The following is a 144,179-nucleotide window of genomic DNA, read 5'->3' as shown; positions in this document are numbered from 1 at the left end:
AGCATGCTTTGTTTTGAGGGTTCTGTTGTATTTGGTTTTTTTTTAGAGTAATGAAAATGTTCTAAAATTCATTGTGATGATCAGTGTGCAACTCTCTGAATATATAAACCATTGAATTGTACCTTTTAAGAAGGTGACTGATACTGTATATAAATTCAGTTCAGTTCAGTTCAGTCGCTCAGTCGTGTCTGACTCTTTAAGACCCCATGAATCGCAGCACACCAGGCCTCCCTGTCCATCACCAACTCCTGGAGTCCACTCAGACTCACGTCCATCGAGTCAGTGATGCCATCCAGCCATCTCAACCTCTGTCATCCCCTTCTCCTCCTGCCCCCAATCCCTCCCAGCATCAAAGTCTTTTCCAATGAGTCAACTCTTCACATGAGGTGGCCAAAGTACTGGAGTTTCAGCTTTAGCATCATTCCTTCCAAAGAAATCCCAGGGCTGATCTCCTTCAGAATGGACTGGTTGGATCTCCTTGCAGTCCAAGGGACTCTCAAGAGTCTTCTCCAACACCACAGTTCAAAAGCATCAATTCAAAAAATTTAAGGGCAAATGCCCTTTCATGCCTGAATTATTAGATGATATATGCCTCAGTACAGGGACTTTCAAAGCCTTACCTCAAAGGTCTCAGAAATACAGGTACTTGCAATGGGCAGGTGAAGCAAATAAAACATTTTGGTCACCAGGGTCTCCTGCTCTGCCCATGCCAGGAGTCTGCCAGCACAGCCCTGGGCCTGATCAGGCTACCTTTATCCTCACCATCATCCTTCTGTTCCTATGACAGTTTTTATTAGCATTATTTTGAGGCCCTCAGAGACATCCTTTTGTGAGAAATGCATTAGTCATGTGGAACAGCAGGCTGGAAATATTAAAATTCTCATTACTGCATGGAAAAATGATCTCAGACTAATTCATAACCGAACATTTGATTCAATATGAGCCTGATATAATCTTTCCTCTTTTTGACAATGATTCCAATATGCTGCCATCTGCAGAATACCTCCTTCTCTCTAAAAACAAGTTCCTGCCTAGATAATACAGTGAATGAAAAACCAGGAGAGCCATATGTCACAATAAATGCATACTGCATTTCATGCTCCCTCCCCACTGTTATTTTTCATGCCAGTCACTAGCTATGAGTGCTTGTTGCTCCAGATTATTTCCTCTGAAGATAATACTGGATTCAAATTCAATCAGAAGGGGAGAGGAAGAACACAGAAAATAGCTTTCTCCTTTGCATCCAGCTCAGTGGAGATCTAGATTCCAAACATGGCCCAGGAGGTCCTTAACCTAGATCCATAACCATAGTTCCCCTCTCCTGCTACTTGAAAGGAATGGACTAAAATTGCAGAACCCTGGAGAATTCTGTTTGGCCCCTAGGAGTCAAAGCTTTAGGTTGAATCCTCCAAGTTCATACAATAGACAGTCCAGTTAATTTTCCTATCTAACCCTCACTCTTTCCCAGAATATCTTAACCCTCACTCTTCCCCAGAATATCTTTCCTATAGTCTTTCTTAAGTGACCAGGAACCCACACAAGACCACCTTTTGACACGCATTATTGGAACAGAGGAAATACCTGAACCAATGAAAATCTCTCTCCCAGTAATATGAAACTGGGAAAAAGAGATAGTGTATACTGAGTTGAATTTGGATGTGAAAGGTTGAAGGTCACATTTGATAGGAGGGAGGGGGAACAGTTGGGCCAATCATTTCCTAACTTGTACAAGAAGCAGCAAAGAAATCCATGTGCAGAGGAGAGCACAAAGCCAAGAGAATAAAGGGCTGAGAAAAGAAAAAAGCAGTGATCTTCCTAACTCTAGGTTTCTCAGCCCCAGAACCAATGACATTGTGGCCAGGTAATTCTTTGTTGGGGGCCGATGTCCTATGCATTGTAAGGGGTTCAGCAGCATCCCTGGGTTTTGCCTAATAGATTTCTTTAACACATACTCCTCACCCCAGATGTGACAAAACTATGTCTATACATTGCCAAATGTCCTGTGGGAAGTAAAATTGCCTGGGTTGAGAACTACTGCCCTAACCAGACAGATGTTTATTTATACTTCAAACACCACTCATCAGGCCAAAACCCAGAGCCATTCTTAATTCCTGTCTTTCATACCTTGAATCCAATCCATGATTAAGATCTGCCATCTCTGCCTTCAAAATATTCAGAGAATCCAACCATCTCTCATGACCTCCCCTGCAATAACTCTAGTCCAAACCACCCTCATCTCTACCTGAATCACAACAAAAGCCTCCTAACTGGCCACCTTAACTCTACCCTCACCCACTTCAGAACTTTTTCTCTGCGGCAGCAGAAGAGAGTCTCTTAAAGTCTGATCATGTCACTCTTCCACTCCAAACCCTCCAAGGCCCCCATCATCATAAGCATCAGTCAGAACCTTCTTTCCAATGACAAGAGGACACTTCAAGCCTTTTCCCAGTCCCCACTCAGACTTCAGCTCTTACTCATCCCTCACTCATTCCTCTCCAGTCTCATTAACTTCCACGATGTCCCTCAAGCACGCCAAGCACAGTCTTCCTCCAGGCTAGTGCACATGCTGTTCCCTCTGCCAGAAGTGCCCTCCCCCAGATACGTGTCCAGCTCGCTCCCTTGTATCATTTAGATCTCAGCTCAAATGTCACTATGTCAGAAAGTCTTCCTGTGACTGCCCTATCTCTATAGGCAACCTATTCTCTCTTTCTCTTTTCAGTTCAGTTCAGTTCAGTCACTGAGTCGTGTCCAACTCTTTGAGACCCCATGAATCACAGCACGCCAGGCCTCCCTGTCCATCACCAACTCCCGGAGTTCATTCAAACTCACGTCCATCAAGTCAGTGATGCCATCCAGCCATCTCATCCTCTGTCGTCCCCTTCTCCTCCTGCCCCCAATCCCTCCCAGCATCAGAGTCTTTTCCAATGAGTCAACTCTTCCCATGACGTGGCCAAAGTATTGGAGTTTCAGCCTCAGCATCAGTCCTTCCAATGAACACCCAGGACTGATCTCCTTTAGGATGGACTGGTTGGATCTCCTTGCAGTCCAGGAGACTCTCAAGAGTCTTCTCCAACACCACAGTTTAAAAGCATCAATTCTTTGGTGCTCAGCTTTCTTCACAGTCCAACTCTCACATCCATACATGACCACTGGAAAAACCATAGCCTTGACTAGACAAACCTTTGTTGGCAAAGTAATATCTGCTTTTGAATATGCTATCTAGGTTGGTCATAACTTTCCTTCCAAGGAGTAAGTATCTTTTAATTTCATGGCTGCAGCCACCATTTGCAGTGATTTTGGAGCCCAAAAAAATAAAGTCTGACACTGTTTCCCCATCTATTTCCCATGAAGTCATGGGACCAGATGCCATGATCTTTGTTTTCTGAATGTTGAGCTTTAAGCCAACTTTTTCACTCTCCACTTTCACTTTTATCAAGAGGCTTTTTAGTTCCTCTTCACTTTCTGCCATAAGGGTGGTGTCATCTGCATATCTGAGGTTATTGATATTTCTCCCAGCAATCTTGATTCCAGCTTGTGTTTCTTCCAGCCCAGTGTTTCTCATGATGTACTCTGCATATAAATTAAATAAGCAGGGCTCTTTTACCTTACTTTAAACTTAGGCTTTTGACGGTTTTTAAGTTAATATGAAATCTTTCAGTGACCCTAATATATTATCTAACTTTCAAATAAATACTTATGGAAACAAGATCGAAATGAAAACAATGAAACTCTGAAAACTGGGCTATATACCAACTTGTTAGCAGAATCTGGAAATTTTTCTCATTAACAACAAAGACAATAAAACTGGGCAGTCTTGTATCTCCCAGAAACATAGTGAGTCTGTACAGTTGAAAGTGTTATGTAGTTAGAAAACAGGAGTCCAGAATGGCGGAAGCTAAAAGATGAGGAAGGGAAAAGCCCGCGAAAATAGAACAAAGGAAGGTCTGAGGACCGGAGTAAGGGCCTCAGGTAGAGCAAACAACACTCCTGGCTAACCCAATTTACATAGGGCAGGCCCAAGGGGAGAAAAAACTTATAAAAAGAGGAGCCAAAGGGCTGGGGGTCTCTCTGTCTCCCGTGCGCTGGGGCACTCTTCTCTTTGCGTCTTTGGGTCGATATGCTCTCACGCCACACCGAGGGCTTTAAGGTCCATCACTCCAAATCTTTGTTGTGACGAGACACAGGAGTTGAACCGAGGAGAATACACTCGCCTGACAAAAGTAAGTAGATGGTCCTGCTATCTTTCCCCACATTCTGCTCCCTGATTTAATTAAGAGTTTACTGTGTAAATATCAAATACTGAAAACTGTCCAAAATGTCTTAGAACTAGGAATATATCTCAGACTTCAGGAATAGTCACCATAGCACCGTAGATGGCACCCTGAAATTGAATGCTTCCAATTCTGAAGCACATTCCCACACAGGATCTCACATCACCCTCTCAGTTACACTAAGACAAGTGAAGGAAGATCTGCTTCCCCGTTTAGGCGGAGACTAAAATAAAAACAGAGATTTCTTCCAGGTATTCAACTTGAAAAGACTTTCCTAAAGGGATTATTTACTGAGATGCACAGAGATCAAGCTAGATTTGATTACAGAGCTTCCACAGGACTGGAGAAACAGACTCTCGGAGAACACAAACAAAACTTTGTGCACACCAGAATCCGGGAGAAAGGAGCAGTGACCCCAAGAAGAGCTGACCCAGACTTGCGTGTGAGTGTCCAGGAGTCTCCAGTGGAGGCACGGGTCAGCGATGGCCTGATGCAGGGTAAGGGACACTGAGTGCAGCAGTGTGTGCACAGGACTTTTGGAAGGAGGTCAACATTACCTCCACCATAGTTTGGTCTCAGGTCAAACAACAGGAAGGGAACACAGCCCCACCCATCAACAGAAAATTGGATTAAAGATTTACTGAGCTATGGCCCCTCCCAACAGAACGAGACCCAATTTCCCCCACAGTCAGTTTCTCCCATCAGGAAGCTTCCATAAGCCTCTTATCTTTATCCTTCAGAGTGCAAACAGAATGAAAACCACAATCACAGAAGACTCATCAGACTGAAGAAGATCAGTCCTGGGTGTTCATTGGAAGGACTGATGTTGAAGCTGAAACTCCAATATTTTGGCCACCTGATGCAAAGAGCTGACTCATTTGAAAAGACCCTGATGCTGGGAAAGATTGAGGGCAAGAGGAGAAAGGGACGACAGAGGATGAGACAGTTGGATGGCATCACCGACTTAATGGACATGGGTTTGGGTGGATTCCGGGAGTTGGTGATGGACAGGGAGGCCTGACGTGCTGTGGTTCATGGGGTCGCAAAGAGTCAGACACGACTGAGCGACTACACTGAACTGAATCAAACTGATTACATGGACCACAGCCTTGTCTAACTCAATGAAACTATGAGCCATGCCATGTAGGGCCACTCAAGACTGATGGGTCATGGTGGAGAGTTCTGACAAAACATGGTCCACTGAAGGAGGGAATGGCAAACCACTTCAGTACTGTTGCCTTGAGAACCCCAAGAAGAGTATGAAAAAGCAAAAAGATAGGACACTGAAAGATGAACTCCTCAGGTCGGTAGATACCCAATATGCTACTGGAGAAGAGTGGAGAAATAACTCCAGAAAGAATGAAGAGATGGAGTCAAAGCAAAAACAATACCCAGTTGTGGATGTAACTAGTGATAGAAGTAAAGTCTGGTGCTATAAAGAGCAATATTCATAGGAACCTATGAATGTTAGACTGATGTTAGAATGTTAGGTCTATGAATCAAGGTAAAATAGACATGGTCAAGCAAGAGATGGCAAGAGTAAACACAGACATTTTAGGAATCAGTGAACTAAAATGGACTGGAATGGGCAAATTTAATTCAGATGACCATTATATCTTCTACTGTGGGCTAAAATCCCATAGAAGAAAGGCAGTAACCCTGACAGTCAACAAAAGAGTCTGAAATGCAGTACTTCGGTGCAATCTCAAAAATGACAGAATGATCTCTGCTCATTTCCAAGGCAAACCATTCAATACCAAAGCAATCCAAGTCTATACCCCAACCAGTAATGCTGAAGAAGCTGAAGTTGAACAGTTCTATAAAGACCTACAAGACCTTCTAGAACTAACACCCCAAAAAGATATCCTTTTCATTATAGGGGACTGGAATGCAAAAGTAGGAAGTCAAGAGATATCTGGAGTAACAGGCAAATTTGGCCTTGGAGTACAAAATGAAGCAGGGCAAAGGCTAACAGAGTTTTGCCAAGAGAACACACTACTTATAGCAAACACCCTCTTCCAACAACACAAGAGAAGACTCTACACATGGACATCACCAGATGGTCAATACAGAAATCAGATTGATTATATTCTTCACAGCCAAAGATGGAGAAGCACTATAAAGTCAGCAAAAACAAGACGAGGAGCTGACTGTGATTCAGATAATGAACTGCTTATTGCCAAATTCAGACTTAAATTGAAGAAAGTAGGGAAAATCACTAGACCATTCAGGTATGCCCTAAATCAAATCCCTTACAATTATACAGTGGAAGTGAGAAATAGATTCAAGGGATTAGGTCTGATAGACAGAGTGCCTGAAGAACTATGGACGGAGGTTCATGACACAGTACAGGAGGCAGTGATCAAGACCATCCCCAAGAAAAAGAAATGCAAAAAGGCAAAATGATTGTCTGAGGATGCCTTACAAATAGCTGAGAAAAGAAGAGAAGTGAAAGGCAAAGGAGAAAAGGAAAGCTATACCCATCTGAATGCAGAGTTCCAAAGAATAGCAAGGAAAGATAGGAAGGCCTTCCTCAGTGATCAGTGCAAAAAAATAGAGGAAAACAATAGAATGGGAAAGACTAGAGATCTCTCCAAGAAAATTAGACATACCAAGGGAACATTTCATGCAAAGATGGGCCCAAAAAGGACAGAAATGGTATGGACCTAACCGAAGCAGAAGATATTAAGAAGAGGTGGCAAGAACACATAGAAGAACTATACAAAAAAGATCTTCATGACCCAGATAACCAAGATGCTGTGATCACTCACCTAGAGCCAGACATGCTGGAATGTGAAGTCAAGTGGGCCTTAGGAAGCATCACTATGAACAAAGCTACTGGAGGTGATGGAATTCTAGCTAAGCTATTTCAAATCCTAAAAGATGATGCTGTAAAAGTGCTACATTCAATATGCCAGCAAATTTGGAAAACTCAGCAGTGGCCACAGGACTGGAAAAGGTCAGTTTCATTCCAATCCCAAAGAAGGGCAATGCCAAAAAGCATTTAAACTACCGCACAATTGCACTCATCTCACATGCTAGCAAAATAATGCTCAAAATTCTCCAAGCCAGGCTTTAGCAATATGTGAACTGTGAACTTTCAGATGTTCAAGCTGGATTTAAAAGGCAGAGGAACCAGAGATCAAATTGCCAACATCCACTGGATCACTGAAAAAGCAAGAGAGTTCCAGGAAAACATCTACTTCTGCTTTATTGATTACGCCAAAGCCTTCCCTTGTGGTTTCCCTTGTGGCTCAGCTGGTCTTGTGGCTCAATCGGTAAAAAATCTGCCTGCAATGTGGGAGAACTGGGTTTGGTTCCTGGGTTGGGAAGATCCCCTGGAGAAGGGAACAGCTAATCACTCCAGTATTCTGGCCTGGAGAATTTCATGGACTATAGTCCATGGGGTCACAAAGAGTTGGACACAACTGAGCAACTTTCACTTTCAAAGCCTTTGACTGTGTCGATCACAACAAACTGTGGAAAATCCTTAAAGAGATGGGAATACCAGACCATCTTACCTGCCTGCTGAGAAATCTGTATGCAGGTCAGGAAGCAACAGTTAGAACTGGACATGAAACAACAGACTGGTTCCAAATTGGGAAAGGAGTACATCAAGGCTGTATATTGTCATCCTGCTTTTTAACTTATATGCAGAGTACATTATGCAAAATGCCAGGCTGGATGAAGCACAAGTTGGAATCAAGATTGCTAGGAGAAATATCAATAACCTCAGATATGCAGATGATACCACCCTTATGGCAAAAACTGAAGAGGAACTAAAGAGCCTCTTGATGAAAGTGAAAAAGAGTGAAAAAGCTGGCTTAAAACATTAAAAAAACTAAGATCATGGCATCTGATCCCATCACTTCATGAGAAATAGATGGGGAAACAATGGAAACAGTCACAGATTTTATTTTGGGGGGCTCAAATATCACTGCAGATGATGACTGCAGCCATGAAGTTAAAAGATGCTTGCTCCTTGGAAGAAAAGCTATGACCAAACTAGACAGCATATTAAAATGCAGAGATATTACTTTGCCAACAAAGGTCCCTCTAGTCAAAGCTATGGTTTTTCCAGTAGCCATGTATGGATATGAGAATTGGATTACGTAAAGAAAGCTGAGCACCGAAGAATTGATGCGTTTGAACTGTGGTGTTGGAGAAGATTCTTGAGAGTCCCTTGGACTCAAGGAGATCAAACCAGTCAATCCTAAAGGAAATCAGTCCTGAATATTCTTTGGAAGGATTGATGCTGAAGCTGAAACTCCAATACTTTGGCCACCTGATGTGAAGAACTGACTCACTGGAAAATACCCTGATATTGGGAAAGAATAAAGGCAGGAGGAGAAGGGGATGACAGAGGATGAGATGGTTGGATGGCATTACCAACTCGATGGACATGAGATTGAGCAAGCCCCGTGAGTTGGTGATGGACTGGGAAGCCTGGCGTGCTGCAGTCCATGGGGTCGCAAAGAGTCGGACACAACTGAGCCACTAAAGTGAACAGAGATCAAGGAAACACCAAGAGTGAATGAAGTATCCAGCAACTACCAACAGGGGTGGCCATCACTGGCTCTTGGCTGGAAGATGGAAAGGGAGCTATGTGAGAACCTCAGGTGTGCAGAAGTGGCTGCACAGAGGAGTCAAGGAAGATGGAAGCCATCCATGTAGCCATGGCAACAAACCAGGCAGGGAAGGGACTGCCACAGGCTGAACTGGCAGGCAGACAACTGGCGAGGAAACCCAAGTGACGCAGTGTACTGAACTCAGCCTCCTAGGGCCCAGAGCAGGATGGAAAAATGGATCCAGAAGAGCAAAAGGCCAAAACAGAAAAGTTGCAGACTTACCTAAGCTTCTAAAGCTAGCCAGCCTCACGCCATTACCAAGAAAAGATTTCAAATGCACAACCCTAGCAAAGGACTGAGCAATTTTGGAGGACTTAGCACCATCGCAAGGCAGGATGGTAGACTCCAAGCACTGAGGGAAGAATAGACAACAGTCCTGTTTGATCATGTACCCATTCAGAGCAAAAACTGTGAATTCACAATTGAAATGGTTTTCCCAGAAATATAGGCAAAAATTGAAAACTGACAGTCTTGCTAGGAAAGATTCAGGTCTAAGAAGAGTTGATCAATATCTTTTCTCAGAACACCACTCCAGGCTTGTAATGTAAGCCCTAATGTTTGGCTTTTTTTTTTCTTTTTCTTTTTTGAATGCAACTGACTGACAAGCTTTAATTGCCAAGGCATCCAGTTCAACGAGGCATCAGCTTCAAAGAAGGCTATCTCAAATAAACACTTTGCTAGCCACAGGATGTAAGAGCCAGGCCCAATTCCCTGCATGAAAGTTCTTTTTTTTTAGACACCTTGGTTGACTTCAATAACTGGGCTTGGTTTGGTTTATTGGGCTACTTGGTTTATTTCTCTTTCTGCACTTTAAATTCCTGCTGTTAGGTTTTAAATTCACCAATAAAAAGTGAGCACTTCAAACTCTACCCTTGACCCCAATAAAACAGAATCCCAGGCCCATTCTCCTTGTGTGCACATGATGCTGAAGCTGAAACTCCAACACTTTGGCCACCTGATGCAAAGAATTGACTCATTAGAAAAGATCCTGTTGCTGGGAAAGACGAAAGGCAGGAGGAAAAGGGGATGACACAGGGTGAGATGGTTGGATGGCATCACTGACTCAGTGTACATGAGTTTAAGCAAGCTCCAGGAATTGGTGATGGACAGGGAAGCCTGGCATGCTGCAGTTCATGGGGTCTCAAAGAGTCGGACATGACTGAATGACTGAACTGAGGCCCATTCTCTCTCTTTCTCTCTCTCCATGTCTCCCTGTCTCTCTCTCTCTCTTCATGACCTCATAGTGTAGCCCTGGGTGTGCTCTGTAATTTCCTGATCTTCAAAGCAATAAACTTTTATTTTTTCAAAGTTCCATGATGGTTATTAAGAAGGGCATCCTTCAATCATAATAAGAACCACAAAGGCCAATCCAACCATATCACTGATTATTGAGAGCCTCAGATAGCATATTCAAAAGCAGAGATATTCGTTTGCCAACAAAGGTCCATCTAGTCAAGGCTATGGTTTTTCCAGTGGTCATGAATGGATGTGAGAGTTGAACTGTGAAAAAAGCTGAGTGCCAAAGAATTGATGCTTTTGAACAGTGGTGCTGGAGAAGACTCTTGAGAGTCCCTTAGATTGCAAGGAGATCCAACCAGTCCATCCTAAAGGAGATCAGTCCTGGGTGTTCATTGGAAGGACTGATACTGAGGCTGAAACTCCAATACTTTGGCCACATCATGTGAAGGGTTGACTCATTGGAAAAGACCCTGATGCTGGGAGGGATTGGGGGCAGGAGGAGAAGGGGACGACAGAGGATGAGATGGCTGGATGGCATCACCGACTCGATGGACATGAGTCTGGGTGAACTCCGGGAGTTGGTGATGGACAGGGAGGCCTGGCGTGCTGCAATTCACGGGGTCACAAAGAGTCGGGCATGACTGAGCAATTGAACTGAACTGAACTGAGACTAGTACAAAACAATTGGTGTAGTTGGCAGGACTGCATGATTGCCCTTGCAATTAACTTAAGGGAATGTCTTTTGCCTGCAACTTGCGTACCTACCACCTAACTTAGGTACCAACACCACCTACCTGTTGAGGATCTGTTGGACTGTTATACGCTTTCTCAGATTGTCTCTGTTGTGTGTTGCCTATGGTATCCAACCCAAAATGCCACAGCTGCTATAATAATCCAATGATCTATCCAGAGAAGCATAATCAGGACCATATGATCTAAGGAGACGATAAGACCACTAAGTATAACGACCTTAATTGACCATTAATGTACATAAGAGTTCTCCATGCCTCAAGGCAAAAGAGAACTAAGGAGGGTGAACTGGATCACAAGGCTACTGTCGCCATCCAAGTAGAATTTTTATTGTCATTGAGTTGCTAAGTCCTGCCCAATTTTTTGCAATCCCATAGACTGTAGCCCACCAGGAGCCTCTGTCCATGGGATTTCCCAGGCAAGAATACTGGAGTGGGTTGCCATTTCCTTCTCCAGGGGATCTTCCTGACCCAGGGATCGAACCTGCATCTTTCATTCTGCAGGTGGATTCTTTACCACTGAGCCACCAGGGAAGATGCAAGGAGAAGCTCTGGGCTAAAAGGAATGAGAAAAATGTTCCAATAGGTGAGAAGGATGGGAGACCTCTACCTACAATTACAGAGACAGTGGACCATGCACAGACAACATGTCCTAACCCAGAATAGTGAAGTAGCCTTGCAACCAGAAGCCCATGACACCAGAGGAGGGAAAATATAACACAGGCCTATAGTCTCCGTGTTACCACTTCACTCACTACTGTTGCTCTTCATCTCCTGACCCAATGGGATATTATGGGTCTAATCCTGGCATGATGTTACTTTTTTTAAAAAGTGATGAGTAAATATAAATGTCTTGATTATGTGGTACCAGCACCTCCTAGAAAACTCTAGGGAAGTACCCAGATCCTTGGTAAAGGCAAAACCCCATAGATATCTCCTGGGTGTTATTCAATGTCATATATATCAAGATTCTAAGACTCTGGTATTATGTTTCAGAGGCCAAGGGGCTTCTGTCAAAGACATATTTGATAATGGAAACAGAACCCAATTCCAGGGAGGTCTCCTGGGACACCCTGGGAAGTTGCCATCGATGAAGGGGCTCACAGTCACATCATCCACATTTTTCTGATAAAAACACATAAGATTAAGGTACCATGGAAAAAAAAAACAAGCAGCAACTGAGATCAAAAAACCATACCTTAACTGAAATTCAAACATTTCTTAAACATTGTATGCAGCAGGAAGGAGTGAGGTGAACTAATTGGCTATTGTTTGTTTGTTTGTAATATTTTCTGAGTTGTTACAGCTGCCAAAATGCATCAACTGACTGGTGTCTCCAAAGATTTTAAAATCCTTAAAGATGCATCCGGACAATATGCTTGTTTCACTAAGGTACCACAGATCCTGAGCTCCCGCAGTTTTCCCTGAACGAGGCAGAACTAGCAAACACACCACATGAGTCCTCCCTGTCACCAAGTGAAAAGCTGGCAGAGTTTTTAAGGCCTCTGGTGAGAAGAGAGAAAGAAATGGGCAAGCAAAGGCCTCTAGTTATTGTTGAGTCAATCAGTTGTGTCCGACTCTTTGCAACCCCATGATGCAGCATGCCAGGCTTCCTGTCCTTCACCATCTCCTGGAGTTGGCTCAAACTCATGTCCATTAAGTCAGTGATGCCAACCAACCATCTTGTCCTCTATCATCCCTTTCTCCTCCTGCCTTTAATCTTTCCCAGCATTAGGGTCTTTTCTAATGAGTTGGCTCTTCGCATCAAGTGGCCAAAGTATTGGAGCTTCAGCTTCAGCATCAGTCCTTCCAATGAATATTCAGGGTTGATTTCCTTTAGGATTGATTGGTCTGATCTCCTTGTAGTCCAAGGGCCTCTTAAGAGTCTTCTCCAACACCACGGTTCAAAAGCATCAATTCTTTGGGGCTCAGCTTTATTTATAGTCCAACTCTCACACCCATATATGACTACTGGAAAAACCATAGCTTTGACTAGACGGATCTTTGTCTGCAAAGTAATGTCTCTGCTTTTTAATACACTGTCTAGTTTGTCATAGCTTTTCTTCCAAGGAGCAAGTATCTTGTAATTTCATGGCTGCAGTCACCACCTGCACCATATACAGTGATTTTAGAGCCCAAGAAAATTAAGTCTGACACTGCTTCCAATGTTTCCCCATCAATTTGCCATGAAGTGATAGGACTAGATGCCATGATCTTAGCTTTTTGAATGTTGAGTTTTAAGCCAACCTTTTCACTCTCCTCTTTCACCTTCATCAAGAGGCTCTTTAGTTTCTCCTCACTTTCTGCCATTAGGGTGGCATCATCTGCATATCTGCAGTTATTGATATTGCTCCTGGGAATCTTGATTCCAACTTGTGCTTCATCCAACCCAGCATTTCACATGATGTACTCTGCATATATGTTAAATATATAGCTGTGACATACTCCTTTCCCCATTTTGAACCAGTCCGTTGTTCCGTGTCTGGTTCTAACTGTTGCTTCTCGACCTGCATACAGGTTTCACAGGAGTCAGGTAAGATGGTCTGGTATTCCTATCTCTTTAAGAATTTTCCACAGTTTATTGTGATCCACAGTCAAAGGCTTTAGTGTAGTCAATGAAGCAGAAGTACATGTTTTTCTGGAAATCTCTTGCTTTTTCTATGAGCCAATGGATGTCGGCAATTTGATGTATGCCTTTTCTAAATCCAGCTTGAACATCTGGGAATTCTCGGTTTATATACTGTTGAAGTCTCACTTGGAGAATTTTGAGCATTATTTTGCTAGCGTGTGAAATAAGCACAATTGTGCAGTATTTTGAGCATTCTTTGGCATTGCCCTTCTTTGGGATTGGAATGAAAACTGATCTTTTCCAGTCCTGTGGCCACTGCTGAGTTTTCCAAATTTGCTGGCATATTGAGTGCAGCACTTTCACAGCATCATCTTTTAGGATTTGAAATAGTTCAACTGGAATTCCATCACCTCCACTAGCTTTGTTTATAGTGATGCTTCCTAAGGCCCACTTTATTTTGTACTCCAAGATGTCTGGCTCTAGGTAAGTGATCACAGCATCTTGGTTATCTGGGTCATGAAGATCTTTTTCGTATAGTTCTTCTGTGTATTCTTGCCACCTCTTCTTAATATCTTCTGCTTATTTTAGGTAAGCAAATGCAAAAAAAAAAAAAAAAAAAAAAGGCCTTCAGAGCCCCTGACGTTTGTAACACCGTCTCCTCATTTGGGTATTTATTGCCTGACACCATGCTCATTCTTCCATCATAGGGATCACTGCCAAGGTTCACACTGAAAAGAAAACATTGAGATAAAGTCCATCTCCTTGCTGTGCAAAACTAGGTAAACTAGGTTTATCACTTCCAAGACCATGGTGACCCAAATGACCTCTCCTTCATTTCCAATAGTGAAGTGGCCCCATTTGACCCTAGGTCCAGAAAATTACTTTTCACAGGGTATTCCCCCTTCTTGGGCTTCCCAGGTGGCCCTAGCAGTAAAGAACCAGTCTGCCAATGCAGGAGAGGTAAGAGACATGGGTTCAATCCCTAGGTCAGGAAGGCCCCCTGGAGGAGGACATGGAAAGCCATTCCAGTATTCCTGCCTGGAGAATCCAATGGACAGAGGAGCGTGGCAGACTACTGTTCATAGGGTCACACAGAGTCTGACACAACTAAAGTGACTTAGCACCACGCACAACCCCTACTTACAGGCTGGTTCTACTACATTTTAACTGGGACTGCCAAAACCATCCAAAAAGCACAGAAAGTCCCAGGAGAAAACTTAACACTTTCTTTCTCTGCCGCATAAAAATGTAAATCTTACTATGTCTTTGAAATGTAAACACCAGGGGAGGTAACTAAAACTCTCTTGAGACTAAAGGGAAAAAAGTGGAAAGAACTCTTTTTAAATGCAAACTGCTAAAAGAGCTCTCTTGCCCAAATTCTTAATAACCTCCTTAAGACTGCTTCTCAAGAACAAACTCAAATCTTAAGAGTCTTACTCACAAACAGTGAATTAGCCATCTGAGCTAAAAAAACTCATTCCAACCATTATGCATAAAGCAGTGAATTTTATATTATAATAACTGATTCACAACTAAAATTTTTTTAAATAAATCTCACTGGCAAATAAATAATAAAGGCAGTGGATCAACCACTTTAAAAGCTAGTATGAAGGTTAGAAAACAAAAGACATAAAATCAATTATAGCTACAATAGAGAGTTAAAGGATACACATAAAGATGTAAAATATGAAACAAAACATAAAACATAGGAGAAGAAATAAAAATGTAGAGATTTTAGAATGTGTTTAAATTAAATGACTACCAGTTTAAAACAAATATATATAGGTTAATATATATGAACCTCATGGTAAACAAAAGCCAAAAGCCTACAATAGATATACAAACAACAAAAGGAAAGAAACTCTTCAGTGTTTCATAACACTAGAGAAAAAACATTAAGCTACAAGGGAAGAGACTAAAAGAAGAAGAGAGAAGATCCTCAAAACAACCAGAAAACAAGAAACAAAATGGCAGTAAATACATGCCTATCAATAATTCTTTTAAATATAATTGGACTAAATGTTACAAACAAAAGACACAGATTGGCTGAAAGGATTTTTTTTTAAAGACTGACCTATATACCGCCTACTAAAGACTCACTTCATGGCTAAAGACACACAGAGACTGAAAGAGAGGGGATGGAAAAAGATATTCCATGCAAATGGAACTCAAAAGGAAGCTGGGGCAGCAGTAGTCATATCAGACAAAACAGACTTTAAAACAAAATCTTTGACACAAGACAAAGAAGGGCAGCCCGTGGATGTATGGCAACACCAATACAATATTGTAAAGTAATTAGCCTCCAATTAAAATAAATAAATTTATATTTTAAAAAAAAATTTTTTAATGATAAAGGGAAATTTGAAAAGAGGACAGAACAGTTGTAAACTTGCAAACATCTAACACAGGAACACCTAACTACAGCATATATTAATATTAATAGACATAAAGGAAGAAATTGACAGCAATACAATAATAGTAGTGGACATTAAGACTCCAACTTACTGATCTAGACAGATAATATAGAGAATCAGTGATCATAAATGAAAAGAGAGAGAAAAAAAAAAAGAGGAAATCTTGTGTGGTCAACTTGGCTACAAGTTGAATTGTTATTAGAAGAGATTTTTTAAATTGAGCTTTAATACCAATAGTCTGAGGTTTCCCAGGTGGCACTAGCGGTAAAGAACCCACCTGCCAATGCAGAAGACATAAGAGACGTGAGTTCTATCCCTGAGTTGGGAAGATCCCCTGGAGTAGGAATGGCAACCCACTCCAGTATTCTTGCCTGGAGAATCCCATGGACAGAGGAGCCTGATGGGCTACAGACCACAGGGTTGCACAGAGTCGGACACGACTGAACAACTTAGCACGTACACACACCAACAGTCTCCTTATATAAAACTAAACATTTTCTTCATCTGCTGAAAGAAAAAAGTTTTATTGGATTACTGGTCTGCTCTTGATAAGCAATTACGAAAGTTTTATATCCCCCTTTCTTTCTTTTGGATAATCGATTTGAAAAGCAAAGGTTTTTTGTATCTGATAAAAATAACTTACTGTGCTTCATGTTATCTTTATCACCAGGTCTTTACTTACTGAAATAAACCTGGCCTTCTCAAGATTAAGAGCTAAATTTTGTCCAGAACTATATAATCTTCTGTAGTTGCCCTTAAGATCTTTGTCAAAATGGTTAAATGAATAACTAAATATTGTTTCAGAGTAACCTATGATCCTATTTGACTGGTAATTTTAAAAACCTCTTTGATGTTTTTGACAAACTTTACAATATCAAAATCTAAAATAAAGTCCTTTTTTTTTTAACCTCAAACTAACTGAAATTTTTCAGAGGGCGCTTGGAACACTTCAAAAGATTTGTTCTCTCTCCTTATAAAAAAGAGAGATATACTAATTGCTGCTGCTGCTAAGTCGCTTCAGTCGTGTCCGACTCTGTGCAACCCTACTGACGGAAGCCCACCAGGCTTCCCTGTCCCTGGGATTCTCCAGGCAAGACCACCGGAGTGGGTTGCCATTTCCTTCTCCAATGCATGAAAGTGAAAAGCGAAAGGGAAGTCGCTCAGTTGTGTCCGACTCTTAGCGACCCCATGGACTGCAGCCTACCAGGCTCCTCCATCCATGGGATTGTCCAGGCAAGAGTACTGGAGTGGGGTGCCATTGCCTTCTCCAATTATACTAATTAGGCTTGTTTAAATCACTGCAGATGGTGATTGAAGCCATGAAATTAAAAGACGCTTACTTCTTTGTAGGAAAGTTATGACCAACCTAGACAGTATATTAAAAAGCAGAGACATTACTTTGCCAACAAAGGTCCATCTAGTCAAGGCTATGGTTTTTCCAGTGGTCATGTATGGATGTGAGAGTTGGACTGTGAAGAAAGCTGAGTGCTGAAGAATTGATGCTCTTTGAACTGTGGTGTTGGAGAAGACTCTTGAGAGTCCCTTGGACTGCAAGGAGATCCATTCTAAAGGAGATCAGTCCTGGGTGTTCATTGGAAGGACTGATACTGAGGCTGAAACTCCAATACTTTGGCCACCTCATGCAAAGAGTTGACTCTTTGGAAAAGACCCTGATGCTGGGAGGGATTGGGTGCAGGAGGAGAAGGGGATGACAGAGGATGAGATGGCTGGATGGCATCACTGACTCAATGGACGTGAGTCTGGGTGAACTCCGGGAGTTGGTGATGGACAGGGAGGCCTGGTGTGATGCGATTCATGGGGTCGCAAAGAGTCGGACATGACTGAGCAACTGAACTGAACTGATATACTAAATTACATGGGAAGCATTGTCAAATAAGTAATACAAAGCCTTCTTTATGTTGTGTTTTGTAGGTATATGTATTAAATGTTTCAGAAATTATGTGAAATTCCTAGAAATCAGTATATCCTAATATAATGTTATCAGCCATAATTCCATTTATTACCTTAAAATGTTATCACAATAACCAGATTTTCTTGTCAATCCCAGTATAATGAATGACTAACAATAACCATTTTTTTCTGTCTTTTGTCATTTAGAGACAGTATGATTTTACAAAAGTGTTTCTACAAAAATGCTTTACCTTCAAGAAGATTCTCAGCAAAGACTCTAGGAAACAGGTTTCTGATAAATTTAAGATTATAAAACTGAAAGAGGTAAAAACTTCCAAAAGTAACGTGGAAAAAAGCTAGATTCAAGGGGAACAAGTATTAATTACATGGGACTGAATGAACAGAAGAGAATGATTATAATTTTTATGACTTTTTATTGATGATTTTTAAATATTTATTTATTTGGCTGCCTTGGGTCTTACTTGCAGCACACCGGATCTTCATTGCATCATGTGGGATCTTTCAGAGACACATGGCCTCTCTAGTAGTGGAGAATGGGCTCAGTAGTTGTAGTTCTGGCTTGTAGGCTTAAATGCTCCATGGCATGTGGGATCTTAGTTCCTTGACCAGGAATCAAACCTATATCCCCTGCAATGCAAGGTGAATCTTAAATACTGAACCACCAGGGAAGTCCCTTATTTCTGATTCTTTAATCTTTCATTTTCCAGATTATAAGGAAAATTTTCTTCTTAAACTATGACTTACAATGATGAGGTAAATTATGCCTTTATCAGCAGAATTGAACCACTTCTCTTTTTCTCCCTACCTGATCCCTCTTGAATTCAAAAACTCTCAGTGGGTACCCTTGTTTGCATAAGTCCAATAAAATCTGTTCTTGTCAAAGTGAAGTCACTCAGTCGTGTCCAACTCTTTGCGACCCCATGGACTGTAGCCTACCAAGTTCCTCTGTCCATGGGATTTTCCAGGCAATAGTACTGGAGTGGATTGCCATTTCCTTCTTCAGAGGATCTTCCCGACCCAGGGATCGAACCCGGGTCTCCCGCATTGTAGACAGGCACTTTACTGTCTGAGCCACCAGGGAAGTCCTTGTAAGAAGACACAATTGAAAACATTGGTTGTACTGCGAAGGTTTTGACTGAAATGTCATATTTAAGAAGAAACATATACAGACTCAGATATGACCAGACAGCTTTAAGGAACTAAGATTGACTTTACGGAGCCAATAAATCCCTTGGAAGAACAGCCTGGCACCTCACTTTCAGGGTTCCCAGCAGCCTTACCAGGTGAAAAAGGAAGTTACTTCCTGGCATGTACAGGAATCTCAGAATACTTGGAGGACCTTGAGAAGGAGTTCACCCAAATCTATAGACATTGCAGGTGAGCATGATGGCACATAGTTGGTTTGGCTTGGCTTCCTTTCCTTGAGAGGCATTTAAAAGTTCAATCTGAGACACGTTATGGAAAGTTCCAGCAAAGCCAATTTAAAAGAGTCTGTATGATCAATCACTATTCTTGCTGCTGCTGCTGCTGCTGCTGCTGCTAAGTCGCTTCAGTCGTGTCTGACTCTGTGCGACCCCATAGACGGCAGCCCACCAGGCTCCCCATCCCTGGGATTCTCCAGGCAAGAACACTGGAGTGGGTTGCCATTTCCTTTTCCAATGCATGAGAGTGAAAAGTGAAAGTGAAGTCGCTCAGTCGTGTCCGACTGTTCGCGACCCCATGGACTACAGCCTACCAGGCTCCTCCATCCATGGGATTTTCCAGGCAAGAGTCCTGGAGTGGGGTGCCATTGCCTTCTCCAACTGCACTTATATAAATAACCAGGCCACGTTTAAGGAAACAGAACTCATTTTACAAACAAATTAGTCTTATTTTGGTTATCTCTGATAGAAATTTGGGTGACTGTAGAAAGAAAAATTCTCTCTCATTAGAAACTATAATACACCTTTGTGGATATAAAAATCTAGTGCTGTTAATTGTCTCTGAGTTTCTACCTCCAAACCAGACTAGATAGATACTGAACTATTCTACTTTCCTCCAATATTTGACTACAACTCTCCATACTAACATTTCCAATTTTTCTCCCATCCTCCTGAGTTGGAATCATTGAGAACTAAAATAGCCCTTTTTCTGAAGCCATGCAAGCTGAAAGTTGGAAACTTGATATAAACTTCAAAGAAATCAATACAACAGCCCATGTATGGACAATTTTGTGCCTATTGCTGTGTGGACCAATCAGAAAGATCACCAGAGACATTCAAATTACAAACCAGGAAAATCTATCAAATTGCCATGGCCTGCCCTCACTTCATCTAAAAATGCTTCAGCCAAACATCTAAAAATCTTCTTAATTGGCTGCCATCAGAACTTATAAACTGTGATTATGGTTTGCTCCAATCATTAATCATTTTCTTCTATTTCCATAGAAATGCCTCTTATTAAATACTGGCATACTTCCACCACATAGGTCTACCTTTGGGAGCCCACCTGCATCCTGCCTCCTGAAATGAGAAATAGCCTTTAACTGAACTAACCTAGTCTTAGGACTAAGAGACTGGTTAGAGATGTATGAAGCAATCCGCCAACACAAAACAGGTTCAAATCTACTTACTTCCCAGATGGCCCATGATGATAAATTTTTCCACAATATTACCTAAATCTTTGAACAGACTCCTAGGTTGCTGTTATTGCTGTTCAGTCGCTCAGTCGTGCCCGACTCTTTTGGACCCCATGGACTGTAGCATGCCAGGCTTCCTGTCCTTCACCATCTCCCAGAGTTCACTCAAACTCATGTCCATTGAGTCAATGATGCCATCCAACCATCTCATTCTCTGTCGACCCCTTCTTCTCCTGCCTTCAATCTTTCCCAGCATCAGGGTCTTTTCACATGAGTCGGCTTTTCGCATTAGGTGGCCAAAGTACTGGAGCTTCAGCTTCAACATCAGTCCTTCCAGTGACTATACAGGGTTGATTTCCTTTAGGATTGACTCATTTGCTCTCCTTGCTGTCCAAAGGACTCTCAAGCATCTTCTCCAGCACCACAGTTCAAAAGCATCATTTCTTTGGCGCTCAGCCTTTTCTATTGTGCAGTTCTCATATCCATACATGACTACTGGAAAAACCATAGCTTTGACTAGATGGATCTTTGTCTGCAAAGTAATTGTCTCTGCTTTTTAATATGCTATCTAGGTTTGTCATAGCTTTTCTTCCAAGGAGCAAGCATCTTGTAATTTCATGGCTGCAGTCACCATCTGCAGCAATTTTGAAGTCCAAGAAAATAAAGTCTGTCACTGTTTCCATTGTTTCCCCATCTATTTACCATGAAGTGGGACCAGATGCCATGATCTTAGTTTTCTGAATGTTGAGTTTTAAGCCAGCTTTTTCACTCTCCTCTTTTACCTTCATCAAGAGGCTCTTCAGTTTCTCTTCACTTTCTGCCATTAGGGTGGTATCATCTGCATATCTGAGGTTATTGATATTTCTCTCAGCAATTTTGATTTCGGTTTCTGAGTCATCCAGCCCAGCATTTTGCATGATGTACTCTGCATATAAGTTAAATAAGCAGGGTGACAATATACAGTTTTGACATATTCCTTTCCCAATTTCAACTAGTCCATTGTTCCATGTCCAGTTCTAACTGTTGCTTCTTGATCTGCATATGGATTTCTCAGGAGGCAGGTAAGATGGTCTGGTATTCCCATCTCTTTAAGAATTTTCCAGTTTTTTGTGATCTACACAGTCAAAGGGTTTAGTGTAGTCAATGAAGCAGAAGAAGATGTTTATTTGGAATTCTCTTGATTTTTCCTATGGTCCATTTGATGTTGGCAATTTGATCTCTGGTTCCTCTGCCTTTTCTAAATCCAGCTTGTACATCTGGAAGTTTCAGTTCACATACTGTAGTCTAGCTTGGAGGATTTTGAGCATTACCTTGCTAGCGTGTGAGATGAGTGAAATTGTGTGGTAGTTTGAACATTCTTTAGCATTGCCCTTCTTTTAGATTAGAATGAAAACTGACCTTTTCCAGTTCTAGGTACCTGAGATGACTGACTTAAGTTTCAGGGCTGGACCTTTTCAAGTTTGTGACAATGGGTACAAACTAGATTTCAAACTAAAAGTGAGTGTCTCTCAGTTGTGTCCGACTCTTTGCAACCCCATAGGCTATACAGTTCATGGGAATTCTCCAGATCAGAATACTGGAGTGGGTAGCCGTTCCTTTCTCCAGGGGATCTTCCCAACCGAGAGATTGAACCCAGGTCTCCCACATTGCAGGCCAATTCTTCACCAGCTAAGCCACCAGGGAAGCCCAAGGATTCTACAGTGGGTAGCCTATCCCTTCTCCAGTGGATCTTCCCGACCCAGGAATCGAACCAGCGTCTTCTGCATTGCCAGCGGATTCTTTACCAGCTAAACTACCATGGAATTCCAGATTTCAAACTATTGCTGGTATAATTATTATAGAATTTGCAAGTATACTCTTATGTAGATGTGTACTTTCAGGCTTACAACATGCCCTACTCCTGACTTTCAGCATATCAGCTACCCAGGTATTTCATGTCCTCATCATTGACTCTGATGCCTCAGCACCACAGGGTGGATTGTAGTGTAAATCCTGATTTTTTTTTTCTGTAATTTAAACACCTGATAAATTTTGATTGCCAAGACATCCATGTCAAAGAGGCATCCACTTCAAAGACAGCTATCTCAAATAAATGCATTGCTAGCCATAGGACAGATGAAGATCCTCCCTGTACTTAAGAGATCTCACCTTCTTTGTCTTAGAGATCTCAGTTGCTTTTGTTAACAGACCATTTAGGCTACTGTTTCTTTTTTTTTCCTCTCTCTCTTCCCATGCTTTAAATTTCCACTCTTTATGTTTTAAATTCACAAAAAGAGCGAGCCTGAGAAACCCTAGGCCCCCATCTTTGATGCCAATAAAAGCAGAACCAAGGCCCAGGCACTCTCCCTCTGCCCATAACCACACTGTGTGGCCCCAGGTGCGCCGTGTAATTTCCAGGTCTTGTAAGAAATAAACTTTTATTTTTTTTTTTCAATGCTCCCTGATGGTTATAGCTGAAGGGCATCTTGCAATCATAGTAAGAACCACAAGCGCTGATCCAAACACAACATTGGTTATTGATAGGCTGAGACCAGTATAAAACAAGGCTCATACTTAAAAGGATTCTTATTTCTAAGAAGCTTTGCCTTCACATTCTAAATACAGAAAAACAACCTGAAGTGATGATCTTCCATTTCCTAACTCTCATCCTTAATGAGAAATAAAACATCCTTTTTGCAAGATAGAGATCCCTGATAATCATGCTGTGTTTTGCTCTGATTAACCTTTGAAATAAGCATTTCTTTTCTTTTCCTTTTTTCTTTTTGTTTTTCTTATCTTTTGGTTGGTTGTTTGAAGTCAAGCCCTTCCTTAAAGGTCAGTGAGCATCAAACCTAATCTGACTTCTAATTACTTTTGTAAACATTTCAGAATGAATAAATGTCAATGTAATTAACCACCTAGCATATTATCTTCTACTCCCTTTACTAATAGGGCAAATAGCCAGCAAAGCAGCACTCCAGGCTCCTCTTAACACTTGTATTTGTGATGTGGGAATTATTTAATTGGATTCTATTCAAATCAGAGTTTCCCAAGCTTGATTGTCTAGCCACTCCCAGAATCACCTGAGTATTATAATTAAAATACAGATCTTGAAACCCTGGTCCTAGCAGTCTTTTCTTTTTTGCAGTGAAGCCTAGAATCTGCATTTGTTTTTCTTTTTATAACTTTTCCAAGTAATTCTGATGTAAAGCTCACTGATTTTGATCATTTTTCCCTTTGCATACAGTCATCACAGTGAGTTATCTCTATGCTCCTCCCTTAGTGATAGGGAAAGAATAAAGGGACAAAGTAGGTAATTAAATATTTAATTTCAGTAGGGGATTTTAAGTAGAGAAAAAAGCACAGGTTAATAATTACTCACAAAAGTAGGTTTACGTAACCACAAAACCAAGCAAGCTTGCTTAGTAACAAGACCATGCAACAGAAGCATGAGACATGCTCCCAAACAAGAAAACAACGGCGGAATGAAACAAACAGCCTGCCCGGTGAACTCAGTAAGTTAGTGATTCCTAAGACACACTCCTCTGCACATACTAACAAGAAAAATATAAAGAAAAGGCAACATTAACCTAAAACCTGAGATAATTACCATTTTTAGCATATGTTACTGCCTTTCTGCCTATTTCCACTGTGCCATGACAGTCCAGCTTGATGATGTAGGGACAAAAAAACTTCCCTGCCCAACATGGAGCAGGAACTGATGATGGAAGATATCTAATTAAGAATGAGGAAGAAGATGGTCTTTTTCCCCTCCCCACTTTTCTCTTGATTATAAAATGGTAGCCCACTAAGTTCTTGGGGCAAGGCACCCTCTGTCCCATATGCCTGTAAGCCTCCCAAACGTCCTATTCTAATAAATCACTTCTTACATATTGCTTTGCGTCTCAGTGAATTCTTTCTGCACTGAGACATAAAGAACCAGAGCTCCTCAGAGTTCCCCTGAAAAACACCTTGTGGTTTCACTAGTCCAACACCCCTTATCAGCATAAACATTTCTTCCTTTCGCAATATTGCTTCTTGCATCAAACTGATGCATACAGTCATCTCTCGGTATACACAGGGACTGGTTTCAGAATCACTACTAAAATTCACAGATGCTTAAGTCCTTATGTAAAATGGCATATTATTTACATATAACCTACATGTGAATGTGTGTGTGTCCAATTATTTGCTACCTTATGGACTGTAAGCTACCAGGCTCCTCTATCCATGGGATTTCCCAAGCAAGAATACTGGAGTGGTTGCCATTTCCTCCTCCAAAGGATCTTCCAGATCCAGGGATTGAACCTGCATCTCTTGCATCTCCTGCATTAGCAGGCAGATTCTTTACCACTTAGCCAGCTGGGAAGCCCTTAACTTACACACATCCTCCCACATACTTTTAAATCATCTTCAAATTACTTATATCTAATACAATGCAAATGCTATGGAAATCGTTACCAGTGCTTCTTGGAACTATGGAGTTGGTTAAGTATGATGTGGAACCCAAGGTTATGGACAAAGGTCTAGATGACTGTTTTTAAGTCCCTTCCAGCTTTGACTTTCTAGAAGTTTATGATTCACTGACAGAAACAGCAGAGTGAAAATTCAAGCTTTGAGTAAATTTGTCCTCAGCTTGGTTGGCAGTTCCATCCGGCTGTGTCAATGCTCTTCCATGTTCCATTGGTCAACAGTCACTGGGCCAGCACTTGCACTCCTATGACTGGAGGCTTCTGCAGACCTGGGGCCAATGTGGAAGGCTGGAGGGAGAAGCTGAAGCAAGGATGCAGGCGAGCTTGCAGGACCCAGACTAGAGGCTGTGGACCACAGGGCAGGCCAGTCAGCTTTTCAGACACTTCACTATCTCTCTGGGAGTAAGGAAGTAGGTGCAGAGAGAGAAGGAAACCCACAGTGCAGTGACTCTACCTCTGGTGTTTCTCACGTTGTTCCCAAAGCCTGTGCCAATCCTCAAAGCCCTGCTCAGAAGCCCCTTCCTCTCCTCCTTCCTTAGGCTTCCAACTCCCTTCATTTGCTACAGTTTTCATCTAAGCTACAGCATCTCCCACAGGGCACTTAGAAAAGCGAAGGGGTGGGCGTTTTTGGTCGTTACAGTGGGAATGTACTTGAACTTGGCTGGAGGAAGCAGGGAGGGAGGAGAAATGCCAAAAATCACACAGTGGGCAAGACAGTTCTTCACAGCAAAAAGACCATCCCACCCAAAATGCCATTAGCACACACACTGTGAAATGAGAATCACTTACAGTCTGAACCACACAATTTGCCCTTAATTATGGCTCTTTGTCAGGAGAATTTATTGCAGCATTGTTCAGGTAGCAAAAGCCTGGAAACAACCTAAAAGACCATTGATAAGGGGCTATTAAATAAAATGTGGTACATTCATACAAAGGAATTCCATTAGAGAGAATGAGGGAAATCAATATGTACTGATATAGCACAGTATCTGAGATCTATTATGAATTTTAAAAAGCAAACTGCAGAACAGCATTATAGTAGGTCTCATTTGATAAAAGGGAAGCTGATGCATGTACCTATATGTTTGTGTACAGAAAAAAAAAATCTGTCCAGAAAGTATGAAGAAACTGATTACAGGGAAAGACAACCACAGTGAGAAAGGCATGAGTGGAAGGCGCACTTACTTTTCACTATACATCCTTCAGCAAATTTTCACTGTGTGAGGGAGTTATTTCTGTTCATCAATGCCATCTAGTTCAGTACCATTGTGCACATACATTTTCTTTGCCTCTGCATCTACATTTTAAATTCCTTAGAGACAGAAATAATCCCCAGAGCACCTAGCATAGGTTGTTGTTCTTATTGTTTAGTCACTCAGTCATGTCCAACTCTTGCAATCCCAAAGACTATATATCCTGCCAGGCTCCTCTGCCCATGGGATTCCCCAGTCAAGAGTACTGGAGTGGGTTACCATTTCCTTCTCCAGGGGATCTTCCTGACCCAGGGATCAAACCCACGTCTTCTGCATTAGCAGGCAGATTCTTAACCACTGAGCCATCAGGGAAGCCCATGCAGATACTTAATATATTCTTCTTGGTTTATAGACTAATGGATTTCTGAAATAACTCAAGGAAGGAAATAATTTCCTTAAAAACCAAAACAGCTATCCAGAGGAAAGAACCCACTGGGAGCCTTCTCTAACCTGGGCTTTCAGGCCTGACCCTGGTGCAAATGGTTTTCAAGGATGGTGGACAGAGTGAGGCTGGGGGTTTTACCACCACAGGTCACCTCTTCTACGTGAGCTACTCCACAACTTAGAAACTCAGAGTCTCAGGAATGACAACTGAAATGTCCCACCTAAGCTGTGCCAAGAAAGATGCTGAGTACTTCGGTACAGTAACTCATTTGCCTCTTAACAATCCCCCTAGGCAAATGCTCTCACCTTCAGTTTTAGCTCAGGAAACTAAGACACAAAGGTTGTGACTTGCCCAAGACCATACAAAATTTTAAAGTGGGTCTTCTAATGTTCAGCACTCTTTCCTACACAAAGCTGTCAAACAGAAACCATCTGGCCTTTCTTTAAAATGACAGGCTGGCAGAGGTACATGTGGCTGGGTCAGGACCTCCACTCACAAACTTGGGGCCTGGAGCTAAATACGTGGCCTCCCTGAACTCCCTTCCCTACCAGCAAAAAAAAAAAAAGAAAACACTTACCTGAAAAGACAACTGGGGATAGAATGAAATGATATACTATATATAAGGTATAATGATTCATGTCAGACTCATGGTAGCTCAAGAAATGTTATTTTCCTTTATCTCTTCCTCCTTCCACACTACTAGAGTTGCCCTTTCAAAATCTAATTTAACAGAATGACATGCTCTATTCTAATGTGTTTATTTTGAAAGTGTCCAATACTATTTCTTGCACTGCAAAATTTAAGATATCAATGGACCCTCTTCATTCTTTAAAAGGTTATTGCAATTCAAACAGATTCTGTTCAGCTCTCATAAGGATTTTGACAGGGACATTCATCTGCACCAGTGGTTGGCCTAACAAGACAGGTCTGACTTGCCCCTTCCAGGGTGGAAAATAAATGGACAATTAACTGCTTTTGATCATGATACTGGTAGTGACGACAACAGTAATGAAACAAAACTTTCTTCCTAGACCTTAATCATTTTAATTTTTCTAAGTGGGAAGTACAATTTTGGCATGAAATGTTCATGTTATTACTCGTGTCATTACCTCTGTTTACTAAATTTAAATGAACAGAATGTTTCTAGTTGTACTAAAGCTCCAGACATTACTAGAACAAATGCATGTCTCTTTTTATCACATCCACAACAGATGAATTTCATCACAAAATCCTAAAATGGGAATGATTCTAATAAGGACATGGAGTTCAGCCATCCTTCATCTTTCAAGAAAAACTAAACAGAAATTATTTCAGGCCCACGGATTTTTAAAAACAACAACAACAAAATTGAGTACTTTGCCCATAGAAGGTCCTTTAGAAGTAGAAAAATCAAAATCTACTCCCTCAATCATTCAGTTCAAAAATTCTCAGTTCAGGCTTCTCAAATGCCCAGGGTCATGTCCTGTCTCTCAGATATCCTGATTTAATTGGTTGTAGGTAGGATACTGAGAATCTGTATTTTTTAGCCTCAAGTGATTGTAACAGGCAGCCAGAGTCAAGAATCACTGATCTATCCCTAATAGTTTTAATATCTTTATTGAGATAAAATCCACACTCCATAAAATTCACGCATTTAACATGAATGCTTTAAAGTGAATGCCACAATGGTATTCAGTGTATTCACAGAGTTGTAAAACAATCACCACAATCTAATTTTAGAATATGTTCACCACTCACAAAAGACAACCGTATCCATCAGCAGTCACTCCCAATTCCCCACGCCCAGCCATAGGCAACCATTGTCCTATTTTCTGTCTCTATAAGTTTGACTATTCTAAGTACATCATATAAGTGGAATCATCCAATATTTGTCCTTCTGTGTCTGGTTTATTTCCCTTAGCATAATATTTTCAAGCTTCATTCAGTTACATACAGCATGTGTCAGTATTTCATTCTTTTTATGCCAGAATAATATCCCATTATGTGGCTACACCAGATTTTGTTTATCCATTCATTAGCTGATAGACACTTGGATTATTTCTACTTCTTAGCTATTATGAGTATCCCTAATAGTTAAAAACACTTGTAAAATATCTATGTTTAAAGTAATATAAAGCATGTATGCAGCAGTTTGAATGCATTTCTTGGGAAGAGGACACCATTCCCATCCGGGGCGTCTTTTAACCACACCTTCTTCTTTTTCAGATAGCAGCACCAAACATTTACTAGACTTGTTGGAACTTAAATTTTTGATTATTTTCCTCAGCCTTCCATTCATGACACTTATATCAACGAACCAAACACATTCTTTTTTTAAACTAGAGTATGGCTTCACCTAGTTGGCTGATTATTTTCTCCTGACTCTAAGCAGAATTTTTCCATTCAACACTTTAGCACCCATTTTAACAGTTTTAGGATTTCCAAGTTGTTCATTTCAGCAGCACCACCACCACCTCCAAGAACTCTCCAACTGCGTTGTGAATTCAAATCCATGTTGTTTCCCCCCAGCAAATTGCATATGAAGATTTCTCCATAAAAATGAAAAGAACTGTCACATTTGAGTGCTTAGTTTTAAGCACTGCACTTTAGGCTTCCCTGGTAACTCTGTCGGTAAAGAGTCTGCCTGCAATGCAGGAGACCTGGGTTCAATTCCTGGGTCAGGAAGATCCCCTGGAGAAGGAAACGGCAACCCACTTCAGTATTCTTGCCTGGAGAATTCCCTTGACAGAGGAGCCTGGTGGGCTACAGTCCATGGGGTCACAAAGAGTTGGACACCACTGAGTGATTAACTTTCACTTTCTTTCACACTTCACATAGATGACCACCTTGTGAAATAGGCATTATTTTCCCTGCTTTACAGATGAGAAAACTGGAATTTGGAGAGCTTACGCAATGTATTCAAGCACACACAGTAGGTAAATGACAAACACAAGGTGGGTGGTGGTAGTGGTTTAGTGGCTAAGTCTTGTCCGACTCTCAAGAGCCCATGAACTGTGGCCTATCAGGTTCCTCTGTCCATGAGATATCCCAGGCAAGAATCCTGGAGTGGGTGGCCATTTCCTTCTCCAAGGGGATCTTCCCAACCCAGAGATGGAGCCCCAGTCTCCTCATTGCAGGTAGATTCTTTACCAACGGAGTTACCAGGGAAGCCCTTGACAGACACAGGTTTCCGCCAAAATCAATCTCCATCTTTTTATTATACTTCCTCTTCTATTTATATAATCATGAATTAATAAATAATTGTGCCATAGCTGTGGTAGGAGCTAACCTAGGCCTGTAGAAAAGAGAATGAGGCAAAACAAGACTATGCCTGCCTTCATGAGATTTACCATCTAGTAGAGGATGTTGCTGTGCTTCAGTCGCTGAGTCATGTCTGACTCTTGGCGACCCCATGGACTGCAGCACACCAGACTTCCCAGGCTAGAGGAGAGAGATACTAACACAGTTATATAATTACATACTGTGAAAAGCACCAGGAAATAAGTCTGCACTGTGGGAGAAGGGGGAGAGGGAGAATGCTGGGGAAATGACCTCCACAAGGAAGCAACAGTTGCATTTTCTGAAAAGTTTTGTCTTCCGTAGCAGAACTCTGGAGCAGTAGGGGAGGAGTATTCTCTGAGGAAGAGGTTTACCTGGCTGAGGTGCACCTCAGCAAGCATGCTGGGCGGGTGGGCATCCACTCTGTCACCCTGCCTTCTCTGCCTCTCTTTTGCCCCACTCGCCTGCCTACCCAATGTCTCCTGCTCTCGTCCTCATTTCACCTCATGCCATGTGCTTGGCTATTTCTTCAACTTACCAGACCAGGTCCAGACCATCTTCTTAATGATCCACTGCGGCAGAAACCCGCTGAAACCAACACCCGTTCCAAAGGGAGGCTCAAATGATTGGGAAACACGTTATACTCTATTTGGCAGATTTGGTTCCAAAAGGCTTAGAGAATATTATTTCCGGTGGGGCTGGCGGGTGTTAAAAACAAGGCTGCTATAATGCAGGCACCAAATTACTGCAATATTAGAGCTGCTCTGAATTGAAGGTGAAAAACTGGGCGGCTTCCACTCAACGAACCTTGGTTTTGCTACCACCTGCAGGTCTTTTGCAGGAAGTGCACTTAGACAAACTAAGGCCTCTTTACAGACCCTGAGGCAAGAGAAGGCATGGTTCAGTTTCAGTTCATACGGGTACCTATATATAGGATAGCGTCAGTCCTGGTCTGAGCTGGCTGTTCCCTCTGGGAGGTGACTGGGCAGCTGCAACTGGGGTCCGCTTACTTTGAGAAGCCAGATTCCTTGTTTTAGAGAGAGGGAAGATGCACTGCTTGAGTGACAGAAAAGAACTGCTGGATCGGATCGGGTGTTTTTACTCATCTTGGAGACCTACGTAAATGCTCTCTTCTGAAGTAAACACATCCACTCTACCCTGGGATCAAATCCACTCCTGCCTTAACCTGACCCTGGCTTGGAACGTCTCCAATGCATCTCCAGTACTCAATTCCAACCACACTGTGAATCATATCATTGTCCCACCCACTTCTTCCTTGCCCGCCCCCTGCCCCAGTTTTTGCACAAGATGTTCCCAAGGCATGAAATGACTTATAATGCCTGCTCATCCTCAGGACTTGCTTGGTGGTCCAATAGCCAAGACTCCTTGCTCCCAATTCAGGGGGCCTGGGTTCAATGCTTAGTCAGGGAACTAGATTCCAACATGCCTCAACTAAGATCCTGCATGCACAACTACGCAGTCAAGATCCTGCAGAGGGTACCTAAGACCCAATGCAGCCAAATAAATACATTTTTAGATAAAAATACTTGCCCATCCTCTTCTCCTGACTTACTCTTAGTCTATATGGACTTCAGTTTAAAGGTTATATGCCCTGGATAGCCTCCAACCCCTCCTGCCCATTCTATGTACAATAGAAACCAAGACCCATATAAACATGGGAAGTTGATTTTTAACAAAAAGCAAAGGCAATTTAATGAAGAGAGGACAGTTTCTTCAACAAATGATGCTGAAACAACTGGATATCCACATGGCCAAACAAAGGGACTTCCCTGGTAGCTCAGATGGTAAAGAATCTGCCTGCAATGCAGGAGACCCCAGTTCAATTCCTGGGTTGGAAAGATAACCTGGATAAGGGATAGCTACTCATTCCAGTATTCATGGGCTTCCCTGGTGGCACAGATGGTAAAGAATCCACCTGCAATGCAGGAGACCTGGGTTCAATCCCTGGATTGGGAAGATCCCCTGGAGGAGATGTGGCATGGCCACCCACTCCAGTATTCTTGCCTGAGAAATTCCATGGACCAAAAAAAAAAGGAGAGAGAGAGAGAGCATCAACCCATACCATGAAGTATGGATAAGAAGTAACTCAAAATGGATAACAGACCTAAATATAAAACCTAAAACTATAAAACTTATAGAAGAAAATATAGGGGAAAAAATCTTCATAATCTTAAGTTAGACAGTGAGTTGTTAGATATGACAGTTGATAAAAGTACAATCAATAAAAGAAAAATTGATAAATTAGAATTTATCAAAACTTTACATGTTTACTCTGAGAAAGACACAGAAAAAGAAAAGATAAGCCATAAACTGGGGAGAAAATAAGTATGAATTATGTATCAAACAAAGGACTTGTATGCAGAATATGTAAACAACCATCAGAACTCAACAACAAGTAAGAAGTCCAAAATTTTTTAATGGTGAAGATTTCAAAAGATATCTCACCAAGCAGAAGCATATGTGGCAAATAAGCTGATGAAAAGATGTTCACATGATTAATCATTAGAGGAATGCAAGTTAAAACCACAATATGACACCACTATACAACTATTAGAACAGCTAAATTAAAAAAAAAAAAAGCTAACAATGCCATATGCTGACGCTGACAAGGAGCAGAGTAATGGAACCCTCACACATTGCTGTAGGAATGCAAACTGATAGAGTCCTTATGAAGCTTTTACCTTAGTTTCATCCCTAACTAGTTTCTTATGAAGCTAAATATATACCTAACGTGAAACCCAGCAATCCTATTTCTAGCTAATTACTGAAATGAAATAGAAGCCTATGTTCACACAAAAAACAATATGCAAATGTTATAACTTTATGCATAACAGCCAAAAACTGGAAACAATAGAATATCCCTCAGCACAGGAGTGGATAAGCAAACTGTGGTACACCCATTCACTGAAATATTATTTAGCAATAAAAAGGAACAATCAATACATGCAACAACATGGATAATTCTCAAACGCATTGTGCTGAGTGAAAGAAGCCAGGCTGAAAAGATTACATTCTGTATGATTTCCATTCTGGAAAAGACAAACTATAGGATCAGAGAACACTTCAGTGGTTGCTAGTGGCTGTAGATGAGACAACTCTCATCTCCAGTCCCTGGAAACCACTGATCTGTTGAGGGAATTTTTTTAGCGGTATTATGGAACTGTTGGGTACCATGATTGTGGAGGCGGTTATAAGACTCTATGAATTTTCCGAAACTCATAAAACTGTATACCAAAAGGATTTTATTGTATGTGAATCTTAAAATAAGTTTAAAAGTAGAAAAAAAATTTTAATTACACTCAAGGCAGCAGACACTGGCCACGTGGCACCTTGGAAGGATTTGCAAAAAGGCATTGCAAATTCCCATGGTTTATTCACATTTCCAAGCACTCCTTGAGCAGAGACTAGGGGCTGGACTTAGCTCCACTCGCCTCCATTTTCTCCCCTGAAGCTCACGCAGTGCACACACTGCTCAGACTTTCCCAGTCACCTGCACGTGTGCTCAGTCACTTTAGTTGTGTCCAGCTCTTTGCAACTCCATGGAGTGTAGCCTGCCAGGCTCCTCTGTCTATGGTATTCTCCACGCAAGAACACTGGAGTAGGTTGCCATGCCCTCCTTCCGGGGATTTTCCCCACCCAGGGATCGAACCCATGTCTCCTGTGTCTCCTGCATTGCAGGCAGACTTTTTTTTTTTAAACTGCTGAGGCACCAGGGAAGCCCTCCCAGTCACCTAGGCTTGGATTATAATGGGCTGTTTATTTATCTGCTGTGAGTTTTTACAAAGAGCTTTTCTAACCCATCACCTTAGCCACAGCAAGCTGCTCAAAAGCTGGCAACAAATATTTGTTGAATGGATAAATGAATGATTCCCTGCCCCCGCTCCCAGAGCCCATCTCTGAACAGCCAATTCATGGAGCTCTTTCCTTTCTATGAAGTTCTAAAGGACTCATCTGTCTCTCTCATTTGTCACAACTAACAATAGAAGCAATGACTATTGACATAGCCATGGATAGGCAGGTTTCTTCCCAGCTAAATTGTAAGCTCTTTTATAGAGGGGAAAATATTCACAAACCTGTATTCCCCCGCATAGCCTTCTCTAGAGCCACATACATAAAAAGACTTTAATAAATTCAAGTCAAAGAAGCACAAATTTTTCTTTAAAATATATGGAGAGGAAAAATCAGGTTAAGATATGGATAAAGACATTTAGTTAAAAACATTTAGACAACCAACTCATTTTCATAACTGAAAAGGTTTTAATTTTCTTTCTTTAGCTAACGTGGGTATGCAGTTTTCAGTAAAGAATCCAAATGAACCCAAGGATTCATGTGAAGTAGAAAAATGCAGTGCTGATAAAAGTGGATATTCAAAATGTTTTCTTCTGTGTTTCCATAAATATGGCTTCTGTATTTCTATATATTCTTATATCTCTGGAGAGAAGCATGAACTATGAAAGGAGGCTGTTGCATGGAGGCATGGTTCAGCTCCCTCTGTGTTCGTAAGGTCATTCATCTCATAAATGGGGATCAACTACAACACCAAGCTGGTATCTTTCAGAGGCAGGAACACATGTAAAGTATTTCAGGATCTTCAGGGAAAGGGGGAAATAGCTATTGACAGCATTTTTAGGATGGATGTTGGTAATACATGTAGAGCCTTCTGAGCGTTCGAGACAGGTGAGCCAAAAGTGACTGCAGCCTCCATCACCACACCAATCACCAGGACTGGGCCATCCACTGCAACCCTGTGCTGCAATCAAGGTGTCACAGGCTTTATGGTTGCTATTAAATACATATAGTTGAATAAAGTACAGTCAGCAACAGCCATATGGCCAAGCAAAGGACTAGAAGCAGGGGGCTGACTTCAGGATTTCATTCCAAAAGTGCAGGGCCTGCTTCCCACCCACATAACTCTCCCCCACAGACACAGCCAGAGAGCAGAAATGCTGTCGTTCCTTTAGGTCTGGGAGACTTAGGGCTTTGAGAAGCTCCCTTCAAATTTCCCTTGTAGTCTGAATCTCGTCTGCTCTGGAGAGAGACGCACAGGAGCCTGCGATTTTGGAGTCTTAGCTAAGGCTACGCACCCGTCCCCACACCTCTGCCTCTGCCTCCAAGAATGATCACTCTGATGCTCAGCCCTCTGATGTTCCCATGTACACTGACGAAGGAGGAGTCTGCCCAAGAGAGTGGGTGAGAGCAAAGCGCCAAATGGAGTAATACAGACCAGACCTCTGTCACTTACTTTCTGTGTGATCATGGGTAAGTTACTTAACCTCTCTGAGTTTCAGTTTCTTCATCTGCAAAAGAGAAATAATAATACTTACCTCACCATGTTGTGTGAGAACTAAATGAAACAGTGTACAAAAACAGCTCACTACAGGGCCATATACACAGTAAACATATAACCCATAAACAACAATGTTTTTAACATTCTTTATCTTTCTAAAGGCAACCTGGGGAAAGGAGAGAGGATACGACCTCAATTCTGCTATCTGTGTTCTCCAAAGGAAAACTTGAGCCTTCACCCTGGTGACTCCCTGTAAGAAATTCACAGTAGAGACATCTGCACCAAGCCTGACTCCAAGGTCTCCCAGCTCATGTGTCATGTATGACCTTCCTCTGACGTCAGCTGGAAACCAAAGCTGCCCTCACTCAAAGACACAACAGGCCAGCAATTGCCAATTCTCTCCCTAGAGCCGATCTGCATGTGCTTACTGCTTTGAACAGGCCACTAGGTTGACTGCTTTCCAAGAAAGTTACTATTAAACAAAAAAGTCTGAATGCATGCAGTGGTGTCATAGGTACGTGTATGCATGCGTGCTAAGTCACTTCTGTCGTGTCCAACTCTTTGCTGACCCCATGGACCACAGCCCGCCAGGCTCCTTTGTCCACGGATTCTCCAGGCTAGAATACTGGGCTGGGTGTCCTTGCCCTCCTCCAAGGAATCTTCCCAACCCAGGAATCAAACCTATGTCTCCTTTATCTCCTGCATTGAGAGGTGGGTTCTTTACCACTAGTGCCACCTGGGAACCCTGATGGTGTCATATGCTGCTGCTGCTGCTAAGTCACTTTAGTCGTGTCTAACTCTGTGCAACCCCATAGACAGCAGCCCACCAGGCTCCCCCATCCCTGGGATTCTCCAAGCAAGAACACTGCAGTGGGTTGCCATTTCCTTCTCCAATGCATGAAAGTGAAAAGTGAAAGGGAAGTCACTCAGTCGTGTCCGACTCTCAGCGACGCCATGGACTGCAGCCTACCGGGCTCCTCCATCCATGGGATTTTCCAGGCAAGAGTACTGGAGTGGGGTGCCATTGCCTTCTCCATGGTGTCATATACCCACTGTTAAACTGAGTCCCAGGTCACAGGTGGAGCTGGCCCCTAATAGCAGCAGGGGCCACTGTGCTTGCTTCCCACACACACCTTGATTCTCTTCAGAACTCTTTGACCCTCTCCAGGACACCTGGAGAGCCTTAGAAACCCTTCAGACAGCCTAAGGCTCATGGCCTTAGCAACACTCCCCAGAGACACAGATTCTCTGACCCACCTCAGGGCTCCTACCAGAGAGTTTTGCAGGTGTTTTTCAACCTAGTCCTTGAGGCAATATTAAAAATTCAAGCTCTGCACTTCATAGTAAGACTATTTACAATAGCCAGGACATGGAAGCAACCTAAATGTCCACTGACAGAGGAATGGATAAAGAAGATATGGTACGTATATACAATGGAATATTACTCAGCCATAAAAAGAATGAAATAATGTCATTTGCAATGACATGGATGGACCTGGAGATTGTCATACTGACTGAAGTAAGTCAGACAGAGAAATACAAATATCATATGATATTGCTCATATGTGGAATCTTAAAAAATGGTACGAACGAACTTATTTACAAAATAGAAATAAAGTCACAGATGTTGAAAACAAACTTACAGTTACCCAGGGAGAAAGGGATAAATTGGGAGATTGGGATTGACGCATATACACTACCATATATTAAATAGATAACTAATAAAGACCTATTGCATAATACAGGGAACTCGGCTCAATACTTTGTAATGGCCTATATGGGAAAGGAATCTAAAACAGAGTGGATATATGTATACATATAATTGAATCACTTTCTGGTACAGCCGAAAATAACACAACATTGTAATTCAACTATACTCCAATAAAAATTAATTTAAAAAATAATTCAAGCTCTAATCTGACTGATACTGGTCAAGTAGTTCACTATTTAAATAACAGAATAACAGAACCTAGCTGGGATAGTTGAATGAGACTTCTAAAACACTTGAATTTGATGACATATGGCAGGTAAGTGCCAAAAATAGAAAGGTTGGCTCATGAGGTAGAATGAATGCCATGACCCTGTTACGAAGGGTAAGAGCTATTCAGGCACGGGGCACAAGGGGAAAGAGGGTTTCCCAAGGAGCAAGGTTGCTGCCCTGGGAGCTCTTTATTCCCTAACAACAAATCCTAGCTCCAGGGTAGTCATAAATGCAGCAGCTCCTTCCTCGCTAAGATATCAATATTCCAAACACTGGACTCTTGCCAGTGTTGCAAAGGCCTTTTAAGAACTAAGAGGCAAGGAAGAGCTTTCTCAGCAGCTTCCAGTCAATTCTGAAGAAATGCCTCTCATTTTTTTTCTACCAGAAAGCAATTTTCAAAGGACCTGAAGCCAGGAGGGGAACTCAAAGGTGGAGGTTTATTGCCATCTAGAGGACACAGCGTCACAGTGCAAAACGAGTGTGACCCAGGAGATGTTCTGCAGGGAGTTTTTCCCTCTAGGACACCACAGCCTCCCATGGGGCAGGAAGTCAGGGACTGACAGCCTGTGAGCCATCCAAGGAGGAAAGAGGTATTATGTAGACAACTTTCACTTTAAAAAGCAAAATACCATCCCAATCTTTGCATCCACTGTTTTGAAATGCTTGGTTATTTTTTTTTTCTTTTTCCAAGTTTTTTTCCTCTCTTAGTTTCTTGGAGATTTTTCTCTACCAGAGATTCTCACAGATCCTTCTCTAAGGGTGGCTCAGCCACAGTCTCCCTGGTGCTGAAGGGCTGTGCTAAACCCAGGGTTATATATAGGCTTACCATCACAGATGCTCTCCCATGGTGGGTATGATGTGGAGGGAGGCAGGGTTTGATATGTGAGCCATCTGAAAGTGACAGAATGCACTCTGTGCTTCTTCCTCTTCGATCCACACTTTCATCCACTGTGTCCTGACACCCACCCCCATTATTTCCCTGAAACTGATCCTACCAGTGTTCCCACCCTATGTTCTTGTTCAACCTTCCCTTAATGGGCCTATACACCTGCGTGAGACTTCCTCCCCTAACTTTCTGACTGCTGCTTCTTACCTTCCTTTCAGGCCTCATCTTTCTCTGCCTGTGTCTTATGTGTTAATGCATCCTCTGACTTCTGTCCCTGTTTTTTTTTATGTTTGTTTTGTCCCACTTCTAAACAGAGGTCCTCAAACTTTCTTGGACATAGCATCAACAGGAGAATTTTCAAAACTACATACGGCCAGACCCCTACAGACTCTCCTTTGGGGACAACTGCGTTTTTTAAGTTCCTCGTGTGATTCTGATGTGCACCAAAAGTTGAGAAATACCGCATTGCTCCCAGAAAATGTCACTCATCATCATTGGTTGCTGACTCTAGAATCACACACATTGTGAAGTTCCAAATCTTCCCATAACCAGTGTCCCACTGGCTCTTACCCATTCCTGAGAATGCATTTGAAGCCTCCAGCAAAAGTGTCACCAAGTACTTTTGGAGTTCCCCAGGGTGACTCACACATGTTCACAGACACACCCAGCCCATAGTTTCTATCTTAATTTCTATCTTAATTTCCACTGTCACCTCCTGATCCCCTACCATCTTGGCTGGGTGTTACTTCGTCCATTAGGCACCCTGCTGTTTCTGCTGGGCACCACAGCCTCTTCCCTCAGTCAAGGCTGGTGGGAGGCAACCAAGCTGACAATGTTCTGCTGAACAGTACGCATAGCAGGTCATCTTGGGCTGGTGCGGGGGGGAAGGGGGGGGATATTCCCCCAGAAGCAGAGTCTGAGGCAAGGATTTGGGTGCAGGTGATTTATCTGGGAGGTGCTCCTGGAATTGAGAGTGAAAGAATGCAAGGGTGAGATGGAAGGAAGAAAAGATAGTTCAAGGATAAGCTATTCAGGTCACCAATGAGAAACAGGGTCTGGTTCAATCATAGAGGATATCTCCAAAGCCGTCCTCCTGAAGGAGGGATGGCTGTTCCCAGTGCCCCTTGAGTGAGAAAACAATGACTCCCCTGCATTTCTAGGCAATTGCATGCAGGCCAAGAGGACTCCGACAGAATCGGAGAAGGCCCCCCAGAGCAGACGTCAGAAAATGATGAAGTACATCTGCATTCCCCAGGAGGGTTCACCACAGCTACAACGGAAAGTAGGGGTAGACAGGAGGGAGGGGATGTGGGGCCGAGGCCTCTGCCATACTCTCCTCCTTTTATGCCACGCTCTGTAGGAAGGGCCTCAAAGACCCAGTATGGTTTTCAGACAGTCAGTCTTTACAGTTTTTCTTTATAGCCTCCAATACACACTAACCCCTGGTTAGAGGTTGAATTCAGGGCATCACCCCACCCCTCCTTGTGAGCCAAAGACTGAGCATCTGAGCCACAGGGCCCTGTGCACGCATCTGCTGCACTCGAGAGTCTATACAAGCTCCTAGAAGGCAAGAGCAGATAAAAAGCCTTATTCTCCTCTACAGAGATCCTCCAGCCCCAACAAGCTTCCCCATATGTCCACATATGTCTGAACACCTGTGTGCTACTGGCTTTCTATGTATGTCCACACCGGATCTTCCCTGAGCACCTTAAATCCAAATGCCTACCAGCTGCCTCTCCCAGGCAACTCAAACTCAACACAAACAAACCTCAGTTCACCATCTGCCTTCCGTCCCCACCGTGAATCCTCCTTCCATTTCTGAATCTTCATCGTCATGAATGACACCTCTAATGCCTGGTAGCCCACAATAGAAATCTGAAAATCAGTCCAGACTTGACCTCTTCTTTTTCCATCTATATCCAGTTAATAACAAATCCCTTTCCATTAACAGTGAAATTTGCCTGAAGTGAATTTGCCCAAAATGTGTTAACTTGAAACCTACTTGCCTAATGATTAACTTCCTAATTTTTTTTTTTTTTGCCAAAATTCTGAATTAGGGTTTATAAATTAAGATTTTTATAACCAATTTGTCCAAAGATATTTTGAACCTAATTTTGTACTTTTTAACATTAATTATATCTTAGTTTTGTAGCATAGCTTTACCACTAGTATGATTATTTTGGACATTTTTGAATGCCCTTTTTGTGTTTTGGGGCTTCCCTGGTGGCTCAGATGGTAAAGAGGCTGCCTGCAATGCAGGAGACCCAGATTCAATCCCTGGGTCGGGAAGAGTCCCTGGAGAAAGGATTTTGTACATTTTTAAATGCCCTTTTTCTCTTTTACATACTTTTCTACATTTCAAGTATTTTTTGAAATGTGCTATTTCTGGCAATAAATACTTGTAAAATCTGCAGTATTTCAAAAAGAACTTATCAAATTCATCCATTTATATTTTTTCTTTCATTGTTTGTCTGTTTTCAGATATAGTTTATGTATGCATTAACCAAATAGCATATTTGACATCCATTGGCATCTGGTAGCAAAAAATCAAAAACTATGAAAAGCTGTTTGGAAAGACATGTCCACAGAAAGACCGGAACCCAAATGTTCATTGCAGCATTATTCATAATGCTCTCTGGCGCCAAACTGTAAATAACCCAAATGCCCATCAGTTAATAAGTGGAATACAACTTAGCAATAAAAAAGAATGAAATACTAATATAGGCAATAATATAGATTAATTTCAAAAACATGAGCAAAAGAAGTCAAAACAAAAGACTATGTGTTACGATTCTATATATATGAAATTCTAGGAAACTATAATGAGAGAAAACAGATCAGTGGTTGCCTGGGGCCAGGGGTCAAAAGAGGGATCAATGGCAAAAGGTCATCATGGAGAAACTGAGGTGCCAGGAGCTTAAGCTGCTTGTCATTTCCACCAGAAAGTAAGCTGGTTCAAATTCAGGTTCTGTTTTCACAACTCATGCTGCATCATTGATCACAAGTTTCCTAACATTTGTCTCATTCTGGTTCATGTCCTAAGACACATCAACTTTCTTGGATCCAGAACAGTGTTTCCAGTTTTTGTTTTTTTTTTTAATTATTATTATTGTTCCCATAAGAAGCCTTTTTAGATTCTTTTCTCCTAATTGCCTCCCCCATGATATAATGTACCTATTTATATACTGCAGCCCTTTGGACCAAGGCCACAGAATTTTGTAATAGCTAAAGGTTTTGCCTCCTCAAATCAATCTGTACCCCCTCAAAGGCAGGCAGTATTTTCTAGATTATACCTTCTCAATAGATAAGGAAACCTTAGTGACCTCCTATTTGTATGGCAGAGGTGGTAACAGCAACTCAGTAAAGAGCAGTGCTAAAAAGGGCCAATCACATACTACCATAGCTTCATAGAGACTTAAAAGACTTTAGTTCCACAAGCCCTGATGTAGCTATTCTGCCTGTAACTATGGGTCTGTTTTGGCACCTGACACTGACGGAAGGACGCTTCCCAAATCTCCAGAGATAGGCAACCTGAGTTCATACCAGGTGTGTAGCTGATTCAGCTAAGCACAATCAAATAGACAAATCTCCTTGGCAACAGAGGACCTGGCTTTGTATTACCACCCGAAATATACGTGCATGACACAGTCACGCTTTCAATGCGTGCCCATGTTAGTTGAAATCCAATCAGTTTCTATCTTTCAGCTTTAGAAATTTAGCTAAGATTATATACTGACACATGGATCTAATGTGAATGAAAATAGAATCCTAAAAATAGGTGATATAATCTGCCCTATTTCAAGCTATTCAATCAACAAATATTTATTCAGAGCTATATAACACAAAGAAATATAAGCTACTAACTCTGAGTGAACTCTGGGAGTTGGTGATGGACAGGGAGGCCTGGCGTGCTGCGATTCATGGGGTCGCAAAAAGTCGGACACGACTGAGCTACTGAACTGAACTGACTCAGCTCTGCCCTTAAGAGAATGTCCATCTAGCTGTGGAAATAAGATGTATGTACAATTAATGTGGGCTTTCCAGGTGGCACAGTGATGAATAATCCTCCTGCCAATGCAGGAGACACGGGTTTCATCTCTGGGTTGGGAAGATCCCCTGAAGAAGGAAATGGCAATCCACTCCAGTATTATTGCCTGGGAAATCCCATGGACAGAGGAACCTAGTGGGCTACAGTCAATGGAGGTCTCAAGAGTCAGACACGACTTAGCGACTAAGCAACAATAACAGTTAATGTGACTGTTTTCTGTTGAACATCAAATTAGTGGGCTAACCTCAGAGAAGATGAGGGTAACAATAATGGCTTCTACTTGCTGAGTACATTTAGGCAAAAAAGAGCACTAATTATTTCACACACATTATCCCACTGAATCTTCATCACATTATTAACAGGTTGGTACTACTATCTCCTACTTATTAATGAACTCATCTCCATTCCCCCAAAACAGTTTCTTTCTTATTATTCTGACAATCATCTGAAGGCAGCTCAAGTGTGTGCTCTTAACTAGTTCTATTAACTATTCCATGGGGTTTGATATTTTCCTCCTTTTCTATTCCAGCTTTAGGGCACTATCTCTTGCAATGCAAATAGCCACTGTGCCTTCATCTGTTGCTGTATAACAAACCACCCAAATTTTCATGGCTTAAAACATCAAGAATATATTACTTCCATTGACTCCATGGATTGATCAAGTTGTTTTTTGCTTCATTGGTGTCATTTGGGACTCTGGGATGGCCTGATCCAAAATGACTTCATCATGGCTGGGAAGTGGTGCTGGTTGTCAGCCAGGAGCCTCACCCTTCTTGTCATGTGGCTGCTTGGGCTTTCTCACAGCATGGGGAGTGAATTCCCAGATGGAGTATTCCAAGCAGCACAATTAGATGTTGAAGATATCTGGAAGCCCACCCTCTGAAGTTACAAAGCCACATTAGCAAGTGAAGAGTAACTAAAGAGCCTCTTAATAAATGTGAAAGAGGAGAGTGAACAAGCTGGCTTAAAACTCAACATTCAAAATCTAACATCATGGCATCTGGTCCCATTACTTCATGGCAAATAGATAGGGAAAAGGAGGGAAACAGACAAACAGTTTATTTTCTTGGGCTCCAAAATCACTGCAGATGGTGACTGCAGCAATGAAATTAAAAGACACTTGCTCCTTGGAAGAAAAGTTATGACAACTCTAGACAGCATAATAAAAAGCAGGGACATTATTTTGCCAACAAAAATCAATATACTCAGAGCTATGGTTTTTCCAGTAGTCACGTATGGATGTGAGAGTTGGACCATAAAGAAGGCTGACCACTAAAGAATAGATGCTTTTGAAATGTGGTGCTGGAGAAGACTCTTGAGAGTCCCTTGGACTGCAAGGAAATCAAATCAGTCAATCCTAAAGGAAATCAAGCCTGAATATTCATTGGAAGGACTGATGCAGAAGGTGAAGCTCCAATACTTTGGCCACCTGATGCAAAACACCAACTCATTGGAAAAGACCCTGATGATGGGAAAGATTCAGGGCAGGAGCAGAAGGGGGCAACAGAGGATAAGATGGTTGGATGGCATAACCAACTCAATGGACAGGAGTTTGAGCAAACTCCAGGAGATGGTGAAAGACAGGAAAGCCTGTTGTGCTGCAGTCCATGGGGTCACAAAGAGTAAGACACAATTTAGCAACTGAACAGTAATACATTGGTCAAGGCAAGTCACAGGACCAATGCAGACCAATGTAGATTCAAGGGAAAGAGAAGTAAATTTCACCTCTTAATGAGATGGGTGACATACGTTTGAGGTTATATTTAATGCCCTGTTGCCACCAAAACCACCACCACCAAAGCTTAACAAAAGACACCACTACTGCTTCAATTGCATAGTGTCATTTGGTCCAAAGCACACGATGCCTTGTGTTGACAGTGCCAATGTCTGCACTGCTAATACCAGCAATGTTATTACTCATTACTAGAAAATTGCCACTCCAGTACTCTTGCCTGGAAAATCCCATGGATGGAGGAGCCTGGTAGGCTGCAGTCCATGGGGTCGCGAAGAGTCGGACATGACAGAGACTTCATTTTCACTTTTCACTTTCATGCATTGGAGAAGGAAATGGCAACCCACTCCAGTGTTCTTGCCTAGAGAATCCCAAGGATGGGGGAGCCTGGTGGGCTGCCGTCTATGGGGTCGCACAGAGTCGGACATGACTGAAGCGACTTAGCAGCAGCAGCAGCAGCAGCAGAAAATTACCATAAAGTTACAGGAGCCATTCCTCATTACTGTCAATATTACAAAAATCAATGGTACCCAAAATCTGTTTCCTCATTATCCAAACAAGATTTTAATGAAACTGCTTTGGGAATTTTACACTGGGTTGGCCAAAAGTTTTGTTCAGATATTTCTGTAACATCTTGCATCCAAACAAACTTTTTGGCCAATCCAGTATGTAGACACCAGCGATGGTGATCTCAGGCCTCAGGTCTGTCTGTAGGCAATGAACCAGGATCGGAGGGTGTTACATAGCACAGCATCAGGCCTGGGGCTACCACCTCATTTCCCAGAAATGACTGAGTTGTAACATGTACTGTATCTAAACCCAAGTTCAGACCCCTGCTTCATACAGAGGTAGAAGGAGGTCAGTGACTTGAAACTATACTAAAATGTCAATAACAATTCAAAATCCTTCCCCAGAGCAATGAACACCAGGGAAAATAACTTGAAAATATAGGAAGATATAATGAATACTCTCCTAACTTCTGATTTAGCAGCTCTATTTTCTCTCTGTCATTCTCTCAACAGAGCAATCAAAATGTGATTTGAAAAAAATGTTTCCTTTTATGCATGAGCACTCACTATGTGCCTGATGTTACATAAACACTTTATAAATACAATTTCTTTGTCATCTTCATAGTCCAGTAGATTCTAGGGTTATGCCCCATTTTACTGGTGGGAAAAACAGAAGTTCAGGGAAGTTAACTGACTTTTCCAAAGTCACACAGGTGGTAAGCTGCAAGCTAAATTACACAATAAAAGAAACAATTTTTTTTATAATCCAAGATAATGGTTCCTGACCCTGGTCACATTCAAAATAACTGGTTAGTCTTTAGCCTAAGATACCAGTGCCTGGGTCTCCCTCTACAAATTTTTATTTAATTAATCCAGGTGGGGTCCAGGAAATGTTGTTTTAGTTTGTTTTAGGTTTCCTTAGGTGATTTTAACATGTAGCCAGGGGAGAAGGGGATAACAGAGCATAACATAGTTGGATGGCATCACCAACTCGATGGACATGAGTTTGAGCAAGCTCCAGGAGTTGGTGATAGACAGGGAAGCCTGTGGTGCTGCAGTCCATGGGGTCACAGTTGGACATGACTGAGCAACTGAACTGAACCGAGGGTTAAGAGCCACTGGAATATGTCTAATAGAATGTGTTAGTGGTTCTCAAACTTTAGCATGCATCAAACTCGAGAATCTTCCAGAGTTTCTGATTCTGTAGGTCTGGGTGCGACCTGAGAATCTGCACTTCTAACAAGTCCTGAAGTGATGTTGCTGGTGCTGTGTTGACACTTTGAAAATTGCGATCATATAGAAAGATTAAATATGGCTGACACTGGCTAGATGGTCACCACACCTGTTTTCTCTTCTTGGATACACAGGTAAACTACATTTCCCAGCCTCCTTAGCATCTAGATGGGATCACATGACTAATTCTCATCAATGGTATATGAGTGGAAATGATTTATCACTTTGGGTCTGAGGCACTTGAGAGTAAGTGAACCTTTTTCATGCTGTCTCTCTCTTTTCTTGTTTGTTAGCCGAGATGCAGAGGAGCCAGTTTCTGAGACCCTATAAGATAGAAACACTGAGTCTCTAAATGACTGCATGGAACACACAAATACCATTCCCAAGGACCCACATAGACTATCATATAATTAAACAATAAACCTTTATTGTTTCTTATAAACCGCTAAGATTTATAAGGGTTTTTTTTTTTTCAGCAGTTAGCCCTGACCAGATGAAAACACTGCACTAGTAGAACTATGACTTTGCCTGCAAGCCGTGAAACTGCTCTGAGCCTCAGTTTAATCATATATGGATGAGAAATCGACTAAAATAAGCTCAAAGATCTCTTTCATCCCCAACACTTTATGACTCTATGAAAATAGTAATAATATATATATAGTAATAATTCCTAAGCGGAAACACTATTAAACACAAAGAGAAAATAAGAATTTCTGCTTTATTCAGCATTGTTTAAGGTACCACCGGGATACAGAAGAGTATAGGAGACTCCCCTGGTGGCACACTGGATAAGAATCCACCTGCCAATACAGGAGACACGGGTTTGATTTTTGGTCCGAGAAGATTTCACATGCTGTGGAGCAAGTAAGCCTATGTGCCACAACTACTGAAGCCCACGTGCCTAGAGAAGCCCACAACAACCGAAGCCACAGCAGTAAGAAGCCCGGACACCACAACTAGAGAAAGCCCAAGCAAAGCAATGAAGACCCAGCACAGTCAAAAATAAATAAGTAAAAATTATTTTCAAAAAAATTTTTAAAAGAGCATAAGGCTATTCCTTACACACCTAAACATCAAGCTAAAAAAATAAAATTCAAGTCTGTGATGCCACAGTAAGCAATACAGGAAAATGATAAGCCTACCTTCTGCCTGAAGTCAAAATATGATAAAAGCAAAGATTCTAATAAATTCCTGGTATGTGCTAATGACAACCCAATCTCTCTGGAGATAAAACAAGTAATGGAAACAGAGTCCTGCACTTAAATCAGACCAACAAATATAGACTAGACAATGAGAGCTATTCCAGACTTACTTCTGAACAACAAGAACTGGTTCTTGGTCTGAAGAGGGGTGTAGTTTTGAAAGAAAGCAATCAAGATCAAAATAAAGGAAGAAAATGATGAGTGTAGTATCCTTAATCATGGCAAAAAATTTCCATTAGCTACCCACAGTAAGATTTTCTAGACTTTTAAATGAATATAAATGTTATTAATCACAGCTGCCAATGCAAACCAAAAAGCAACAACAGATATAAAAAAAAAGACAAAGCAACCCAAACCAACACTAAAGATGGTCCTCAAACCACAAAAGAACAAAAGAGAAAGGGAAGAAAAAAGATCTACAAAAACAAACCCAAAACAATTAAGAAAATAGTAATAGGAGCATACATACCGATAATCACATTAGTCACAGCTTCCTTTGCATCTAGACAGCTCCCACATGTGTTTTAAGGGATAAGCACAGAGATAGAATATGATAGGTGATATGACATGATATACAAAAAAAAGAATCTATCATTGTGCCCATGTAAGTAATAAATGCCATTTTAACAAATTTTCTTATCAAATCCTTCCCCTTGCCATGTTAGCATCTAATTTGTCATTAAAACCATACTGAACGGCTGAATATACAAATAAATTGCTTATGGGAATAATGACAGAGCAAAACTGAAATTTACTTTTAAGACAGCAAGTTATAGCTAACATTTTTTTCCTCTCAAAACTGATACCAAAACAATGTAGATCCTATGGTAGAATTAATCAGAATTGCAAAGAACAGTGATCACAGATAATTTACTAAAATGCCTCACGGCTTAGGCTGACAGCTCAGTATGAGAAAAGCAATTGATTTTAGGCTAATGTACATACATAAACAGATTAAAAATGATAAAATATATTTCTACAGAGACAACAATAATTACATATTCTTGGCAAACATGTGTTGATTAGCTACCACTGTGCTAGGGAAGCAGGGTCAGTAAAACTGAGTCCTGGCCTTCAGGTTGTTCAGAATCTCCCAGGATAGACAGAGTTGGTATAATGAACTACCATCAAGGCCATCATCACTGCTTGTCGAGGTGACTGCAATATGCACATGCCGCCTACTTTGCTTCCTTCCAATTCATTCTACCCTGCAACAAGAATAATGTTGCTAGAACAGGAAACTCTACCCAGTGCTCTGTGGTGACCTAAAGGGGAAGGAAATCCAAAAAAGAGGGGATTATATGTGTATATATAACTGACTCACTTTGCTGTACAGCAGAAACTAACACAATATAAAGCAGCTATACTCCAATAAAAATTAATTTAAAAAAATAAAAATTTTTTAAAAAGAATTATCTTTCTAGAGATGTCTGTTCCTCCTTGGTGCAGAGACTACTTAATCCTGGGCCTTGCAGGTTGATTTTTCTCTCCTTCTAGACTCAAGGCCTCTGTCACAGCCGTGCTCTGCCAACTCATGGTCAGGCAAGGAGCATGCTAGCGTGATCCCCCTCTTCATCATATTTATTGGAGCAGGAGGTACTGGAGCAGCACTGTATGCCTTGTGCCTGGCAAGACGTTGCTCAATCCAGATGTCAGTTGGGACAGAAAGAATAACCGAGAATCCTGGAACAGACTAGGTCCCAATGATCAATACAAGTTCTACTCAGTGAACACAGCTGACAGTAAACTGAAGAAAGAGGGTCCAGACGTCTAAATGAGATGTTTTGCTATAAAACTGCTTAGGACGAAGGTCTTCCAGAAGCCACTGCACAATTTCCCATGTAACCAGGAAATCTCTCCCCTAGAAATACATAAAATCATGTTAGGATTTGCACAGACTAATAAATAATCTGAGACTCTAAAAAAAAAGAGAATATTTTTTTCTAAAACCTGTCACTCATCAGTTAAAAACTGTCTATAGCTTCCCACTGACTCCTGAGAGCAACATCCAAAAGGCTTTACCTAGCAGATAAAACCCTTCATCATCTGGCCCTCTTAACCCACTCCATCCCCATTTCTACTCTTCAGCATAAAACCTATTAATCTCTTGTTAGGTCAGGCTCTCTGGGAAGCAGATCCAAGATGGGAATAGATGTGCAAGAGACTTATTGGGGAAAATGCCTGTGAAGGGTAACGGTGGAGGAGCAGGAGTAGGCAGGGAGAGACTTCGGATTTCAACGCAGGTCTGACACCTATTCGCTTCCCAGATGGCACAGTGGTAAACAATCTGCCTGCCAATACAGGAGACACGGGTTTGATCCCTGGGTGAGGAAGATCCTCTAGAGAAGGGAATGGCAACACATTCTAGCATTCTTGCCTGGGAAATCCCACGAACAGAGGAGCCTATCAGGCTACAATCCATGGGGTTTCAAAAAGTGGAATATGACTCAGCATGCACACACAGTCTGACACCTATGAAAGGATAGGAAAGAGGGTGACTAGGTGGGAAGTTTTAGACTGCAGGCAACTCTAAGAAAGTCTCAGCAATGCTGCCAGGGGGTTCTCGAGGCCAAGTTGGCCAGTAGAGGAGCCCCACATCATACAGGGATAATTGTTTATTTTGTTTGTCCTCCTATCAGATGAGAGAGAGGGGGAGGGAGGAAAGAGGAGAGGAGGAGAAGGGAGGGAAGGGAAAGAGAAGGAAGGGAATGGCAGGGGAAAAGAAGGGAGGGCAGGGAGGGGAAGGTAAGGGAGAGAAGGGGAGAGGAGAGAGAGCAGGGAGGCATGGGGCAAGAGGAAAGAGGAAAAAGAGAGAGAGAGAGAGACTGCGTCTTTCTTGTTCACCATGGCACACCCAATGACTCTCTCAGTATGACATATAATTAAAACTTAGTAAATATATACTAAATGAATGCTGAACTAAGCTTGATGGAGGCACAGAGGAAGAAGCCAGTCATCATGTCTTGGGGGGAAATGGGAGTAAGTATTCACCGAGATGCTTAAAATATTAAGACTGAGTTATGACTACTGGAAGGCTCTAAATCACACAATGTGACTTCCAATCTGGTCTTCTCTGACTTCTATCAACAATGGCAGACACAAAAATAGAACAAACATAGGAGGACAGGTCCACTTCCTTTTCTGAGTTCATTTCAATTCAGTCACTCAGTCATGTCCAACTCTTTGCAACCCCAAGGACTGTAGTACACCAGGCTTCCCTGTCCATCACCAACTCCCGGAGTCTCAAACTCATGTCCATTGAGTCAGTGATGCCATCCAACCATCTCATCCTCTGTTGTCTCCTTGTCCTCCCGCCTTCAAACTTCCCCAGAATCTGGGTCTTTTCCATTAAGTCAGTTCTTCCCATCAGGTGGCCAGAGTATTAAAGTTTCAGCTTCAGCATCAGTCCTTCCAATGAATATTCAGGACCGATTTAGGATTGACTGGTTGGATCTCCTTGCAGTCCAAGGGACTCTCAAGAGTCTTCTCTAACACCACAGTTCAAAAGCATCAATTCTTTGGCACTCAACTTTCTTTATAGTCCAACTCTCACATCCATACATGACTACTGGAAAAACCATAGCTTTGACTAGATGGACCTTTGTCAGCAAAGTAATGCCTCTGTTTTTTAATACACTGTCTAGGTTTGTCATAGCTTTTCTTCCAAGGAGCAAGCATCTTTTAATTTCATGGCTGCAATCACCATCTGCAGTGATTTGGGGGCCCAAGAAAATAAAGTCTGTCACTGTTTCCATTGTTTCCCCATCTATTTATTATGAAGTGATGGGACCAGATGCCATGATCTTAGTTTTCTGAATGTTGAGTTTTAAGCCAGCTTTTTCACTCTCCTCTTTCACTTTCATCAAGAGGCTCTTTAGTTCTTCTATTTCTGCCATAAGGGTGGTGTCATCTGCGTATCTGAGGTTATCGATATTTCTCCCGGGAATCTTGATTCCAGCTTGTGCTTCATCCAGTCTGGCATTTCACATGATGTACTCTGCATATAAGTTAAATAAGCAGGATGACAATATACAGCCTTGACGTACTCCTTTCCCAATTTGGAACCAGTCCATTGTTCCATATCCAGTTCTAACTGTTGCTTCTTGACCAGCATACTGATTTCTCAGGAGGCAGGTAAAGTGGTCTGATATTCCCATCTCTTAATTTTCCATAGTTTGTTTTGATCCACATAGTCAAAGGCTTTGGCATATTCAATAAAGCAGAAGTAGATGTTTTTCTGGAACTCTCTTGCTTTTTCTATGATCCAACAGATGTTGGCAATTTGATCTCTGGTTCCTCTGCCTTTTCCAAATCCAGCTTGAACATCTGGAAGTTCTCGGGTTACATACTGTTGAAGCCTGGCTTGGAGAATTTTCAGCATTAATTTGCTAGCATGTGAGATGAGTGCAATTGTGCAATAGTTTGAACATTCTTTGGCATTGCCTTTTCTGAAGAAGTAGAAATTTCTTCATATTGGAGCATAATAGCTTTACAATATTGTGTTGGTTTCTGCTGTACAGTGAAGTGAAGCAGGTATATGTGTACATATACCCCCTCTCTCTTGGTCCTTGTTCCCACCCACTCCCTGCCTCATCCCGCCTACCCCCTGCCTCATCTCACTCCTCTAGGTCATCACAGAGCACCAAGTTAAGCTCCCTGTGCTATATGGCAGGTTCCCACTAGCTATCTATTTTACACATGGTACTGTATATACGTCAGTCCTAATCTCCCAGTTCATCCCACCCGTCTTCCCCCACTGAGCCCACACGTCTGTTCTCTAGGACTGCGTCTCTATTCCTGCCTGAAACTAGGTTCATCTGTACCATTTTTCTAGATTCTGAACAAGTGGAAAATTTTAAAGCCTTCAATTCTGAGAAGCAAATCACAATTTTAGAAGTGATGCATTTGAATTTCGAAGAACTCAGAGACAATAAGGGGAAGAAGCAATGGAGAAAACTAACAAAGAGAATGTGAAGTGCATCTAGGAGACCTTTTTGTACTTTCTTTTCATATACATTCAGTAAATGAATGATTCTGGCCAGGGGAGTTATTATTGCTTCCCATTTACCCTATTGAGAGTTCCTTCTTCCTCAAAATAATCAGCAGCAATAAAATTATAAAAGCCAGTGTCTAATCTTTTCAAAGTTAGATTTATGCATTGTATCATGATCATTAGAGATACTACTTATCTGATCAAAACAGGAAACAAATACACTTCCTGGGGACTTGTGACTCCAATAAGGTATGGTCTACAGCATTATAGTTAAGAAATCATTACAAATGCCAAGTTACTTCCTGATTTATCAGTGTATACATCACAGCAGCAATTCCCTCTGATTCCAGCCTTGCCTAGACTCCTAAAATCAATTGCTTTAGTCCCCAATCCCACTCCACATCTGCTTTATTGTGAGGAAAATGAATGCATTCATAGCAACCCTTGAGTCAAAGAGTTCTAGAAATAAATACCGAGATGAAGATCACATAACTCCACCTCTCTGCCCCTCTCCCATTCCAAGCCTCCCCAGACTACAATTGCCTGCTTGCCTACAAGTCAGACATGTCACCGGAGATGGCCCCAGAAACCCGGGTCAAAGCAGCCTCAGGCATAAGTGAAACGGACTGTCATATGCACCATGGGGGACCCAGAGAAGAGCCTTCAAAAATTCTTTCCCGCTTGCATTTGTACTAAGGCTGAAATTTCCTTACTTCAATTTTTCTTCTAAAGGAGGAAGGCATTATCAGAAATCAAGACCTTGGATAGCAGTAGAACTCACCTGTAGTCACTCCCCCTTACCTCCAGATAAACTTCCCTAATGTATATATCCCATGCACAGAGGAGCCTAGCGAGCTACACTCCGTGGGGTCACAAAGAGTTGGACACAACTGGGTGACTGAACAACAAACAGTAGATACTTCCTCCTGATATATGATGGTCACTCACCTTCAGAAAAGAAACAGAGTTTACCTGAACCACAAAGTTGGGGGAAGGAGGCCATTTCTAGATCAGTCTCTCTTGGACAGCAGAGCTTCCTGCCTGGGCGGTAGGTGTTACTATCTCCTTTATACAGATTGAAGAAACAGAGCCAACCACAAACCAGTGTAGAAATGCCCCCAACTGTTAAATACCTCACTCAGACTACCTCTGAGGGGTTGCATTTCACATCCAGCTAGCAAATCAAGTTATTCCACCTGGGAAGCTCACACCCCTCTTCTCATGTAGCCAGCTCCTTCCCCTCCTTCAGACCTTAGCTTAACTGCTGCATTCTCAGAGCAGCCTTTCCTGGCCACTCAATCTAAAGTTGGTCATCTCTATTTTCTCTCACATTATTATTTTTCTTCATCACATTTATTACTCCTTTGTTTGCTTCCATCGTCTGGTTTTTGCAGTAGACTGTAAGCTCCACGAGGGCAGAGATCATCCCTCTAACTCAGCACATAGCAGAATAGCCTTGTACATAATACACGCTCAATAAACACTGTCTAAATGAATAATGGGTGGAGTTGCATTTCTAATCCAAATGGCATAATTGTTACCACTATGTATGCTCCTTCCCAGTAAAGATGAGGAAAAAATCCATTTGAAATCTGAAGCCTCTCATTCAGTAAGACTTCTTCCATTGGAGCTGAACTGATTGTACAAAATTCTCCCATAGCCCTCAAAAGGAAACTGCTCATTGCCATTATCCTCCCCAATCCCTGAGATCAGGCTTGGCAACCTCCTTGGGGCTTTCTCCAAGTTGTTCTTATTTGTATTTCAAAACCTCCACTGCCACCCTTGAAGCTCAAACCATCTGATTCTAGCACCTGATAAGTTTTTGGTATCTATATTTGTTCACATTATCCTGAAAGTATACACGAGTTTTCCGGAGCAGAGTTATTATATTACTTATAGCAATAACCACATCAGTTCTCCTCTGTCTCAATTCTTCTCATTGGGGCTATGTATTGAGAACCAGATGTCAGCATACCTGTACTAGGATCAATATGATAGGCAAGGAACCCAAAACATGAATCTGTGAGTTTACCTAGGATAAGAGCAGCTGTCCCCTTCCCCTCATGAGAGAGAAAAAATGTTTCTCCCTAATATAGACTGAGTGAGAGAAGAGAATGAGTCCTGAGTTCTGGTCCTTTGAAATATAAATAAATGTCTACAGGAAGAAGTCATGCATGTGTGCTAAGTCACTTCAGTCATGTCCAACTCTTTGTGACCCTATGGACTACAGCCCAACAGGCTCCTCTGTCCGTGGAATTCTCCAGGCAAGAATATTGGAGTGGGTTGCCATTCCCTTCTCCAGGGAATCTTCCTGACCCAGGGATCAAACCCACATCTCTTGCATCTCCTACATCAGCAGGCAGGTTCTTTACCACTAATGCCACCTGGGAAGATCCAGGAAGAAGTTAAGCATCTACGAATTAACAATCTCTGGAATATCTCCATGATACTAGGTTTCATTCCTCTTCTGAAATGTAAATATTTACCTTTGGAGGTAAATTTCTCAGGCTGGTCTCTTACTATCTAGTGAAATGAAATGTTAGTCATTCAGTCGTATCCAACTCTTTGTAACCCCTGGAGTGTAGCCTACCAGGCTTCTCTGTCCGTGGTATTCTGCAGGCAAGAATACTGGAGTGGGTAGCTATTCTCTTCTCCAGGGGATCTTTCTGACCCAGGGATTGAACCCAGGTCTCCTACATTGCAGGCAGATTCTTTACCATCTGAGCCACAAGATACAAGACTTGTCCTGTGACCCAGATCTCAGGTTTCTTTGCTCAGAACGTCCTAACCCTTTTCTGTAGCCCCACACCACCTTCTGGTTTTCCTCAAGTTGCCATGTCCCAATTTCCTATTCATGCAACTTTATGTATTAGCTCTTGAACTTCTTCTAAGTTCTGCCATCATCCTGGAGAATTCCAACAACCTCTGTGGCCAAATGTTAGGGAATTGAGGAAATCTGATATTCCAATAAAGTTGAGGTAACCAGCATGAAAAGCATGTCAGTCAAGATTAAGGCTAGAAAACAGTAGCCACTCTACATACTGCAAGCATGGAGGGTTTAACACAAGGAGTCAGAGGTGAAAGAGCTGAAGAAGTGCAACTTAGGAAATTCACTGCTAAAAAGCCATGCTTATAGCACAGACTCCGAGAAGGCAATGGCACCCCACTCCAGTACTCTTGCCTGGAAAATCCCATGGATGGAGGAGCCTGGTAGGCTGCAGTCCATGCATGGGGTTGCTAAGAGTGACTTCACTTTCACTTTTCACTTTCATGCATTAGAGAAGGAAATGGCAACCCACTTCAGTGTTCTTGCCTGCAGAATCCCAGGGATGGGGGAGCCTGGTGGGTTGCTGTCTATGGGGTCACACAGAATCGGACACGACTGAAGTGATTAGCAGCAGCAGCATAGCACAGACTTGAATGTCTTACAAGAGGCTCCCCAAAAGGCTGCTTCAAATGTCATGTCTTTATTTCCTCCTCAGCACCTCCTTAGAGAGTAAATAATGGCCCCACCTCTTCTTTCTGATCTGTCCTCACTGGTGAACTCTAACCCAGCTTCAGGGTTAGAAGAGAGAAGAGGATTCAGGGAAATCCAGCTTTCTGCCCTAAAAAAAAAAAAAAAGACATCATACAACTGATTCCAAGTTGAAAATAGATAATCCAGGACAAAAAAAAAAAAAAAAAGGAAATCAACCCTGACTATTCATTGGAAGGACTGATGCTGAAGCGCCAATACTCTGGTCACCTGGTGAGAAGAGCTGACTCATTAGAAAAGACCCTGATGCTAGGAAAGACTGAGGGCAGGAGGAGAAGGGGGCGACAGAGAATGTAATGTATAGATGGCATCATCGACTCAATGGGCACAGATTTGAGCAAACTCCAGGAGATAGTGAAGGACCAGGAAGCCTGGCATGCTGCAGTCCATGGGGTTGCAAAGAGTCGGACATGACTGAGCAACTGAACTGATACTGATACCTCCTATAGCTTTTGATTTTTGTCTTCTCAAATGGCCTCTGAGAGCCATTTGCTGGAAAGAATTGCTTTCATTATATACTTCGTCAACCCAACCAGGAAGTCCTCAGATTTCTTTTTAGCAAAGATAAACATTGAGAGATGATGATACCCCTAAACTCTCTTAAATATTAAATTAAAATGATGAATATAAATCTGCAAATGGAATGTAGCAGCTTCTTGAATACATGCAGAGTGGTTCCATTGCTACATTTTTAAGCAGTTCATTCTGAACCATTTTCATTAGGGAACAATTTCTTCTAAAATCATGAAATTCAAACCATGAACATCAAATGTCCTTTGATGTCTCAGGTTTCCAAGATTGAAAGATTCTGTGTTTTTCTGCTACATTAAGTAAAAATGGAAAAGTAAAACTGTTGAATGAATGGTGGCATGAAATTTCTTTTAACTCAGCATGAACCCACAGAAACCAAGAAATATGAAAAGTTCACTGATATAAAAAAGGGATTGAACTCATTAATGAAAAACTAAAAAAGTCTATCCAACTTGAAATTAACCTTCTCGCTCTTGCAAGATGGAATTACACCTATATGGTCTGCTCTAAAAACTTAGTATTAACTACATGAGATGTTTTTAAAAATCAAAATATTCTGTAGAAACATGGGTGGTAACTTACTGTTGCGTGTTTACTGAATAATTTGCTGAGTAAAAAGCCAGGTAAAAATTAAGAATGGTCGCCAGTCCAGGTTTGATGCACGATACTGGATGCTTAGGGCTGGTGCACTGGGATGACCCAGAGGGATGGTACAGGGAGGGAGGAGGGAGGAGGGTTCAGGATGGGAAACACATGTATACCTGTGGCGGATTCATGTTGATATATGGCAAAACCAATACAATATTGTAAAGTTAAAAAATAAAATAAAATATATTTTAAAAAATAAAATAAAATAAAATTATCTTGAAAAAAAAAAAAAAGAATTAAGAATGTGCCTTGAAGGCAGGGGATAGAGAGTAGAAGTATAGCTGTAACATAGAACACAAAAATAGACCAATAATCAACTACCAGATGAGCTGATGTAATTGGATACTGAAAGTAAAGAGTCTCTGATCTGCAGAGAGTCCTCTGCATGTGTATAGTTTCTCATGCATATATACATACATAGGGTGGTGGTGGTTTAGTTGCTAAGTCATGTCCCAACTCTTGCAACCCCATGGACTGTAATCTGCCAGGTTCCTCTGTCCATGGGATTCTCCAGGCAAGAATACTAGAGTGAGTTGCCATTTCCTTCTTGAAGGAATCTTCTCAACCCAGGAATCGAACCTGGGTCTCCTGCATTGCAGAAAGCTTCTTTACCAATTGAGCTACAAGGGAAGCCCATACATATTTATATAGTTGGCCACAAAAAAAAAAAAAAAAAAAAGGGAACTCCAGAAGGAATTACTCCTATATGAATTTTATCTTCTCAGTGTCCCAATTTGATTTTCTCACTGCCACTCCTGTCTCAGAACAATAATCAGAACTCTTTCCTGGGCTTCTCTACCTCTGTCTGGTTCTCCTCATTTTCTGAATAGAACTCTTACTGACAGAAACACACAGTAGACATATTTTATACTAGGTCCAATGCTGCTGCTGCTGCTAAGTCACTTCAGTTGTGTCCGACTCTGTATGACCCCACAGATGGCAGACCACCAGGCTCCCCCATCCCTGGGATTCTCCAGGCAAGAACACTGGAGTGGGTTGCCATTTCCTTCTCCAATGCATGAAAGTGAAAAGTGAAAGTGAAGTCGCTCAGTCGTGTCTGACTCTTAGTGACCTCATGGACTGCAGCCCACCAGGCTCCTCCGTCCATGGGATTTTCCAGGCAAGAGTACTAGAGTGGGGTGCCATTGCCTTCTCCGAGGTTCTGTGCTAGCTTTGGGAATTCCAACGTGGCTCAGTGGTCAAGAATCCACCTGCCAACACAGGAGACTCTGGTTTGATCCCTGGGCTGGGAAAATCCCTAAAGAAGGAAATGGCAACCCACTCTAGTATTCTTACCTGGAGAATCCTATGGACAGAGGAGCCTGGCAGACTATAGACTATGGAGTTGTAAAGAGTCAGACATGACTTAGCAATTAAACAATAACAATGCTAGCTTTGAGGGGTACAAGTCAAACAAAATGCAGTCTTATTTCACAGAGCAAAAGAAAATAGAGAATCCAAATTATTACCTACTCAGAATTCTGCCCTTCTTCTGGGAACAGTAACCTCCCACCAAGGTACAAGGAAACTACCTTGGGCAAAAAAAAAATCACGCTATGTGCTGACACTGAGGAACTTGGGTTTGAAATCATCATTCAGCAAAATGAGACTATCAGTGACCTTCTACATATCTTAACATGGTATAATACTCCCCATGTCAGTTCAGTTCAGTCGCTCAGTCATGTCTGACTCTTTGTACTCCATGAATCGCAGCACGCCAGGCCTCCCTGTCCATCACCAACTCCTGGAGTTCACTCAGACTCACGTCCATCGAGTCAGTGATGCCATCCAGCCATCTCATCCTCTGTCGTCCCCTTCTCCTCCTGCCCCCAATCCCTCCCAGCATCAGAGTCTTTTCCAATGAGTCAACTCTTTGCATGAGGTGGCCAAAGTACTGGCGTTTCAGCTTCAGCATCATTCCTTCCAAAGAAATCCCAGGGCTGATCTCCTTCAGAATGGACTGGTAGTTAATTGCATTTATTGAATGTCACAATCATTTTTCAGTATCATGTTCTCCTCTCAAGAGGTTTACAAATTTATTTTCCTTGTACAAAATATGCTTATCAAGAATACTTTTTAAATTAGTTTATGTTTTATATAGATGTTTATATATGTTTTATATATATGTTTATATATAAACAAAATATATATATGTTTATAAAGAGGGAGAGAAGATGTTTTGAAAAATACAGAACCCAGTTAACAGTTAACACTCTGGAGGGTGAAATTAGAAGATACTCTCACTTTTCATTTTGTACACTTTAGTTTTAATGTCTTGTTTTAACTAGTACTTGGGTTTTTTTTTTTAATAATCTCAAAGAAAAACAGAGAGTTCTAACCTGAAAGAAAAAGATTAACTGGTCCTATATTCAAGTTTAAACGCCTTTATGATTTTATGACTCAGACTGGAAACTTTCTCCTTCCCATGTCTAAAGATGGCTTAAGAGATGGAGGATCTCTCTCCATTAGAAATTACATTCATCTTTGACACGGCTGTTCTCAGATGTTAAAAAAATAAAATAAAAGGAAAGAAAAAGGCATTCCCTAATTCCCTAGCTGATGTGGTAGCACCAGGATGCCATTAGTATTTCAGCTTCCAATTTTTCTCTCTACTATCCTTAGCACATGTATTCTAAGCTCAAGATTCACCACATTCACCACTTTTATTTTTGGCCACACTGCTAGGATCTTAGTGACCCAGTCAGTGACTGAACTCAGGCCCTGGCATTGCAAGAGCAGAGTCCTAACCACTGGACCACTAGGGAGTTCCATACAACTCTATTTCAGACAGGAAGGGGAAGGGCAAAAGAAGCTTGCAGACTGCATTAGCCCCCTTTTGAAGGTACTTTCCATGAAGCCCCCACTCAGTAACTTCCCCTATACCCATTAGCCAGAATTAGTCACATGTCCACCCCTAACTGCAGAGGATGCTGGGTAATGCAGTTTTCCATCGATGTACTGCCACTTTGATCAAAGAGAAGGTTCTGTTTATTAAGGATATAAGGGACACTAGTATTGAGTAGGCCACTAACAGTCTGAACCTTTAGATGAAAACTTTCTGAGTAAACAGTTTATAAATTATTTATCTTATCCTATACTAAATTGGCATTTCTCAGATTTCCTATTCCTGCCTTATTGCCATTATGATCCTTCCAGGCTGGAAATATATCAGAAGGTCTCAGTACCCCAAGCCCTAGCTCCAACTGTTTCTCTCACCTTGCCAGCTCCCTCCTCCTGCTCACAAGCAGGAGAGTTGCCCTCTGGCACAGGTGCACCTTGGCTCAGCTTCCTGGCTCTTACCCAGGGATGTACAGCAAAAACTCCTACTCCTGCTTTGCTACCTGGTTTTCCTCCTCCTTATTCTCCCAACTCCCAGGTATGTCTTTTTAAAATTGTCTCCATTGAGAGTAATTACAAATTTATATGAATGCTGACTGAAGCTTATATAAAATGTGAACTGAAAGCCTTACAGTTTTAGGACAAGTTTTTTGGAAATAAATCCACATATGCAAATGTTTCACAAGAGGAATATTACTGTAAATGCAAGACAAAGATTCAAACAGATGGAGACAAAATACAGAAAGAAATAGGCAGAGAAAGAAAAAGAAACAGAATCTGTCCCTCTCTTTAAGTATTCCTGAAAAATCCTTATCTGCCTCATACAATCTAGATAATTTGGGGAGAAAAAGTAGACACAAGATGCTCTTGAGGATATTTTTCTTCCTGTTAGAACTTTGGTTTCTTAAGGAGAACAACCATGCTACTTGTATATTTCATCAAGGACCTTGAATTCTGGTGGAAATTTGATAAGTACTAAGTGATGATCCTTTACAATATATATAGTATACTATGTTGAAAACAGTGACATGGGAGTTGGACAACATACTCAGTATCATAAACAAAGCTAACCCTTTCCTCCGGGCTAGTGACAGAATACAGCATAGGAATTTATAGGAGGAAAAAACTGGAACTGAATAGAGTCAGAAATAGACACACATAAATATAGTCAACTCATCTTTGACAAAGGAGCAAAGATAGTCTTCTCAACAAATGGTGCTGAATATCCACATAACAAAAAGAAAAAATCTAGATACAGACTTTACATGCTTCATAAAAATTAACTCAAAATGGATCACAGACCTACATGTAAAATGCAGAACTATAAAACTCCTAGAAGATAACATAGGAGAAAGCCCAGAAAGACTTGGGCATGTCAATGACATTTTAGATACAACACCAAAGGCATGGTCTATGAAAGAAATAATTGATAAGCTGAACTTCATTAAAATTGAAATTAAAACTTCTGCTTTGTGAAAGACACAGTCAAGAAAATAAGAAGACAAGCCACAGACTGGGAGAAAATATTTGCAAAAGACAAATCTGATAAAGGACTATTATCCAAAATACACAAAGATTTTTTAAAGACAATAATAATAATTTTTACAAATGGACCAAAGACCTTAACAAACGCCTCACCAAAGAAGATACACAGATGACAAATAAGCATATGTAAAGATGCTCCACATTATATATCATCAGGGAAATGCAAATTAGAACAACTATAAGAAACCACTATATGCTATGCTATGCTATGCTAAGTCACTTCAGTCGTGTCCGACTCTGTGTGACCCCGTAGACGGCAGCCCACCAGGCTCCCCCGTTCCTGGGATTCTCCAGGCAAGAACACTGGAGTGGGTTGCCATTTCCCTCTCCAATGCATGAAAGTGAAAAGTGAAAGTGAAGTCGCTCAGTCGTGTCCAACTCTTAGCAACCCCATGGATTGCAGCCTAATAGGCTCCTCCGTCCATGGGATTTTCCAAGCAAGAGTACTGGAGTGGGTGCCATTGCCTTCTCCGAACCACTATATACCTATTTAAAATGGCCAAAAGTCATAACACTGACAACACCAAAGCTGATGAGGATGTGAAGCAATAGGAATTCTCCTTCATTGCCAGTGAGAATACAAAATGGTATAGACAGTTTGTCAGGTAGTTTGGCAGTTTCTTACAAAACTAGATATACTCTTACCATATAATCCAGCAATTTCACTCCTTGGTATTTACCTCCAAAAAGCTGAGGACTTATGTCCACACAAAAACCTGCACAGAGATGTTTATAGGATTTTTGTTCATAAGTGCTAAACTTGGAAGCGACCAAATTGTCTTCAGTAGGGTAATTGATACATAAATGGTGCTACGCTCAGGAAAAGGACTATTATTCAACACTAAGAGGAGCTACCCCACACCCGAGGTCAGGGGCAGCGGCTGAGAGGAGCTACCCCACGTCCAAGGAGCAGTGGCTGCACAGGCGCAGGGGACGGAGAGGAGCTACTCCACATTCAAGGTCAGGAGGGACGGCCGTGAGAGATACCCCTCATCCAAGGTAAGGAGCAGCGGCTGCACTTTGCTGGAGCAGCTGTGAAGAGATACCCCACATCCAAGGTAAGAGAAACCCAAGTAAGACAGTAGGTGTTGCAAGAGGGCATCAGAGGGCAGACACACTGAAACCATAATCACAGAAAACTAGTCAATCTGATCACACAGACCGTAGCCTTGTCTCAGTGAAACTAAGCCATGCCATGTGGGGCCATCCAAGACGGGCAGATCATGGTGGAGAAGTCTGACAGAATGTGGTCCACTGGAGAAGGGAATGGCAAACCACTTTAGTATTCTTGCCTTGAGAACCCCACGGACAGTATGAAAAGGCAAAATGATAGGATACTGAAAGAGGAAATCCCCAGGTCAGTAAGTGACCAATATGCTACTGGAGATCAGTGGAGAAATAACTCCAGAAAGAATGAAGGGATGGAGCCAAAGCAAAAACAATACCCAGTTGTGGATGTAACTGGTGATAGAAGCAAGGTCCGATGCTGTAAAGAGTAATATTGGTTAGGAACCTGGAATGTTAAGTCCATGAATCAAGGCAAATTGAAAGTGGTCAAACAGGAGACGGCAAGAGTGAACGTCGACATTCTAGGAATCGGCGAACAAAATGGACTGGAATGGGTGAATTTAACTCAGATGACCATTATATCTACTACTGTGGGCAGGAATCTCGTAGAAGAAATGGAGTAGCCATCATGGTCAACAAAAGAGTCCCAAATGCACTACTTGTATGCAATCTCAAAAATGACAGAATGATCTCTGTTCGTTTCCAAGGCAAACCATTCAATATCACGGGAATCCAAGTCTATGCCCCAACCAGTAACGCTGAAGAAGCTGAAGTTGAACAGTTCTATGAAGCCCTACAAGACCTTTTAGAACTAATACCCAAAAAAGATGTCCTTTTCATTATAGGGGACTGGTATGCAAAAATAGGAAGTCAAGAAACACCTGGAGTAACAGGCAAATTTGGCCTTGGAATACGGAATGAAGCAGGGCAAAGGCTAACAGAGTTTTGCCAAGGTCATAGCGAACACCCTCTTCCAACAGCACAAGAGAAGACTCTATACATGGACATCACCAGATGGTCAATACCAAAATCAGATTGATTATATTCTTTGCAGCCAAAGATGGAGAAGCTTTATACAGTCAGCAAAAACAAGACCAGGAGCTGACTGTGGCTCAGACCATGAACTCCTTATTGCCAAATTCAGACTGAAATTGAAGAAAGTAGGGAAAACCACTAGACCATTCAGGTATGACCTAAATCAAATCCCTTATGATTATACAGTGGAAGTGAGAAATACATTTAAGGGACTAGATCTGATAGACAGAGCGCCTGATGAACTATGGACAGAGGTTCATGACATTGTACAGGAGACAGGGATCAAGACCATCCCCATGGAAAAGAAATGCAAAAAAGCAAAATGGCTGTCGGGGGAGGTCTTACAAATAGCTGTGAAGAGAAGAGAAGCAAAAAGCAAAGGAGAAAAGGAAAGACATAAGCATCTGAATGCAGAGTTCCAAAGAATAGCAAAGAGAGATAAGAAAGCCTTCCTCAGTGATCAATGCAAAGAAATAGAGGAAAACAACAGAATGGGAAAGACTAGAGATCTCTTCAAGAAAATTAGAGATACCAAGAGAACATTTCATGCAAGATGGGCTTGACAAAGGACAGAAATGGTATGGACCTAACAGAAGCAGAAGATATTAAGAAGAGGTGGCAAGAATACACAGAAGAACTGTACAAATAGATCTTCACAACCAAGATAATCAAGATGGTGTGATCACTCACCTAGAGCCAGACATCCTGGAATGTGAAGTCAAGTGGGCCTTAGAAAGCATCACTACAAACAAAGCTAGTGGAGGTGATGGAATCCCAGTTGAGCTATTTCAAATCCTAAAAGATGATGCTGGGAAAGTACTGCACTCAATACGCCAGCAAATTTGGAAAACTCAGCAGTAGCCCAGGACTGGAAAAGGTCAGTTTTCATTCCAATCCCAAAGAAAAGCAATGCCAAAGAATGCTCAAACTACCGCACAACTGCACTCATCTCACACTCTAGTAAAGTAATGCTCAAAATTCTCCAAGCCAGGCTTCAGCAATATGTGTACCATGAACTTCCAGATGTTCAAGCTGGTTTTAGAAAAAGCAGAGGAGCCAGAGATCAAATTGCCAACATCTGCTGGATCATGGAAAAAGCAAGAGAGTTCCAGAAAAACATTTATTTCTGCTTTATTGACTATGCCTAAGCCTTTGACTGTGTGGATCACAATAAACTGTGGAAAATTCTGAAAGACATGGGAATACCAGACCACCTGACCTGCCTCTTGAGAAATCTGTATGCAGGTCAGGAAGCAACAGTTAGAACTGGACATGGAACAACAGACTGGTTCCAAATAGGAAAAGGAGTACGTCAAGGCTGTATATTGTCACCCTGCTTATTTAACTTCTATGTAGAGTACATCATGAGAAACGCTGGGCTGGAAGAAGCATAAGCTGGAATCAAGATTGCCAGGAGAAATATCAGTAACCTCAGATATGCAGATGACACCACCCTTATGGCAGAAAATGAAGAGGAACTAAAAAGCTTCTTGATGAAAGTGAAGGAGGAGAGTGAAAAAGTTGGCTTAAAGCTCAACATTCAGAAAAGTAAGATTATGGCATCCGGTCCCATCACTTCATGGGAAATAGATGGGGAAACAGTGGAAACGGTGTCAGACTTTATTTTTTTGGGCTCCAAAATCACTGCAGATGGTGACTGCAGCCGTGAAATTAAAAGACACTTACTCCTTGGAAGAAAAGTTATGACCAACCTAGATAGCATATTGAAAAGCAGAGACATTACTTTGCCAACAAAGGTCTGTCTAGTCAAGGCTATGGTTTTTCCAGTGGTCATGTATGGATGTAAGAGTTGGACTGTGAAGAAAGCTGAGCGCCAAAGAATTGATGCTTTTGATCTGTGGTGTTGGAGAAGACTCTTGAGAGTCCCTTGGACTGCAAGGAGATCCAACCAGTCCATTCTAAAGGAGATCAGTCCTGGGTGTTCATTGGAAGGACTGATGCTAAAGCTGAAACTCTAATACTTTGGCCACCTCATGCAAAGTGTTGACTCACTGGGAAAGACTCTGATGCTGGGAGGGATGGGGGACAGGAGGTGAAGCAGGCAACAGAGGATGAGATGGCTGGATGGCATCACTGACTCGATGGACATGAGTCTAAGTGAACTCCGGGAGATGGTGATGGGCAGGGAGGCCTGGTGTGCTGCGATTCATGGGGTCACAGAGTCAGACATGACTGAGCGAACTAACCTAACTGAAATGAAGAAGAAATGAGTTATTGAGCCATGAAAACACATGGAGGAAGCTAAATGCATAATCCTAAGTGAAAGGGGCCAATCTGAAAAGGCTGCATATTCATTTAACTAGAGAGACGTAAGAAAAACAGGAGTTGCCAAGGGGTGGCAGGAGGTAAGATAGAACAGGTGGGGCACAGAGGATTTAGAGCAGTGAAAATACTCTGAATGATCCCATAATGATGGATACATCCCATAATACATTTGTCCAAACCCACAGAACGCACAATATCAAGAGTGAACCATAATGTAAATTATAAACTTCTGGTGATGATGTATCAATGTCAGATAATCAGCTGTAACAAATGCACCACTCTGGTGGGAAATGCTGATAACAGGAGAGGCTATGTAAGTGTGGGGGCAGGAGAGAAATGGAAAGTCTCTGTACCTTCCCATCAATTTTGCTGTGAACCTAAAACTGCTCCTTTAAAAATGTCATAACAAAAAAAGAAGAAAGGGGAACTGAACAGGTACTGTAGTATGCTCACTATCACCATGGGCACCCTCTGATGTATGAAGAAACTAAGTTTCAAAGAGACTAATTTACCCAAGAACACATACAGCTACTTGACTTCGTAACTTTTTCATATGGCCAATAACACTACTGAAGGGCTTAAAATGAGGATTAAAATGGCTTCTCTTGATATAGGCATTTGCTTTATCCTGGGAAAATTTTGCATTTAGTGAAAACCGGAATCATAGACCCTACCTTTGGCATTATCTTACATTAAAAATTAAAGATGCATTTGATACTAAAACATGATTTCTAGAAACATTGTTTTTGTTCAGTCACTCAGTCCTGTCTGACTCTTTGCAACCCCATGGACTGTAGCATGCCAGGCTTCCCTGTCCTTCAGCATCTCCCGAAGGTTGCTCAAACTCATGTCCACTGAGTCAGTGAAACCATCCAACCGTTTCTCCCTCTATCATCCCCTTCTCCTCCTACTTTCTGTCTTTCCCAGCATCAGAGTCTTTTCCAATGAGTTGTCTCTTCTCGTCAGATGGCCAAAATATTAGAGTTTCTGCTTCAGCATCCATCCTTCCAATGAATATTCAGGACTAATTTCCTTTAGGACTGACTGGTTAGATCTCCTTGAAGTCCAAGGGATTCTCAAGACTCTTCTCTAACACCATAGTTCAAAAGCATCAATTCTTCAGTGCTCAGCCTTCTTTTTATGGTCCAACTCTCACATCCATGCATGACTACCAGAAAAACCATAGCTTTGACTATATGAACCTTTGTTGGCAGAGTAATATCTCTGTTTTTTAATACACTGTCTAGGTTTGTCATAGCTTTTCTCCCAAGGAGCAAGCATCTTTTAATTTCATGGCTGCCTTCACAGTCTACAGTCCACAATGATCCTGGAGCCCAAGAAAATAAAGTCTTTCACTGTTTCCATTGTTTCTCCATCTATATGTCATGAAATGATGGGAATGGATGCCATGATCTTAGTTTTTTTAATGCTGAGTTTTAAGTCAGCTTTTTCATTCTCCTCTTTCACCTTCATCAAGAGGCTCTTTAGTTCTTCTTCACTTTCTGTCATAAGTGTGGTGTCACCTGCATATCTGAGGTTATGCACATTTCTCCTGACAATCTTGATTTCAACCTGTGCTTCATCCAGTCCAGCATTTTGCATGATGTACTCTGCACAGCTTTTTTAAAACACTGAAATGTAAATTGACCGTGAGATGAAAATTTTATTTCTCCTCTTCCAGAAGCACAGTTTTCAAATAACTTATTCTAGAAGCAGATTTTTCAAAGGAACACTACAAAGTGTTATGGTAAACTAAAACCACTTCAAATACAATTTCATTGAACATTAATTGAAATAGGATTAAGATGAAGGTCTTTAAATGCTCCAGACAGAAAGAAGGGCAGATAAAGATAGAATTCCTCATAGACTTCTTAATGAAACACTTCCTAGGATTCATGCAGGGAAATTAACAGCCAAGCAAACCACAATTGGCCAAAGTCATCTCAACACTGAAGTTAACGTCCATACTTCTATTTGATCTCCTGGGTCTCTGGGGCCCTGAGGTTTCTACCTTCATCTATCAGTCAGTTCTGTGACATTACATTGGGATTCTTCCCTTGCAGCTTTCACCAGATCTCTTTGCTTGAGGATAGAGTCCCTAAGGGCAGTGAACCATAGAACTGCTTTTGACACAGCAGTGGGATTTTCTACTTCACAACTTTTGACTTTACCATCTTTCTGATATCACAGTGGCCTCTGAGATGACTTACTGTATTAAACAGCAATTCATCTGTAACAAAGATCCAATTAGGAGTGCATATTTTTTTAAGTCCAGAGTAAGAAAGCCCAAGGCTACAAAGTTAGCAGAATAAAAGAAATAATAAAAATCAGAGTAGAAATAAATGCAGGCCAGAAAAACAACAGAAAAGATGAAACAGTTATTTTTTGAAAAACTTAACAAAATTGACAAATCTTTAGAAAGAAACTAACATAAAAAGAGAGAAGATTCTAAAAAAAAAATCAGAAAGGAAAGAGGAAACATTACAACTGATAACAGAAATACAAAGGATCAGGATTGTAAGACACTACTATGAACAATTATACACCAAAAATTGAATAAACTAGAAGAGATGGATAGACTTCCCTGAAATATACAACCTACCAAGAATGAATAAATCATAAATCAATAGAAAATCTAAACATACTATTAACGAGTACAAAATGGAATAAAAAATGAAGCAGCACAAAGGCTAACAGAGCTTTGCCAAGAGAACACACTGGTCCTAACAAACACCCTATTCCAAAAACACAAGAGACGACTCTACACAAGGACGGTACCAGATGGTCAATACTGAAGTCAGACTGATTTCATTCTCTGCAACCGAAGGAGAAGCTCTATACAGTCAGAAAAAATAAGACCTGGAGCTGACACTGACTCAAATCATCAGCTCCTTATTGCAAAATTCAGGCTTAAATGGAAGAAAGTAGGAAAAACCAATAGATCATACAGCTATTATACAGTGGAGGTGACCAACAGATTGAAGGAATTAGATCTGGTAGAGAGAAGAACTATGGACAGAGGTTCCTAACACTGTACAGGAGGTGGTGACCAAAACCATCCCCATGAAAAGGAAAGGCAGGAAGGCAAAGTGGTTGTCTGAGGAGGCTTTACAAATAGCTGAGAAAAGAAGACAACCAGAAGGCAAAGGAGAAAGGGAAAGAGTTACCTAACTGAATGCAGAGTTCCAGAGAATAGCAAGGAAAGAGAAGAAAGCATTCTTAAGTGAAAAATGCAAAGAAATAGAGGAAAGCAATAGAATGGGATATTTTGGCCACCTGATGTGAAGACCCTGATGCTGGGAAAGATTGAAGGCAGGAGGAGAAGGGGACAACAGAGATTGAGATGGTTGGATGGCATCACTGACTCAACGGACAAGAGTTTGAGTAAACTCCGGGAGTTGGTGATGGACAGGGAGGCCCTAGCATGCTGCAGTCCATGGGGTCACCAAGAGTCAGACACGACTGAGCAACTGAACTGAGCTGAATAGAATGAGAAAGACTAGAGATCTTGTCAAGAAAATCAGGGATACCAAGGAAGCATTTCATGCAAAGATGGACACAATAAAGGACAGAAATGGCAAGGACCTAACAGAAGCAGAAAAGATTAAGAAAAGATGGCAAGAATACACAGAACTGTATAAAAAAGGTCTTAATGACCCAGATAACCACAATGGTGTGATCACTCACATAGAGCCACACATCCTGGAGTGTGAAGTCAAGCGGGCCTTAGGAAGCATTACTAAGAGCAAAACTAGTGGAGGTGATGGAATTTCAGCTGAGGTATTTCAAATCCTAAAAGATGATGCTGGGAAAGTGCTGCACTCAATATGCCACAAATTTGGAAAACTCACCAGTGACCACAGGACTATAAGAATGTTCAAACTACCATATAATAGCTATCATTTCCCATGCTAGCAAGATTATGCTCAAAATCCTTTATGGTAGGCTTCAACAGTACATATACCAAGAACTTTCAGATGTACAAGATGGATTTAGAAAAGGCAGAGAAACCAGAGATCAAATTACCAATGACCCCTGGATCAAGGGGATTCAAAAACACATCTGCTTCATTGACTACACTAAAGCCTTTGACTGTGTGGATCACAACAAACTGTGGAAAATTCTTAAAGAGATGGGAATACCAGACCACCTTACCTATCTCCTGAGAAACCTGTATGCAAGTCAAGAAGCAACAATTAGAACTGGACGTGGAACAATTGATTGGTTCAAAATTGGGAAATGATTATTTCAAGCCTGTATATTGTCACCCTGCTTATTTAACTTATATGCAGAGTACATCATGTTAAATGCCCGGCTGGATGACTCACAGCTGGAATCAAGATTGCTGGGAGAAATATCAACAACCTCAGGTATCAACAACCTCAGATGATAGCACTCTACTGGCACAAAATGAAGAGGGACTAAAGAGCCTCTTGATGATAGTGAAAGAGAAGAGTGAAAAACCTGGCTTAAAATTCAACATTCCAAAAACTAAGATCATGGCATCCAGTCCCATCACTTCATGGCAAATAGGTAGGGAAAAAGTGAAAAGTAACAGGTTTTATTTTCTTCGCTCCAAAATCACTGCAGATGGTGACTGCAGCCACAAAATGAAAAGATGCTTGCTCCTTGGAAGAAAAACTATGACAAACCTAGACAATGTATTAAAATGCAGAGACATCACTTTGCCAACAAAGGTCTATATTGTCAAAGCTATGGTTTTCCCAGTAGTCATGCATGAATGTAAGAGTTGGGCCAAAAGAAGCCTGACTGCCAAAGAATTGATGTTTTCCAATTGTGGTGCTAGAAAGGACTCTTGAGAGTCCTTTGGACAGCAAGGAGATCAAACGAGTCAATCCTAAGGGAAATCAACCCTGAATATTCATTGGAAGAACTAATGCTGAGCCTCCAATACTTTGCCCATCTGATGCAAAGAACCGACTCATTGGCAAAGACCCTGATGCCAGAAAAGATTGAGGGCAAGAGGAGAAAGGGGCAACAGAGGATGAAATGGTTGGATGGCATCACTGACTCAGTGGACATGAGTTTGAACAAACTCTGGGAGGTAGTGAAGGACAGGGAAGCCTGGCGTCCTGCAGGTCATGGGTTCACAAAGAGTTGAACATGACTTAGGACTGAACAAAAATAATTAGCAAGTAAGATTGAGGAGGCTTTCCTGGTCACTGAGTGGTAAAGAATCCGCCTGCTAATGCAAGAGACACAGGTTCAATCCCTGATCTGGAAGATCCCACATGCTGTGGAACAACCAAACTCACATCCCACAACTATTGAGCCTGTGCTCTAGAGCCCAGGAGCCACAACTACTGAAGCCTGAGCACCCGAAAGCCCAAGTTCCTCAACAAGAGAAGCCACCACAGTGTGAAACCACACACTGCAACTAGAGGGTAGCCCCTGCTTGCTGCAACTAGAGAAAAGCCACACAGCAATGAAGATCCAGCACAGCCAAAAAATAAATAAAATTATTTTTTTTAATGTTTAAAAAAAAAGTAAGATTGAGTCAGTAATCAAAAATTTCCCAACAGGGAGACTTCCCTGGTGGTCCAGCGGCTAAGACCCTATAACCCAATGCAGTGGGCTTGGGTTCAATCTTTCGTTGGGGAACTAGATCCCACACGCCAAAAGTAAGAAGCCCACATGCCACAACTAAGACCCAGGGCAACCAAAATAAATAACTTAAAAAAAAAAATTTTAATATCTTGCAACAAAGAAAAGCCCAGAATCAGAGGATCTCCCCAATGAATTCTACTCAACATTAAAGAATTAATATCAATCCTTTTCAAACTCTTTCAAAGGACTGAAGTAGAGGAAACACTTGCAAATACATTTTATGAAACCAGCATTCCCCTGATACCAAAGCCAGACAAGGATACCAAAAGAAAAGAGAACCAAATGGTGGTCACCAGGGCCTGGAGTGTGGGGGAAATGGGCAGACGTTGATCAAAGGGTACAATGTTCCAGATGTAAGACGAGTAAGTTCTGAGGATCTAAGGTACAGCATGGTGATTATAAATAACAATATTGTACTATACACTTGAAAGTTACTAACAGAGTAGATCTTAAATGTCCTCACCACAAAAAAGAAATGGTAATTAGGTAAAGTGACAGAAGTATTACCTAACACTATTGTGGTAATCATTTTGCAATATATGTGTAGTAGCAAGTCAATATATTGCATACATTAAACTTTCACAATGTTATATGTCAAGATATATGTCAATAAAGCTGGAAAAAATAAAACAATTTTCCATGATGACAACAACAAAACAGAGGCTGAGAGCTGGTATGGCAGTTCCCTAGTGGGTAACGGACGTTATAGACAATAATAAAAATAACAATAAATAACAATTATTTAGCCCATGATACATGTGCCAAGGATTGTTTTCAACACTTTACCTACAAATTTTATCTTAGTTACTTCTCTTGCCACCCCTCTGAGGTAGTTATTATTATTATTTCCACTTTACAGATGTGAAAACTAAGGGGTAGAAAGGTTTAAAAACTTAACGGCAAAGAGGTAATGTTACTAAAAGGTGAGGGGTCCAGCTGCTTGCTGCTCAAAAGCAAATAAACAGGCCAGGTTGGTGGAAAGGAAATTTGCTTTATTTCTAATGTCCGTTATTGGGACAGGGGGGTGTATGTCCAAAGGCCAGCTCCCCCAGACTGTCAATCAGTGCGCCAAGAGCTTTTAAAGGCTGAGGGCAGGGGTTATGTGCAGAAACAGTACAGACAGCTCTGACAGTCATCTTCAAATTGGGCACTGGTGGTCTGACTAGCATCTTACTCTTCAGTTCCAGGGTCAGCTTGTTTCCATTTCTTTGAAGCCAATACTCCAAACTGTGGCAGCTTATGTTGTGGCTACACTCTGGTCATTATGTAGTTAACTTTTTCCACCTGGTGTCTCAGTATATATTAAGATAAGACAGCTCACAGGATATGGCTCAGAATATTATCTATGGCCCCTGCTGCTGCTGCTAAGTTGCTTCAGTCACGTCCAACTCTGTGCGACCCCATAGATGGCAGCCCACCAGGCTCCCCCGTCCCCAGGATTCTCCAGGCAAGAATACTGGAGTGGGTTGCCATTTCCTTCTTCAATGCATGAAAGTGAAAAGTGAAAGTGAAGTTGCTCAGTCGTGTCCAACTCCTAGCGACCCCATGGACTGCAGCCTACCAGGCTCCTCCATCCATAGGACTTTCCAGACAAGAGTACTGGAGTGGCCCCTGAGAAGGCACTAAAGGCCCTTGACTGTGCTTAATGACTACATTATTATTATTTAGTGTCCTTTGACTATATTCCTTTGTGTCTGCCTGTTCATTTCTCTGATAAAACATTCTTTAACTAAAGACAGACTGAAGATATGGGAGCTGGGGAGCAAGGACCATAGCATCCTGCTCCATTTCAGTAATAGAGTCAGGATTCAAACCCAGACACGTTCTTTTTTAAGATTTTCTTACTGTGGACCATTTTTAAAGTCTTTATTCAACTTGTTATAATATTGCTTCTATTTTTTTATGTTTTGGTTTTTGGGCACAAAGCATGTGGAATCTTAGCTCCCCGACCAGGGACTGAACTCTCATCCCCTGCATTGGAAGGCAGTCTTAACCACCAGACCACCAGGGAAGGCCAAAACCCAGACCAAGCTCTTAACCCATATATACTTCTTCTACAGCAAATTATTCGCCTTGAGATACTTATGAAAGACTCCTCTTCTCTTTCTACCATCAGTCACAGTCAATATTTTTTTATGTTTAAACAGTCCCCTAATATTGTCAAGAGCAGCCCATTCAAGCTGACTTGAATATCTTTTCACACACACACCCACTAGTCATTAAGTTTTCCCTTACTTTTTGCCCAACAAGATATCTCAGTTGATCTTATGTTTTCCCTGCTCCCCAACTGCTCTCAAATTCTTCAGGGAGCCCTAAAGAATCAATATTTTTAAATTCCCACCCAAAAATATATATATATATTTTAAAATGTCCCCAAGCAGTCCATGGGCTTCCCTGGTGGTGCTAGTGGTAAAGACTCTGCTTGCCAATGCAGGAGACTCGGGTTCAAACTCTGGGTCAGGAAGATCCCCTTGATAAGGGCATAGCAACCAGCTCCAGTATTCTTGCCTGGGAAATCCCATGAACAGAGGAGCCTGGTGGCCCGCAGTCCACAGAGTGGCAAAGAGTCAGACACAACTGAGGCAACTTTGCACGCACACATGCACACCTGTGAACAACTCATACCAACATATTTTTAACAGGCTAGAGTAAAATTATTTGCCAGTTCATTAATTAGAGTCCTGGTTGAATTTATTATCAAGAATAAGTGTTTAAAGTAATAGAATTTGTCTTCATTAAAGTAATGATTCCTTAAGGAGTCAAAGAAATGATGGATGAGTAAAGCCAGGACTTCAGGATTTGATCTTCACTGTGGAGAGGCAGGTTGAGTTCAAAACTCCATTGGCAATGAAGGCACAAAGTCTTATTAATCTGCCAAAGAGTCCTTTTCCCAGAAGGCACATAAATGAAATTTAATCTATTAAATTGCTGATTGCTCTATGTGTCATCACTGTGAAATCACATCAAATTAATCACAGCAGCATTCCTAAATCCTAAAAGAACTTGGCTCTAATCCTACTCTATGCCCAAAATATGGGTACTATAAAAATGAAGCCAGTCCTACGAAACAGAAATTTCCCCTTTGACCCCAAAGAAAATAGTTTCCAGAAATTCCAAGAAATTTCTCAGAAGACGATATCTACTATGCTCCTTTAAAGACTATTTCACCTGACACCTTAGAAACAAGCTCTATTTTTTCATTTACTTAGAAAGTTACAAATATGTGAATAAACCAAATAACTTTAGAGCATACTCAGTAAGTAAATGAATTTTGGTATCACATCAAATGCAGGTTCGAATTGTAGCTCTAAGTCTTATAAAATCTGTGACCCTGGGTGTGCTATTAACTTTCTGTATGTCTCAGTCTCATCTGTTAAGTAAGTTATTGTGGGAGTCGAAAAAGATAATTCATTCAAAATATACGGGACAAGTGCTGGAGAGTAAGTGCTTAATAAGAGCTAGCTATTGCTATTATTGGGGCTTCCCAGGTGATTCAGTGGGTAAAGAATCCACCTGCCAATAAAAGAGACCCAGAAGTTGTGGGTTTGATCCCTGGGCCTGGAAGATCCCCTGGAGTAGTGCATGCAAACCACTCCAATATTCTTGCCTGGTGAATACCATGGACAGAGCAGCCTGGCGGGCTATAGTCCATAGGATCGCAAAAAGTTGACATGACTGAAGCAACTGAGCATGTATGCATGCAATGCTATCATTGACTTTCTTTTATCTCCAATGACTGCAATTCCCAATGCCACCTGTATTAGTCAGAATAAGTCAAGTGATTCTCATGACAAATTCAGTGACAAATTAATCCAAAATCTCATTGGCTTAAAAAAATTTTGCATTCAAGCAAAGATCACAGTAATAGGTCCTGGTAACATTCTGGGACAGCTGACTCCATGAGGTGACTCAACAATTCAAGTGCTAAATTTAGGTTCTCTGCCGTCCCGCAGCCAAGCACCCACCTGTACCTCAATCTACCTCCAGACTAGCCTCTCTGCCTCATACTGGTAGCAGGCGGGAAAGCCTAAGCTTAAGGAAGAAATCAGGCCTCACTGGAGACATTCAGGCAAAAGTTAACTGCTTATCTACAACAGATAGGAAACTCATGCATCAGAATTAGTGACTGATCAACATACCAAAAGAATATAGCTGCACGGGGCTTCCCTGATGATCCAGTAGTAGAGAATCTACCCATCAGTGCAGGGGACGTGGGTTCAATCCCTGCTCCGGAAAGATCCCACATGCTGTGGCAACTAAGCCCACGCACCACAACTACTCAGCCCACATGCCACAACTACTGAAGCCCGTGTGTCCTAGAGCCTGTGCTCCGCAGCAAGAGAAGTCACTGCAATAAGTCTGAGCACCACGACTAGAGAGTAGCCCCTGCTCTCTACAACTAAAGGAAGCCCTCATACAGCATCTAAGACTCAGCACAGCCAATAATCAATAAATAAATCTTTAAAAGTAAAATATATATAGCTGTACGAATACCAGAATCTGATCAGATAAAACAGTTCAAGGAATTTCTCGGAACCTACTCTCAAAGAAACAATGTTACTGGACTATGTTAAAAGACTTCACAGGAAGAGAAGTAAAACTTGATGAGATCATCTGTTCAGAACATTGCTTATAGAAGTATTTTAAGTGATGCAAAGAATATCCATTAAATTTCAGGAATATCTTATTCAGCAGAATGAAGCCGTGGCAGCCAAAGCAACTCTTGACCAACCACCATAGAAAAGTCCCGATGAATGGACGTTCAGTGAAGGATTGCCAACAGCAACAGATTGTTGCATGGAAATGCAGCTTCATCTGACAGAATCTCCCAAGAGCAGTAGCTACCAGTTTAAACTATTTTCATGCATGTGTGTGTGCTTAGTCACTCTGTCATGTCCATTTCTTTGTAACCCTTTAGACTATAGCCCACCAGGCTCCTCTGTTCATGGGACTTTTCAAGCAAAAATACAAAGAAAAAAAAAACCAATGTATATTTGCATGGAGTGGGTTGCCATTTCCTTCTTCAGGGGGATCTTCCAGATTTTCTCCAGGGGATCAAACCTGCATCACCTGTGTCTCCTGCATTGCAGGTGGATTCTTTACTAAGGGAACCATTGGGGAGGCCCCTATTTGGCAACTAGAAAGTACTGAGAAACAAAGTTGCAATTTACCAGTAATAATCAAAATAGAAGGTCCTGCTGTTTAGTTAAAATAATAAGGTGCAACATTTGTCATGGTCTTAAGATTCAGCAAGTTGGTCACTCGATTAGAAAAATAAACCATTATTTGTTCAATTGTGACTACTAATTTTAAAGCAAAGTAATTTTTCAATCATGTATAAAAAAAATTTTTTTTTTACTAAAGGTGAAATAAACAGAAATATCTCTGAGTAGTTTATACCACATAGTACCATAGTATTCTGACCAGTCTGTAGACACCATGAAATGTTTTTCAAAAGGAATTATCCTCTAAATATTCCTGTTCATTTACATCTGCCTCAAACTGATGGTAAATGCATATTACTTGCTTTAAAAGAAAAACAATTCGGGCTGTTTTCACATTGTCGTTCTCTCACCATGTGGCCTCCTTCACTACAGCTAAGACAAGAGAAAAGAATGGGAGGATTGTGTTTGCTTTTCATCACCACACATCACTCCCATTCATATTTACTTGGCCAGAGCTGTCTGTCACACAGCTCTGCTTAGGTGCAAATTTAGCAAACTGCAAAGTTTTACCCTGTATTCCCAGGAAGGAAAGGAGAACTAGATATAGATTTGCTATAATACAAATAGTATTTTAGCATAAATACAAAACTACTAACTTGTTTTTCTAAGTACTGAGGTTATTAATACAAACAACCTAAATACATGGGATATTTAATCAGTATATTGTATAGGTTGGTCTCATACAGAAAATAAAGACAAATAAAAAAACTTAATTGCAATAGTAATAAACTTGACACTTTTCAAGCTTATGGAAGAAGCTTTTTAAAAAGGGAATTAAAAAAAAAGAAGAAGAAGAAAACATTCCACAGGCTATATTGTTTTCGTGAGAAAGAGCTCATTACTCTTTTACAAATGCTGCAGTATTTCAAAAAAAAATACCCTAGATCTTAATTATACTGTGATTAAAATCCTTATGTACTTTCAATTTTCAGATTAACTGTAACATATTTCCACCATCAGGGAGAAATACGTATCATGATGCAATAAGAAGTTTAAAGAAGTAGATAATGAATGATAATTTTAGAATCGCAGAACTAAAAGGAACTTCAAGAGATGTGGCTACTATCAAACCTTTACTGATCCATTTCTGCATGTTGGCAATACATACATATCACCCTGTAATGGGTGATAGTTCAGGAATACAAAAATGAATAAGTCACAGTGTCCCTGCCCAAGAAGCTTACAATGTATAGGGGAAACAGATATTAAAATATCCTGTGAGATCGTAGAAGAATAATACTTAAAAGAATACTTTTTGAGGAACGTACATCAGAGCAAGGTAAATGAAAGAAGCTTCAAATCTGGACTTTGAAAAGAGAAGTGATGGGGCAAAGGATAGGCATGCTAGTGTAAGGAAGCACAAATAAACAAAGGAAAGCAGGGACTTCCCTGTTGGTCCAGTGGTTAAGACTTTGCCTTCCAATGAAGGGGATGGGTGCAGATTAGACCCCTGGTCAGGAATCTAAGATTCCACATGCCTCATGGCCAAAAAAACAAAACATAAAACAGAAGTAATATTGGAACAAATTCAATAACGACTTTGAAAATTATCCACATTAAAAAAGAAAAACTTTAAAAAAAAGGAAAGCAGATCCATTCTGAAAACCACATCCATTCTGTCCTCTAAGCAAGGAGTCAAGGAGTCAATGTGTTTCTCTGATGAATGCAAGGAAAAAGTAAGCTGGTTTTTTCAACCAAGAGAACTAATATTCTAGTGTTACAATTAGGAGAAGCTTTAAACCACACCCTCAAAAAATTTGGATGTAAATGTACATGATATGATCAAAGAAATAATGAAAATGACTGGTGAGTGTTGTAGCTGATACAACAGTTGGGACTCAGACATGGAGAGTGTTGAATGTCAGAGTAAGGTCTTTATTCCATAAGCAAGGAAGTTCAGTTCAGTCACTCAGTCATGTCCGACTCTGTGACCCCATGAACCGCAGCACGCCAGGCCTCCCTGTCCATCACCAACTCCCAGAGTTTAGCCAAACTCACGTCCATTGGGTCGGTGATGCCATCCAACCATCTCATCCTCTCTCGTTCCCTTCTCCTCCTGCCCTCAATCTTTCCCACATCAGGGTCTTTTCCGATGAGTCAGCTCTTCACATCAGATGGCCAAAGTACTGGAGTTTCAGCTTCAACATCAGTCCTTCCAATGAACATCCAGGATTGATCTCCTTTAGGATGGACTGGTTGGATCTCCTTGCAGTCCAAGGGACTCTCAAGAGTCTTCTCCAACACCACAGATCAAAAGCATCAATTCTTCGGCACTCAGCTTTCTTCATAGTCCAACTCTCACATCTACACATGACCACTAGAAAAACCATACCCTTGACTAGACAGACCTTTGTTGACAAAGTAATGTCTCTGCTTTTTAATATACTGTCTAGGTTGGTCATAACTTTCCTTCCAAGGAGTAAGCATCTTTTAATTTCATGGCTGCAATCACCATCTGCAGTGATTTTAGAGCCCAAAAATATAAAGTCAGCCACTGTTTCCACTGTTTCCCCAGCTATTTGTCATGAAGTGATGTGACCAGATGCCATGATCTTAGTTTTCTGAATGTTGAGCTTTAAGCCAACTTCTTCACTCTTCTCTTTCACTTTCATCAAGAGGCTCTTTAGTTCTTCTTCACTTTCTGCCATAAGGAGGGTGTCATCTGCATATCTGAGGTTATTGATATTTCTCCCAGCAATCTTGATTCCAGCTTGTGCTTCCTCCAGCCCAGTGTTTCTCATGATGTACTTTGCATATAAGTTAAATAAGCAGGGGACAATATACAGCCTTGACGTACTCCTTTTCCTATTTGGAACCAGTCTGTTGTTCCATGTCCAGTTCTAACTGTTGCTTCCTGATCTGCATACAGATTTCTCAAGAGGCAGGTCAGGTGGTCTGGTATTCCCATCTCTTTCTTCTGAATTTTCCAGTTTATTGTGACCCACACAGTCAAAGGCTTTGGCATAGTCAATAAAGCAGAAATAGATGTTTTTCTGGAACTCTCTTGCTTGTTCCATGATCCAGCGGATGTTGGCAATTTGACCTGTGGTTCCTCTGCCTTTTCTAAAACCAGCTTGAACATCTGGAAGTTCACTGTTCATGTATTGCTGAAGCCTGGCTTGTAGAATTTTGAGCATTACTTTACTAGAGTGTGAGATGAGTGCAATTGTGCAGTAATTTGAGCAGTCTTTGACATTGCCTTTCTTTGGGATTGGAATGAAAACTGACCTTTTCCAGTCCTGTGGCCACTGCTGAGTTTTCCAAATTTGCTGGCATATTGAGTGCAGCACTTTCACAGCATCATCTTTTAGGATTTGAAATAGCTCAACTGGAATTCCATCACCTCCACTAGCTTTGTTCATAGTGATGCTTCCTAAGGCCCACTTGACTTCACATTCCAGAATGTCTGGCTCTAGGTGAGTGTGGATGATCACACCATTATGACTATCTGGGTTGTAAAGATCTTCTTTGTACAGTTCTGTGTATTCTTGCCACCTCTTCTTAATATCCTCTTCTTCTGTTAAGTTCTTGAGATTGGCAGGAAATGACTAGATTTCTGTTACACGAGGGAAAGTATGGTTGCAGAAAGAACAATCAAGAGGAAAAGTTTAAAGGCAGGTCATAGGGAATTCCTATGTGTTCAGTGGTAGGACCCTTGGTCCCACTGCAGGAAGCATGAGTTTGGGGAACTAAGATCTTGCATGGTGCATAGTGTGGCCAAAAACATTAAAAATAATAATAATAAATAAAAGCAAGTCATTTTGTTAGTTGGTTATAGATGGGGAGTCATGAAGATGTGCAGTAGAGACAAGGCAATGACGGGAATAGTAGTTGGGGAAAAGAAAAGATGAATTGTGTTAAATTCTTGGAAACCAATTAGTTGCAAATATAAGGATATGAGATAACTCCATTCTACTAATAGTTAATGGATTCTGTCATTACCGGGAACACAGCAAGAGGAACTGTGTAAGAGAGAAACTGATCAATCTATTAGGACATGTGGAATTTTGAACCCTAGTAGTTTTGAGTCCTGCTGCTGCTGCTGCTAAGTCACTTCTAATGAGAGAGTTTGGTACAATGCCTAGATCACAGCAAGAGATCAACAATGTTAGCTATTTTTAACTATGATTATTATCATTGCCCTCATCATCACTATCATCCATGTGGAGATGCCTGAAAAACCATTGGGAATCAATGTTCAGGCTTCCCTGGTGTCTCGGCAGTAAAGAATCCACCTGCAATGCAGGAGACATGGGTTCAATACCTGGGTCAGGAAGATCCCCTTGAAGAGGAAATGGCAACACACCCCAGTATTCTTGCCAGGAAAATCCCATGGACAGAGGAGCCTGGTGGCCTACAGTCCATGGGGTCACAAAGAGTAGGACACGACTGAGCAGCAGCAGCAATCAGTGCTCATGAGAAAGATGAGGATGTGAAATGGGGATTTATACTCACATAGAGATTAGGACTGAGTATAACAAGAGAGGAGAACATGGCCAGAAGATGGGTGTAGTTTGAGGAGAGGGCTGAGATCAGAGCTTTCACTTAAGGGATGAGTGGAGCAATAGTTGATGAGATTCTCTGGGAGACCTGAGCCTTTTATCCCTCAGCCCATGATCACTACATGACTGTACCAGATACATCCAGGCACAAGGTAGCAACATCACTGGATGCAGATCTACTCTACAAGGTTAAATGTCCCAACGGTTAAGCCCAATGTTGTGTATCTCACATTACAAGTGTTTAAGACCCAGGATTGTTCTTCATGAATCACAACATCACAGGAAACCTCTCAATCATCTCATCTAATCATTTTTGTTTTTTTCAGGAGAAGAAACTGAGCCCTCAAGTGATTTGCACAGGTCAAATTTCAGTTAATGACAAAGTCTAGATTTAGGTTGTCATACATAATGCCACAAAGCCTATGGGGAGTGTATCATTGAACCTAATTGTTTAAGAATATGGTAATGCCTTAAAGGGCTCTCTCCATCTTCTCCAGGAACACTTGCATTACTCAGGGTTTCTCAATCTCAGCCCCATTATTAACATTTTTGGCTGAACAACTCTTTGCTGTGGGGATCTGTCATCCTATTGCACAATGTTTAGAGCATCCTTTCTACTCACTAGATGCAAGTAGCATTCCCTTTAACTCAGTTGTGACAACCAAAAAACATCTACAAACATTACCACATGTCCTTGGAGGATAAAATTGCCCCAGGTTGAGAATCATTGTTCTAGCTGACATATGCTCATTTTTTTTTTCCATTAAGAAGTGATAAATTCACTCAAAGTCCAAAATTTTTTTTAATTTATTTTATTTTTTAACTTTACAATATTGTATTGGTTTTGCCATATATCAACATGAATCTGCCACAGGTGTACAAGTGTTCCCCATCCTGAACCCTCCTCCCTCCTCCCTCCCCGTACCATCCCTCTGGGTCATCCCAGTGCACCAGCCCCAAGCATCCTGTATCCTGCATTGAACCTGGACTGGCGACTCGTTTCATATATGATATTATACATGTTTCAATGCCATTCTCCCAAATCATCCCACCCTCTCCCTCTCCCTCTCCCACAAAGCCCAAAAGACTGTTCTATACATCAGTGTCTCTTTTGCTGTCTTGTATACAGGGTTACATGTTTCGAGTAATAAAATTGGACCCTGTATCCTTGGGCTAGTGATCTTTGAAAGAATTTATCTGTCTCCCTCAGGAAAGGTAGAATTAGTGTTTGAGTGTTTGAAATCATAATAGCCATTGAATCAAATACTCACTACAATGACCCAAATAAGGTCTCAGTAAAATACTCCAAATCATTATCAAAAATAATCATATGGTTAAAGATGAAATACTGTTTTAGGAAAAAGAGAATAAAGTAAAAATTCATCTGTTAGCAATCTACCAAATAAATGTTTAAATATCTAAATTTCTAATTCCTCTACACCTGCTTTTTCCCAAATACATTTTACAAAATTCTAGTTCCAAGAGATATCAATAGGCACTTTGCAGGAAAAGGATTTTTGGAGAAGGCGATAGCACCCCACTCCAGTACTCTTGCCTGGAAAATCCCATGGACAGAGGAGCCTGGTAGGCTGCAGTCCATGTGGTCGCTTAAGAGTCGGACACGACTGAGTGACTTCCCTTTCACTTTTCACTTTCCTGCATTGGAGAAGGAATTGGCAACCCACTCCAGTGTTCTTGCCTGGAAAATCCCAGGGACGGGGGAGCCTGGTGGGCTGCCATCTATGCTGCTGCTGCTAAGTCGCTTCAGTCGTATCCAACTCTGTATGACCCCATAGACTGCAGCCCACCAGGCCCCACCGTCCCTGGGATTCTCCAGGCAAGAACACTGGAGTGGGTTGCCATTTCCTCCTCCAATGCATGAAAGTGAAAATTGAAAGTGAAGTCGCTCAGTCGTGTCTGACTCAGCGACCCCATGGACTGCAGTCTACCAGGCTCCTCCATCCATGGGATTTTCCAGGCAAGAGTACTGGAGTGGGGTGCCATTACCTTCTCCGGGGTCGCACAGAGTTGGACAGAACTGAAGTGACTTAGCAGCAGCAGCAGGAAAAGGATTTTATATTTAAACAAGCTTAGGAAATGCTGGGTTAGACAAAAGGTTAACACTTTCCTTTCCCATGCAACTCAGAGATTTACATAAATCTCCATAAAACACTTACAAGGTAAGTTGTTTCTCCATTTATTTAGCTACATCATGTTTCTGTTTGCATTTTCTCAAGGGAGTAGTACAGTATTTCTTAGAACACATTGAGAAACACGACACTGGCCCCATTGCCTCCCTAGCTTCTCTGGTCTCACTGACTGAGCTTCAGAGCTGAAAAGACCACATGATGCAGAACTTCAAGGTGATATAATGCCAACCAGGCTTGCAGATAGTTCAGTTCAGTTCAGTCATTCAGTAGTGTCCGACTCTTTGTGACCCCATGAATCACAGCACGCCAGGCCTCCCTGTCCATCACCAACTCCTGGAGTTCACCCAGACTCACGTCCATCGAGTCAGTGATACCATCCAGCCATCTCATCCTCTGTCGTCCCCTTCTCCTCCTGCCCCCAATCCCTCGCACCATCAGAGTCTTTTCCAATGAGTCAACTCTTCGCATGAGGTGGCCAAAGTACTGGAGTTTCAGCGTTAGCATCATTCCTTCCAAAGAAACCCCAGGGCTGATCTCCTTCAGAATGGACTGGTTGGATCTCCTTGCAGTCCAAGGGACTCTCAAGAGTCTTCTCCAACACCACAGTTCAAAAGCATCAATTCTTCGGCACTCAGCTTTCTTCACAGTCCAACTCTGACATCCATACAATGACCACAGGAAAAACCATAGCCTTGACTAGACGAACCTTTGTTGGCAAAGTAATGTCTCTGCTTGCAGATAAGCGACTGACAATTTAGAGCCATTGTACCATAGAATTTCTTTCTCTCATGCATACATGCAATTTAATTTCTAATCCAGAAATTGCTGTTAGACCTGAACCTGTTAGTTGGGTTTTTGTTTGTTTGTTTTTTTATAGTAAACCATGGGAATTGATCTTGCCATATTAAACAAGAAAAGGGGGCTTATTAAAAATATTAATGCTAACTAATGCTAGTATTAATGTAATTAATATTAATGCTAACTGGGGTAGGTAGTCAGCATTATGAAAGAAGCACTGAACACCACAGCCACCAGAAAGACAGGAATGGGGAAACTCCCAGGGACCTGAGGAACAGTAATTCAGTGACAGAAGCCTTGGCTCCAGCCATCAGATGGCCCAATCCCAATCCACTTTCTAGCTGATATCACCTGTAATGATCCAAACTTCCAGAAGAAGACCTTGATTGGCTTAGCTTGAGTCATGTGCCTACTACCAAAGCCCCACCCCCTAGTATCATGGGTTTCACAATCTATATCCCACCAGGGCTATAGAGTGCAGGAGGCGCAATCCCCCATAACATGAATGCTGGACAGAGAAATATGTCCTTTACATTCACTAGGCAGAGAAAGTAGGCGTACACTTTATTTTGTTCCACTATTCCTATACCTTCTAGTCACTTCTTCACATTTCTTGCACACAGCACTGAAGCATTCTGAAAGGCCAGTCTTTCTTCTTCAATCACCTTCAGCAGACATGAGAATTTGTCTTTCAGAAAATCCCAAAAAGTCCTTTTGGGTTGAGTCCTTCTACCACAAAACCTGGTACTGTTAATGAATGACTCCCAAGGAAGAATCATTTAGTCTAATGATCAACTAAGCTCAATCATTCTTAACGGCCACCTAAAACAAGGACAGAAAATTTCAAGCAGGTGAGAAGGAAGGAGAATTTAGCAACAAATGTAACAAACTGATTCTTCCCAACCCAAAATGACCCCAGTAAGGGCATTTAGCATATGCCCTTTTCTCATACTGAGACCACTGGCCACTGTTGTTGCTGTTGTTCCATCGCTCAAAGTGTCTGAGACTCAACCCCATGGACTGTGGCAGACCAGGCTTCCCTGTCCTTCACTACTTCTAAAATTCTTTTGATAATCATCCATTTCTGTAAGAACAGAAGGGACTCTGTTTTATGATAATGCTTTTTGATCTCAAATTAAGACTATGCTCCTGCCTCTGGGGAAATTCCTTCTGTCTGAGAAAATTTTTCTTTGGGCCACAGTTTTTTAAGTATTTATCATCAGTATACTTTATCTTGCTAAATAGAAAATGCAACACAAATGTTAGATTGTTAGTCAATTTTTATTTTTATTGTTTAAAAAAATATTTTCTTGGGCAAGTTCTCATTTGGATTTAATTATTTGCATCTTGCCTTTGCTGTAGCAAAAGTCTCAATTAATTTTACGGGAAAGAAAAAAAGTATGATTTCCAACCAAGACTCAAAACTGCATTCATATTTTTGAAATATGGCCTTTTAGTCACCTGTTATCTGGGGTGAAAGGAAGTTTTACACGATCTTTATTTCTACATGTTTATTATGCGGAAGACAGAAATTCAAGTAAGAAATCACAATGCTTGAGAAAGAACAACAAGACAAGAAAAATGGCATTCAACATATCTCATAGTCACTCCTTCCAAAGAAGACATTTTATTTAATACTCAAACTCCACAGAAAATGTCAAGTAGAACAGAACAATCACTCAGTGTTTGAAAGAAACACACCCCGAATGTTTCTCCTTTACCCCCACAATACTACCAAACACAACACTTCTGACCCCAGAGGTGTGGGTTTTCCACACATCGAGCAATTCCATAACATCAGCTGGGTACCCTACAATTCAATTCTGACCTTAATCAGGGTTAGCAAGACCCACATGTCAAGGACTCAGTCTCATAAGATTGTCCTCCACATCAAATACCGATCACAAGTACTAAGTCCCAAGGCTACCCACAACTTCTGTCTGGCTTGGCTTCAAATCAGAAGCCCCCATGACCTCCCTGCTTGGATCTGATCATTTGCTGGAATCACTCACAAAAATCAAGGTAACACTTACGTTTACCAATTTACTATGTAATGAAGGATGTCATAAAAAATAAACAGCTGGGTAAGAGGTACATGGTGGCTCCGTAATAAAGAACCTGCCTGCCAATGCCAGAGATAAAAGAGACACAGATTCAATTGCTGGGTTGGGAAAATTCCCTGGAGGAAGAAATGGCAACCCACTCCAGTATTCTTGCTGAGAAAATCCCATGGACAGAGGAGCCTTTCAGACTACAGTCTGTGAGCCACAAAGAGTTGGACACGACTGAGCACACACATACGCGAGAGGTATATAGGCTGAGGACTGAAAGGGTACTGAGCACAGGACCTTCTTCCTTTGTGAAGTTGAGGTGCCCCACATTCCCAGTTCATGAATGTGTTCCACAACCTGAAAGCTCGCCAAACCCCATACTATTGGAATTTTTTTTTTTTTTTTGGTTGTGCCAGGCAGCATTCAGGATCTTAGTTCCCCCATCAGGCATCAAACCCATGTCTCTTACAGTGGAAGCCCAGAGTCTTAACTACTGGACCACCAGGGAAGTCCACCATTGGGATTTTTATAGAGGATTCATCACATTAGGTATGATTAATTATTAGCTCCACTTCCAGCCACACTCCCCTTTCTTGCAAATTGAGGTTGGGTCGAAAATTCAAAACTTCTAATCTTGGCTTCATTTTTCTGGTAACCAGTCCCCATACAGGAGCCAACAAGAGTGAGTTCATTAGAACAAAAGACACTACTATCACCTAGGAAATTTCAAGGGATTTTGGAGCTCTGTGTCAATAACTAAGGTCAAAGACTAAATGTTAGAATAAAAGAGTCTCCTAGCACCTCTATTTGCAAGGGTTTTAGGAGGTCTGTCAATCCTAAAGGAAATCAATCCTGAATATTCATTGGAAGGACTGATGCTGAAGCTGAAGTTCCCATACCTTGGCCACCTGATGCAAAGAGCCAACTCACTGGAAAAGACCCTGATGCTGGGAAAGATTGAGGGCAAGAGGAGAAGTGGGTGAGAGAGGATGAGATGGTTGGATGGCATCACCAACTCAATGAACATGAGTGTCAACAAGCTCCAGGAGATAGTAAAGGACAGGGAAGCCTGGCATGCTGCAGTCCAAGGGGTCACAAAGAGTCAGATACTACTGAGCAACTGAACAACTAGGAGGTCTGTGTCAGAAACTTGGAAATACATATATTTCTTATGATTGCATACATGTGCAATTATAAACCATTTTAAAGGATGCTGTTATTTTGGTTTTCCTTTACTTCTCCCCCCTGAAAAGAAGGAGCTACACTTTTCAAAAGGGGGTTCTGTGGAGAGAACATTCACCTTCTCTGTGTCCAGTCCTGGGAAAGGAGAGACATTCTAACTACTAATCCATCCACCCCCATTTACTCAAAATGTTAGGAGAGGGAAAAGAGAATATAACATAGAAATAAAAACTCTACCCACCCCCAAGCATCACCAACAATGCCTCAGGCACATATGAATCTACTGAGTAGTACATATCTGATGACAAGATTTGTAGGAGGCATTTATCTTTGAAATAGATTTGAAGAGATTTGTTTTTTAATCTACTATAAATTCCTACTGGGTAAATCTTAAGTGGCAAAATTTCAGAGTAGAAAGAGAGGTCATTTACATTCAAAGAGAAAGATTTGGTTTATTAGAACTAAAAAATTATAGCTCTACTGGGTACGAATTTTAATTTGGCCTTCTGTCTAGGGCATTGTTATTCTGTTCAATTACGGAAAGAACCTGAATAAAGGAAGTCATCATCCATGGAGGGTTTCCTGTAGGTTGAAAGTCCGTTATGAAAAATTTTCCTTTTCACCCTGTGACTGTCTTAACAGCAAAACAAGTTAAAGAGAAAGGTTTTTTTGGTACTTAGTAAGCATCATGTGAGTTTGGCAATAGTGAAATCCACAGTAATTGGGTAAAATAGTTGGATCTGCCAGTAGAGGGAGTGCAAGTCAAATTAGCAATAGCAATCTTCAGAAATAGGAGGTTATGGGAGGACTAGAGGAAGTTGCTTGCTAATTAGGGCTATAACAAAACACAGAGTTAAGGCAGATTTTTCATGATAAGGCTTCTGCTGGTGCAACTGCCTGGGCCCAAATGCCTGGAATAAAACATTAGTAGCCTATGGGAGTGGCTTAGAAGCCAATGGGAGTGGCAATTGACTGTGGGGCACAACAGATTTCATGTGTAACATAATTTATTTAACCCTATATTTGCATCTCCTCCCCACTTCTTGTTTGATTTTGTGTACATATGGTTGTTTGTTTTGCTAGCACACATTATGCCAGGATGTCTGTCCAAAATAAGGATTTTAGTTGACAAGTAGGCTACGCATTTTTCCCATAGGAAATACATAAATAAATATATAAATCCTAGAACTCTTTGGCCTATAACCTCTCCCTCACTCCACCGTACTATCATATCTGATTAACCCTTGCAGATCTTGATAAAGATCTTCCATTACCCAAATTGTCTAAGTCTCACTTTAAGTAATATTCTTGCAATATTTACTCTAATTCACCAAGAATAGTTCCCTGAAGATACACTCCAACTTCAACTTCATTTAAAACAAACAAACAAAAAACTTTGCCCCTCTCTCTCCACAAGATTATAGATCCATCTATTTTCAAGAGAGCTCTTCAAATTCTATAAAAGCTTTCTGCCAGTAAACAAGTCCTGGTATCTTAAAATAGTATTGTACATGAGGGAAGATGAGAATTATGCCAAATGCTACTTTTGAAAACACTGTCTTTTTCAAGCTGAGAAAACTCTTAAGAAAAAAAATTGAGCCTTTTTGAGGTGTTGCAGTATTTCTTCATCTTTTGTCAAGCCATAGAAGCCTTTCAGAAGCTATGACTTGGAGCCTCCAACAGTCCGAGGTTCAAACCTTAGTTTTGAATTTACTGTTTAGGTGACTTTGGGGAAATTATTCTAACTGGCTTAGTCTGTTTCTTTATAAAATGGAATAATAGTAATTACTCCTCAAAGTTGTTTGAAAGAGATAATATATATGTTATGTCTCTGGCAAACAGACAACACTCTATAAATGATTGTTATTCTTAATAAAGTGGAAAATGTTAGTCACTCAGTCATGTCCCGCTCTTTGAGACCCCATGGACTGTAGCCGGCCAGGCTCCTCTGTCTATGGGATTGTCCACACAAGAATACTGGGGTGGGTAGCCATTCCCTTCTCCAGGGGATCTTCCTAACCCAGGGACTGAACCCAGGTCTCCTGCTTTACAGGCAGATTCTTTACCATCTAAGCCACCAGGAAAACCCTTCTTAATAAAATGATGGCTAAATGTTAGGATCTTCATAGATAAAGATCCCCAATTCCTCTAAGACAAGAAGTCTAGGCTAGCATTTTTCCATCATAAAACAGATAATAGGTCTTCTCTACGAAGAGTCAGGCTGCCAGGAAAGTCAGAATTAGAAGTTGGACCACTTTTCCCTGAGTATATAGAGGACTGGCTTGAATAATGTCATCCTATTAGAGACCTGAACAACTGTTTTCTAAAGGCAACAAACAATTAGGCTGAGGCAAGTGTGTTATATTGGTGCTGAGGCTGGATATATGAGAAAGACTAAGATGAACGAAGAGAAGAACCAATCCCAACAGAGAGAAAGAAGTAATACAAGGAAAGGACTTTTTTTAATGCTTATGGGTATACACAGAGAAATGAGAAAGGACACACACAGGCTTCTGTGAAGAAAGAGCAACCAGAAACAAATCCAAAAGAGGAATGCAGCTTACTCAATTCCATTAAGAATGTACCTGATCTTATGTTTTCCAATTTCTCCATCTCTTCTTTTCTTTTTGATGTTCTTTCTCAAGCCTTTATCAAGCAAAGTAGAAACACTTTTGTATACATATACATAAATAGTATGTATAATATATATATTTCAGAAAACTTATGAATTTTTGCCTAACCAAAAAATTTATGACATTTTGATTCTACTTCTTTGACTTAGTATGAATAGAATGCTAGATTTCTAATTTTAAAAAATAAATATGCAATAAGCAAAAAAGGTTTACTGTACAGCACAGGGAACTATAGTCAATATCTTGTAATAACCTATGTATATGAATAACTGAATCACCAAAAAAATTAATTCTACTTTTTGAAATTTAGTAATGTTTATCTTTTTGCCAGTTTTTCTAAATGTCCTATGGAAATCTAATAACATATGAGATACAAAATTTTAAATATATTTGTGTAGGATATGATTAATATAAATCTATTATACTTAAATTATTAATGACATCAGGATCTTCTTATTTTTTCTGCACTTCATAAAATATTCTCAGAGAAATGTTAATATGTCTCATTATAATTATATATTTTTTCCTTTTCCCTTATATTTCTTCTGATTTTTGCTTTATGTATCTTTGTTTATTGCTAGGTGTCTAAAGGTTTATGATGTCTATCTTTTTTGTGAATAGTACCTTTTATCGTTAAAAATATTCATCTTTGTTTCATTTGTTAAGGGAGTTTGTAATTTCCTCAGTTCTGTCTTGTCGCAACAAAAATTTGAAGTGACGGACAGACCAGCATTATCGCCCTCGGACAGACCAGTGTTACAGCTCTCAGATAGACCAGTGTTACAGCTTTATGTTACAGCTCAGTTTTATTTAGAAAGTAAAGGAAAACACACCCTCAAGGAATGAGGGAATGCCGACCCAAAAGATGCGAACAGAAAAGAGGCCCCCGGTCCAATTTTAGCTCCTCTTTTTATGTTTTTTCTCCTCCCCCTGGGCCTGCCCTAGTAAATTGGGCTAACTAGGAGTGCTGTTTGTTTTACCTGAGGTCCTCACTCCAGTCCTCAGACCTTCCTTTGTTCTATTTTCACGGGCTTTTCCCTTCTGTGTCTTTTAGCCACCACCATTCTGGACTCCTTTTTCCTATTCTAACTACCTAACATTTAAAAATTTTAAAAATGAATGAATGAGTAAAAGAAGAATGTAACTGATCTGTGACTTCCCTCGTGGTCCAGTTGCTAAGACTCTGTGCTCCCAATGGAGGGGCCTAGGTTCAATCCTTGGTCAGGGAACTAGATCTCGCATGCCAGAACTAAGAGTTCGCACGCCACGCTAAAGATCCCACCTGACACAACGAAGATCGAAGGTCCCACGAACCACAGCTAAGATCTGGTACAGCCAGATAAAGTAAATAAATAAAAAAATTTTTTTAAAGAATGTACCTAATCTGAAAGACAGTCAGGGCTATTTCCCCTAAAACAGAGCAAAAATACAAAATAAAAACCTTTATTACAATGAGGAGCAATTTGAGTAACAAAAGTTACAGAATCAGAGAACGTGAGCCCATAGGGGCTGGACTCCAGGAAGGCTCTAATATTAGGATTGAAAGGACCCACCAAGAGCCATACAGGGTTAACAGAAAAAGACCCACACCCAGATACTCCAAACATTCAAGTACCAAAGATTTAATAATTTTAGAGGCTTCCTTGGAGGTTTACCTTCAAAAGAACAAGAATTTCATTGACATCAGACTTCTTATCAGCATCACTGGATGTTAGAAGACAATGACAAATGTTTTTGAAGTTCTAAGAAAAACTGTTGAAACTTGAATTCCTTACTAAGCCAAACTATCAATCAAATGTAAGAGCATGATAAAGACATTTTCAGACATAAAAGAACTCAGAAAGTTTACTTCCTCTGAACCCATTCAAAACACATCCATGTGAGGACACACTACAACAAATCATTAAAGGAATCTAAAAGTGAGAAGAAACACTAACTCAAAGAGCTAACTCAAGGGAATACTGAAGGAATACTGCGTGTCAGGAAGGATATGAATTGTTCCAGATTAGAACAGGAGGTCAGTTCTGTGAAGAATGTCATTAAGCTGAAGAAGAATTCCATTACACAAATGTATGATTAAGAATCAGAAATTCCTTAGAGATAAAATGAAAGCATTACATCTCTTTTATAAAAAAAAAAAAAAGAAAGAAAGAAAGAAAAGCAATTCGAAATACCAGTAAAAAAACTAAAAAAGAAAGCCTTTGTGCAAACATGATACAAACTAAAATCTGACATATTTTAAGCATCAATTGGCTGTTTAAAAAAAGGAAAAGAAAGAAAGAAAAATAAATAAATCCATTTGCCCTTAGCACACTGGCCTTTTGAGTGCCTTTCCTAGTTTTGCAGAAAGCATTTACTCCCAATACTTACATACTCATAAGTGTTGTTCCATGGCTTTAAAATTTTAGTCAATCTACAGTCAAAGAATGAAAAGCAAATATGCCTACAGAACAGAATATAAATATTATTAACCCCCATAAGATCAAAAGGAATGAAATAGCTGACAGAGGTCAAAAGTAAAGAGAAGTGTGTTACTAAGTATCTCATCTTATATCATCTTTTATAGTGGAGTCAAGAGATAATGTTTATAAACCAAAGATCTAAGTACATATTAAACATCTAAGGTAATGAGAGGGTAACAGGGGTGTCCAAAAGGAGGAAATAGGCTGCAAGTGTCAGACATTTTTTCTCTCTCTATTAAGCGGCAGGAGGAAACAAACTACTAGTGTTATATTCTTTCCCCTTCTCTATACAAATTTAAAAAGAGGGTTCTTAAAATTTGTGTTGCCATGACGACACCTGGTTCCACGTGAACTTAACTTTTCTCAAACCTTGAGCTAAGCAAAGCGTTTTTCTCATGGAAATGTTTTTCTTAAGCTATGTTAATGAACTACATATTTACCCTAGACTCTGTCTTCAAGTCGGCTCCACCTAAGACTCAGAACCAACTTGACAAACCAGTATGTGTTACTCATACATTGTTCTGCTAATCTATGTTAATGAAACTCTGCCTTTGGAAACCTGCCTTTCTTCAAGATTCATGTCAATCGTTTTATGGCCCAGGATGACTCACCTGGTGCCAATGTTATCTCAAAATGCATGTTGTGGGTGAGGGGCCTGGTGCCAATCTGAGTTTTGAGACATCTCCTTTCTATAATGAACAGCTTGCTAGTAGCTATATAACATCCTGCTAAAGACTAGCAGGAGGGCACTCTTCCTGCCCCCTTCTGATGTCTGTGTCAGAAGCTTTCTCTATCTCTTTTATACTTCAATAAAACTTTATTACACAAAAGCTCTGAGTGATCAAGCCTCGTCACTGGCCCCGGATTGAATTCGCCTCCGGAGGCCAAGAATTCTGGTGTCTTTCATGGTTCAGCAACAACCTTTCAGTAACCAAGAGAGGAATTAAAAATAATTATGTAACTAACACATTTGGGAAGTAAAAGAGTCATGAAAGTGGGAGTTGAACAAAAATCTCTGACAAATTTGCAAATTAAAGTATACTATTTATAGTTATTTAACACAGCTTTAAACACTAGGAAGAAAAAAATGAAACCCTTAACACTGATTATCTATGAGGATTGAGCCTGGGTACAGGACATGAGGAAGAATTTTACTCTTCATTTAAAATCTTCTGCAGTGGGTTTTTTGGGGTTTTGTTTTTTTTTTTTTTTTTAGCACTTATATAATAAGATTCCTATTTAAGAGAAGAAAATGAAAAGGCTGTGTGGTTGCCATGCTCCAGGATGGTCCCCAATAATCCCACTTTACAGTATTTATACCCTTGGATGGTCTCCCTCCCACGTTGTACCAAGGCTGTGTGTCCAAGAGTATAGGACAGAAATGATGGTAGGTCAATTTAAAGTTTAATAAAAAACTATGGTTTCTGTCTTGGGTGCTCTCTTTCTCTACATAAATCTTTTTCTCAGATCACTCGCTCTGTAGGAAGCCACAATAAAAAGCTCTATAACCCAGCAATCCCACTACTGGGCGTATAACCTGACAAAATCATAATTCAAAAAGACACATGTATACCAGTGTTCGTCACAGCACTATTTACAAAAGCCATGACATGGAAGCAACCTAAATATCCATCAACAGAGGAATGGATAAAGAAGATGTGGTAAATAAATACAATGGAATATTACTCAGCCATAAAAGGGAACAAAATGGTGTCATTTGCAGAGACATGGATGGACCTAGAGTCTGTCATACAGAGTGAAGTGAGCCAGAAAGAGAAAAAAGAACATCAGATATTAATGCACATATTTGGAATCTAGAAAAATGGTACTGATGAACCTATTTGCAGGGCAGGAATAGAAACTCAGACATAGAGAATGGACATGTGGACACAGGGTAGGGAATGGAGGATAGGACAAACTGGGAGAACAGGACTGACATATACACATGACCACGTGTCAAACAGGTGCTTTCACAGTGGCTCAGCGGTTAAAGAATCTGCCTGGAATGCAGGAGACATAGGAGATGCAGGTTCCATCCCTGGGTCAAGAAGATCCCCTGGAGAAGGAAATGGCAACCCACTCCAGTATGAGTGGGTTGGAGAATCCCATGGACTGAGGAGTGGGCGGGCTACCAGTCCATAGGTTCACAAAGAGTTGGACACAACTGAAGCAACTGAGCACACACACAAGTGTACACATTACATGTGTACACTTCATTGTGCAGCAGAAACTAAAACAACACTGTAAAGCAATTATACTCCAAAAAACTCTTTATGGTGAGGCCCCCAGGGTGAGGAACTAAAGTCTCTGATAACAGCAACATGAATGAGATGGAAGCAGACCACCCCCAACCCTCATCAACTTTCCATACACAGCAGTGCCAGCTGACAATTGACTGCAGCCTCATGAGTGACCCTAAACTAGCTAAGTCACACCCAAATTTCTGACTTTCAGGAACTGCACAACATCATAAGTGTTTGTTGTTTTAAACTTCCAAGTTTTTGAGTAATTTTTCGTGCAGCAGTAGACAACTAATACAGACTACTAGCCCTGAAGAAATAAAAGCAACTGAAGAAATCATCATCGCACGGATCCAAAGCTAAGATCAGGAGCTAAGAAACCTGGATTCTAACTTCAGGAAAACCCTGGCTAGCAATAACACTGAGATATTAACTGAGTGTTCTGTGATCAGAGTTGCATCCACTGCTTCAGACTCAGAGTAGCCCAAACTGACCGCATCAGCTTGCCCTTCATTCATGGTTTCCTATTCCTCTTCACAAGCCCGCCATCCTTTCATGCATCCAAGCCTAACATGTCTTACCTGGCTTATCCCAACAGGAGAGCCAGAGACAATGGCTAACATTCAAGTAGTTTGTTTGGTAGTGGGATCCCAGAGTCAGAAGTGAGGGATGGGGGAATGAAACAAGAAAGGAAAAAGGACCAGTTCAAAGATGTGATACTGAGTTGGCCAACACTACCAGCTTCTAGGTGTTCAGTCACCTTATCAAATGGGCTCTCCATAAAGAAAAGGGTAAAGAAGTGTGTGTCAAGTGTTGGTCAACGCTTGCCCAACAGGGCTTTTTAACTCCCAATACTCCTCTGTTTTGACTACTGAGTGCCAAGCAGGTTCTCAAGAGCACAGAACCCCCAGGGCAGGAAGCAAGAAATGTGGTTCTAGCCTGAGAGTGTTGTCAAGTTCAAAATGCATGAAGCTGCTGAAAACCTAAGAGGAGCCCATTGCCACTGCTCTTGTTGGAATAAGGTGAAATAAGGTTGGAATAAGCCTTTTGCAAAAGCTACCCAACTAGGGTTTTCTAAGGATAGACACTTCTAATGGAGTAACTACCAATGTTACTTCTCTTGCATCAAACAATCCCAATCGCGGGCCAAGCAGAGCTCTTGCTTCAGAAAGTAACAATTAGCTCTGCCTCCCAGCACACCCCTGTAAAATGACCCAGAGATGGGATGGATTGGCCACCCAGGGGCCACGAGAAGAAGAATGATTCCCTGTGGGACCAGCCTGTCCCGCAGAATTCCAGCCAGGAATCAAGGAATGTTTTCTACCTCCTCTGTGGCGATGGGGGTGAAGTTGTTACACACTCTGAAGTCAAAGAGGAGGCTACAGAGAATTCAGGTAAACTGTAAAATGACTTCCAATATTATTAACTATGACTTTCAAAAGCATCTCATTTCAAAAACATTTCCATAAAATAATCTATTCCATAACCTCACATTGGCTCCTCTGCATATTTTACCTTGCTTGGGGAAATTCATGCCCTTACATACTTTATAAATTAAAATAGGCAACTATGATGTAACTTTTTTAAAAGCTGAAGACGGATTATGAAAAAAAATTTCCTTGCAGACTTCTTGACTTGATTCCTGTTTATATCACAAACATGTTCACTGAATCTGAGGAAACTCGATTCCATTTTCAGATAGTTGTTCTGGATGGCTAAAAAACACATGAAAAGATTCTCTACATCACTCATTATTAGAGGAATGTAAATAAAAACTACAATGAGGTATCATCTCACACTTAGCAGAACAGTCATCATCAAAAAGAATCTACAAACAATAGATGCTGGAGATGGTATGAAGAAAAGGGAACCCTCTCACACTCTTGGTGAGAATGTAAAATGATACAGCCACTATGGAGAGCAGTATGGAGACTACTTTAAAAAGTACAACTAGAACTACAATAAGACCCAACAATCCCGTTATTGGGCTACACCCTGAGAAAACCATAACTGAAAGATCTGCACGTACCCTAATGTTCGCTGCAGCACTATTTACAATAACTGGGACATGGAAGATAGTGAAGGATAGGGAAGCCTTGTGTGCTGCAGTTCATGGGGTCACAAAGAGTTGGACACAACTTAGCAACTGAACAACAAGGGCATGGAAGCAACCTAGATTTATCAACAGATGAATGGATAAAGAAGTTGTGGTACATATATACAATGGTCAGCCATAAAAGGAAAACATTTGAGTCAGTCCTAATGAGGTGGATGAACCTAGAACCTGTTCTACAGAGTGAAGTAGTCAGAAAGAGAAAAAATAATATTCTATATTAACACATATATATGGAATCTAGAAATAAGGTACTGATGAACCTATTCACAGGGCAGCAATAGAGATGAAGACATAGAGAACAGACTTGTGGACCCAGTAGGGGAAGGAGAGAGTGGGACAACTTGAGAGAGTAGCATGGAAACATATACATTACCATATGTAAAATAGATAGCAAGTGGAAACTTGCTGTATGATGCAAGGAGCTCAGATCAGGTGCTCTGTGACAACCTAGAGGGGTGGGATGGGGTGGGGGTAGGAGGGAACTTCAAGAGGGAGGGGACATGTGTACACCTATGGCTGATTCATGCTGATATATGTCAGAGAGCAACACAAAACTGTAAAGCAATTATCCTCCAATTAAAAATAAATAATTTTTAAGAAGATAGCTGTTTTGCATATACTACAAGTCTGGTGTACCTTAATTTCTTGCAATTATTTGCATTGTAAACTCAAATCTGTTTAATTAGCTTCATCATAAACAAAACAGTTGATGGGTAGAGGCTGTCTTGTTACACTGATGGAGAATCCCTGGAATGAATAACTAGTTCTTCCAACAACAAATTAACTTGGACTCCAAGCTGTCATTAATACTTACGTCACCCACTTCCTGAAGGGCTTCCCTGGTAACTCAGCTGGTAAAGAATCTGCCTGCAATGCAGGAGACCACAGTCCGATTCCTGGGTCAGGAAGATCCACTCGAGAGGAGATAGGCTTCCCATTCCAGTATTCTTGGGCTTCCCTTGTGGCTCAGCTGGTGAAGAATCCGCCTGCAATGCAGGAGACCTGGGTTTGATCCCTGGGTTGGGAAGATCCCCTGAAGAAGGGAACAGCAACCCACTCCAGTATTTTGGCCTGGAGAATTCCATGAACTATATATAGTCCATGGGGTCGCAAACAGTCAGATACGACTGAGTGACTTTCACTTCACTTCACTTCCTGAAAGAAGCCTGAGATTAAGACAACATAGAATCATAAAAAGATGACTTCAAAATACTAAAATAATAGTAATGTGGCAGGTATGTCTGTCTTTATACAACTCCTTCCTTAAGGGGTGTGTGTCTGTGTGTGTGAATGTGTATGTATGTATGTATAAACATCTAGTCATATATATCCACATATGTACACACATTGGTATATACACACATTTTACATATTTTATTTACTCCAGCCATTATCTTCATGGAAACCAAACTCCGACAGAACACAAAAGTTTACTTGCACATTTAATAAAGAGTTATGCAGGGACAGCTTGAACCACCAGAGGCGTTTTTCCCATAACCTTGTGAAGAACAGAATTTTTTCCTTTCTGAGAATAAGCTTCCTTAGAGACACAGACTTCCTTTCTGGGTAAATTTTGGCCACTAAAAGTCCATAGAGGGAAAGCTTACATTATCAAGTTAAGTGGAAAATGCAGGGTACAAAACTGGATCAACAGCACAAGCCCAACTATATAAACATATTGAAAAAAAAAAAAAAAAAACTGGAAAGAAATGTATCACAATGATAACAGTGCTCGTTTCTGGGTGAGTTTTTCTTTCTGCATTTACAGTTTCCAAATCCTTATATAACAATCTTGTACTAATTTTATAGTTGTAAAAACTCAACTAAAAAAAAAAATCCATGGAAATCTTGATTATAGAGAAACTCACTAAAAAGCCACATTGACAAGGCAGCAATGTCAAGGTTATGGCAAGGAACTATTTTTTTACCTCGGGATGGAAAATTGAAAATTTTTTGTAATACTTTGGGAAACTTTAGCAGTAGAATCTGAAGCCTTATTTGAAAGATAAACAGAAAGAACAAGTGGGCTTTGAGCTACTGCAAAAGGTACTTTTCAGCAGTGATGATGTTATTTCACATTGGTGAAAGTCTTTATAAACATAAAGAGGTTTCATAGCATAAGGTACTGTAATGAGCCTTGGTTTGAGACCCAGAAAACCCTAGCATAAGCCTAGTCTCTGTCAATGAGAGGCTTTAATAGATTGAAAGGCATTTTGTAAACTGGAAAATGCTCTAAAAATGTCATTGTAAGCGATACTGCAATATAGGCATAGAAGAGGCTCTGATTTTACTTACTAAATGAGTGAAACAGGCATACAGAAATCACTGTCATTGCTAGCATTAATTGTAGTACAAAAAAAAAAAAAACTTGTAACAACCTAAATATCCATCATCAGGAGAATGAAGAAGTTATGAAAATGATATGAACTAGTGCTATAGAGACGAACAAGTATGAACCTCACAATCATAATTTTGAAGCAAAAAATGTTACGGAATGAAATACACAAAGTAAGGTATCATATTTTAAAACATCCAACCAATATTTTCCTCTCTACTGCCTATTCTGCCATCCCCTCAGAAAGGGTTTGGGACATAGGAGGGACCTCATGAAGACTTACTAGGTAAAGAACGTTAAGTCTCTGGGCAGGAATAGAGACACAGACATAGAGAACAAACTTGTGGACACAGTGGGGGAAGGAGAGGGTGGGACAGATTGAGAGAATAGCACTGATATAAATAAGCTACCATGTGTAAAACAGATAGCTAGTGGGGAGCTGTTGTACAGCACAGGGAGCTCAGTGTGGTGCTCTGTGACGACCTAGAGAGGTGTGTGGGGTTGAGGGCAGGTTCAAGATGGAGGATTTATGTATATATACAGCTGATGCTGGGAGGGATTGGGGGCAGGAGGAGAAGGGGACGACAGAGGATGAGATGGCTGGATGGCATCCCTGACTCGATGCACGTGAGTCTCAGTGAACTCCGGGAGTTGGTGATGGACAGGGAGGCCTGGCGTGCTGCGATTCATGGGGTTGCAAAGAGTCCAACATGACTGAGCGACTGAACTGAACTGACAGCTGATTCACTTCATTGTACACCAGAAACACAACATTGTAAAGCAATTATATTCCAATTTAAACAGAAAGAAAATAATTTTAAAAGCTCCTATAAATAAAAATATTGTTAAGTCTTTGCTTAGAAGGATTTAATCTTTTATTAAGTCTTTGCTTTGGATGGTGTGACTGTAACAACAAAAATATCAACTCCGGATATTTCAAATAAAGAAAGATGAATGAAAGGACTAGTCATAGAGGTGAAGGCAGAGGTTAGGAAACAGAGTTGTCAAAGCACCAGAGGTTAGCAATGGTGAAGGACCTATTACCTCCCATGAGACCTAGGAGAGCTGAAGCGGTTACAGAGAAGGGGCCCAGCAGGAGCTGTTATTGTGGAGGAATCCAGTTGCTGCCTGTGATACAATGTAGAAACAGGGAAGAAACAGAAAAAGAATTCCCCCACCTCTTTTCCCTGACCAGCTGGTGCTTTCTGTTGGCGAAACCCACCTGAAAGCTGCCAGCAGGTGAACAAAGGAGACGCAATCTGAGAAGGTCAGCCTCCTGGGCATGAGGGCAGAGTGAGTAGAGCAGCAAATGGAAAGCAACCTACCCAGTGAGAGTTCCAGTCCTTTTACATCGGCTTAGAGCCTTAATACCAGCCAGCCGTTATCCACATCATAGGTAACACCCTTCTCCTTCCAGTAGGAATAAAGGGAATCCTCTCATTAATAACACAGAGAATTTCCACCAAAGCACTTATTTCCTATGTCTACTGTGAATTATTCATGCTCCAACCTATCTTATCTTAACCTATCTTAAGACTAGAAATTGAATAATGCTTTGGACTTGAAATAAAATATTTATTTTCTTCCATATTTTAATTTCACCAATTCTAGTGAAAGCAGCTCCTTTGGATTGGTTTGCAATATTTGAACCATATTTGGTTTGCAATATTATTCACAAAAAGGTGAATATTTGTGAAATTATGAGTCTTTGGCTGTTACACTAAAGTCCTACCAAAGGCTCACATGTTTTCAGTTCAATACCACAAATATTTATTGAGCAGTCTACTACCTGTAAGGCATCACAGGGAATTCCAAAATGAATTACACATGGTCTCCGTCCCTCCTCCTAAAGGAGAGTACATCCAGCATCTGAGGGCGTACATTATACATGTTCTTGTAAAGATTATTTCTTTATGACAAATGGTCTCAGAAAGATTAATTCTGGCAGGACTTGGAGATGCCCTCAAGGAAGCAGAACTTATTAGACTCTGGAAAGATAAGCAGAACTTTGACCAGTGGAGTTCAGGAAGAATAAGGGCTTGGAGGGCTACTTCAAGTGGAAAGAAATCATTTTAGTTGAGCTACTTTCTCAGATCAAAGACATGTATAACTACTAGTTTTAACTAGTTAAGACTCTGATAGAAAATAATAATAGTAACGGCAAGTACGAACCTCTGACAAATTTGAAATACAATATCTGGGTTAAATTAATAAATAAACACCTCCCCCCATCAGAACCACAGCTACACCTCAGATTCAGAGTCTTTCATCTAAAACTTTCTCAGTACCAGAGGCCTCTATTTAAGAAACAGTTTTGAACTGGTTTGAAACTTCTAAAAATTCTTCAGAAAACCCTTCTGCGACTTGAGCAAAAGGAGGAAACTGAATTTCATTTCAACTCTGCTCCAGAGGGCAAAACTAGGAAGACGGAGAGTGAGTATTGAATTTTCCTTGATGACTGTCAATCCTGTCATAAGTATTTATGGGAGAGTGAAAATCATTAAAGTCAAAGGGGCCTATGATGAGGATGGAGTCTCTTTTGATTTCATTTGAAAGTTACATTTTAAAGACAATCCCAAATGGCTGCTAAATGCAATAGCAGTGAACATGTAATTTTTTTTTAAATGTCACTTGAGTCCTCAATATTATGATTCTATGACTTAACCCCAGAAACCTGGCATTATTCAGGTACAACCCTCACCTGCATGGTAATAATTATTTTAATAATTCAAACAGTACTTACTATGAACCACTGTTCTAAGTGCTTTACATTTAACAACCCATTTAATCACCCATTTAACAGAGGAGCAAACTGAGACACACAGAAGTAACTTGCCTTAAGTCACAAGGCTACTAGGGATGCCAGATAAAATATAGGATTCCCTGCTGAAATTGAATTTCAGGCAAACAACAAATAATGTTTATTATAAATATGTCCCATGCAATATTTGGGGCATACTTATTCTAAGAAGTATTCATTGCTTATCTGAAATTCAAATTTAACTGGATGTTCTGTATCTGTACAGGGTATCCTGTGTTTTGCTAAATCTTGCAATTCCTATTAATAATGGAAGAACTCAAAGAATAATTAAATAATATTGCATCAAGAAGCTTCCAAGCCCAAGAACTACCAGTATATTTGTGGCATTGATTCCTTCTTGCCTAGAATAAAGACACTATATTTACTGTTTTCTTAATGCTCTATTATAATCACTTAACATAGATGATCTCATTTAATCCTCACAAGGATTCCACTAGTGTGCGTGTGTGTGTGTGTGTGTAGCAGAGTTTTATTCAAGTGAAAAAAGGACAGAGTTTCTATCCTAGACATCAGAAGGGGGCAGAGGCTGTCCCAATCACCAATCTTAACAAGGCTTTATATAGTTTTTCAGTTGGTTACTAGCAATAGAAGGGTCTTACCAGACCCACTCTCATAACATACATCTTAGGAAAGCAGGATTAGTTAGAAGGTTCTTGTTAAGAAAGAGAAACATGTCCTAAAGCAAGATACATTGTTGTTATATAATCATTAGTACAGCGTTCAAGGAAAAACATACCCTTGAGCAAGAAAGATTCCACTATTATTAGACTCATTTTATAGGTGAGAAGTTCAGAGAGACTGAACAAGATAGCTAGCTTCATGAAATGAGTAAGTGATGGAGCCTAACTCAAACTGGAGTGTGTGAGGTGCACAGCCCAAGAGGTAAGGACAATTTCACGCGGCCTCCCAGTGCAAACCCATCTGCTCTGCTGATGCACATCTGTGCTGTTGGAATCATGATATGTCCAACAATTTGTCTCTCAGAGTTTCAAAAAGCAAACTAGGATGGGGGAAACACATGGGCACCCGTGGCTGATTCATGTCGCTGTATGGCAAAAACCATCACAATATTGTAAAGTAATTAGCCTCCAATTAATTTAAATTAATTTAGAAATGAAAAAAAAGATGGGGGAAGCTAAATGTTTACCCTTAGCCCTCTTTAGTTCTAAAACAGAAGCTTCTACTAAAAGGACTCCTTGAAACCAGAGAACTCATGCTCATTCTCTGTACTCCCAAAGGGCCTGGCATTGATCTCAGAATACAATTGGAGTGCGGAGCACGTAAGTGTAACTAAACATTACCTTTCTCAGCATGCATAATGCATCATAGTGTCTGAGTTTTATTTTTGGTCAATGACTTTCAAGGTCCAAATGACCTTCTCTGTGAGGCTCTCAGGGATAGAGAATTGGAAATAGCAATACAAATGGTCTGGAATATCCTTCCAACAGTCCTCATTTAGTTACCACCTTGCTGAGTTAATTGAACTGAAGTGGCAGTCTAGGTTGCATCCTATAGATGCTATGCAACTTCAGCCCTGAAATCACTTAGATTACAAGCGCTTCTTCGCAGTTACTAAATATACCTTTGTAATGGACTTTGTTATATCTTTGTTATTTTGTGTCCTCATCCCAAAATCCATATGTTGAAGCCTTAAGCCCCAGTGTGATGGTATCTGGAGATGGGACATTTGGGAGGCAATTAGATTTAGATGAAGTCATGAGACCTTATATGAAGAGGAAAAGACCAGAGCTCGCTCTCTCCACTACATAAGGATGCAGGGAGAAGAAAGGTCACCTGCAAGCCAGGAAGAGGACTCTCACCAAGAACCAAATCTGCCAGCACCTGGACCTCAGACTTCTCAGTCAGTCTCCAGAGTGTAAGAAATAAATGTGTGCTGTTGAAATCAGCCTTTCAATGGGGTATTTTGTTATAGAAGCTCAAGCTAATCAAAACACCTTCCACAGAAAGGTCATTAGCATGTATTAGGTGTTTGACTCAAAGAGGAATGTATAACTTAATCTACTCTGTTTTTAAGTCTGACACTTAGAAAAGTTTTGGCTATTATCCTGCTTCCATCATTTGGCTCTTCAAAGAGGAGCTGGAGAAGTAGATGTTCAGGAAAAAGACAATCAGAGGAGCTGACGTAGAAGAGTAGAGATTATTGAAGATGAGAGAGAAGAGAAAGTGAAGTTATCCTAACCCTAACCCTAATGCACACTAGACTACGAGTTCATTTGCTAGAGTAATGTCTGCTGGAGGCCAGGTAGTGTCCAGTGTCAGGCCTTCATCTGATTCCAAACTCAGACACAAGCCTTCAGAAATGAGATGCAAAGAATAGAACCACCGCATCATGTTCTATGATGGCATAGAACTTCGGCATAGACCTCAGAGTCAGACTTACTGGGTTCAAGTGCCAGCACTGATATTACTGTGTGAGTGTGTGTGTGTGTGTGTGTGTGTGTGTGTGTCTGTCTGTCTGTCTGTCTGTCTGTGTGTTAGTCACTCGGTAGTATCTGACTCTTTGCAATGCCAAGGATTATAGCCCGCCAGGCTTCTCTGTCCATGGACTTCCCCAGGCAAGAATACTGGAGTGGGTAGCCCTCTCTTCTACAGGGGATCTTCCTGACTCAGGGATCATATTTGGGTCTCCTGCATTGCAGGCAGATTCTTTACCGACTGAGCCACTATGTATAGCAGTAGGCAAGTCACTTAACCTTCCAACAGGTCAGTTTCCTAATGAGTAAATAGTGCTCATAATAGCACCTATTTTAGGGAGTTATTGAGAATATTTCATGATACTTTATTTATGTAAAGGTTATTTATTTACTTAATTTATGTAAAGCACTTATAACAGTGCCTGAGCATACAGCAAACCATCAATAAGTTCTAACCCTTATTTTAGCACTTTATTTCTATCATTATTATCCAGATTCTATGGTCTGCCCTCTACTAGGGCTTTCCCGGTGGCACAGGGTCAAGAATCTGCCTGCAATGTAGGAGACTGAGGTTTGATCCCTGGGTCGGGAAGATCCCCTGCAGAAGGGCATGGCAACCCACTCCAGTATTCTTGCCTGGAGAATCCCATGGACAGAGGAGGACAGAGGAGCCTGGTGGGCTACAGTCCACTGGGGTCTCAAATAGTCAGACCCAACTGAAGCGACTAAACATGCACGCATTTGTCAGAAAAGACTAAGAATTTGTGTTAGTTTCCTATTGTGCTGTTACAAATTACCACAAACTTTGCAGCTTAAAATAAGTCAAATTTATTATTATATAGTTATTGAAGTCAGAATTCCTAAAATCAAGATGTAAGCTGGGCTGTATTCTTTCTGGAGGTTCTATGGGAGAGTCTGTTTCCTTGCCTTTTCCAGCTTCTAGAGATCACCCACATTCCTGGGCTGGTGGCCCCTTCCTTCATCTTCAAAGCCAGCAGCACAGCATCTTCAAATTATCCTCTCTCTCCCTCCCACCCCTTTTCTTTGCCTCCACATTTCCTCTTCTAACACTGATCTCCTGCCTCCCTCTTATAAAGATTATACTGGACCCACGCAGATAACTCAGGAGAACATCCCCTTCTCAAGATCCTTAACTTTATTGCATTGACAAAATCCTTGTGTCATGTAATATAACATATTCCCAGTTTCCAGAGACTAGAATAAAGACATCTTTGGGGAAGGGGGGCAGGATATATCTACCACAGATTTCTAATAGGAATCTTACTTTCCCCTTCCTTACATTATCATATCACTTTTTGTTTTTTTGTCTTCCTAGCACCAGACTAAACATTTCCTCTCTTCTCCTGGAAGTTAGCCCCTCTACTTATTCACTAGATTCCATATAATCTCCCCTTCTCCAAGACTCCCAATTACCTCCTTTTCTAAGCTGTCCCTTTATAAGGATCCCATCTCTCCTGCCTTGGAACACACATTTCTCTCCACCTTAAGCCTATGTATTTGATGCTCCTCCCCTTTGTTACTCTTGGGTTGCTCCTCCTTTTGCTATCTAACTCTTCAGTTAGAGTCAACACCGTTTTTCCTGAGAACTTCCTCCCACCCACAGGCTGGACCACTTCATCCTCATTTTTGTGTTTAAGACCCTTTGGCCCTGGCCACAGCTTATTAGATGATGGGTGTCTATAATCACATCTGAACTCCTAACTTGAACTGAGGATACTCAAATCCAGGAGCTTTGGTTATGCACATACTGGAGTACTTAAAGAAATACTGTGGAGAGAACAAAGAATGAAGTTGACCATTGGCTGTCAAGTTCCTGCCCCAGACTCTCATACAGCCTGGTTGCAGAACCCCAGGTTCCATGCAATATTCCTCCATGCTCTCAATACATTTCCCTTTTATCAGCAATAACTAGATAAGACTGTGGTTTAAATCAGTTTCCTCTAGGGACTTTTCTGGAGGTCTAGTAGCTAAGACTCTATGCTCCCAATGCAGGAGGCCTGGCTTTGATCCCTGATCAAGGAACTAGATCCTACATGCCTCACTAAAAAGATGCCACATGCCACAACTAAGACACAGCACAACCAAATAAATAATTTTTTTAAAAAATCACTTTCCTTTCATTCATATCTACCGTTTTCTCATAGGCCAGTTTCTGTCCTACTAAAGTTCCTCCCCCTCCCCGCCCCCCACAAGTAGGTGAATCCCCACCTCAGGTCCTGTCTTTTCTCAGTCTGCTATTCTTCATTCTCCACAAGTACGAATAGAATCTGACCACCCAAGCTTCTTCACACTGTCCTCTGTTGGTTTCCATGACACGGTGCTTTCTAGATTCAGCCTCTTCCCATGTCTTCTCCCAGCCCCTTCTCTCTCCTCAGTGTCCAGTTCTTGATTGATCTTTGGCTCAGTCCCTGGGCTTCTACTCTTCTTTGTATGCATGCATGCTAAGTCACTTCAGACATGTCCAACTCTTTGTGATACTATGGGCTGTAGCCCACCAGGCTCCTCTGTCCATGGGATTCTCCAGGCAAGAATACTGGAGTGGGTTGCCCTGCCCTCCTCCAGGAGATCTTCCCAACCCAAGGATTGAACCAGCGTCTCTTCTGTCTCCTGCATTGGCAGGCAGGTTCCTTACCACCTAGTTTTCTATTAATTCTTTCTCTGAATGGCCTTACCAATACCTATGGTGGGTTTCTGTTTGTTTGTTTTGCCACAAGGTGCAACATGTGAGATCTTAGTTCCCCAATCAGGGATTGAACTCCCACCCCCTGTTTTGGAAGGCAGAGTCTTGACCACTGGTCCACCAAAGAAGTCCTTACCTATGATTTTTAACTCTATTCTCCAGCTCGTACTTGTCTGTGAACCCCCTCAAATTCAACATGTACAAAGCAAAACTATCTCTGCATCCAAATTTTCCTCAGTTATCTGTCACTTTTTTTGTTCTGTAAACAAAAGACCTCAGGACTTATTTCTGAGTCTACTTTTTATCCCTTGAATGGAATCTGTACTATTACCTTGCAGATTTTCTCTTCCAGATGGCCCTAAGATTGGTTTCATCCTCCTCACTCCCAGTGCCATTACCTTTGCCCTGGCATGAATTACTTCCCCAGACTTTTAGCTGGTCTCCTGTTTTCCACATTCTCTTAATCCTATTCATTCTGTACATTGCTGCAGAATCTCTCCTGCCTCCCTTGCATTGGACATGTAAATCCCCTACTCAGAACTAACAGTGGATTCATCATCACTACTATCCACAAATGCTTATTGCATTCTCATTATGGATGTTTGACGTACAGATGTAAAGCACTTTCCAGGAGCACATAATACAATTATGGAAATTATGTAGGACCTAAGTTTTCAAAAGATGTAAAACCAAAGTAATATCAGGTATCAAATTAATGGTGCAAATAACAATGCCAAAAAATTCTATAGAGGATATAATTACAAGGTTGGGGGAGTTAGAAGAAGGGGAGACAGGACAGAGAGGCATGGAGAAAAGTATTCTATAGAGAAAGCAGCTTGAGCAAAGATCAGAAACTCTCATGGCATTTTTAGGAAACATGAGGAGGCCAAGCAGGTGAAGACTGAGGGGGGAAGATATGCCACATGGACAAATTATAAGAGTCAAGGAGGCAGGAAGTTAACTAATTGGTTGTAGAAGAGGGACAAATAGTCTCATTAGTCAAGAATGTGGGACTGGGACTCCCTTGCTGGTCCAGTGGTTAAGAATCTACCTGCCAATGCAAGAGACATGGGTTCCATCCTGGGTCCAGGAACTAAGATCCCACATGCTGCTGGGCAGCTAAGCCTGAGCACCACAAGTACTGAAGCCCGTGTTCCCTAGAGCCCATGCTCCGAAACAACAGAAGCCACCACGATGAGAAGCCCATGCACCACAGCTAGAGAATAGCCCGTGCTCACTGCAACTGGAGAGAGCCAGCTCGCAGCAACGGTCTGTGTGTGGCACCAAAGACCTAGCACAGCCATAAATAAATAAAATCCAACGTGGAACATTCTGTCTGGTGTGAAAATGTTTGGTAATATGAAGAGTGCCGGAGGACAGCACTGGGGATTTTGACAGAGAATCCAGAGTTTATTGGGAGCCACCGAAGGCTTTAAAAGAACCAAAGGAAGCCATCAAAGAGGTTTTCAGGACTCTGAGGACAAGGACCAGAGCCAGCGTGCTAACACAGTGCTGAGCACATCCGAGGTACTGAATATTCAGTGATTCCTGTCAATGAGAAGTGATCCTTAGGGGGAGTGCTAACACGGTGATAAAAAGGATCCTGATAGAAACCGAAGACTAAATAAGAAATGGCACTGGCAAAAAAAAAAAAAGACAGAGCTATGTTGGACCATATTCCTTATTTATTAACTCATGACCATCCTTCAAGAAGTATAACAATGAGAGCACAAGTCTGTGGGCAGGAATATGTATAGTCATCATCATGTTCACTAGTTTTTAAATAATAACAGGAACCACCATAACTTACAAGTACTTAATGCTTACTGTATACCAGATGCTGTGCTAAGTGCTTTTTTTCCAGGCTGAAATGCTAGCTATTAAAATATTAAAAGGGTTTCTCTGAAGGTCTAGGGGTTAAGACTTGCCCTTCCAGAATAAGAGGGTGCGGGTTAGATCCCTGGTCAGGGAGCTAACATCCCACGTGCCCCAAGGCCAAAAAACCAAAATATAAAACAGAAGCAGTGCTATAACAAACTTAATAAAGACTTTTAAGATATCCACATCAAAAACTCTTATTTAAATGAATATTAAAATACTATCTTATCCATTACCAAGCAGCCATTACGCTGAGTACCCTTAAGAGGCCCCCGTTGTCCTGATTATCTGAGCTCCCCTTGCTAGGACTTCCCATGTCCCCTTTCTTCAAGAACTAAAAACATAAAAGGATGCTTCTAGGACCCTCTTCAGCACTGTGACCTGTACCTCGTCCGACTGGCCAATGACCCCATTCAACAGTTCAAAAATCAGTGCTGTATTCCATGCATTAGCCAATTTAACTCTTGTATCAGTCTTGTACTCTGGGAGAGGAGACTAAGGCTCAGAGATGCAGGAGACTCAACAAGGTCACAGCTCATAATGATTGAGCACAGATCCTGACTCCAGTCTGAACTCTTGGTCCTCCTAGAAAGGCAGGTTTTATGCTGGAGATTTTGGGACCTCAGGCCGAAAAGACCAGCCACACCAAGTACATCAACAGAGGAAATATCATTTCCAGAAACTTCCTGTTGTAATAGGAATCACCAAACTCTGTTAAGCACATCAGGCCCTTCGGTCTACAATCCACACTAAATTTTGTTAAGCCTGCTGGGTGAGCCGGCACTGCTAAGTTTATGCAGAGGGTAACATTTCCTTCGGTGGTGACATTTAGAGCAAACTGTTACATCTTCATCTTGTAGAAAGACCCAAATTCTTTTCTTCCATTCTTAAATTTAACTGATCTCATCCCAGATGCTATGGTTATTTGCCTTGAGCTTCCAAAACATAAGTAAATGGCAATCCCATCTGTTACAGCCGGCTATGTGAAAAGGTCACCAGCCTTTCCCATTGTCTCTCTACTCCAAGTTAAAGAGTTATCAAAACAGAGAGATGTTTGTTTAGTGTGAACTCTTGAGTTTCCTCTGGTGGTTAAAGGAGGGTCAGAAAACAGGACTCAACTTAGGTTGCCATAATGTATGACTCAGAAGTTAGAAAAAGAACAACAAAAGCCCAAGGAAAACAAGAAGGACTTACAATAGGAAAAAAAGCAGAAATTAAGGAATTAGAAAATCAGACTGATATGCCAGTCCTTCTGTAAGAAGCCCAGTAGCTTCTACAGGAAAAAAATATACAGATCGATAAATATGTAGACAAACACTGTTTTTCATTGTTTTAAGGAGTCCGTATAGAAAATGTTCAATATATCATACCAGCGTTTCAAAGGGCTCCGGAAGGCGCTGGAGGAAATGCAGCCTTCATTCTTGCATTTTTAGACAGGTAACAATATATATGCACAGAGAAATGCCCAGAAGGATATCCAGAAGGATATTTGTCAAAATGTTAACAGTATTTATCTCTGGGTGACAGATTTGGAGGCCATTTTTCTTTCTTCTTTATACTTTCCCATACTTCTTGAATTGTTTACAGTGAGCCTTTATCATTTTTATAGTCAGAATAAAACTTCTAAAGCCATTTTGATTTTTCTAACTGTCCCAAACATGATTCAATGTGAAATATAATACACTAGAAAAGCTACATCAAATGCAAAACCAATCATAGTCGTATTTGCTTTGTGACAAAATAAGAAATCACACATTTTGTATGACAATGGAGAGTCAAAACACAGATCTCATGAAATTACCTACTACACTCTTCTGTCAGATTACACCCTAACAAGTGCGGGGCAGTGGGATCCCAATGAATGAGTGAGTCCAGTGACCTGAGAAAGCCATCCAGAAGTTGACCTAGCCTCAGCTCTTAAATTTAGAAGCTGGGCTGGTAGAGCTCATACGCAGCCTTCATTTTAATTCACTATGTGTGCAGGCTAAGTTGTTTCAGTCAAGTGCGACTCTTTGAGACCCCGTGGACTGTAGGCAGCAGGCTCCTCTGTCCATGGGATTCTCCAGGTAAGAATACCGGAGTATATTGCCATGCCCTCCTCCAGGGGATCTTCCTGACCCAGGAATCGAACCCAAGTCTCTTGCATCTCCTGCATTGGCAGGTGGGTTATTTACCACTCACGCTACCTGGGAAGCCTTAATGTCACTATGCTGGCACCTAAAACAATGCCTAATGACCACTATTAATTTTATATAAAACATCTCCAATAGAATTGAAGACTAATGGGTGAAGTTAAGGTAGTCTAAACAACCTGTAAATTAATAAGCTGGTGGTAAGTGGTTAAGACTCCATGCTCACAATGCAGGGGGCCTGAGTTCAATCCCTGGTCCAGGAACTAAACCCCACAGGACACAACTAAGAGTTTGCACGCCACAAACAAAGATTGAAGATCCCACCCTCAAGCTGTAACTAGGACCAGTTGCAGTCAAATAAATGGACTTTTTTAAATTAATAAGCAGACTAGGGAATAACACTCCCTCTCAAATTTTTAAATGCATCTTTTTAGTCATGAATGGAAAGTGCAGGCATCTATACATTTGTATACATATATCTCTTCTTTATGTGGGGGGTCACAGGAAGGAGCATGCAACCCAAAACTGGCAAGTTGTCACATTCATTATGGGGACTGGTCTAAGAGGCAGGCACATAACCAATAGGACCAGTCAGTATCCCACCTTTAAACTAGAGACGGGGAGACTCTGAGAGTCTTTAACGATTATGCTAGCCAGCAGCTGCAGGGGCAGAGTAGGGGCGTCATCTCATCACCACTTGGAGATGTACCTGAGAATAAATCCAAGGGAAAGCAAGCAGAGTTGATAAACACAGAAAGACAATGTGGAGCAGTGCTTCAAGCACTACTCCAACCACTTAATGTGGATGAACTCACGAATTTTGGCAAACCTATTTCCATATTACCTATGATAAAAAAGGCACAGAGAATTGAATAATCACACAGCTAGTAAATAGCCCAGCCAGGATTAAGATGCAGGTCCCAGCCACAGTGCTTCAGTTGCCTCTCCAGCACTGGCTTACACTCAGCCAGACCCACACTGACAGTTCTTGTCAGCTTTATGGCATGTGACTTCTGGTCTGCACGGTGGTACCGTTGGGTTATCGATCTGAGAAGGGCCTGTTTGTCCTCTGCCAGGTTTTAAGCAGCCGTCTCTACAGGGTTGGTAAGAGGTGCTCCCTGGGCGAGGTGGAACCCAGAGTATCTGTGGCTGATGATCACAGTTGTGGAGACCCAGGCACCGCCATTCTTGCACACCTGACCTCACAGCTGAAACCCAGTTGCCAGCCTACCTGATGCTCAACACGCTGCAAGCCTCACACAGACAACAAAATAAAAAACAAACTGGACTTCAGCCAAATTAAAAACTTTTGTACAAAGGACACTATCAAGAGAGTGAAAGGACAGCCCGTAGAATGAGAAAATATTTGTAAATAATTACATCTGATAAGGGATTACTATCAAGCATGCTTGAAGAACTCCTATAACTCAACAACAAAAATATAAGCAACCTGATACAGAACAATGGGCAAAGGACTGGAGGGAACACTTCTCCAAAAAAGATATAAAATGGCCAACAAACACATGAAAAGATCTGAACATCACTATAGGGAAACACATATTAAAACCACAATGAGATACCATTCCATGCCCATTAGGATGGCTATTTATCAAAAAAAAAAAAAAAAAAAGGAAAGGAAAATAACAAGTGTAGGTGAGGATATGGAGAAATTGGAATACCTGTTTACTGCTGTTAGGAATATAAAATAGTGCAGTGGTGGAAAACAGTTTGGTGTTTAACTCAAAAAGTTAAAACAGAATTATCATATGACCCAACAATTTCACTTCTAGGTATATACACAAAAGAATCAAAAGCTGGGACTCAAAGAGACACCTGTAGCCAATGTTCCTGGGTGTGCTCACTTGCTGAGTTGTGTCCGACTCTCTGTGACTCCATGGACTGTAGCCCACCAGGCTCCACTGTCCATGGAATTTTTCAGGCAAGAATACTGGAGTGGTTGCCATTCCCTACTTCTGGAGATCTGCCCGGCCCAGGGATCAAACCCTCTACTCCTGTGTCTCCTGCATTGGCAGGTGGATTCTTTACCATGGCACCACCTGGGGATATATAGACAAATATATACACATACCAGAGAAGGCAATGGCACCCCACTCCAGTACTCTTGCCTGGAAAATCCCATGGATGGAGGAGCCTGGTAGGCTGCAGTCCATGGGGTCGCTAAGAGTCAGACACGACTAAGCGACTTCACTTTCACTTTTCCCTTTCATGCATTGGAGAAGGAAATGGCAACCCACTCCAGTGTTCTTGCCTGGAGAATCCCAGGGATGGGGGAGCCTGGTGGGCTGCTGTCTATGGGGTCGCACAGAGTCAGACATGACTGACGTGACTTAGCAGCAGCATATACACATACACACAAAATAAAGTACTAAGTAGCCTTAACAAAAAGAATAAAATTCTGAAATAGGCTACAATACACATGAACCTTAAAAATATCATGCTAAACCGAAAGAGACTTATAGACATATAAAACAAACTTTCGGTTACGGACAAGGAAAGTGAGAAGTGGGGGAGAATAAAGTAGGCGTATGGGATTAACAGATACAAACTACTATATAAAATAGATGAACAAGGATTCACTGTATCACACAGGGAACTATATTCAATATTTTGTAATAACCTGTAAAAGAAAAATAATCTGAAGCTATATACCTAAACTAACACAATATTGTAAATCAACAATAGTTTAATAAAAGACATTGTGCTGGCAGAAATAAAGACACCAATGTAGAGAACAAATATATGGATACCAAGAAGGAAAGGGGAGATTAGGACTGACAGATACACACTATTGATATTATGTATAAACTAATAGAGAATAGACAACTAATGAGAACACATTGTATAGCACAGGGAACTCTACTTAATTCACTGTGGTGACCTGAATGGGAAAGAAGTCCAAAATGGAGGGGATGCATGTACATGAATGGCTGATTCATTGTGCTGCACAGCAGAAACTAACAACATTGTAAAGCAACTATACTCCAATAAAATTAATTTTAAAAGAAAAAAAGAATTGTGTTAAGAGAAATAAGCCAACCACAAAAGGACAAATATTGTATGACTCCACTGAGATGAGGTGCCTAGACTAGTCAAATTCATGGATCCAGAAAGTAAAATAGAAGTTACCAAGGACTGAGGGGAGAGAAGAATGGGAAATTGTTATTTAATGGGCACAGAATTTCTGTGTGGGATGATGAAAAAGTTCTGAAGATGATTAACCATTACAAGCTACACAACATTGCATAAACTGTGAATGTACTTAATGCCACTGAATTGTACACTTAAAAATAGGTAAAATGTTAAATTTTGTCTCTGTTTTACCACAATTAAAAGTGAATTAATACATAGAGAAAATCTCTGCCCATTCAAAATCAAATAGCAAAGTCTGAAAAGGGTCAGAGGACTATCTAGAATAAAATCTATTCATTTAGCCAAAAGGATAGAAGAAAAAAAGTTAGGCAACAAATGGTCAGCAAAAATTGGTAAATCTTCAGGAGACACAAACAAAGCTTTATAAAATAAAAAAAAGCAAAGAGCTTAAAAAAACTTTCAGAAAGAACTAAATCCAATAATGTTTGTCAACTAGATATATGTTCACAGAGATATGTGCCAGGATAATCAAATAAATGTTTAAATTTTTAACTGCCAAAATAGTGGGATAATGAAGCTAAAGCGCCCTGGTTTCACATGGATCTTAATGCAGAATAGAGTCTGAAAATTTTAATTACAGCCAAAGCCTATCCAAGGAAACTGCGTTGACCTTGGGAACTTTCCCTCCTTTCCAAAGGTATAACACAAAAATTTTAAAATATAAGTCTGCCATAAAACTATCCATTAGAGACTAGCATATTTTAAATAAAATGAGCTGCACTCTCCGCAATTGCAAAGCAAGGTCAGGGGATTGCAAATTATTCTGCAATTCTCTGTGTCTTCAATTGGAGCATTTTGGATTCTCCCAAACCTTTACCACATTAGGTAAATGGGGGCTGGGGAGTCATAACACTACTGGAATATTGGTTTATTTAAGAGGAGACTAGATTCAACCCCAGGATGTGCCATTAAGTTACTGGGTGACATTGGGCAAGTTACTTAATGTCTCTAAGCACCAATTTTCTTTGTATAAAATAGAGACTGGACAAAATAACCTCTGAAGGCTCTTTAGCACACTATGAGTCACAGTTTTTCAGAATAAAGTTTTTTATTCAATTTATTTAAACTAAAAAAAAAGACAAAAAATAATGAGTCATATTTTGTTCCATCTCTTGATGACATCTTTTCTCTTTTCCAAGTACATCAGCATCCAAATTAAAAGCTGCAGTGTTTCATAAACCTCTCATAAAAATGTTATTCATTCAGTCCCTCTAAATGTACTCTTTTTATCTCCCAAAGATGACTAGAGAAACCTCTCTTCCTTTTATTTATTTGTACACATCACTTCAGTCTGTAAAGGATTTGCAACTATCTAATTTCATTTGCTTCTAAAATATTTCAAAATTCTCTTGTATGAATACTGTGCATAATCTTAAGACTAAATCTTTTCCCCCTCAAAAAAATGCATGCTTAAAAGTGTTTACTTGTTTTACTTTTTCGATTAAAACAGGAAAGTGACATATGGATAAAGAAGGATGCTAAATGAATGCAGATTTCATACGGATGATTTCCAGCCAACTGCTGCCCTTTCTCTCCTGGCTTGATGGCTAATCACCAAAATACATTTGAGAGCTGTTCTCTTTTCTCATATATTTCATTTGAGCATGAGTTCATTTGTGTTTCAAGTTGTCCCATTTGGGAAAACCTAGATCCTGTCAACAACAGCTTGAGAACAGAATAAGGAGTAGAAAGGCAAGAAAGAAGTCTTAAAAATTAAAATAATCTTTCTTCAGTCTGCATACAGAAAGAAACTGACTCTCAATGTGCAGTCAGTCTATGTAAGGAAGATTCTATTCTTCTTTTGTATTAAGTAATCTAACCACTTAATAACATTAATTAGTCTTCAGTCAGGGATGCAACATCAAAACTCCACAGCTGACCTCCTTCTACCAGTTCAACCACAAACAGTGGCTAAGTTATTAGTACTGTCCTGGTCTGACATGAGCCTAACAGACCTTCCACGTCTGGCCTTTTCTCAAAATAGATAGAAATTGGGTTTTGCAAAATGTTAAAAACAGAAGGCCCCAGCTTTTAATTATATAGGCCTCTATATTTATATCAGCATCTATATTTTTTATGAAATTTCTTAAATTACTATTACAATACCATTTTCAATAATGAAGGCTGCAAAGCTAGATCTATGGAAATGCTATACGTGAACCAATCTGGGCTCAAACTAAAGCGGAACTCAAGTGCCAAAATAAATCCGACTAATTTGATTCATTCATTTATTCATCAAACACAGATTGAGCAACATCTTTTTGCAACTATTCTAGGCATTGTGGGGGATCTATAAAGCTTACAGAAACACATCCCATGGCAGAATATAAAAAGCGCTTCTGGGGAGGCGTAAAGACAGTGTCCTGCTCCCCCTGATAAAGTGAAAGTGTTAGTCACTTAGTCGTGTCCGACTCTTTGCGACTCCATGGACTGTAGCCCACCAGACTCCTCTGTCCATGGGATTCTCCAGGCAAGAATACTGGAGTGGGCTGCCATTCCCTTCTCCAGGAGATTTTCCTAACCCAAGGATTGAACTCAGGTCTCCTGCATTGCAGGCAGATTCTTTACCATCTGAGGCTGAGAAGCCCATTACCAAAATTCTGATAACCTGAGAAACAGAGGTGAGGTCACAGCTTCCTTCAGACTCTAACAAGCCTGGGCAGAGCAGACCTTCTGATACCTTTGACCCCAAGATGGACAACTGAGGACTTTGGTGTTCTCCCAGAGTGCCATCAATGTGGTTATATGGCTGGAGGGGAAAGCTGAGCTGACCTGGGACAGACAGAAACTCTGAGTATAGAGCTGTTCAGCCCTGGCCTCCCCTGAAATCCCAGAAGCTGAGAGAAATGAGATGCCTCAGGGAAGACATTACGAGAATAGAGAAGAATAGAAAGGCAAGAAAGAAGCCCTCCAAATGAAATGTATCTTTCCTCAGCCTAAATCAAGACAGGATAATCTGGCTCTCAAGAGCTCATTCCACCCAAAAAGCATAGAGAAGATGAAACACAAATTAACTCTGAACTAAAAGAAAGAGGAATAAGATTCTCAGGGGTGGGAAAAGAGGAAGGAATATCAAAATGAGTCCAGAAAATCCTGGTTTGAACTGTGGGAAGATACACACATCAAAGGAAAAATAGAACAGCCCAAGCTGCTGATGAGTGACCAAGAGATTAAATAGCCTAAGGAACTGATGACAGCAAGCGCAGCAGTGATATCATTGAGCACACAGGATCACTCATTCCCAAAGACGAGAAAAAACTTAATTCAGTCTGAAGCCAAGTTTTTACTTTGGAACTCACAAGTTGCTCTCATTAAAAAAAATTCTTCCCTAGTGTTTCTTCTCCAGCCAGATCACATGTGTGCCTCACAGACACAGGAGGAGAAAGGAGTGTCAACAAGTACTGAGTGGCTTGAAAATCTAGCTTTTAGAACTCCTAAGTATAGAAGTCTCACACTCAAGAGAGGAAGATTAAAAGAAGTTGGGAGAGAAAGGGCTTGCCAATTGTCTATCTAGGTTGGGAATAGAAAGAATACTGAAGTGCTGGAAGAGCACAAAGAAGCCAGAAGCAGAAGTCTAAATGTTGGGCAGAATTAACATTGGCAATGAAAGGCCGGGGCTTTCCAGGTGGCTCAGTGGTAAAGAATTCGCCTGCTAATACAGGAGATAAGGAGACGCAGGTTTGATCCCTGGGTTGGGAAGATCCCCTGGAGAAGGAAATGGCAACCCATTCCAGTATTCTTGCTTGAAAAATCCCATGGACAGAGAGGAGCCTGGTAAGCCACAATCCATGGGGTCACAAAGAGTTGGACACGATTGAGCACACACACATGCACCTACACAATGGAAGGAAAGGCTTTGAAAATACCCTAAAACATAGTCTTAAAGTGAAAGGAGTCAGATGCCTCCCCCCAACCCCCAAAATCTGCATTGCTCAGCTAGACACAGCAAATGGATCTGCGATCATCTTGTCTGGGAAAGCCATAATGGCAGTCTTCATGGGACATAATCACCTTACTGACGCTAGCTTTTTTTACTTTGCCCTGACCAGGAATCAAACTTACATCCCCTGCACTGAAAGCGTGGGGTCTTAACCACTGAACCACCAGGAAGTCCCTACTGAAGCTAGCTTTGACCCAATTCCATCCTCCCCTGGATTTCCAGTAAAATCATCTGAAACACTTGTCAAAACATAATTTTCAAAAAACTAAAAACATGATTCTCATCCAAATATCAGATGAATGTGTGTCAAAGAGGTTATTCAATTTGTTAATTAATTAGGGAACCATTAAGATGGTAAAGCTCACTCAAAGAGCATTTTCAGGATCTAGATTTTCATAAGTATTTGGAACATTACAACAAGATCACTAGGTTAAATACAAAACTGGCTAATGACCTAGAAGAGCAAAAAGTAATAATCTTTGTGGCTATCTTTTCTATTGGACAGACATTATTTGCCAAATCTACATGTTAATATGAGACTTCAATGAATAATAATGGTTAGGATGAACAGAGTATATTTTTTTGCCTAAATACTCCTTGAGTGGATCTGCTAAACTATGTCCCTAGATGATGCTACAATGACATACTATCCATCTTTTTGTCTTATTTCCAATTTTTAAGTAAGCTTTAACTCAATGCTTCATTTTGTAGTAGAGAGTAGGTAAATCTCATTTACCACAGAAACTAGAGAAGCCTCCTCTCATCAATTTTTTCAAAGTGGAGTGTCCATAAAAAATATTGACCTTGGACTTGACTGACCGGCAAGAAGAATGATGTGTGAGAAAAGAGAAGAAATTCCTGATATGAAAGGTCACTCAGATGGCAGTGGGGAAGAACTAATCCCTGCTAACATTAGCCATCTGCCAGCCTGCCAGACCTCACTGATTATGCCACATGTAAATCTGGAATTCAGAAGGGGAAGGTGTTTACCCTTCTCTCTAGGCTGATGAACCACTGAGTACAGTTCCCTTAAGATGGAACTACTACAGTTAGAAGTTCAAAGGCATCCTCTGCAGAATCAGCACTTCTTGGGTTGATAAGCATAGAGAATACCCTTTGAAAGAAGTACCAAAAGTATCTTCAAGGCTTCTCTAGTGGCTCAGCAGTAAAGAATTGCCTGCCAGTGTCGAAGAAACATGTTCGATCCCTGATCTGGGAAGATCCCACATGCAGTGAAGGAACAAAGCCCATGCACCAAAACTATTGAGCCTGTGCTCTGGAGCCTGCGAGCCACAACTACTGAGCCCACACATCATAACTACTGAAGCCTGCAACCCCATGCTCCAAAACAAGAGAGGCCACCACACGAATGTAAACTGGTATAGCCAGTTTATAGTTCATGGAGAACAGTATGGAGGTTCCTTAAAAAACTAAAAATAGAGCTACCATATGACCCTGCAATCCCACTCCTGGGCATATGTCCAGCGAAAAACATGGTACGAAAAGATACATGCCCCTCAATGTTCATTGCCACACTGTTTACAAGAGCCAAGACATGGAAACAACCTAAATGTTCATTGACAGAGGAATGGATAAGGAAGATGTACATATATACAATGGCATATTACCCAGCCATTTAAAAAGTGAAATAATGCCATTTGCAGCAACATAGAGGGACCTAGAGAGCAATATACTGAGTGAAGTAAGTCAGACAGAGAAGGAGAAATATATAACATCCCTTATATACGGAATCTGAAAAGAAATGATACAAACGAACCTACTTACAAAACAGAAAGAGACTTACAGACTTAGAAAATGACCTGTGTTTGCCAGAGGGAAGGAATAGTTAGGGATTTTTGGAAGGTCGTGTACACAGTTCAGTTCAGTTGCTCAATCATGTTCAACTCTTTGCGACCCCATGGACTGCAGAATGCCAGGCTTCCCTGTCCATCACCAACTCCCAGAGCTTATTCAAACTCATTATGTCCATTGAGTCAGTCATGCCATCCAACCATCTTATCCTCTGTCATCCCCTTCTCCTCTCACCTTCAATCTTTCCCAGCATCAGGGTCTTTTCAAATGAGTCAGTTGTTCGAGTCAGGTGGCCAAAGTATTGGAGTTTCAGCTTCAGCATCAGTCACAAACGAATATTCCGGACTGATTTCCTTTAGGATTGACTGATTGGATCTCCTTGCAGTCCAAGGAACTCTCAAGAGTCTTTTCCAACACCACAGTTCAAAAGCATCAATTCTTCAGCACTCAGCTTTCTTTATAGTCCAATTCTCACATCTATACATAACTACTGGAAAAACCATAGCTGTGACTAGATGGATCTTTGTTGGCAAAGTAATGTCTCTGCTTTTTAATATGCTGTCTAGGTCGGTCACAGCTTTTCTTCCAAGGAGCAAGCATCTTTTAATTTCATGGCTGCAATCACCATCTGCTGCGATTTTGGAGCCCGCAAAAATAAAGTCTGTCACTGTTTCCATTGTTTCCCCATCTATTCGCCATGTACTGATGGACCAAATGCCATGATCTTAGTTTTCTGAATGTTGAGTTTTAAGCCAACTTTTTCTCTCCTCTTTCACTTTCAACAAGAGGCTCTTTAGTTCTTCTTCACTTTCTGTCGTAAAGGTTTTGTCCTCTGCATATCTGAGACTATTGATATTTCTCCCAGCAATCTTGATTCCAGCTTGTGCTTCATCCAGCCCAGTATTTCACATGATGTACTCTACATATATGTTAAATAAACAGGATGACAATATACAGCCTTGACGTACTCCTTTCCCAATTTGGAACCAATCTGTTGTTCCGTGTCCAGTTCTAACTGTTGCTTCTTGACCTGCATACAGATTTCTCAGGAGGCAGGTCAAGTGGTCTGGTAGTCCCATCTCTTTAAGAATTTTCCACAGTTTGTTGTGATCCACACAGTCAAAGGCTTTGGCATAGTCAATAAAGCAGATGTTTCTATGGAACTGTCTTGCTTTTTCGATGATCCAGCAAGTGTTGGCAATTTGATCTCTGGTTTCTCTGGCTTTTCTAAATCCAGCTGGAACATCTGGAAGTTCATGGTTCAGGTACTGTTGAAGCCTGGCTTGGGGAATTTTAAGCATTACTTTGCTAGTGTGTAAGATGAGTGAAATTGTGCAGTAGTTTGAACATTCTTTGGCATTGCCTTTCTTTGGGATTGGAATGAAAACTGACTTTTTCCAGTCTTGTGGCCACTGATGAGTTTTCCAAATTTGCTGGCATATGGAGTACAGCACTTTCACACCATCATCTTCTAGGATTTGAAATAGCTCAACTGGAATTCCATCACCTCTGCTAGCTTTGTTCGTAGTGATGCTTCCTAAGGCTCACTTGACTTCAAATTCCAGGATGTCTGGCTCTAGGTAAGTGATCACACCATCATGGTTATCTGGGTCGTGAAGATTATTTTTATATAGTTCTTCTGTGTATTCTTGCCACCTCTTCTTAATATCTTCTGCTTCTGTTAGGTCCATACCATTTCTGTCCTTTATTGTGCCCATCTCTGCATGAAATATCCTCTTGGTATCTCTAATTTTTTTGAAGAGATCTCTAGTCTTTCCCATGTACACACTGCTATATTTAAAATGGATAATCAACAAAGACCTACTGTATAGCCCATGGAACTCTGCTCAATATTATGTGCCATCCTGTATGGAAGGGAGTTTGGGGGGAAATGGATACATGCATATGTGCGGTTGAGTTCCTTCACTGTTCACCTTAAACCACCACATTGTTAATCAGCTATACTGCAAAACAAAATGCTTTTAATGTTACACAAAATTAAAATTAAGGAAAAAAAACAAAAGAGGCCACCACAATGAGAGGTCCAAGCACCACAACTGGAGGGTAGCCCCCTCTCAACACAAGTAGAAAAGACCCCACAAAGCAGTGAATATCCAGCATAGGCAAGAACAAATAAATACACGAATTTTTTTTAATTATTTGAAAAAAAAAAAAAAGCTCCCAGTATCCCTGTAAGGACCAAATGTTTGAAACAGTTGTATCTCCAGAAGATGTCTGTCCAAGAAAATGCTCTCAACTCTCAATTCCACATAGAACCAGGAGTAATTAAACATCTCACCTAGAATGTACCCCAGAGAAAAGAATTCAGTATATTTCAGTGAATGTTCGCCAAAACCAAAACATTTCCCTCCTTGACTCTTGGCTTTCATACCCTCTTCTGCATATGACTTTTAAAGTATTTTCTGTTAAGGACAAACAAAGGGTCAGTAAAAGACATTTTCACAGAAAGCCACAGAGTTGTACCCTAGGAATAAGATTGAGATAGGCATGAAACTAAGTGGCCAGGGATACAGAACAGATTGATGATTCAAATTAATTTTGCCAAAGGACTTGCCTGGTATCTATTCCTTCCTGCACTGGGTTGCAATGGTGGAATCTTGTGATCTCCTAAAAGTAAGAATCAAAACCACAGTGAGATACCACTTCATATCTACTAAGATGGTTATACTCAAAAAAATAAAAAGCAACAAGCATGATGAGAATGTAGAGAAATTGGAACCCTCATACGTTGTTGGTGGGCATGTAAAATGGTGCAGTGGTGGAAAATAGGCAGTTTCTCAAAAAGTTAAACACAGAATTACCTAGCATTTCCATTCTTAGATATATACCCAGAAAGATTGAAAACAGGTATTCAAATACTTGTACACATATGTTCACAGTAGCATTGTTCACAATAGCTAAAAGATAGAAAAAAGTATCTATCAGCTAATGAATGGATAGACAAATCATTGTACATACATACAATGAAAAGGAGTAGTATTCAGCCATAAAAAGGAACGCAGTATTGATACATGCTATGACGCTGATGAACTTCAAAAACATTTTGCCAAGTGAAAGAAGTCAGTCACAAAAGGTTAAATGTATGATTCCATTTATATGAAATATCCATAAAATGCAAATCCATAGAGATAGAGAGCAGACTGATGGCTTCCAGGGACTAAGGGGAGGAAGGAATAGACAGTAACTACTTCATGATGTAGGGTTTTATTTGCGGGCAAGGAAAATGTTTTGGCACTAGATAAAGGTATTGTTTGTAAAACATTATGAATGTGCTAAATGCCAATGAGCTATACAGCTGAAAATGATTAATTTTATGTTATTTGAATTTCACCTCAATTTTAAAAGGAGACAGGAAATATCAACAATTATAATAATAGCACAGATTTCAAACAGTAAGGAACTAAGTTTATACAATGGTCTTCAAAATGTGAAAATACCCAGAGTAAACTAGAGTTTGGACAGAAGAGGGAGCAAGAAACACACAGACATATAGAATTTACATTTCTTTTTAAATTCTGAAAATACATTGATTTTTTTTTCCAGTATCATGTCACTACTCTTCTCCTTGAATTGCAATATCTTCTAAAATTAGTAGAGAATTTTTAAAATGAATAAACACTTCAATACCGAGAAAGAAATATGGAGGACTCACATAATTTTCAGCATGAGGGGTTGACCTGAGAGATCATTCAGTCCAGCTGCCCTTGTTTTACAAATGGGAAACATAGACTCAGAGAAACACCTACACGCCTCGCCCAAGGCCACACCGCAGAGCTGGAGCTAGCAGCAGCCTGGGGTTGTTTGGGGACTGTGCTTTCCAGGATAGAAGCTCCAACTGTGTTCTCTGTGGTTTTATTTTTTTCTCTTGAATCACATATCTAAAATGTTTCCAGGCCTGTAGCAAATCACTGTCAGACACCCCTTCCTCAGCTTTTCAGCATTCACATCCAAGGAAAATTGGGTTAAAATTAACATCTCTAGCACAGCCTTACATGGTAAAGTCCCAAACATTCTGCCCAGCATGTGTCAGATGTTAGCAGAGCAAGCCAGGGTGCTGCGGCCTTATTCCCAGGAAGGGGAAGCGGGGGTTAAGAGACTGTATGTATGTGCCACCTACCTGTCAGCTATGGTCAACACATCTTTTGAGAATCAGTCCAAAGGGCCTGAACTCCTCTCCCAGATGCTGCCATCCAGACCATTCTTCCAGCCCTCGCCTTCTACACTAGAGGGCTGATTAAGCAGTTTCCCCAAACAAAGACCATTCTCTCCCAAGCCCAGCTGTCTAAATAAATTTTTGCATTTTTTTAACCCAATTGCATGCATGTCTTAGGACTTCTTTGGAACCTGCTGGTGCATTCCCTTCCTCCCCTTCTTACCCCAGTTACCAGGATGAGACACTTCCTCGATGGCCTCCAGAAAAGCAGAATCTGCAGTGAACACCCAACATACATTTTGACTCAAGGTTATAATGCAGATAAGGAACAGTCACAGCAGGAACTAAACTTGAAAGCTCCCTACCCCGAGAGGGCAACCCCAAACTGGATACCAGCACCTTAAACATTACTATTTAATTTTGCTAACAGCAGTCATTTGTCTTCATTAAATTTTCAAATGTTTTGGGATTAAGAGTGGGCTCTGGAGTTATCCGCGTGGTCTTAGTTAACTGTATATAACCTCCTTTGACTTCAGTTGGTTCATCTCTAAAATGACATAACAATGAGCATCTACCCCTTAAAGCAACTTTGAGAAGATAGAATGTTTGCAGTGCATCTATGAGTGCCTGGCTCATTCTAAGTGTTCAATAAATATTATCTACTAATATCCTTCCCCAGAGAAGGCATGTTAATTACTCTTCAATCATGGAGAAGAGCCTATCCACAGCTAGGGGTAGACTATTGCTAATATTTAGGGCAACATATCTTCAGGAACAGCTCAAAGAAGAATCCAGGAGTCCCCAACATGTGATCTAATGCCTGATGATCTGAGGTAGAGCTGATATAGTAATAATAGAAATAAAGTGCACAATAAATATAATGCATTTAAATCATTCCAGAAACCATCCTCCCTCCCCTGGCCATGGAAAAATTGTCTTCCACAAAACTGGTCTCTGGTGCCCAAAAGGCTGGGGACTGGTGCACGAACCTGTCTATTCTGAACTTCCACAGGCCTGAAAGGATTCCTGAGTTGGAGGGCCTGATCTATAGCCCTCTCCAGATCTTATTCCCTCTCCAACATGCCAGAACCCCTCTGCTTGTATACGTCTAGCAATAGGAAATTCCCCTCTTCGCCAGGCAGTTCATGCCTTTTGTGGCTCCTTACTGTTTCTATTTCGGTCCCCTGGGTCCATGCAGCAGAAGGTGCTTAGTCCTTCAAACATGTAAAATTATCATGTTTCTGAAAATCCCCATGTTCCTAAAGTGTTATCCCAGGGCCTGATTGATAGCCCCTCCACAGGAACTCCTGCTTGTCAATACACTTCAGAACCACCCAGTTTCTAGAAGGGAGGCTGCCCAGCTCTAAGGCAGCCAGGCTGGAAAGAGGATTGTAAAGAAAGCAAGGGGAACAGGTCCTCTTTACCCTTCTACCCATGAAATAAATGATGAAGTAATAAATGAAAAATATTCAGCATGCAGTTTGACACATTATATTCACTGAACACTCTGTTTCCTTTCCCCTCCCTTCCTAAAGTCATATGGAAAGCATAAATAAATAAATTAGGTTCTGGGCTTCCCTTGTAGCTCAGCTGGTGAAGAATCTGTCCGCAATGTGGGAGACCTGGGTTTGATCCCTGGGTTGGGAAGATCCCCTGGAGAAGTGAAAGGCTACCCACTCCAGTATTCTGGCCTAGAGAATTCCATGGACTACACCCATGGGGTCGCAAAGAGTCAGACACAACTGAGCAACTTTCACTTTCACTTCAAGTTGGGTTCTAATTACATTGCTGGAGACTCAGGAAGATCTAGTAGCTTGCCCTCAATTACAGAGCGGTTGAGCAAGGATATGAACTCAGGCCACCTGATGTAAAGTCCCTTGTGTTTTCCTCCGCACCAGACATGTCTTCCACAGCTCATCATAACATGCTTAAGGACTCAGCTGCAACACGAACTATTCACTCACATTGAGCCTGCAGTCGTTGACTTTGACTGGGTTCCACCAAGCTACCATAGTCGATAAAAATATCCGTCTAGACCAAGGCTCCACAAAGTGTAACCTGTGGGCCAAATTTCACCACTGCTTGTTTTTGTAAATGTAGATTTTTTGGAAGATAGCCATGCCCATTTACTTTCATATTATGCCTGTTTTCATACTGCAATGGCAGAATTGAATAGAAACTGTATGGTCTCCAAAATCTAAAATATTTATGAGGTAGCCCACTACAAAAAAAAAAAAAGTTTGTCAACCCTTCTCTAGACCCACACTGTATTGGCAATAGCTAATTGTCCCATAGATAATCCTAAGACCATGAGTGAGAGGAACAATGAAATCACAATGCTTTGAAATAGTATTTCTCTCAGTGGATATTTCTTAAATACATGTCTATGTGTTGGCACTTTTTCCACATTAACCATAATCCACTTTTCTAGGATTGGCTATACAATCACAGAACTACTGTAACACCTGTTTCAATCTCTGTTTCATGTGATAATTTCTCAAGTTGCTGTAAGAGTAGCTTTGTGGATAGCAGTTTCCATTTTTCCAACCTCCAGGCAGGTTGCCTCTTCCCCCATGTACAGTTTTGGTAGGACTTTCAATCAAGGTGCCCTGCCCTCCTCTAACCAAAGATGGGCTTGAGACTCAAATGGCCCATTAGGACTCCTTTCCCAGAATTTCACACCTGTAATATCACAACTCATGGCCAGAAATTTAGTGAGAACTGATTTGTACCTGCAGCAGCGTCCTTCCAAGATTCCTGATTCCTGCTGCTCTGCAAACTGTCCTTTCCAAGCCTGGTGCTTCAGATGTAAGCTCCACTTTAAACTAAGTTGACCAGATCAGTGTGTCACTTGTAACCAGTCCCAGCTGATATAATCAGTTCATAAAAACCTGCAGGGTAGGAGAATTTGTCTCTAAGGAATCATATTCCCTCTAAACAAAATAGAACTAGAGGAGAAAAGTCTTGGTTGAACCTATAAAACCTTAGAAGAGATTTTTAATTCAATTTTTGAGTGCAGAAACATATAAGGAGATTGTGATCATCATGTCAGATTTTAAGTTAGTACCAATAGTCATTATATAGTGAATTCCTGATGCCCATGTAATCTTACTTCTCTAGGAGTAGTAGCTGATTTCTTTGTGACAACATGGTACCTTTAGTATTGAGCCTCAGCAGTTACCTCCCCAAAGCGTCCACTTGGGGACATTTGCCAGTTTGTGATGATAAAATCTTGGGTGAGGATTTTTATTGTCTTTAACATGTAACTGACAAAATAACAAAACACAACTCACCACCTCTGATTCCTGACATTCGCACCAGAGGCTGTTGGGGGATGCTAGGAACTAGGATGACCCAGGAGATCAGTGCAAACTGATCAATGCAGGGGTACCCACAGCCTCGGTCTCAACATCAAAAAGTCTGCCAGGCAGTGAGAAAGCAGTGGGTATCCAAAGGACAGAAAAATGAAAATTTCCTCTGGAAATTCAATTCCTGCATGAATTGAACTGTACAAGGACTCTGAAGATCATTTTGTTGTCGTTCAGTTGCTAAGTCATGTCTGACTCTTTGCAACCCCGTGGACTACAAAATGCCAGGCTTCCCTGTCCTTTGCTATCTCCCAAAGTTTGCTGAAACTCATGTCCATTGAATCGGTGATGCCATCCAACCATCTAATCCTCTGTCACCCCCTTCTCCTTCTGCCCTCAATCTTTCCCAGCATCAGGGTCTTTTCCAATAAGTCAGCTTAAGACCATTTAATCCACTGACTATCTAAGGAAGGAATTCCCTTTTGGAAAAAAAATCCTGAAAATTGGGTGTCACTAGAGCTGTGGCACCCCACTCCAGTACTCTTGCCTGGAAAATCCCATGGACGGAGGAGCCTGGAAGGCTGCAGTCCATGGGGTTGCTGAGGGTTGGATACGACTGAGCAACTTCACTTTCACTTTTCATTTTCCTGCATTGGAGAAGGAAACGGCAACCCACTCCAGTGTTCTTGCCTGGAGAATCCCAGGGACGGGGGAGCCTGGTGGGCTGCTGTCTATGGGGTCGCACAGAGTCAGACACGACTGAAGTGACTTAGCAGCAGTAGCCAAGCTGTCCATTTGAATACCATCAATGATGGTGAACTCATTGCCTGTAAGGCAGCTCACTTCATTTTTATTTTTTTATTTTTTTTTTCACTTCATTTTTAGACAGCACAAATTGTTAGCAACTTCTAACAACTCTGATTTGAATAAAATCACAAAAAACTACTCCTCCCTTTTTTTCTGTGGTCATCCTTCATACCTACATTGATCATAGTTTTCATAGCCCACTATACCTTCTCAACTCCTAACCCAATACCCCAAATGGTCCAAATCATTTTTCATGTGCCACAGATTAAGTTTTTACTTTCCTGCCTGTAGAGGTCAACCGGGCCCTGGCAGGAAAGATGTGGCACACCCAAATTTAGTAACGTGTGGACAGATTAATGAAAGGACCATTTACAAAAGTGGGAGCAGAGGGTAGGGAAAGTAAAAAGATAGTACAATACCCCAGGGTATTGAAGAAACAGGGAAAACAGTTAACAGAACCTGGGTACAGAGCAAGCAAAGTAAACAGGATTGCCTGGCAGGACCTGTGACCTTCAGCTTCAGATGGTAGCCTCACAGGAATGAGTTGGCAAAATAAACAGTCTTCCCTACCTCTTCTCCTTGACTCTGATCTCCTGCCAGAGCATTCCATTGGCCAAACATAATTGGAAACTTGAGGAAAAGGGAGTCCATCAGTGCACTTTATACAAGGTTAGACCCTTGGAACATAGAGCAGAGCAGTGAGAAAATCTGAGGAGCAAATGGAAAATATCACAGGACATCTCATGTCATGTCTACTCAGCATTTGTGTGTGTGTGTGTGTTAGTAGCTCAGTTGTGTCTGATTCTTTGCAACCCCATGGACTGTAGCCCGCCAGGCTCCTCTGTCCATGGAATCCTCCAGGCAAAAATACTGGAGTGAGTAGCCATCCCCTTCTCCAGGGGATCTTCCTGACCCAGGGATAAAACCTGGGTCTCCTGCATTGTAGGTGGACTCTACCATCTGAGCTACCAGGGAAGCCCACTCAGCATGTATACACTTTTTAAAAAAATATTTATGTATTTATTTGGCTTCATTGAGTCTTGGTTGTGGCACAAGAGATCTTCATTGCCTCGTGTGGCATCTTTCATTGCGGGGCACAGACTCTCCAGTTGTAGCACAAAAGCTTAGTTGCTCCGAGGCATGTGGGATCCTAGTTCCCCCACCAGGAATCAAACCCATGTCCTCTGCATTGCAAGGCAGACTTTTAACCACTGCACCACCAGAGAAGTCCCATGCATTCACTTTTATTCTGGTAACAGCACCTCAGTTTTCTTCTGGGGAACCCCTTCCCTCCCATTCTCCTGTCACATAATTTAAGCCCATTTGATAGCATCTCTACCAGCAAGGGAGGTCCTGTGACTCAGGCCTGACCAGTCAGCACCACACCCCTCTAACCACGGTAACTGGCTCAGAAATAAACACGGAACTCATTTAAGGACAATGCAAAGCAAACTGCTGTTTTTCTTCAGGAGAGGCATGTTCTCCTTCCCCTTATACTGGAAGATATTAGCCTGGAAGCTGGGCCAGGTGTCCTTTGATCTCCCACGGCCAGGCGAGGCGCTGGTGGAGAAGCCGTTCAGTAAGGCCACAGCCCAGCTCATAGACGAGGAGGTGTGGCGGCTCATAGGCTCCGTGCATGAGAGCACCCTGGACCTGCTCACGCGCTGCCGCGAGCAGGTGGACAAGGTAGGCAGGCGCCTGCTGGAGAAGGAGGCACTGGAGCCGGCCGACATGATGGAGCTGCTCCGGCCGCGGCCGTTCACCGAGAAGATCACCTAGACGAGCTCGTGGAGGGCACAGGCGGCCTGGAGGAAGACACAGCCCTTCCCGAGTGTCTGCAGGGCTGACGTGGGGGGCCCGCTGCAGGAGAGCCCAGCCTAGCGCCTCTGCCTGGAGAGCAGCCTCCGGGACCCCCAGGAAGCAAATTAAAGCACATGTAACCCGAAGCAATGGCACCCCACTCCAATACTCTTGCCTGAAAAATCCCATGGATGGAGGAGCCTGGTGGGCTGCAGTCCATGGGGTCGCTAAGAGTCGGACACGACTGAGCGACTTCACTTTCACTTTTCACTTACATTGGAGAAGGAAATGGCAACCCACTCCAGTGTTCTTGCCTGGAGAATCCCAGGGATGGGGGAGCCTGGTGGGCTGCCATCTATGGGGTGGCATAGAGTCAGATATGACTGAAGCGACTCAGCAGCAGCATCCTGGAGCTACTGGAAGCCACATGGCCCTCCAAGGGAAGAACCTGGATAAAGAGAAAGTCAACTCAGAGGAAGGCAGAGCCAAGAGAGAGAAAGACTCATTCCTAATAATGTTTTGAGTTCCTATATTCAATTGTGCCTGAAAGCTACCCTGTCTGCTGCTGCTGCTGCTAAGTCGCTTCAGTCGTGTCCGACTCTGTGCAACCCCATAGACAGCAGCCTACCAGGCTCCCCCATCCCTGGGATTCTCCAGGAAAGAACCCTATCTATTCCAGTCCAAAATTTAAATGATATTGAAGGGAGTCTCCTGGTGGTCCTGTGGTTAGGAATCTGTCTTGTAATGCAGGGGATGTGAGTTCAGTCCCTAGTTTGGGAATGGAGATCCCATGTGTGCAGAGCAACTGGGCCCAGGAGCCACAATGGAGAGTCTGCTTTCCCCAGCGCAAGACCTCACATGGTGCACCAAGGATCCCGCATGCCACAAATGGGACCCAAGGTAGCCAAATAAATAAATAGACAAATATTAAATATAATAATAATAAATTATATTGAAAAGACAAGATCCTGTAGTCTAAAGAGCACTGGTTCCATCACCTTCTAGCTAGGCAACATTGGCAAAACACTTCACTTTGTGATCTTCAAGTTCCTTGACTTTAAAACAGGAAATTATAATGCCCTGCCACCCTCTTAGGCTTATTATGAGTACCAAACAAGATCACAGATTTAAAGGTCCCTTGTGAACTGCAAGGCATTGTGTAAATATCACAGATTCTTGTCCAGGTCATCCCCACCTTCAGATGCACAACCCTCGGGACATTGGTAACACAGTGTTCCAGTCAGGGGCACACAACATTCTAAAATTACTTCCCAGGCTGAGTAATGACATATTGGAAAGCAGCTGTTAAGAGCAATGGCAATCTCCACATTGCCAAATGGAAAAAGAGAAAGAAAGAAGGAAATTGACAAAATTGGCTTTATTTTAAAGACACAGACTGGAATCAGCAACTAAGAAACAGAATCATGAGAAAAATTCTACTGAATTAAAAACTGTGTCTAAAACAATGTCAGAACAGAAGACAGAAACAGGCAAAAGTGAAGAAAAATGGTCCATGCTCTGGGGCACTGTGATTCAAACTGCAACAGTCACAGCTGGGAAGCAACAGAGTCAAAATCAAAAACCACAGAACAGACAAGACAGAGTGCTTCCCTGAGGACAGAGAACTGTTGAAAGGGAAAGCCCATACGTGACCACCATAAAATACTGGGAAAGAATAAAGGCAGAGGCCAGCCAGTGGGGCAGTAAACCCAAGCTCAGAAAAACAGAAAGATATCAAAGGTCTCACAGCTGAAGCCAGCATGATGGTGAGCACAGAATCTGAGGGCTCTTCACCCAGTGGCTAAACCCCATGTGGAAATTTCAAAACTGGAATGGGAAAAATTTGAAGCACAGCTAGGAAAATGTCTTACCGCAGAGGTTAAAGAAAAAAACACATCTGCAAAATGTTTCAGTGTGCTCCTCAGTAGCTCACCTCACAAACACCAGGCTTGGAGAAAGTGCTTGGCTGTGTGCTGGCCCAGCAATTTGATTCTATTGCAGACTAAAATTAAAGAGCGGAGGAAAAACTGATCATCAGCATGCCAAGTGCACCATAGTTTACCAATGGACTGAAAACTGAAAGAGGGGTTAAGTCCAAATGAAAGTAAAATCTCTCTCGTCCAACTGAAGAAACAAAGTGCTCCAAAGAAATGTATTTCAAAAACGACTTTTAGCATCAAGCCAAGGACTGTGTTAAGTTTTATGTGGGTTTTCCAGGTGGCGCTATTGGTAAAGAATCCGCCTGCCGGTGCAGGAGACATATAGGTTTGATCCCTAGGTTGGGAAGATCCCCTTGAAACGGGAATGGTAACCCACTCCAGTATTCTTGCCTGGAGAATCCCATGGACAGAGGAGACAGAAGCAACATAGTCCTTCCCCTATCCTCAATGCACCCCCAGTCAAATAACAATCCCATTGAGAAGGAAAATCTCACTAGACCAAGACAGAACATAGGATGGAATACAGCAGCTGGAACAAACCAGACTTATGTAGCTGTAAAGCAGGTGTCTGCTCAATGAAAGTCCCCTCCCCATCAACCCCCCCCCCAAAAAAAAAAAAAAAAACAGACTCACATCACCATTTTCTTCCCTCGTTTAGGAGGAAATGAATAAATCAACTGGAAAAGATTTGTTGGTACTTTCCTCCCTGTCCCAATCATCCCTCCCCAAACACAACATCATCCTGCCCCTCCCACATCCACACTGTACGTAGAATCCTTCTTTCCTTGATTCCTTGTCTTGGCCGCTGTCTTCTCTTGCCTGGACTGCCCAGATTATCTGCTTATTCCCATTCTCTCTCCCTTATAATCAGTCTTCTGCTCATGTAAACTAGATCAAAACCCTTCCATGGCTGCCAAGACTACAATGAAATATTAACTCTTCCAAGACCCTGTACCTTCCAACTTCTGACCACTCCTTTAGCTCATTTCATGGGACTCTCCACCTCACTCCATCCAGCCTCACTGACTGCTCCATTCTGTGAATGCACCACACTTTTTGCCACCAAAACATTTTAGCATATACTTTTCTCTGTCTGTGATGCTGTTTGTTCCCTCTCACTGTTTACCTAACTCCTCTTCACCATGAAGTCTCAATTTAAAAGTTTCTCCTGGGAATTCCCCGGCAGTCCAGTGGCTAGGATGCCACACTTTCACTGCACAGGGCCCAAGCTCAATCCCTGGTCAGGGAACTAAGATCCCCAAAGTTGCATGGTGTGGCCAAAAATCAAACAAGTTCCTTCCCTCAGAGAAGTCCTTCTAAGCTCCCACCAAAAATTAGGCCTCAGAGCACCCTATACTTTTCTTTACCATAGTTGGTAATTACACATATTTATTCTGTCTCTGACTCCTCACAATACTTAAGAGTTGGGAACTGCTCTGCTTGCTCCCTACTGTACACCCAGCTCCTAGATTAGATCCTGGCACCCAGAAGGGGATCAGAAAATACTTGCTGAATGAAAAAATATCCTCTGCACTAACATGGTGTACAAAAGTAGAAATTATGTCCTCTTTGTTCAAAGTGCATCCAATCTAAAATACACAAAACAAACAGAAGCAGAATAAAATAGAAGAAAATCACATGTAGGACAGATCATATGGAAAGTGCCATAGAGGTGCATAGGCACTCCACATAAGTTACGAAACAGAAAACACTGAGAAATTTCTATCTTCAGGGGAACCCACCCTCACCCTATGGAGTCACTAGTAATCACTATTTTCTACAAAAGCAGAACCAAAAATAAAATAAATATATTTTTTAAAAAACAAATAAAACCCATCTACCTGTCCATAAACAGAAACCAAAGAATCTCTGCTTACTAACCTAGGATTGCAACCAGTGAAAAGTGAAAATATTAGCTGCTCAGTCATCTTCGGCTCTTTGTGACTCAATGGACTGTAGACCACCAGGCTCCTGCGTCCATGGGATTTCCCAGGCCAGAATATTAGAGTGGGTTGCCATGCCCTTCTCCAGAAGATCTTCCCCACCCGGGGATCGAACCTGGGTCTCCTGCATTGCAGGCAGATTCTTTACTGTCTGTGGCACCAGGAAACCAACCGATAGCTAACTGCATCAGCAGCACCAAAACTATGCTGACTGCCTGTGTAGTCCTCAAATTCGCATCATTGGAGAAGTACAGAAATACGGAAGAAAAAAACTAACCCCAAAACTGATTCCACTTGAAGACATAGTGTTGGAAAGCATCACACCTACACTTAAACAAGGAACAAGCTAAAGAAACTGTAAATTAACAATTTTTTATGAAATCAGAAAACTGAGGTCACAGAGCCAATAACCAACACAGAATCTGAAGAAAGACAGACATCCACAAGGAAGAAACAGGACCCAGGCCTTTAACTGGGACAAACACGTGACACCACTTAGAAGCCCCTAAGAATTTAGTTAGAAATGTTTAACAAATTACTGAAGGCCAAACATAGGCTCACTAAGGGCTGCAGTAATAGAAGTTGGGTGAAGGGTGTATGGGAGCTTCCGGTATTATCTTTGCAACTCTTCTTTAAGTCCAAAACTATTTACAACAAAAATAACTGGGGACTCATGAGTACTACTGAACGTGGACAGAGGCAAACTGAAAACAGGTCTCCTGGGACGTCTCCCACCCTAGGCATGCATGGAACTCTCAAAAGAAACAATGTCCATGAAGATGACCTCACTCACCAAGAATATCGGGAAGAAAAAAAAAAAAACAGGAACTCTAATGAGTAAGTCAGTCCACAGACCCAACAAACAGAAGTTTTCACCCCTGAAAAAGTATGTATACATTTATTTTGCATTTCTAGAAATTAGAATTGAGGTTCACTTCACATTAATGAAAATAAATGCAGAAGGAAGGTATGGGATGCATGGACACACACGCAAAAAAACAGAAAACCCATTGGTAAATTTAAGCAAGAATCGACTATAAAAATAATGAGGATGGGGGCACAAGGTATATGAGAACCCCAAGTACTTTCCACTCAATTTTGCCATGAACCTAAAACTGCTTTTTAAAAAAGTTTACTTTTTAAAAAATAAGTACATGATGATAACTTTTTTGTATGGAAAACAAAATGGAATTAAAATACTAGATAAAAATAGCACAGAAGATGGAAAAGCTACTCAAAGCAGACCAGCGAAGAAATATTTAAAGGAAGTTAAAGAATCCTAAAATTATTAATCTTATTCAGGAGGAAAACAGAAATATTAATCCCAGGGACGGGGGAGCCTGGTGGGCTGCCATCTATGGGGTCGCACAGAGTCGGACACGACTGAAGTGACTTAGCAGCAGCAGTATTAGACATTGTTAAAAAATATATATGTGACTAACTGCTTCCTTTTAAAAAATCAGCTTTAAGATGACAACACACACACTGATACAAATGGAAGAACTTACGCTGGAAAAAACCTTAGAACTGAGCAGCTTCTACACACGAGGCAAAGCAGAAGCCCACAGGAAGCAGGTGGGAAAGGGTGGGACACAGGCCCCTCTCCCCTCCCCGCATCCCGCATTCGGCAGGAGACCCTCAGTCAGAAGGAAGCAGCACCCAGAACACCTCTGAGGAGCAAAGGATTTGAACGAACCCCACACAAGGTACCCCAACCTTTAAGAACTGCACCTGAAAGATGAGCCCCCAAAATGTCTAGCTTTGAAAATCAACTGGGGCTCACATGCCAAAGACCCAGAAGACTGCAGGGACCTGAGCAAACTAGGGTTTCCCTGACCCTGGGTCCAGCGCGAAGCACCCGCTGGGCACCCAGACTTTGTGTGGAGGAGGCTCCTCTGCTTGTCCCGGAACTTCAGCCTAAGGGGCAGGCCTCTGATTTGACATACATTCGGGGTCTTACTGGAGTGCTCTCTGCCAGGGGAGACTGGCGGCCAAATCTCTGTACCTGCTGTCCGCCTCGCCTCAGCCGGGCACCGTGTTAGCGCCTCAGGATGCCCGCCATCTCCCGGAAGCGAGCTCTTCACGCCTCCAGCTGCCCGGGTCGGTCTTCACAGCTGCCGCCAAATGAAATCCGTTGGTCACCTGGCTCTGTGGGCAAATTGCCCGTTGGCCAAAAAAGCCAAAGCTTAGGAAGGTTGGAAACATGCCATCTCTCAGAGTTCGTAAAGGTGGACTCTGAAGAAAACTTGAGACTCCAGAACTCAGGTTTCCAGAAGTAAATGCTGTCTTCCTGTATTCGTCAGTTTGAGCGAAAAGCCTTGAAATGGGCATTTTCTTTAAGTCTGCAATTCCTATCTTGGAGTGACTCCTCATTTACCTCAAGAGAATAATCTCAGGCATTTACAAATATTTAGCTATGAAACAGTCCTGACAGTTTAGAAGCAGGATTAAAGATGATTTTTTTTTCTCAGCTTTTGCTGATCTACATGTTCTATAAAAAGATAAATTACTTTGGGTTTTTTTTTAATATTTATTTTTATTTATTTGGCTGCAAGGGGTCTTAGTTGTAGCATGTGGGATCTAGTTCCCTGACCAGTAATTGAACTCTAGCCCCCTGCACTGTAAGTACAGACTCTTAGCCACTAGACCACCAAGGAAGTCCCATTTTCATTTTAAAAAGAGGTTTTTAATATTGGAAAGGAACTTAAGATGTTTAATATCCTTTCATGGTCTAGCATCATGTGGCTTTATGGTAGGCAAATACTGGATTTTAAGGTACATTAAGTCTCAAGCTCAAGAAGTCTCTTCACAAGCCTGTTGAAAACATTAGAGATTAACATTTTTAAAGCTATTAGATTTTATAGTCATGATTATCCTGTCTTGTCTGCGTTGATGACAAAAACACAGACAAATTGCTGATGATGTTCCATCCTACCCCCAGCCTGTTTTTTGCTTTGCAAACTTTCCTTCATCTTTCAAGTTCCACTCCCTGGTCCCCTGGTCTGGACTTCCACAAAAGAGGAGGCACATCTGAATCTTAACCTTAAATCTTAAAGTAACCTGATGTGTTACTTTACCTGATTCCCAATTAAACTAAAAGATCCTTGAGGGCAGAAGCTAGTTCTATTTTTTTCCTCTTTTTTTAATTGATGTATAGTATACATTTCAGGTGTGCTGCTGCTGCTAAGTCGCTTCAGTCGTGTCCGACTCTGTGCGACCCCATCGACGGCAGCCCACCAGGCTCCGCCGTCCCCGGGATTCTCCAGGCAAGAACACTGGAGTGGGTTGCCATTTCCTTCTCCAATGCATGAAAGAGAAAAGGGAAAGTGAAGTCACTCAGTCGTGTCCGACTCTTAGTGACCCCATGGACTGCAGCCCACCAGGCTCCTCTGTCCATGGATTTTCCAGGCAAGAGTACTGGAGTGGGGTGCCATTGCCTTCTCCGATTTCAGGTGTACAATATAATAATTCACTATTTTTAAAGGTTATAATTCATATATAGTTATGGGAAAATATTGGCTATATTCTCTGTGCTGTACCATATATCCTCATAGTTTGTAACTCTTAATCCTCTACCCCTAACTTGTCCTTATCTGGGAATCTGTTTCATTTTTTAAATTCCACACATAAGTGATATTATACAGTTATTTGTCTTTCACTGTCCAACTTATTTCACTAAGCAAATTACACTCCAAGTCCATCTGTGTTGTTGCAAATGGCAAAATTTCCTTCTTTTTATAGCTAACTAGTATTCCATTGTATATATGTATCATATCTTCCTTATCCACTCATCTGTTGATGGACATTTAGGTTGCTACCTATCTTGGCTATTGTAAATAATGCTTCTATGAACATTAGGAAGCATATATCATTTCAAATTAATCTTTTTGTTTTCTTCAGATATATAACCAGGGATGGAATTGCTGGATCATATGGTAGTTCTGGGCTCCCCAGGTGGCTCAATGGTAAAGAATCTACCTGCCACTGCAGGAGACACCAGAGACTCGAGTTCAATCCCTGGGTGGGGAAGATCATCTGGAGGAGGAAATGGCAAGCCACTCCAGTATTCTTGCTGGGAAAATCCCCTGGATAGAAGAGCCCAAAGGGCTACAGTCCATGGAGTTGCAAAAGAGTCAGACATGACAGCATGCACACGAGCACACACAGTACTTCTATTTTTAGTTTTTTGAGACACTGCCATACTGTTTCCACAGTGGCTGCACCAATTTACATTCCCACCAACTGTGTACAAGAATTTCCATCTCTCCACATCCTCTCCAGCATTTGTTATTTGTGTTCTTTTTGATGATAGCCATTCTGATAAGTGTGAGGTGATACCTCATTTTCGTTTTGATTTGCATTTAGCAATTTTGAGCATCTTTTCATGTGCCCGTTAGCCATCTGTATGTCTTTAAAAAAATGTATATTCAGGTCTTCTGCCCATTTCTTAGTTGGGTTGTTTGTTTTTTGATGTTGAGTTGTATGAGTGGTTTACGTATTTTGAAGATTAACCACTTATTGGTTGTATCACTTGCAAATATTTTCTTGCATTCAATAGGTTGCCTTCTCATTTTGATGATGGTTTCTTTTGCTGTGCAAAGGCTTTTAAGGTTAACTAGACCCCATTTGTTAATTTTTGCTTTTGTTTCCTTTGCTTTAGGAGACAGATCCAAAGAAAATAGTACTACAATTTATGCAGAGGGTAAGTCTTAATAGACTTTTTATTCCCAGGTACTAGCACAGCTTGAGAAGGCAATGGTACCCCACTCCAGTACTCTTGCCTGGAAAATCCCATGGATGGAGAAGCCTGGTGGGCTACAGTCCATGGGGTGGCTAAGAGTCGGGCACAACTGAGCGACTTCACTTTCAATTTTCACTTTCATGCATTGGAGAAGGAAATGGCAACCCACTCCAGTGTTCTTGCCTGGAGAATCCCAGGAATGGGGGAGCCTGGTGGGCTGCCGTCTATGGGGTCGTACAGAGTTGGACACGACTGAAGCAACTTAGCAGCAGCAGCACAGCTTGTTTGTGAATGAAAAGGAATTAGACACTCATTATGAATCAACAGAAGGTAACTCTGTTTCTTAATAAGACTTGACACCCCATGTCAGTGTGGATTTTTTCCCCATACCAAGCAGCTCCCCAACACCAGCTGGGTGTCCTACAGTTTAACTCAATCCTAACACTAGCTACTGGGAGATAACATCAGATTCCTCAGATTAAGTGCTCAGTCCTACAAGACTGCCACCACCACCACCCTACTTTAGATGCAAGTTCAGATTGTCCCCTGTGCTTCTGACCAACTGGCTATCATCTGGATATTCCAGTAACCCCCTCTCTAAGTTCAGTTAATTTGCTAGAATAGCTCACAGAATTCAGAGAAATATTTTACTTACTAGATTACCAATTTATTATAAAGGGGGGGAATAGCCAGATGGAAGAGATACATAGATGGGGCAAGGTACATGGGAAGGACACGGAGCTTCCATGCCCTCTCCAACCAAGCACATGGTTCTCCCCAAAGCTCCCCATTTTCACCAACTCAAAAGTACACCAAACTCCACTCTTTTGGGGGTTTTTGGTGTCTTCATTACATCTTCATGATTGATTAAGTCATTGAAAATTGATGACTGAACTCAATCTCCAGACCCTTTCTCCTCCCAGGAGAAAGTCATGTCTGACTCTTTTCGACACCACGGAGTGTAGCATGCCAGGCTTCCCTGTCCATCACCAACTCCCTTAGCTTGCTCAAACTCATATCCATGTCCATGAGTTAAATAAGCAGGGTGACAATATACAGCCTTGACGTACTCCTTTCCCAATTTGGAACCAGTCCATTGTTCCATGTCCAGTTCTAATTGTTGCTTCTTGACCTGCATATGGATTTCTCAGGAGGCAAGTAAGGTGGTCTCATATGCCCATCTCTCTAAGAGTTTTCCACAGTTTCTCATGATCCACACAGTCAAAGGCTTTGACATAGTCAATAAAGCAGAAATAAATGTTTTTCTGGGACTCTCTTGCTTTTTCAATGATCCAGCGGATGTTGGCAATTTGATCTCTGGTTCCTCTGCCTTTTCTAAATCCAGCTGGAACATCTGGAAGTTCACGATTCAGGTACTGTTGAAGCTTGGCTTGAAGAATTTTGAGCCTTACTTTGCTAGTGCGTGAGATGAGTGCAGTGGTGCGGTAGTTTGAGCATTCTTTGGCATTGCCTTTCTTTGGGATTGGAACAAAAACTGACCTTTTCCAGTCCCGTGGCCACTGATGAGTTTTCCAAATTTGCTGGCATATGGACTGCGGCACTTTCACGGCATCATCTTTTAGAATTTGAAATAGCTCAACTGGGATTCCATTATCTCCACTAGCTTTGTTCATAGCGATGCTTCCTAAGGCCCACTTGACTTCAAATTCCAGAATGTCTGGCTCTAGGTGGGTGATCACACCATCATGATTATCTGGGTCATGAAGATCATTTTTGTACAGTTCTTCTGTGTATCCTTACCACCTCTTCTTAATACCTTCTGCTTCTGTTAGGTCCATACCGTTTCTGTTCTTTACTGTGCCCATCTTTGCATGAAATATTCCCTTGGTATCTCTAATTTTCTTGAAGAGATCTCTAGTCTTTCCCATTCTATTGTTTTCCTCTATTTCTTTGCATCAATCACTGAGGAAGGCCTTCCTATCTCTCCTTGCTATTCTTTGGAACTCTGCATTCAGATGCTTATATCTTTCCATTTCTCCTTTGCTTTTCATTTCTCTTCTTTTCACAGCTATTTGTAAGGCCTTCTCAGACAGCCATTTTGCCTTTTGCATTTCTTTTTCTTGGGGATGGTCTTGATTACTGCCTCCTGTACAATGTCACAAACCTCCATCCATAGTTCTTCAGGCACTCTGTTTATCAGATCTAATCCCTTGAATCTATTTGTCACTTCCATTGTATAATTGTAAGGGATTTTATTTAGGTAAAACCTGAATGGCCAGTGGTTTTCCCTACTTTGTTCAGTCTAAGTATGAATTTGGCAATAAGCAGTTCATTATCTGAGCCACAGTCAGCTCCTAGTCTTGTTTTTGCTGGCTGTATAGAGCTTCTCCATCTTTGGCTGCAAAGAATATAATCAATCTGATTTCAGTATTGACCATCTGGTGATGTCCATGTGTAGAGTCTTCTCCTGTGTTGTTGGAAGAGGGTGTTTGCTATAACCAGTGTGTTCTCTTTGCACAACTTTGTCAGCCTTTGCCCCACTTCATTTTGTACTCCAAGACCAAATTTGCCTGTTACTCCACGTATCGCTTGACTTCCTACTTTTGCATTCCAGTACCCTATGTTGAAAAGGACATCTTTTTTGGATGTTAGTTCTAGAAGATCTTGTAGGTCTTCATAGAACTGTTCAACTTCAGCTTCTTCAGAATTAGTGGTTGGGGCATAGACTTGGTTTACTGTGATATTGATTGGTTTGCCTTAGAAACAACAGAGATCATTCTGTTGTTTTTGAGATTACACCCAAGTACTGCATTTGGGACTCTTTTGCTGACTATGAGGGCTACTCCATTTCTTCTAAGGGATTCTTGCCCACAGTAGTAGATATAATGGTCACTAATACAACAAAAAGACACCTCACTAACACAACAAAAGACACCTTTATTGCTCTCTGCACAGGAAATTCCAAGGGTTTTAAGATTCCTGTGCCACGTTTCCCTGGTGGCTCATTGGTAAAGAATCCGCCTGCCAAGCAGGAGATGTGGGTTTGATCCCTGGGTCAGGAAGATCCCCTAGGTAAGGAAATGGCGACCCACTCCAGTGCTCTTGCCTAGGAAATCCCATGGACAGAGGAGACTGGAGGGAAACAGTCCATGCAAAAGAGTAAGACATGACTTAGCAACTAAACAACAGTGTCAGGTTTGGGACATGACTAAATATCTATTATAAATAACATTATCACAGTAGTCAGTCAGTTCAGCCACTCAGTCATGTCCAATTCTTTGTGACCTGATGAACCACAGCACGCCAGGCCTCCCTGTCCATCACCAATTCACGGAGTTTACCCAAACTCATGTCCACTGAGTCAGGGATGCCATCCAACCATCTCATCCTCTGTCATCCCCTTGTCCTCCTGCCCTCAATCTTTCCCATCATAAGGGTCTTCTGAAATGAGTCAGCTCTTCACATCAGGTGGCCAATGTATTGGAGTTTCAGCTTCAACATCAGGCCTTCCAGTGAACACCCAGGACAGATCTCCTTTAGGATGGACTGGTTGGATATCCTTGCAGTCCAAAGGACTCTCAAGACTCCTCAAACACCACAGTTCAAAAGGATCAATTCTTCGGGGCTCAGCTTTCTTTATAGTCCAACTCTCATATCCATACATAACCACTAGAAAAACCATAGCCTGACTAGACAGACCTTTGTTGACAAAGTAATGTCTCTGCTTTTTAATATGCTATCTAGTTTGGTCATAACTTTGCTTCCAAGGAGTAAGCATCTTTTAATTTCTGGCTGCAATCACCATCTGCAGTGATTTTGGACCCCCAAAAAATAAAGTCAGCCACTGTTTCCACTGTTTCCCCAACAATTCACCATGAAGTGATGGGATCAGATGCCATGATCTTCGTTTTCTGAATGTTGAGCTTTAAGCCAACTTTTTCGCTCTCCACTTTCACTTTCATGAAGAGGCTCTTTAGTTCTTCTTCACTTTCTGCCATAAAGGTTTTGTCCTCTGCATATCTGAGGTTATTGATATTTCTCCCAGCAATCTTGTTTCCAGCTTGTGCTTCTTCCAGTGCAGCATTTCTCATGATGTACTTTGCATATAAGTTAAATAAGCAGGGTGACAGTATACAGCCTTGACGTACCCCTTTTCCTATTTGAACCAGTCTGTTGTTCCATGTCCAATTCTAACTGTTGCTTCCTGACCTGCATACAAGTTTCTCAAGAGGCAGGTCAGGTGGTCTGGGATTCCCATCTCTTTCAGAATTTCCCACAGTTTGTCATGATCCACACAGTCAAAGGCTTTGGCATAGTCAATAAAGCAGAAATAGATGTTTTTCTGGAACTCTCTTGCTTGTTCCATGATCCAGCAGATGTTGGCAATTTGATCTCTGGTTCCTCTGCCTTTTCTAAAACCAGCTTGAACATCTGGAAGCTCACAGTTCACGTATTGCTGAAGCCTGGCTTGTAGAATTTTGAGCATTACTTTACTAGCGTCTGAGATGAATGCAATTGTGCAGTAGTTTGAGCATTCTTTGGCACTGCCTTATTTTGGGATTGGAATGAAAACTGACCTTTTCTAGTCCTGTGGCCACTGCTGAGTTTTCCAGATTTGCTAGCATATTGAGTGAGGCACTTTCACAGCATCATCTTTCAGGATTTGAAATAGCTCAACTGGGATTCCATCACCTTCTCTAGCTTTGTTCGTAGTGATGCTTTCTAAGGCCCACTTGACTTCACATTCCAGGATGTCTGGCTCTAGGTGAGTGATCACACCATTGAATTATCTTGGTCGTGAAGATCTATTTGTACAATTCTTCTGTGTATTCTTGCCACTTCTTCTTAATATCTTCTGCTTCTGTTAGGTCCATACCATTTCTGTCCTTTATCAAGCCCATCTTTGCATGAAATGTTCCCTTGGTATCTCTAATTTTCTTGAAGAGATCTCTAGTCTTTCCCATTCTATTGTTTTCTTCTATTTCTCTGCATTGATCGCTGAGGAAGGCTTTCTTATCTCTCCTTGCTATTCTTTGGAACTCTGCATTCAAATGGGTATATCTTGCCTTTTCTCCTTTGCTTTTCACTTCTCTTCTTTTCACAGCTATTTGTAAGGCCTCCTAAGCCAGACATTTTGCTTTTTTGCATTTCTTTTTTCTTGGGGATGGTCTTGATCCCTGTCTCCTGTACAATGTCATGAACCTCTGTCCATAGTTCATCAGGCACTCTGTCTATCAGATCTAGTCCCTTAAATCTATTTCTCACTTCCACTGTATAATTATAAGGGATTTGATTTAAGTCATACCTGAATGGTCTAGTGGTTTTCCCCACTTTCTTCAATTTAAGTCTGAATTTAGCAATAAGGAGTTCATGATCTGAGCCACAGTCAGCTCCTGGTCTTGTTTTTGCTGACTGTATAAAGCTTCTCCATCTTGGCTGCAAAGAATATAATCAACCTGATTTTGGTATTGACCATCTGGTGATGTCCATGTGTAGAGTCTTCTCTTGTGTTGTTGGAAGAGGATGTTTGCTATGACCAGTGCATTCTCTTGGCAAAACTCTATTAGCCTTTGCCCTGCTTCATTTTGTACTCCAAGGCCAAATTTGCCTGTTACTCCAGGTGTTTCTTGACTTCCTACTTTTGCATTCCAGTCCCCTATAATGAAAAGGACATCTTTTTTGGGTGTTAGTTCTAAAAGGGCTTGTAGGTCTTCATGTAACCGTTCAACTTCCGCTTCTTCAGCGTTACTGTTCAGGGCATAGACTTGGATTCCCGTGATATTGAATGGTTTGCCTTGGAAATGAACAGAGATCATTCTGTCGTTTTTGAGATTGCATCCATGTACTGTATTTCAGACTCTTGTTGACTATGATGGCTACTCCATTTCTTCTAAGGGATTCCTGCCCACAGTAGTAGATATAATGGTCATCTGAGTTAAATTCACCCATTCCAGTCCATTTTAGTTCACCGATTCCTAAAATGTCGATGTTCACTCTTGCCATCTCCTATTTGACCACTTCCAATTTGCCTTGATTCATGGACCTAACATTCCTGGTTCCTATACAATATTGCGCTTCACAGCATCAGACCTTGCTTCTATCACCAGTCACATCCACAAGCGGGTGTTGTTTTTGCTTTGGTTCTGTCC

At 41.3% G+C, this 144,179-nt stretch overlaps 1 long non-coding RNA gene across 2 annotated transcripts; it reads right to left on the bottom strand.

The window, feature by feature from the left end:
- Positions 1-34,179: 34,179 nt before the first annotated feature.
- Positions 34,180-136,209, bottom strand: LOC123333430. 2 transcript variants are annotated; one of them, XR_006550803.2, is made up of 4 exons: positions 135,334-136,209; positions 55,172-55,263; positions 35,030-35,084; positions 34,180-34,537 (listed from the first exon to the last, which is right to left on the bottom strand). It is a non-coding gene; the product is annotated as an uncharacterized LOC123333430 (long non-coding RNA). The 2 variants fall into 2 exon arrangements; XR_006550804.2 differs by lacking the exons at positions 34,180-34,537; positions 35,030-35,084 and adding an exon at positions 47,517-48,526.
- Positions 136,210-144,179: the final 7,970 nt, after the last annotated feature.

This window comes from Bubalus bubalis, chromosome 4, assembly GCF_019923935.1.
Source record: "Bubalus bubalis isolate 160015118507 breed Murrah chromosome 4, NDDB_SH_1, whole genome shotgun sequence".
Taxonomy (NCBI): domain Eukaryota; kingdom Metazoa; phylum Chordata; class Mammalia; order Artiodactyla; family Bovidae; genus Bubalus; species Bubalus bubalis.
This window is presented reverse-complemented; position numbering and strand designations above follow the sequence as displayed.